The 144,179-nt window shown below is 34.7% G+C and overlaps 1 protein-coding gene across 2 annotated transcripts; it reads left to right on the top strand.

Annotated features, from left to right (window-relative positions):
• Positions 1 to 34,820: 34,820 nt before the first annotated feature.
• On the top strand, positions 34,821 to 126,580 carry SCN7A (sodium voltage-gated channel alpha subunit 7). Of its 2 annotated transcripts, none has more exons than XM_054478927.2 (25): positions 34,821 to 35,071; positions 51,226 to 51,473; positions 54,564 to 54,682; positions 55,017 to 55,106; positions 56,462 to 56,590; positions 58,468 to 58,559; positions 63,447 to 63,653; positions 63,903 to 63,972; positions 66,771 to 66,912; positions 72,212 to 72,418; positions 81,525 to 81,621; positions 84,264 to 84,502; positions 85,586 to 85,759; positions 87,508 to 87,864; positions 97,047 to 97,481; positions 100,512 to 100,617; positions 101,839 to 101,993; positions 106,322 to 106,495; positions 108,463 to 108,570; positions 112,842 to 113,120; positions 116,988 to 117,041; positions 117,427 to 117,564; positions 119,768 to 119,872; positions 120,160 to 120,430; positions 123,442 to 126,580. In XM_054478927.2, the coding sequence occupies exons 2-25, from the start codon at positions 51,240 to 51,242 to the stop codon at positions 124,506 to 124,508; spliced, it is 5,049 nt and encodes a 1,682-aa protein (XP_054334902.1). In that variant the 5' UTR covers positions 34,821 to 35,071; positions 51,226 to 51,239; the 3' UTR covers positions 124,509 to 126,580. The 2 variants fall into 2 exon arrangements, with proteins under 2 accessions (XP_054334902.1, XP_054334903.1); XM_054478928.2 differs by lacking the exon at positions 34,821 to 35,071 and adding an exon at positions 42,095 to 42,140.
• The last annotated feature ends 17,599 nt before the right edge of the window (positions 126,581 to 144,179 follow it).

Below are 144,179 nucleotides of genomic sequence, written 5' to 3'. Positions count from 1 at the left end.
AAGAGAAACTTTTCTGTAAATTTGCAAACTAAACAATATTTTCATCCTGCTTGGAAACCCAATTTCTGAAGCAGTAGGAGCTTTTCTTGGCTAGAATGAGAAGGTCAATATTAAACATGCCTGGATGACTCTAAAACCATCTTGCTGCTTTGCTGTTTAAGGCCAGGTCTCTGGAGATGTAGCTGATGGTATGGAATTGAATATAGTTAGGGCTTTTTTGTAATAGAGACTGAAGAAATTTGTAGTTAATTCTGTGCAAAGAGAAGGAGAAACAGAATTTGGGTGAAGAGAACAATGAGCTCTTGTAATAGAAGAGAGATGGAAAGTATTTAAAAAGCACAAAAATCCTGCTATTTGTGTAAAGGCCGGCAGGATCAGACACTGGTAAACAGTTTTTCAGCAGAGGATGCCCTGAATACACTAGAGGTAGTACAGTAACTTGGATTCATATGCAAAACTTATGACTCCTTAAACAATAAGAGTAAACATAGTCTACCTTACGAGTTCAGAGAGAAGAAACTTCTCCTCTGCGTCACAGCTCAAGAAGCCAGTATTTTGGAAGATCAATACCAGCTAAATTAAAACATGGAAGAATATATCTTCATGAAGAAATCTGTCTTGATCACACATTGCTGAAATACTGTTTACCAATGTCTAACACACACTTTAATCACTTGGTAAAATTAGTGAGGAATGAAGAAAGAAAATGGAGGGGAATTTTGGCAGGATTCTGGACTAAGGAAAAAGAAGCAGATCTGAGGGACTAGATACCAAGCAGGTAAGTGTCATCTTCTTGGGGAAAGGTCCCCCAGGTTCCTGGCAGGCTGTTTTGTCAAGCCCTGTCATCTCAAGGATCACCACAGCAAGCCCAGGGCAGAGCTGAAGAGAGCATTACCCATAGATGTTTTCCCAATATCAACATGGATTACAAAATGGTTACTATGATTCCTTAGGGATTCTTGCCCTTGCATTTCACAGAACTCTCCTTGAAGAATAAACAAGTTAATTATGAATCCGTTGAGTAAATTGACACATTTTCAATTTACCTTTATGAGTACTCAAAAAGACACAAAAGCAATACATTGTGAACGCAGAAGGATTGATTCACCCTGCCTGGAAAGCTATAGAAGTTATCCTAGATAAGGTGTTACTAAAACTGGGTTTTTATTTAATATTTATTAAAGACTAATATATATTAATATAACATATATTAATATATTTATAGAAGCATATATATGTAAGTGTACATTTCAGTGAATTTTCACAGTAAGAATATGGTAAAATCGTACAACCAACATGCAGATCAAAATATAGAAACCAGCCAGCACTTAAGCAATCTCCCCTGTGCCGCATCTTTAGCACCATCCCCAGTAGTCTGAATTATATCACCAAAGATTAGTTTTGGCTATTGCTATGCATTATAGAGATAAGATCCTAAAGTATGTATTCTTCTGTACTTACCTTCTTTAGCTCTATATGTTGATTTTAGATTCATCCAAATGTTGTGTGTAGCAGTAATTTGAATATACCATAATTTATGTATCAATTTCTTGGTGAACATTTAAATAATTTCTATTTTTGGCTACTAGAAATATTATTTCCATAACTTTCTTGCATGTATCTTCTGGAGTATTTCAGATATGTAAATACTGTTAGGTATATATCAAGGAGTTGAATTGCTTAGTCATAGGCATGTGAATTTTAACCTTTAATGGACACTGCCAAACAATTTTTCAAAGTAGGTTTACAAATTTCATCCCCAATAACACAATATGAAGTGTGGTACTGTCATAACTTGGTATCGTCAGACTTGTATATTTTTCCCATTCTGGTAGGTTTGTTCTGGTATTTTATTGTGGTTTTGATTTGAATATCCCTAATGACAAATGAGACTGAGTAACATTTCATATGCTTACTGATAATTTAGATAGCCTCTTTTTTGATATTCTTGTTCTAATTATTTGTCCTTTAAAAAAGGTTGGTTGTCTACCCTTCTGCTAGTGATTTACACGATCTTTTATATATTCCAGATGTTAGTTCTTTCTTGGGTATATGTGTTGCAAATACCTGATCTCTGTGTGTGGCTTGCAGTTTTACTCTCTTAGTGGTGTCTTTTGATTAAGAGTGTTTTAAATTTTAATAGAGTTCAATTTGAAGATCTGCCTGTTTAGGATTAGTACTCTTCTATCCTCTTTAAGAAATCCATTTCTACACCAAGATCATGAAAAATAGCTTCTTACAATATCCTGTAGACATTTTATGATGTAAGTTTTATATTTCGGTCTGCCATACTCATAGAAGGGATTTTTATGGATGGTATAGAGTCAAGATTAATATATTTTTAGAAAATCTATATAAGGATAATCTATAAATTTCTATACAGTTATTCAATTAACCCAGCACTAGTTATGTAATAGATCATTTTTTGTCAAAAGCATTTTTGTATCAACTTCATTATAAATTATTATGAATCAACACGTGTCTATATGTGTTGGGGCTTTCCATTCTAATATACTGTTTGATTTGTCTATCTTTATGCCAATACCACACTGCCTTAATTATTGTAGTTTATAATAAGTCTTCACTTCTGATAGCATAAATCCTCTAACCATATTCTTTCTTGTCAAGAGTATTATGTCCACTAATTTTGGCTATTTATAGTGCCACATCGACTTCAAAATTGGCTTTTCAATTTAAACAGACTTGTAGAGACTTCAATTGGAATTGCATTGCCTTTATAGATCAGTTTGGAGAAAAACGATGTATTTAAAATGCAGAGGCTTTACACTTACTATAAAAAATTAGATCACAAATCAACAACATGATTTTATAACTTAAGAAACTATAAAAGAAAAATAGACTAACCAAAGCTAGCAGAAGGAAGGAAATGATAAAGATTAGAGCACAGGTGAATAAAATAAGAATAGAGAAACAATAGAGAAAATCAATGAAATCAAAAGTTGGTTCTTTGAAAAAAAAGATTAAAAAAATTGTCAAACCTTTAGCAAGATAGACTAAGAAAAACAGAGGGAAGACTCAAATTACTAAAATCAGAAATAAAAGTTGGGGCATTACTAATAATTCTACAGAAATAAAAAGGATTGTAAGAGAGTTCTGTGAAAAATTATATACCAACAAATTGGATAACCTAGATGAAATGGATAAATTCCTAGAAATGCAAAACCTACCAAGACTAAATCACACAGAAAGAGAAAATATGAATAGAGCTGTAACTAGTAAAGATATTGAATCAGTTACTAGTAAAGATATTGAATCAGTTACTAGTAAAGATATTGAATCAGATTTAAAATCTTATTCAATCAGATTTAAAATCTCCAGACAAAAAAAATCGCTGGGCTTGATGGCTTCTCTAGTGAATTCCACTGACCAACCATTTAAAGAACTAATACCTGTCCTTCTCAAACTTTTCGAAGAATTTGAAGAGGAGAGAATACTCACCAAATCATTCTGTGAGGCCAGTATTATCCTGATACCAAACCCAGGCAAAGACGCTACAAGAAAAGAAAACTACAGACCAATATTCCTTATGAATATTGATGCAAAATCCTCAACAATACTAGCAAATCAAATTCAGTAGCATGTTAAAAGGATTATACACCATGACCAGGTGGGATTTATTCCTGGAATGTAAGAATCATTCAACATACAAAAATTGCTCACTGACATACACCACATTAACAAAATGAAGGAAAATAACTTATCTGATTGTCTCAACGTGGAAAAAGGATTTCATAAAATTAAACACTTGGAGGATTTAAACACTCAAAAAAATGCAAATAGAAGGAAACCACCTCAATATAATAAAATCCATATATGGAAAACCCACAGTGATAATCATACTAATAGTGAAAGATTAATATCTTTTCCTCTAGGATTAGGAACAATGCAAGCATGCCTGCTTTTATCACTTCTATTTAAAATAGTACTGGAGTTCTAGTCAGAGCACTGGGGCAAGAAAAAGAAATGAAAAGCATACAAATAGAATATAAGAAGTAAAATTATCTCTGTTCACAGATAATGTGATCTCATATGTAGAAAACCCTAAAGATTCCACACAAAAAAACTGTTGGAATAAATGAATTCAGCAAAGTAGCAGGATAAAAAGTCAACACATGAGAATCAGTTGCATTTCCATACACTAACAATGAACCATCTGAAAAGGAAATTCATAAAACAATCCCAATTATAATACTATCAAAAAGAATGAAATATTTAAGATTCTATTAATGAAATTAATCAAGAAGGTGAAGAGCCTGTACAATGAAAACTATAAAATATTGCTGAAGGAAATAAAAGAAGCCCTAAATACATGGGAACACATCCCGTGTTTAGGAATTAGAAGAAAATATTGTTAAGATGTCAATTCAGATTTAATGTAATCCCTGTGAAAATTACAATAATGCTTTTACAGAATTAGAAAGATCTATCCTGAAATTTGTATGGTTTCTCAAGGGCCAAAATAGCCAAACCAATCTTAAAAAAGAACAAACAAAGCTGAAAGATTCACACTTCCAATTTTCCAAGCTTGCTACAAAGCTACAGCTATCAGAATAGTGTGGTACTTGTATAAAGACAGACATATGTACCAATGGAATGGAATAGAGAGCCCAGAAACAAACCCTCGCACATACGGTTAAGTGATTTCTGACAATAGTGCCAAGACCACTCAATGAGGAAAAAAATCATTTTAAAAATCTTGTTAGAAATTTTACAGGAATAAAATTGCATTTATAAATTTATTTTTGGAAGTCTGGACATATTCGTGTTTTTATGATATTGAGTCTTTATATGAAATGATTAATAAAATCTATTAATATATTATTGATATAATCATATTATTTTATTTAACCTTCCACATTTTTATTGGGGTGTTTCTTAGATTTTTTGTTGGTATTACAATGGGTTGTTCCTTTCATTGTATTTTTCTAATTGATTGTTTCTTAAGTATGGAAAAGGTACTAATTTTTGTAAATTAATACTCAACCCAATCACTTCACCATATCATCTTATTCTTTGTAACAATGATTTAATTTACTCTGTTAAGTATTTCTGATATAAAATCACATAAAAGAAAATAATATTAATTTTACCTGCTCCTTTTCAAATTTTCCCTGTCTTGTTTAGTTGCAATTGGTTAGTAAATTTTAAAATACTATTGAATGATAGTGGTAAGATGATGTATCTTTGAATTGTATTAAGTTTAAAATATATTCCCAGCATAGGACCATTAAAATGTTCACCTACTAAATAAAATGAAGTCAGCATCTTGTAACATTTAAAGTTTTAAACAGAAATGAATTATGAATTATATAAATGACATGTAACAATCATATTTTTTCCTAGAATTATTATAGAGGGTTTTATTCATATTTTTCTTAATGTTATGTCACGCTGCATTCCTGGTATGAACATTATGTAGACATTTTACATTGTTCTTTTAACATGATTCACTATAGAATGAGTTGAGAATATATCCCCCTTTATCATTCTTTTGTTATTTATTATTTTTATTTTTAAATTTTCAACTTTTATTTTATAATCAGGGTATACATCTGCAGGTTGTTTACAAAGGTGTGTTGCATGATGCCATGGCTTGGTATAATTAAACCTGTCACTCAGGTAGTGAGTATAGTCCCAGATATGTAGTTTTTCCGCCCTTCCCTCCTCCCACTCTCCTCTTCTAGTAGTTCTGTTTACTATTGCCATCTTTATGTCCATGTGTAGCCCATGTTTAGCTCCCACTTGTAAGTAAGAAAATAGAATATTTGGTTTTCTGTTTCTGCATTAGTTTCCTTAGGATAATGGTCTCCAGTTTCATCCATGTTGCTGCAAAGGACATGATTTTATTATTTTTAATTTTTTATGGCTGGATAGTATTCCATGGTGTATATGTACCATATTTTCTTTATCTAATCTACCGCTGATGGGCACTCGGGTTGATTCTAGGTTTTTGCTGTTGTAAATAGCCCTCTGATGAACATGTGGGTGCATGTGTCCTTTTGTAGAATGATTTATTTTCTTTGTGTATATACTCAGTAATGAGATGTTTGGGCCAAATGATGGTAGCTAGTCTTTTGTTGAGGATCTTTGTATCTATGTTCATTGGGGATATTGGTCTGAAGTTTTCTTTTTTCTTTTTGTCTTTGCCAGTTTGGTGTCAGGGTGATGCTGGCTTCATAGAATGGGTTAAGTGGAATCTTTCCTCCTCAATTTTTTGGAATAGCTTCAGTAGGATTGGTACCAGCTCTTCTCTTTATGTCTGGTAGAATTCAGCTGTGAATTCTTCTGGTACAGGACTTTTTTTGGTTGGTAAATTCTTTTTTATTACTGATTCAGTTTTGGAACTTGTTATTGGTTTGTTCAAGTTTTCAGTTTCTGCCTGGTTAAATCTTGGAAGATTTTGTGTTTCTAGAAATTTATCCATTTCCTCTAGATTTTTTAATTTGTGCACCTAGGGGTATTCATAATAGTCTCCAAGGAGCTTTTGTATTTTTGTAGGATAAGTTGTAATGTCACTTTTGTCAGTTCTGATTGTGCTTATTTGAATCTTCTCTTTTTTTCTTTGTTAATCTATCCAGTGGTCTATCAATCTGGTTTATTCTTTTGAAGAACCAACTTTTGATTTCTGATCTTTTGTTTGAATTCTTTCTATTTCATTCATTTCTTCTCCAATTTTAGTTATTTCTTTTCTTCTGCCAGCTTTAAGGTTCGCTCTTTTTTCTAGTTCTCCTAGGTGAAACGTTAGATTTGTCTACTCTTTTTTTTTAATGCATAACATAAGAATTACTTGTTCTCTAAAAATATATTTGGAATCTCCAATAAAATTTCCTGGGCCGGTATCATTATTAGTGGTAAATCTTTATATCTTTTCAAATTATTCTCTAATTATTGCTCTCTTTGGATTTTTTCTCTTTCATTAGTTTAATTCATTTGCAGTTTCAAATGCAATGTTGTACTTCTAATGACACTAGTTACTTCATACTTTTTAGCATTCTCTGCAACTGCAAATATAAGTCATCTTTATTCTAGTTTTATTGTACCTTTTTTTCCTTTTATAGGCTTGCAGATCGTTTATTTATTTTATTTGGATTTTCATTTAATTTTATTCATCAAGTCTATAGTGCCTTTTAATTTTTCTTTTAGATTTTATTACTAGTTTGTACTTTTACTAGTATTAATCCCTTCATACTACATGATTGAGGTTGTTATGATCTTCTGTTACTTTCTTGAGTTTAATTTTCTTCTAATCAACAAATACTATTGAAGTTATAATTTTCTTCTGGTTCTCATGTATTTACTGAATTGCTATAATTTTTTGAAGGTATAGTTATATTGGTTAACCTAAATACATTATATAAATATGTTAGCAAATGTAAATAAACATTGGTTATTTAAAACAATAATAACAATATGTACATTTAAAATACATGATGAAGATAACTCAAGTTGAGAATACAGTAAACTGAGTTAAGGTGTTAAGAGAAATTTGTACGCCTTAGAAGAAGTAAAATGCTAATTTAAAATAGATTTAATAAATCATGGGTTCATTTTTTAATCTTTAGAAAACTCATTCTCCTCTCCCCAGAAATAACACAATCTATAGTGAACAAGTTAATATAAAAGAAACATAGAAATATATTTAAATGAGCTTTTAATTTACAACAAGTCAAGAAAAACAGCAAAGAAAAACAGGGACAAAAAGGAAAGATGTAAGCAAAGAGTAAGCAAATAGAGCTAGATCCAAATATGCCAATGATAACATTAAGAGATGAGGATTTTCTAGTCTGAATGAAAACCAAGCCTATTTGTTGATAACAATCTTGATTGCTGATTAAGAGGATGTTAGCCATTCCTTAAATATAAGAAAGGATGAAAATAAAAGGATATAAAATGATATGCCATGCAATATTAACCACAGAAAAAATAAACACCCTTATTAAAATCATACAAAAAGATTTAGAGCAAGAAGCATCACTGGAAACAAAGATGGCATTTCAAAATGATAAAAGATTAAACAGTGATAAAATGACACAATATTACATGTTTGTGTACCCCAAATGTAGCTTCAAACAGAAGAGCCAATATTGAGTAAATAAAATGAAAGATACACAAATCCAAAAATCATACTAACCTATGTTACCATACCTCTTTCAGTAACTCATAAAAAAGTGGCAAAAAATCAGGAAGCATATAAAATATTTGAGCAGCACCACTAACAAAAATGAGCTCACTGACATAAGATCATTCTACCCAATAATAGAATACACCTTTTTGCCCAAGAGCTGTGAAATAGTTAACAAAATAGACTATGTCTTGGACCTTAACCCAAGATTTGAAAAGCACACTGAATACATCTCTGACTACAATGGTATTAAGCTAGTAGTAAATAACAACAACGAATAAAATATCTTCAACTGTTTAGCAATTATATAAAGCACTTCTGACTAGCTGATTGGAAAAACAAGTTGTCAAGGAACTTAGATAATATTTTGAGCTAAATGAACATGAAAATAAAACAGAGACTTGAGAAATGCAGCTAAAGCCAAGCTAAGTAAATATAAAAATATACCTAAGTATATTAGGTATATATAAAAATATACCTAAGACATAAAGGTATGTTGTGGAAAAGAAGAAAGTCTGAAGAATCCGTCTCAAGAAGATAGAAAATATCAGCAAATCCATTCCAAATGAAAGAGAATAAAATAAATAATAAAGATAAGTGCACAATGAAATAGAAAATAATAATAGATTCAATAAAACCAAATTTAGTTCTTAAAGAAAATTGAAAGGAAAAGAAAACTAATCAAGAAAAAAAAGAGAGAATTTAAACATGGGTCATTACTACATATTCTATAGGTTTAAGATAATAAGATGCGGGTATAATGGACAACTTTATACCAAAATAGACTAAATTCTTTAAAATGTAATTTTGAAAATAAAGCATGAGAACAAATGGAAAATATAGTTCTATTTCTATTTGAAAAATTAAATAAAACTTTAAATCATTACCCTCCAAACAATACCAGGTCCAGATGATTTTGCAAGTGAATTTTTCTAAACATAAACTCTTTCAGGAAATAGTAAAACAACTCAAATTCTTTTATGTGATCAGCGTAATTAGAAATTCAATAGCTGACGAGCGTATTATAAAAAGACAAATTACATGCCAATGTCTCTTATCATCATAGATCCCAAAACTCTGGGCAAAATGTTAGTAAATCACATTCAATATATTAAAAAGGATAATAAACCATAATCAAATTCGTATTATTTGCAGGAATGCAAAGATATTATGACAGTCTATAGCAGAGTTTCATCTCCAGGCCAGAGTCCTTTTTTCAACTGAATTTTGAACCATTTGCCTCTTTTGCTTCTTGATTTTCTCAACTTTATGTATTTATTTATTTATTTATTTTTGAGATGGAGTCACTCTGTCACCTAGGCCGGAATGCAGTAGCGTGATCTCAGCTCATTGCAACCTCTGCCTCCTAGGTTCCAGCGATTCTCCTGCCTCAACCTCCTGAGTAGCTGGGACTACAGGTATGCACCACCACGTTAGGCTAATTTTTGTATTTTTTAGCAGGGTTGGGGTTTCACCAAATTGGCCAGGCTGGTCTCAAACTCCTGACCTTGTGACCCGCCCTCCTCGGCCTTCCAAAGTGCTAGAATTACAGGCGTGAGCCACTGTGCCCGGCCTCCACTTTATTTTTAATATAATTTTCTTTGTATTATTATTTTGAGACAAAGTCTCACTCTGTTGCCCAAGCTGGGGTACAGTGGCAAAATCATGGCTCATTGCAGCCTCAGTGCCTGAGCTCAAACAGTCCTCTAACCTCACCTTCCCAAAGTGCTGGGATTGAGGGTGTGCAGCCTCAATGTCATTTTTCATATTATTCTATTTTCCTTTCTATTGCCTTTTGAAAGTTTCTAGTCTCGAATTGGGGTATCTGTCAAGCACAATTCCAAATCTCACTCTAACAATACTCAGTCTTTAAACAGTGTCGGGCATACAACTCTCCCTATTGGATCAGATTCTGAGTTCTCTGACTCTTTTCTCTGGTGAAGCATATTTCAGTATAGCTTTCTATGCTCCCTTCAGTGGAAGCTGAACAAACTGCTGGACCCTTTGAAACTTGCATTACGACTGAAATTATGTAAACATTACCCAGCCAGCCACATTGTAGTAGGTGGAATTACACAGAAAACAGAATATGAGGTAGAAGGTTATGTGCCTATTGACTGCAATTCCATGGGAACAGGTCTGAGGAACGACAGTCACCAGAAAACACAAGCAAATAAGCCTATGCTTCCTTCAGCTTCTGATTTCTTTTTCATATTTTTAAAGGGAGTGAGGGAGAACAGAATTACAGGAGTTCATTAATAAGTGGCCACAGCTTTGTAGCAAGGATGAGTTTTTGCTTTTCAAATAGTACAAACCAGGAGGATATATATTGAGAGAGAATTTATTCGGGTTACCTCTGGTCTCATACTTCTCATTGATCAAAACTTTCCCCATGAAAGATCAACTTTCTTTTACTTCCAGGTATCTCACTTGACCATTTTATCTTTTGTAAGTGAAGCCAAATCCTTCCAACTGCTATGTGGAACTTTCTCTGGATAGGTAGTGATGGGAAGACAAAGGGTTACAAAATTTGGCATTAGGTAATGTTGCAACAGTTAGGACAAAGTTTACATAAAGTTGGTAGAGTGACAGTAGCTAGGACTGTAGAATTGGTCTCTCTCATGGCCATAAGTGGTGACAGATGTCCTCCTGTAGCCCAAGTTTGCCTGTCATACTCTAGAAAGATATTCTGTATTTCTACAGTGTTGTCTTGCCTTTTTTTTTTTTTTTTTTTTTGGAGGCAGAGTCTCACTTTGCCACCCAGGCTGGAGTGCAGTGGTGTGATCTTGGCTCACTGCCACCTCCGTCTCCTGGGTTCAAATGATTCTCCTGCCTCAGCCTCCCGAATAGCTGAGATTACAGGTGTGCAATACCATGCCTAGCTAATTTTTGTATTTAGTGTTGCCTTTTTAATGAACAAAATTATTTGCTGGTTTTGAATTTGATACTCAAGAATACTGTTAGTTAGATTGACTTTCTGACTTGTTTTTTAATTCCATACCATTTTATTTTTCATATCTGGGGCACACCTTTGCCCATCCTAGCAGCACATACCATGTTAGTATCCTCAAATAATGGATCTTTCACATAATAAATCATAAGCTGAAATTCTGAATATATTAATAAGACCAGTGCTAATGCCAAGCTTTATGAAAACCAACAACTTTACCCAAACACATATTTTTCATATTTTATAGCACTTACAGTACAGTCATTATTTCTGTTAACATTTCTTAAGTGCACTAATGCACTTCTCAGACATTACAAAACTTGGTGTGAGACTAAACCTGGATTCCTTTTAGATGGTTATAAATAATATTCACTGCAAAATAAATTTAGAAGTACATTTAGATGTCAGTGAAAGTGGAAAGAGAGTGGTTAGAAATAAGGAAAAAAAATGACCGATATGCTAATTCATTTTACAAGTTATTTAACACTTCTTTTATATTCAAGTTACAATAATACCGGAAATTGTGTTATTGCCATAAACAATGACTACTTCCTTTCAGCATCTCCATTTAATTGCGTTTAGAAAATGGATTCAACTTTAACTTGCCACTCATGGCTCTTCGTGAAACTTGGAAGGAGTTTTCAACTCTCCGCTCAGCAGGTCCCAGCGGGCGTGAGAGGAGTATTACGTTCTTCTGACTCTTGGCATAGTGTTCTAAGAATATATCAATGCTTAAAAGCAGTTACATTAGGAAAAGTGAATATTTGGATGAAGCGAGGGCACTTTTCTAGAGAAAATAGAGCAGCCCCTAGGAAGGTGCTTGGCTGGTGCTCAACAGTAATGCAGGGAGGCAGCTCATGCAGGAGGGGGAGGGGTGTAAAGAGGCAGCTCCTTCCACTCCTCACAAACAAATACCTTAAGCTAACGGTACAAAATTACTCCATTATTATATTCATGATCCTTGCCAAACCAGTAAAGGACAGACTCTGGTGTGTCTAAACTTGTGATCTGATCTAAACTTAAAATGGAGATCCCCAAACCCCACTCTCCCACTCAGTATTTACTAGGTTTTCAATTAGTTTTTCAAGCCGTTTTAATGAAAACTGAAGTTTGAGTACTATGATTGGCTCACCATCTAAAGGTTAAGCGGTTGTCCTCTAGAGGTTAAGAGCATGGACTCAGTACTTATCTTGGGATGACAATTTTATTTCCCTTGTGTGCCTTTAACACAGCATAGGATGTGTGCTTGATGAAGGCTTGCTGTAATGACAATCGTCAGACCAAAGCTCCATAGTTCCAATGCCTTTGCTTCTTGTGTGCTGACTTTTAATAAACTCATTTCCCCTTTAAGAATGCTCCAAATGATCATTTTCACTGGATTTAAAACCTACAGAATTAGGTGTATATTTTTAATTGAAAAAATAAGCATCCTGCATTTTTTTTTTCAGAGGTCAGGGGCTTCTTTCTTATGATCTAGTTATGTCACCACACATGAGAAAGCCTAGAATTCTTTAAGTAGAAGCATCTTTGTCCAGTTGTGTTCAAAGTCAGAGAAGCACAGGCTGAGTTGCCCCCAAGTCACTGACACATGAGTAAGCAATTCAGAATTATTTACAGTCTCAGAACAAGTGAAGACTAGATCTCAGATGGACAAGGAATGAGGGAACTAGCTGAGGAGAGAGGAGCCCCGCTGAAAAGTGAATCTATGCTATTTTCATAGAAACAAATTATTTGAGCACAATATACTGCATTATTTACACACTTCATTCTGACTCTCACTTCAAGAATACCTAACTCTCCATGAAATGAATGCCATATAATATCTAATGTCATTAATACAAATTTAAAAAATACTATTTTTAAACAACTGATTTTAGGTAAAATGAAGTGATTGTGCTCCACATACAATTGTGAGTTTTCAGCTAGACAATTATAGTTTTCTTGGTCTCAAGTCCTCAATATTTGGAGAAACTGCTGGAGCAGTAATCTATTTCTTACATTATCCTCAGCATCTAAATGCATTTTCAGTTTTTCTTCCTCACTCTTGGACTATTGAAAATCATTACCATTGCAGCAAGACTAATTTTTGTACCATTACAAATACTGACATTTATTCTTAATGACTCTGTGTGTGGAAGCCAAAAAGCTATTGCCATCGATTATATGCAGAAAGTTCTTTTAGTCACAATTATAGCATTTGTAGAAATTTTAAAATCTGAAATTGTAGATGTCTTGGATGATAAATTCTCAATTATCAGTAAAATACGAAAGATGATTTTCTAAAGCAAATTAAAAATAACCTGGAACTTAACGTCTAATTTTGACCCTCAGTGTGATTTTTTTTTTCTTCTTGATTCCAGTATAAAATGGTCTTTTTATAAGATCACACTCACCTCCCGCAAAGTGTAGCAAAGATTTCCTGGGATTCTGAGTTCGCTAAAGAAATTTTCTTAAATAAAGTTTGAGCATTGATTTTATATAAATTCCCTTTAGTCTGCTAGAATTTCACATGTGATCCTTTCCCTAAAACACTTTAGTGTATTATTTTTTACTGAAATGATTTTAAAACCTTCTATTGTCCTTCCTGCCAACTTATTTCTTTCTCCGCTTTCCTTATTTTCCCCTAAGCCTAATTTAGGGGAGACTCAACTGTTTAGTGAGGAAGACAATGATTTCCAGGTTTTATTTTTTGTTTTTTTTTTGTTTTTTTTACAAACTCATCCCTATTTCCAAACAAATATCGTCTCTGGAAATATAAGCCCCTTACTCTTATACCTCTTGGTCAAATTTCTTGCAGATACAACCAAGCCAACTGTTAATGGATTTGTGATTGAAATTGCTACATTAGTCAAAGCTTAGCCATAACTTCTTATGAGAAGTTTCTTTTTAATTTCTGTCATCTATATTGATAAAAATTCTTCTTGATCCTCCATAACACTTTATATTTATTTTTAATGCACTTATCACATTACACTATAAGTCCTATTTATTTGTCTGTATCCTTTATTAGACAATAGAAACTGTCGGCCTTGTGCCTAGCATAATACATGTCTGAGTGCCGATCTCAGGACCTCTCAATCTCCATAATTGCATTAAATATATGTGTATTGTAATTACATGTTTTATATATATGCTATGTATTATAAGAGTATATATTATTATGAGAGAAAATATTAACAAAATATCAATAAATATAGGAGAACAGAGACTAATACACCAAGTAATTAATGAGAGGGAGAGAAAAGGAAAGGAGCAAGGGAGGGAAAGAAGGTGAGAAAAAGAACCAATACAAACTCTGAATTTTGTATTACAGGCTGGAATTATTTCACATATACCAATTGCATTAACTTAAAAATGTCAAACACATTTACTAATATCACCAAAGTTATAGCTAGAATAAAAATAGATCTGCTTGCTGAGCCAAAATTATTCACAACACCCTATCTGCAATAGGAAAAAGCTTAATGAAATGGTGGGAGTAAGGGAAGGAGATAATGACCGTGTAGCATACAAGGCTAAATTTGAACACCAGAGGGCGGTAGGGCATTTTCCCATTTGAAATAGTCTCTAAATTCTTGCTGTAAAAATCATTTGAAATCAGCCACTTTTACTGAATGACCACTGTATGCAGACCCTTGAATAATATGTTGAAGAAATTTCTTAAGAAATAATATATACAGCTCACAAGATTTAAAATGCAATAACTTTTAAATCCGCCATAGAACCTATGTTTTCTTATTTAAGTCAATGTTTCCTAAATCAGTTAAAACCAAAGTTGCTAATGCTCATGCCTCTTTTAGCATCAGGCTATAATTTACTGAGTGGCATTCTACTTTCTTTGTCCAAATTCTTTCTGAATAAACGACAGTGACTAAATTAGTGCTAATTCTCTTCTCCAGTATTCAACCTGCTTCACATCATAGTTTTCAGAAAATCACTTTTGTTCTTCATGTGAAGAAATACAAGCAAAATTTTAGAGCTAGAAAGTAGAAAAGATCATGGAAAGCAACTTTTTGTACCTCTTTATTTTGCAGATGAAGCAGCTGAGAAGAGAAATATCTTCCTAATATCACACTATATTCAAGTGCTACATTGATCAATATAGTAGCGATTAGACACATGTTGCTATTTAAGCTTAAATTACAAAAAATAAAATTTTTAAATGCAGTTCCTCAATTTCACTGTAAATGCTCAATATAGCTACATATGACTAGTGACTACTGTATTATTCAGACAGATACCAAACATGTTCCTCTTTGCATAAAGTTGTTTTCCTTTTTTAAAAAATATACATTTATCTTAACCATATTGTAATTTATGTTTAATTACATTTCCTAATTCCAATGTAAAAAAATTGTGTCTTATCCGTAGACTTCTTTGGAGTATTTTCCAAGTCTACTTCCCTATCTTCATTTCTATAGCCACTACTGCAATAGGCTTTTATCATTTCATTTTCTTTGGTGTGATCACCATAAGAGCAGTCAACGCTGGAGAAATTTTTCTCCTCTAATTCAATAATAATAATAACTAACGTACATTAAGAACTACCAACTACCAGGCCCTTTGTATATACCTTGTACGAAAAATTGCATATAATTTTTTTAACTTTTATTTTAGGTTCAACAGTACGTGTGCAGGTTTGTTATACAGGTAAACACTTGTCACTGGTGTTTGTCATGCAGATTATTTTATAAAGTTCTTTAAAACAGTGCTAAACCAGAGAAAGAGCTGGAATAAAACCAGATCTCTTGAGAAGATGTGCCAGAGAAATTGAGCCAGAAAAATGAGGTTTCAGCAAACACAAAGAAAAAGAAAGTTTCAAGAAGGAAATAATACAACAGGGGTGTTAGGCAGGTGGAAAATGAAAAGCATTCATTGATTCTGGTGTTTCAGGAATCTTCTTAAGTAACTATATACAGTGCTTCTCAAATCCCAGGATCCTAACATAATATCCTGATTTTCCAGAAAGATAATATAATTGTAACAAAATGAGGTGTACTAAATTGTAAGACAAAATTGTACATAATATCAATTAATTAGCATTGACACATATCCAATTTTAATTTTTTGTCATGTAAACTTTACAAAATGCTTGCGAAATTAAAAACTGAAGGAAAGCTAAACTAATATAGTGCCTTATAAGGACATTGGCCACTACCTCAGTGGTACACAAGCACTGTGTACCCTCTGCAAGGTATTTCATTCACATTAAATTCCTATGTTGGTGACCCAGGCAAAAGCATTAATGTGGGAAGAAAGAGCCTAAGGTCAAATACCAGAACAGAATGAAAGAACAAAAAGGATGAATGTAGAAACATGAACTATTAAAGACCAGGAGTTTGTTTCACTGCACTGACTACTTTAAGATTAATAGATGAACTTCAGACAAGTTCACAGATCTTATGAAACTATGTACAAAACTTTCTAGGTTTGGGCATTTGTTTCTTCTTCTGTAGATACAGTGCATAGTGTATCATTTGAAAACAAAGAAAAAAAGGTGAAAACTAATTGAGCAAGGTCCATGAGGAAGCACATAAGAAAAGGAATCAGGAAGAGAGGGAGAAGTACATCTTCCTTCTCAGAGTTACAAAAGCCTCAGTTTTGGTCATCAAAGTGAAGAAAGGTGGATAGGCAGAGAAATGGTCTTGAATAATCAGATCGTGGAGGCCTGAAAAATTGTTTACAGACCTTCACATTTCTTCTTGATTTCTCTCAAGCTTTCTCCAAATATTTTTTGCTATATATGATTGCTACATAGAAAACTGTATCTCTAAAACTGTATAATACATTGTATAGAATATATCTATAAACATTGATTATAAACTAATTTATCAACAAATACTAAGAAAGCACTTAAGCTGATTGTGATCAGTGCTATGTTTTAATATTCTGGTCTTGTACCAAGACCAGAACCCTCCAAAAAGAGATCTAGATGCGGTATAACTTTAATGTTTTGAAAACATTTAGTACGTTTGAGAATCTTCCTTTCCTTTGTTGCTCATGTTACCTCTCTCCAGCCTGTCCAAAGTCCTCATTGTATTTTACAATAAGCAGTCACAGTTCCTAGGCAGCCTAATAACAATGCAGTGCTATTTTCCTCTAGCCTGTCCAGATTAATTTTACTCTAAAGTATATATTTGGAAACCATCGTTATTCTGTTATTGTTTTGATTGTCCTGAAGGTCTCTATTATCAACAATCCAAAAATAAATAAAATGTAACATTTTTAAAGTAATTACCATCTTGAAGAGCCCTATTGCATCATTTAGTCTTTCTAATTACTTTAGACATATGTACTGTACATTATTATCTTTTTTTACAGATGACTTAATATATGCAACAATTCTTGCGTCTCCAAAGCTCATAATTTTAGCTGTTCACTCCTACAGCCTATCAGTCAAAAACAAACAAACATATATCTGAGTGTCTAAAACACTGAGACCTAGTGGTAAGAAAGAGATACATTCTCAAAAAAAAAAAGAGATACATTCTCTGTCTCCTTGAGTGTCACACTCTGGGAAGAAGGTACAATTAAACAAATAGTGACAAAACTAATAATTATAAATGTAATATGAAAGCCCATAACTTGGCCAGCTAACTCAGTCTGATAAGATGCGGCAAAGGATTCCTGAAGGGCTTAAAAAATGGACAAACAATTGAAAAGAAAAAACATCTAGAGGCAAAATAGCTTGAGATACTTTTGGAGAAGTCCCTGACTTATGATTAAGTAATAATCAATTCTTCATGCTTTTGTATAAACAGAAGAAACACATTAGTATGTTGATGAGAAATCCTAATTTCTTTGTTTGTAAACATTCTGAAATAATGGATTTAGATGATCAGTTTTTTTATCCCAGCTGGTATTTGTTGTGCCGACAGATGCTGTTGCTCCTCCTGGAGCATTTCATTCCAAGTTTACTGATGATTCCTTCAAGATTTGTTCCTCCCTAAGCTATGATATTGAGGGAGAAGTCCTGAAGGACAATTCTATTCTGTTTCCTTGAAGAATGCAATTAGTTTTGGGAGAGAGTTGCCAGTGCAGGGGAGGTGATAAGGTAAGGTCTGTAACTCATCCGGAGGGCTCAGCTGAATGGAGGGGTGGGGTTTGGAAGGATGATGGTAGGAAATTACTATAAATGCAATATTGATTTAACAAGAGAAAAGCCTATTCACATCTGGTTATTTTTCTGGAAATTCCTCTCATACCTGATGAGGTGAAAAGATGGGGATACCATCTATTTGGAGAGCCACCTCTTGAATTGCTGTTTTGTGAAATATATTACTCCAGGTTTATTTTTTTTTCAGGTGGATTAAAGAGATAAAGCATCAATCATGACAAAAGTTGGGACATTGTTTATTATCTTCATATTGGTGAGATTGTGGCCTAAAAAATTATATGTTTATTTTCAATGTATTTTTATGTTTTATTAAGGTAAAACATGAACATAGTTTAAAAAGTTAAATAGTCCTAAAAGGCATGAAACTCTCTCATCTTCCTGAATTCTCTTCCTGATAACCAATCATTTAAATCATTTTAGTGGTTTCACCTGTAGTGTTCTACCACATTTACAAAAAATAGATAAAAACTGCTGTCTTCTAATTCATCCATATTAGATATTATCTATAACATTTCTATTATATAAAATGAACATTTTCCCTCTCATTCATTCACTTTCCATGCAATCATTCTGCCAATATGGCTATATGACACTGATTAAGCCCACACTGGTTATTTTCATAATTATGATTCTGTTGAGTCAGACAGTACTGTAATCATATTGCTTCAAATGTATAGGTGTGTGTATATATATATATATATATTTGTTTTTCTAGAGTTAATATTTGGATAACTTTTTAAATGTATTTTTTTAAACCATTGGCCAAGTATTCTGACACCTTTCATTTCTGTAATGCACCATGTTCCTCTACCTCCAGTCTGCAGCAAGTGCCCTTGGGGCCTCCTGTGCATCTCCCTTTCGGCACATCCATTCACATCACGAGGAAATGCCTCTTTGCATTTCTCATATATTGAAACCCTGTTTATTTGATACCAGGAACCGTTTCGTTTTGCTCCCTCTTTGGATATATTACACTTTTCAATAACTTCTTTAGCAAGAATACATAAAGGTGAAAAAGTGCATATAAAATACATTTTGGGGAACTTCCATGTTTAAAAATTATTTGTATTCTCTCATATTGATTTATGGCCTGAATGTGTATAGAATTCTAGGTTAGAGATAAATTTTTTATAGAAATTTGAATATGCCACTCTATTGTCTTCTGGATTCCAATGCTGCTGTTCATACATTTGATACCATTTACAGCCCAATCCCTTGTTCTTGTTTTTAATCTACAGACTTTATTAGAATCTCGCTAGTGCCCATCAATGTCATTTTTCTGGTTCAAGATCCACTTCAGGCAATCTGGCGAGATGGCCGAATAGGAACAGCTCCAGTCTGCAGCTCCCAGCAAGACCAACACAGAAGGCGGGTGATTTCTGCATTTCCAACTGAGATACCCAGTTCATTTCACTGGGACTGCTTAGGCAGTGGGTGCAGCCCATGGAGGGTGAACAGAAGCAGGGTGGGGCATTGCCTCACCCAGGAGCCAGGGGACCTCCCTCCCCTAACCAAGGGAAGCTGTGAGGGACTGTGCTACCCTGCCCAGATACTGTACTTTTCCCATGGATTTTGCAATCTGCAGATTAAGAGAGTCCCTCGTGTGCCTCCCTGGGTATCGAGCACAAAACTGGGCTGCTGTTTGGGCAGACACTGAGCCAGCTGTAGGAGTTTTGTGTGTGTGTGTTCCCCAGTGGCACCTGGAACCCCAGCAAGACAGAATCATTCACTCCCCTGGAAGGGGGACTGAAGCCAGGGAGACAAGTGGTCACACTCAGCAGGTCCCACTCCCATGGAGCCCACAAAGCTAAGAACCACAGGCTTGAAATTCTTACTGCCAGCACAGCCGTCTGTAGTTGACCTGGGATGATGGAGCTTGGTAGGGGGAGGGGCATCCACCATTACTGAGGCTTTAGTAGGCGGTTTCCCCTGAGAGTGCTAAGGAGGCTGGGAGGCCTGGACTGGATGGTATTCACCACAGCGTGGCAAATCGGCTGTCACCAGACTCCTTCTTTAGATTCCTGCTCACTGGGCAGGGCATTTCTGAAGAAAAGGCAGCAGCACCAGTCAGGGGTTTACAGATAAAAGTCCTATCTACCTGGGACAGAGCACCTGGGAGAAGGGATGGCTGTGGGCGCAGCTTTAGCAGACTTAACCTTTCCTGCCAGCCAGCTCTGAAGAGAGCAGCTGATCCTGACAAGGAGGATTCTCCCAGCACAGCATTCAAGCTCTGCTAAGGGACAGACTGCCTCCCTCAAGTGGGTCCCTGACCCCATGCCTCCTGACTGGAGAGACCTCCCAATAGGGGTCAACAGACACCTCATACAGGAGAGCTCCAGCGGTATTAGGCGGGTGCCCCTCTGGGAAGAAGCTTCCAGAGGAAAGAGCAGGCAGCAATCTTTGATGTTCTGCAGCCTCCATTGGTGATACCCAGGTAAACGGTCTGGAGTGGACCTCCAGCAATTTTCAGCCAACGTGCAGAAGAGGAGCCTGACTCTTGGAAGAAAAACTAACAGGCAGCAACAACATCAACATCAACAAAAAGGACCCCCACAAAAAAACCCCGTCGAAAGGGCATCAGCCTCAAAGATCAAAGGTAGATAAATCCACAAAGATGAGGAAAAACCAGGACAAAAATGCTGAAAATTCCAAAAAGCATAATGCCTCTTCTCCTCCATATGATCGCAACTTCTCTCCAGTAAGGGCACAAAACTGGATGGAGAATGGGACTGATGAATTGACAGAAGTAGGCCTCCGAAGGTGGTTAATAACAAACTCCTCTGGGATAACGGAGCATGTTCTAACTCAATGCAAGGAAGCTAAGAACCTTGATGAAAGGTTACAGGAACTGCTAACTAGAATAACCAGTTTAGAGAGGAGCATAAATGACTTGAGGAAGATGAAAAACACAGCACAATAACTTCGTGAAGCATACACAAGTATCATTAGTGGAATCAATCAAGCAGAAGAAAGGATATCAGAGATTGAAGGTCAACTTACTGAAATAAGGTGTGAAGACAAGAGTAGAGAAAAAAAGAATGAAAAGGAATTAAAAAGCCTCCAAGAAATGTGGGACTATGTGAAAAGACCAAACCTACGATTGATTGGTGTACCGGAAAGTGACAGGGAGAATGGAACCAAGATGGAAAACACACTTCACAATATTATCCAGGAGAACATCCCCAACATAGCAAGACAGGCCAAGATTCAAAATTGGGAAAATACAGAGAACACCACTAAGATACTCCTCGAGAAGAACAACCCCAAGACACATAATCATCAGATTCTCTAAGGTTGAAATGAAGGAAAAAATGTTAAGGACAGCCAGAGAGAAAGGTCAGGTTACCTACAAAGGGAAGCCCATCAGACTAACAGCGGATCAGGCTGCAGAAACCCTACAAGCCAGAAGAGAGTGGAGGCCAATATTCAACATTCTTAAAGAAAAGAATTTTCAACCCAGAATTTCATATCTAGCCCAACTAAGCTTCATAAGTGAAGGAAAAATAAAATCCTTTACACACAAGCAAATGTTGAGAGATTTTATCACCACCAGGCCTGCATTACAATAGCTCCTCAAAGAAGCACTAAATATGGAAAGGAAAAACCGGTTCCAGCCACTGCAAGAACATACCAAAATATAAATACCAGTGACATGGCACTATGAAGAAACTGCATCAACTAATGTGCAACATAACCAGCTAGCATCATGATGACAGGATCAAATTCACTCATAACAATATTAAACTTAAATGTAAATGGGCTAATTCCCCAATTTAAAGACACAGACTGGCAAATTGGATAGAGTCAAGAACCATCAGTGTGCTGTATTCAGGAGACCCAACTAATGTGCAAAGACACACACAGGCTCAAAATAAAGGATGGAGGAATATTTACCAAGCAAATGAACAAAAAGCAGGAGTTGCAATCCTAGTCTCTGACAAAACAGACTTTAAACCAACAAAGATCAAAAAAGACAAAGAAGGGTATTACACAATGGTAAAGGGATCAATGCCACAAGAAGAGCTAACTATCCGAAATATATATGCATCCAACACAGAAGCACCCAGATTCATAAAACAAGTTCTTAGAGACCTACAAAGAGACTTAGACTCCCACCCAATAATAGTGGGAGACTTTAACACCCCACCGTCAATATTAGACACATCAAAGAGACAGAAAATTCACAAGAGTATTCAGTACGTGAACTCAGCTCTGGACCAAGCAGACCTAATAGACATCTACAGAACTTTCCACCCCAAATCAACAGAATATACATTCTTCTCAGCACCATATGGCACTTAATTCTAAAATCGACCACATAATTGGAAGTAAAACACTCCACAGCAAATGCAAAATAATGGAAATTATAACAAATAATCTCTCAGACCACACTGCAATCAAATTAAAACTCAGGACTGAGAAACTCACTCAAAACTGCACAACTGCATGGAAATAGAACAACATGCTTCTGAATGACGACTGGTGAATAACGAAATTAAGGCAGAAATAAAGGAATTATTTGAAACCAATGAGAACAAAGATACAATGTACCAGAATCTCTGGGACGCAGCAAAAGCAGTGTTAAGAGGGAAATAGCACTAAATGCCCACTTCAGAAAGCTGGAAAGATCTGAAATTGACATCAGAACATCACAATTAAAAGAACTAGAAAAGCAAGAGCAAACAAATTCAAAAGCCAGCAGATGACAAGAAATAACTAAGATTATAGCAGAACTGAAGGAGATAGAGACATAAAATCCCTTCAAAAATCAATGAATCCAGGAGCTGGGTTTTGGGAAAGATTAACAAAATAGACCACTAGCTAGACTAATAAAGAAGAAAAGAGAGAAGAATCAAATAGACACAACAAAAAATGATAAAGGAGATATCACCACTGATCCCACAGAAATTCAAACTACTGTCAGAGAATACTACAAACAACTCTATGCAAATAAACTAGAAAATCTGGAAGAAATGGATAAATTCCTGGACACATACATCCTCGCAAGACTAAACCAGGAAGAAGTCGAATCCTAGACCAATAACAAGTTCTGAAATTGAGACAGTAATTAATAGCTTACCAACCAAAAAACGTCCAGGACCAGACGGATTCAGAGCCAAATTCTACCAGAGGTGCAAAGAGGAGCTGGTACCATTTCTTCTGAAACTATTCCAAACAATAGAAGAAGACGCCTTCCTAACTCATTTTATGAGGCCAGCATCATCCTGATACCAAAGTCTGGCAGAGACACAACAAAAAAAGAAAATTTCAGGCCAATATCCCCGATGAACATCGATGCAAAAATCCTTAATAAAATACTGGAAAACCGAATCCAGCAGCACATCAAAAAGCTTATCCACCACTATCAAGTCAGCTTCATCCCTGGGATGCAAGCCTGGTTCAACATATGCAAATCAATAAATGTAATCCATCACATAAACAGAACCAAGGGCAAAAACCACATGATAATCTCAATAGACACAGAAAAAGCCTTTGATAAAATTCAACTTCTGTTCATGCTAAAAACTTAATAAACTAGGTGTTGATGGAACATTTCTCTAAAGTATAACAATAATAAATAAAATTTTTTTAAAAAGAGCTATTTGTGACAAACCCATAGCCAATATCATATTGAATGGACAAAAGCTGGAAGCATTTCTTTTGAAAACTGGCACAAGACAAGGATGCCCTCACTCACCACTCCTATTCAATATGGTATTGGAAGTTTGGTCAGGGCAGAACTTCAGGCAAGAGAAAGAAATAAAGGGTATTCAAATAGAAAGAGAGGGAGTCAAATTGTCTCTGTTTTCAGATGACGTGATATATATTTAGAAAACCCCATTGTCTCAGCCCAAAAACTCCTTAAGCTGATAAGCAATTTTAGCAAAATCTCAGGAAACAAAATCAATGTGCAAAAATCACAAGCATTTCTATACACCAATAATAGACAAGCAAAGAGCCAAATCATGAGTAAACTCCCATTCACAATCGCTACAAAGAGGATAAAATACTTAGGAATACAACTTACAAGCACCTTCCCTGAGTGAAGGACCTCTTCAAACAGAACTACAAACCACTGCACAAGGAAATAAAAGAGGACACAAACAAATGAAAAAAATTCCATGCTCATAGATAGGAAGAATCAATATCATGAAAATGGCCATACTGCCCAAAGTAATTTATAGATTCAATGCCATTCCCATCAAGGTACCATTGGCTATTTTTGCAGAATTAGAAAAAAACTACTTTAAATTTCATGTGGAACCAAAAAAGAGCCTGTATAACAAACACAATCCTAAGGAAAAGCAACAAAGGTGGAGGCATCACGCTACCTGACTTCAAAGTATGCTACAGAGCTACAGTAACCAAAACAGCATGTTACTAGTACCAAAACAGATATATAAACCAATGGAACAGAACAGAGACCTCAGAAATAACACCACACATCTATAACCATCTGATCTTCAACAAACCTGACAAAAACAAGCAATGGGAAAAGGATTCCCTATTTAATAAATGATGTTGGGAAAACTGGGTAGCCATATGCAGAAAACAGAAACTTGACCCCTTTCCTTACACCATATACAAAAATTAACTCAAGATGGATTAAAGACTTAAATGTGAAACCTAAAACCATAAAAACCCTAGAAGAAAACCTAGGCAATACCATTCAGGACATAGGCATGGGCAAAGACTTCATGACTGAAACACCAAAAGCAATTGCAACAAAAGCCAACACTGGCAAATGACATCTAATTAAACTAAAGAGCTTCTGCACAGCAAAAGAAACTACCATCAGAGTGAACAGGCAGCCTACAGAGTGGGAGAAAAGTTTTACAATCTATCCATCTGACAAAGATCTAATGTCCAGAATCTACAAGGAACTTAAACAAATTTACAAGAAAAAAACAACCCCATCAAAAAGTGAACAATGGATATGAACAGACACTTCTCAAAGACGACATTTATGTGGCCAACAAACATGTAAAAAAAGATCATCATCACTGGTCATTAGAGAAATGCAAATCAAAATCACAGTGAGATACCATCTCATGCCAGTTAGAAGGGTGATCATTAAAAAGTCAGGGAACAACAGATTCTGGCAGCACTGTGGAGAATTAGGAACTCTTTTACATTGTTGGTGGAATGCAAATTAGTTCAACCATCATGCAAGACAGTGTGGTGGTTCCTCAAGGATCTAGAGCCAGAAATACCATTTAACCCAGCAATCTAATCAATCAGTGTGTATATACCCAAGGCATTATAAATCATTCTACTGTAAAGACACATGCACACGTATGTTTATTGCAGTACTATTTACAATAACAAAGATTGGAACCAACCCCAATGCCCATCAGTGATAGACTGGATAAAGAAAATGGGGCACATATGCACTATGGAATACTATGCAGCCATAAAAAAGAATGAGCTCATGTCCTTTGTAGGGTAATGAAGGAAGCTGGAAGCCATCATTCTCATCAAACTAACACAGGAACAGAAAACGAAGCATCACATCTTCTCACTCATAAGTGGGAGCTGAACAATGAGAATACATGGACACGGTGGGGCGGGGGGAACGTCACAATCTGGGCCTGTCAGAGGGTGGGGAGCAAGGGGAGGGAGAGCATTAGGACAAATACCTAATGCATGTGGGGCTTAAAACCTAGATGACAGGTTGATAGGTGCACACAACCACCATGGCACATGTATATCTATGTAACAAACCTGCACATACTGCACATGTATCCCAGAACTTAAAATAAAATGCAAAATAAAATAAAATAAATGTTTGATAGAAAAGAGGAATGAAAAAAAAGATCCATTTCAGAGTTCCATGCTATATTTAATTGTTATATTGCCTTAGTCTCCTATAATCCGTGACTGTTCCTTGGTCTTTCTTTGCCTTTCAAAACCTTGACACTTTGAAGAGGATGGACCAATTATTTTGTGGACTATTCCTTAATTTGAGCTGCTCTGATGTATTCTCCTGTTTATATTGAATTTATGCATATTTGGGAAAATCCCACAGAAATGATATTGATGCCTTTACAGTGAATTATATCAGGAGAAACATGGTACCTGAAGTCTTATTATTGGTGATATTAACTTTGGTCATTTGATTATGTTGGCCTTTGTTAGGATAATCCACTATAAAGTTACTATTTTCCCCTTTGTAATGAATAGCTATCCTATAACTAGATTCTTTGGGACTGTGCAAATACTTTCTTTCACTAATCTTAGAATCCATCAATGAGTCTTGCTTACACTAACAGGACTTTTAAAAAAAATTAAATAATAGACTTTACTTTTTAGACAAGTTTTAAATTTAGCAAAAAATCGAGACAATATTACAAAGAGTACCCATATACCCCCCAAGATATACCCACAATTTACTCCATTATTAACATTTTACATTAATAGAGTACATTTGTTGTAATCAATAAAACAATGTCGAGACATAATTATTAACTAAAGTACATGGTTAATTCAGATCTCTTTGGTTTTTGCCTGATGTCCTTTCTCTGTTCTAGGATCCTACTCAGCTTGCCATATTACATTTAGTTGTCATATCTTTAGGCTCCTTTTGGACATGAATATTTCCTAAACTTTCCTTGTTTTGATTTCTGTAACAGTTTTGAAGAGTACTGGGTATATTGTAGGTTGTTCTTCTATTGGAATTTGTCTGATGTTTCCCTCATTATTAGTCTGGTGATACGGGATTTCGGAGGTATATCACAGAGGTAAAGTGCGATTTTCATGATATCATATATCAAAGGTACATACAATCAATATGATTTATGACTGTTGATGCTGACCTTGATCACCTGGCAGAAGTAAGGTTTGTCACATTTCTTCACTTTAAAGTTAAATGTCTGTCTCTTTGTCCTTTTTTCCCATACATTCTTGATAATTTCCATAATTTTATTACCAAACCATTTAATAATAATAATAATAATAAGCTCTCATAGATTAAATTTCCAAGAGCTCTTTCATATACTGTTCCTTTATGTTTTAGCTTTATTGAGGTTTAATTGAGAAATAAAAGTTACATATATTCAAGGTGTACAATGAGATCATTTAACATATGTATATATTCTATAATTACCATGGTCAAATTAATCAACACATTCATCATTACACAAAATTACTATTTGTGTGGGTATGTGTTTGTGGTGAGGACACTTAAGATATACCCTCTTAGCAAATTCTGACAAAAAAAATAAAGTATTACTGATTGTAGTCATCATGCTGCACACAAGATCCCTAAAATTTATTCGTCTTATAACTGAAAGTTTGCGCCTTTTACCAACATCTCCTCTCCTTATTTCTCCTATGTCCCAGCCATTGGAAACCACATTTTTATACTCTGCTTCAATGAGGTGGTGTTTTTTAGATTCCACATATAAGTGAGATCATACAGTATTTTTCTATTCTGTTCCTTTAAAATATACCTCTCTTGCTTCATAAATATACCTCTCTTATTTCTCATATTGATCATATTATGTTTGAATTTTCTTCTGTGCCTTATTATCTCTACCTCCACTGAATCACTTCCTTCAATAAGTTTGTTTCAACTTTTCTCTGCCATGCCGAAGGCATTCCTCAAATATCCAATGATTCTTGTTTAGTGATCACTAAGAAACCAACAGGATACTCTATGCATTTATGCATATGTTTGGGAGTTGAGGAAGTAAATCTTGAGGACTAGAAGGCTTTATTCTAGGATGAGCCTGTAATCAGTTAACTTTTTTGTTGTGGACACTAAAATGCCAATATCAGTGGGTCTACCCTATGGGTCAGGTCAGATTTTTCAGAGGAAGACTTTAGAACAGCCCTTCTGAAATATAAAATATGGGGACTGGATTTCTGGGTTCTGAGTAAGGGAAAGCACCTGGAGTGAGGGGAAGAATGTAATCATTTAGAATACAAACTTTTTAATGTTCCTGTTTCCAGGGCAGCACTTCTCTTCATCTTCTGTGTTTAATACCTCAGATTTCAAGACTCTATAATGCAAATTTTCTAGAGAACATACTTCTCACCTTAAGTAGAGGATGAGAGCAGTAGTCAGGGTGAGTTGGAGCTGGCCTTCTGGTGGTCTAAAGATTTTCAAACAACTTTGTGTTTTCAGCATCCAACCTTGTCCAGTTGCAAAATCACCAGGTCTCTTCAAGGACTGAGATGTCATAGTTGCCTGTAGATAGAATTAGCTTGATTCTTACCAGTTTCACTTTTCACAGACAATTAAGTTAGACTTTCTTTGTTTTACTTTACTAAATAATTTTTAATTTTTCCATCTACATTCTATTTAATATTGTATGTTTTGATGTTACAGATGTTTTATAGTTTCACTGAAAATGTAGTTAGGAATTTCTGGGTTTTGTTTGACTTGTCTTAAATAATTGGGGAAGGGGAAAATATGTGAGAAAAATTTTGAGCTGGCGTTTTATTATTAAACCAAACACAAAGTGGTAGAGATGAATGAAATAATATAACTGTGAAACCTAGTGAATTTGAGGAAATAGACTAGAATCTATTATTATACTATTCAATTGCTTGTTCTTCAATATGAATTCCTTGCTTGATAATTCTAATTTAGGTTGGAGGAAAGTTTTATTGGTAAATTTGATCATACTTTTGCAAGTTCTAAAATCTTTGAAAGTCACAACATTTTTCCTAATTCAGCAGGGGTATCCAGTCCAAACAGATGTCAACTGTAGACACAGACATGGCATGACAGAAGTGTTAGTCATCCCCCCAAACTTGTTGTTACCTTTATCTACCTTATTAGAAACCTCAATTTTTAGCTCTTGAAATAGGCACCAAAATGAATATGACATTACTCATTTTTCCTTGCAACCAGTTTTGTCTTTGGGGTTAAGTTCTGGCCAAAAAGATATGAACTCAAGAATGTATTAATTAATGCTTCAGGTTTCCTCTATTCTATTTTTCCACTGCCTGTAATGTAAAAGTGTTGTTAATCCGTCTCCATTCATGCAAGTGGGGGTTGTCCACTAGAGGTAGAAAAATCAACAAGATTGAAAATATCCTAATTCCTTTGTATTTTGTAGCCCTGGACTGCTTATACCCGGAATGATAGGTTTGAGAGAAATAAGCTTCTGTTTCATTTAAGCCACTGTTATTTTAGTTTTTTTTTTTTATTATTATTACAGCAGTCAATTCTGACTTTTGCGCATGGCATGCACATATTCAACTATTTCATGTATATGCACACAAGTAACAATGAGACTTCCAGATAAGTGACAGATTACAACTTTGTAATTATCTGTGTAATTGTATTTAATTTTTTCACTTGAAAATATACTATCCTGGGCTTCTGCCAAGCCGGGCTGGGAATTACTTGAGAGAGAATTTTTGGACATGAAATTGGTAATGGAATGTTTCATGGTCAGGAACATTTTGAACACAAACTCCAGATGTTCCTACGATTTTTGGAATCTGTTTTAGGGAACAAAAAGTATTAAATAATATAGGCATAAAATGTCCAACTTATATTATGAATGTGTTTTCTCAATGAGATGTTTGACATATTTTCTCTGCTGATTTCTAATGTTAAATTGACTTTTTTTTTCTAAGATTTGTATTGACTATGCCTGACTTTGGAACATATTTGAAAAGTAGAACTGGGACAATGTGTTTATGTATATATCTTAGGAAAATTGAAACCTGTTTAGAAATTTGTCAATGAATTATCAATAGTCTAGAAGGGATTTTGTCTACTTTTTTGTAGAGAGGTCCAAGTGACTCTTATCATCTATGACCTGTTCTTTCATTTCTGAGAATCCCTAAGAAACAAGTTGTTTATTTTTCTCCTCTGTTATTTGCAAACAGCTCTTTACAGTTTTTTTTTTTTTTTTCACTGATCAGGTACAGATTCTTATAGTTCTGGAACTTAGGACAGGGTTGAAGATTGTGGTAAGGTTTTCTAGAGTAATTCCAAGGAACTCAAACACGTAAGTATTAATAGAATCATAAGTTGAATGTTGTACACATAAAAACAATGACAAGAAACTGATTCTGGGCAGTACTGTGTTTGTGCAGGCATGTAAGGATGATAAAAAACTGAAAGGAACAAATAATATGTATTTCTACATGCTCTCGTGAGTGGGAGCTAAACAATGGGTACATATAGACACAGAGTGGAATAAGAGACATTGGAGCCTACAAAAAGTGGGAATGTGGGAAGGAGCGAGGGTTGAAAATTTTCTCAAGTGAGGGGTACACTAAAAGCCCAGACTTCAACACAATCCATATAAGACATCTGCACTTGTAGCCCCTAAATGTATCATTTTAAAAAAATAAATAAAAGATAATAGGTATTTGCCAGCGATATTGCCCATTGCACTTGAAAAGATAACCTAAATTTCCAAAAGAATATATGAAGTATTAAGAATCATAAAAGGCCAGGCATGTGGCTCACGCCTGTAATCCCAGCAGTTTGGGAGGCCGAGGAGGGTGGATCACTTGAGGTGAGGAGTTCAAGACCAGCCTGGTCAACATGGTGAAACCCCGTCTCTACTAAAAATACAAAAATTAGCCAGGCATGGTGGCACGCGCCTGTAATCCCAGCTACTTGGGAGGCTGAGGCAGGAGAATTGCTTGAACCTGGGAGGTGGAGGTTGCAGTGAGCTGAGATCGCACTACTGCAGTCCAGCCTCAGCGACAGAGCCAGATTCTGTCTCAAAAAATAAAATAAAATAAAATAAAATAAAAAATCATAAAATTCAAATGATTCAGAAAGACATGATTCTACAATATGATTCACATTATATTCATCTTTCAATAAATCTGACTTTCATTGTGACAGTGAACCAAAATCAGTCTCTATTTTATATTATCCTATAATAAGGCTATGGGAAGTATCCATTCACACTCTCGACACTGATGTGTTTGAGGTGAGAATAAACAACCCTTATTTAAATGGGCTAAAAAGAAAGTAAAGTCTCCCAGGGCCTATCTGGTTCAAGTGCAGTGTGATAGAGGAGGTTTCTCTCTTGACAAGGCGGAACATCTGGTCTAGATCTTCTACCTTCTGAATGCATTCTAAGAAGCACAGCTCCCATTTTTGCATTTTATTTTATTTTACTTTATGTTAAATTAATAAATAATTGTGTATATTTATGGGGTACACTGTAATGCTTTGATTTGTATATACATTGTAAAAAATTGAATCAAGCTAATTAACATATCCATTGTCTCACCAGCTTATCCTTTTTTTGTAGTGAAAATGTTAAAAAATCTATTCTTTAAGCAATTTTCAAATATACAATATGTTATTTTTAGCTGTAGTCACCATGCAATGCAACAGATCACTAAAACGTATTCATCCATTCTAACTGAGACTTTGTGCCCTTTGACCAAAATTTCCTATTTCCTTCTCCCTCCCCTTCCCAACCTCTAGAGACCACCTTTCTACTCTCTGTTTATATGAGATTGACTTTTTTAGTTCCACATATAAGTGAGATCATGTGGCATTTATCATTCGGTGCCTGGATTATTTAATTTAACATAATGTACACTAGTACCACCTTGTCTTGAATGACAGAATTTCCATCTTTGTCAAGGCTGTATGGTACTTAATTTTGTATATATACCACATTTCTTTACCCAGTTATCCAGCAATAAACATTTAGGTTGCTTCCATATCTTGGCTACTGTGAATAATGCTGAATTAAAATGGGACTGCAACTATCCTTTTGACATAGAAATTTAAATTCCTTTGGATATATACCCAGGAGTGGGATTGCTAGATCATATGGTAATTCTATTTTTAGGTTTTTGAGTTTACTGTTTTCCAAAATGGCTGTACTAATTTACATTCCCACCAACACTGTACAGGGTTCTCTTTTCTCCACATCCCCACCCACACTTGTTATCATTCATCTTTTTGATAATGTCAGAATGAGATATCACCTCACACATGTTAGAATGGCTATTATCAAAAATAGCTTAGGTTTGAGGCTGAGTGCTTTATTTCTCTGCGTCCCTTGGTATTCCCCATAGACATGACTGGACTTTCTTATTTTTACCATTTCTTTTCAGGCAGGCTCATGCTTTATATCAAGATTCTGAAACCAGAAGAAATTCTTACACCTGTATATTATAGAAGCTTTAAAGCATCCAAGCACCAGGTTTTAAGAATGAAACAGATCAACAAACAATTCTCATGTTCTTTAGATTACATGTGATCTATGGTCTATTCCTATAGTGAATCTCCACATTTTCCCACAAAGCATAGAGTGGATTAGGTCATGAATAATGCTCAATACTTTAGCAAATATACTGGGTACCTACTCTACTACATCCTCTCTTACAAGTGCTATTGTAGAGCAGGAAATAAATAAGTCTCAGCTGTCATGCAGAATGCATTCTAGTGGAACAAGACAGAAAATAAACATAGAAGCAATAGCTATTTCGCAGGCCAGATAAGCACTAAGAAGAAATACAAGGCAGTTGCTAACTATGATAGGATTCAAATAGTGAAAGTGAGAATTGATAGCAGAGATGATGTGGAGAAGAAGATAATCCATTAAGGATGAAATCAGAAGTTAGGCTGTTGGATGTTTCATCCAAATAGTTGTTGGTATTCAAATGGATGAGAAAGTTTTTAAGAAGAAAAGCAAGAGTTTGAATGGAGGGAAAGACTGTCAACCACAGAATAAATTCTTAATAAATAAGAGTGTCCATAAAGGCGGAACATAATGGCTACCATGTAGCCAGGTAGAAAAAGATGATGCAACTGGAGAACATATCTCCAAAGAAAGAGTTTTGGGTTCATTTGAGTGTGTTTTGGGAGAGTTGTTTGCTTGTCTTTTTATACAGGGTTTTGTCAACTCTGGACGCAGAGACTTTTTTGAAAATTAAAACATCGGGTCCATCCACACTTCTGACACTGACATCTCTGAGGTCACAATAAACTGCTGCCATTTAAACAGACTGAAAGGAAGCTAATGCCCACAGTGGCGTATCTGGTTCAAGTGTAGTGTGATACAGCCCTCTTCTCTCCTGACACGGGAGAGTATGTGGGGTCTAGAGATCCCACCTGCTGAATACATACTTAGAAAGTAGAGTTTAGAAATATGCTTATAAAGTTCTTAAGGCAGAAGTGTTGAAAACAGACCCTCCACTACATAGTTCCTCCTGCTGAGAAACTCAATGGGGGAGGAAGGATCCTCAGCTCATTATGACGGGCACAATAATTGCCAAAACTTTTCAGATCCAACCTGGTAATATTACATAACCATTATATAACCGTGATGCCAAATATTTGTCCCAAAACAAATATTTGTTCCAAAACAAGAAAATGGCTAGCCAACTCAGAATATAAAACCAACACCATTAGTTTCCCATCTGTTTTCCTCTCATTTATATGATTGGTTTGTACAGTATCTTGGGATCAACTGCCTGTTCATTACACATTATAAAAAGCAGTACTTCTTTTTATTTATTTTAAATATCACATGGAAACTTTGAAATATTTGATATTAAGTTCATTAAATTTATATTGTGTTCGAATGTACAGAAAGGTGTGTAGAATTTTACTGGGTGAAAAGGGATAAAGACTGCTCTAAGGGAAAGTTTTATGCTCTAGAAAATTCATTTGCATCATCACCAGAGTGTGGAGAAGAGAAGCCTGCAGTCAGTCAATTGTCCATTAAAAAGAAATCAAGTGAATGTTTGATGCTACAAAATAATTATTGCTAATTATAGATGTGACCAGGGTATTGAGTTAAAATCTTAAGAAGTTCTTACCATTCAGAGACATATGCTGATATATTTTTGAAGTAAGTGATGTGATGTGTGCATAAAATAGGGTTACAAAATGAAGGTTCTATGGTGTGGCCTTTGGGAAGAAGGTCCAACGCCTCTGGCCTTCACTCCCAAACTACACTGTATTGCCGCAGTTTTCTAAAATAAACATAATTTTTCCTCTGTCCCTCGTGTTTCAAATCACTAGAGTGGGAAAGTGATCCAGAGTAAAAGGCAGCTCCAGCTGACTCTTGACTCTCTCCTAAAAACAGCTACACACATAAACAACAACAGGATTACAAACTCTTAACTACAGCAATGTCCAGATTTGAATGCGGCAGGCTGACAATTGCCCCTCTAAGTTCTGCTGGGGCACCTAGGCAAGGGGAGAGAGAATACAACTGGAGGTTAAAGAACCAGAGTTTTCTGTCTTCCTCTCCTCTCCCTCATTTTCACTCTCCCTTCCCCCTCAACTTAGCTGCACCGCGCTGCTCCTTTTCCTCTCCTCCTTGGATGTTCCCTAGCCCCTTCATTCCTTCACGCTCTGCAGGCCCTCTCCCCTCTACCCCTCCTCATCAACCCCCCGCTCCTCTTCCTCCCTCTCTTCCCGGCAGCTGCTGGAGGAGACGCCACAGCTGCTGCTGTTACTGCATCTGCAGCAGGTCTCTGTCAATATCACCCGCCCACGCCCGATCTGGATGCTGAAGTCGCGCACTGGCCTGGAGATGAGGGCGGGGGAGAGAGTGGAGTGGCTGGGAGAGGGGAGGGAGGAGTGGAAAGGAGACAAAAACAGCTTCCAAGCAGCGGGCGCGGCTCCACTGGACATCTGGGTAGGAGGGGTCTCTGGGTCAGTGGCTGGAGAGTCTTCCCAGTGAGTCGGTGTCTAACTGGCCATTTAGTGGGGCCCATTTACTGCAGAGCCACAGCTGGTGAGGACAGACGCCAGCCTAACAGCAGCTTCTGTACAACTAGAGCTCAGAAAACCCGAGAGATCCGTGGAGAAAGAGAAGCCCAGGAGGAGGAAAGGGCTCCAAGGAGCCCTGCTCCTGAAGGGTCCCTCAGGCACTGGTGGAGACCTGTCGCTTCGTAGCAAGTAAGTGCCTTTTTCTTGCTGCTGTGTCCAGTCCCAGAATGGTGATAGCCGCTATCCGCTGCCAGCCTTTCCCACCCACTCCCACCTGCTCCATCCCATACACACCCTTAGGGTCCCCAGCAGGACAGAGATTTGAAATTTTGGATGTGCATTAGGAGAGTTACTTCAAGAGTATACTTCAAGAGCAGCCGTGGTCTTTGGGTGTTTGCATGGCATGTGTTGTCAGTTTTCTAATTCCATCAGGTAAGCTTCTGAAACCAACATTGTCTGTTAGTGTAAAATTCTAGAAACCCTATATGACAATGACTTACATTACATGGTACAATGATAGTATAAAATGGAGGAAAGGTTATGCAGATTGTTGTACACTTATTCTAAGAATCCTCTCTTATTCTAAATAACAGAGATTTCAAGATTGATTTTCCCAAAGGAATAGTCAATATACAAGTAGAGGCATTGATGTGATTGGCAGTGATGTGCTCAGTTTAGTCAGTTGGGCATTTTGGTATTGACTAGATCAACAGAGATTGTTGTTGTTTTTGCATTGTTTTGCTCTATAAAATGCATATCTTTTGGAGGTTTTCTTTCAGAAGTGATAGTGTGACTGGTTGTATTAGCTTCAAAACTTAGGACATTGGTCAAAACAAGACAAATGATGAGCGCATGTGGAATGACACATCGATGGGCCCCTTTCATTAACAAAAATGATGGGTCCCAGTTTGGATATTGGACTGAAAAATATCTTGAAATGGGAAAGAGTTTGGGTGGTGCTTCTTGTGGATACTTTCCCCCACTGCTGTTCATTCAGGAGAGCAGTTTATGGCAAAGTAGAAGGAAAGTGGGCCCTGTAATAAACAGAATCCTGGGCACCATACCTGCTATGACTAGCCTTAATTAAAGATTCTATAATCCAGCTGCTGTTTTTACAAGTAAGACCTATAAGGAGTAATTTGCTGAGGCTACCTGGCAAATCAGTAATTGAGCGGGAAGTCCAATGAAGAAGTCTTTGATTTCAATTTTTGTACAAATTAAGCCAATTATTTAACTTGAGTAAGCTTTATTTTCTTTATTTATAAATGACATTCCAAAAAGTCCTGATAAAACTAATTGACAGAGATGATATAAAGGGCTCATGAAAGTAATATGTGTAACTGTTGATTACATAAGGGATTATTCTGTGTTTTTATCTACTTCACTATTCTGGTTTTCCTTCTAAGTCTGATTCAATATAAGCATAGAGAGGGCTTTGACATGCATCTCTAGAATGCACTAGAGGAAGTGAAATTCAAATCCTTTTCTTGCCACCTGTACAGTTTAAAGCATATTCTAATCTGAAAGCCTTTATCCTCAAAAAAGTGAAAAGTGTGTGCTTTGGCTAGCTTTGCATATTTAAACACCTTGTAATATTCTCCAAATATGCTTTACCTTCTTTCTGTTTTTAGTTTTAAAATTGATTTTAGATGTGTAGTCCTGTTTCCTGGGGATGAAGCCATCACGTATATTGGATATTGCTGAATGTATTTGGTCCATTACTTAACATAGGATAAATCAAAATTTAAGTATAAATACTCTAATCCTGACTGCAAAGTTTCATTAAAATCTTGCACCTGGGGGATAGGTACTGTGAGTCCCTTCTTTCCCATGAATATGTTTAAAGTAATAGAAGAAAGACCTCAATTTGAACATGGGCTCAGGAAAAGGGGTCATCAGATCCCAGATGGCACATGACCCTTGGACCTGCTGCTGCATATCAGTCTCTAATGGAGTACTGGAGGCAGAGCCAAGCACTTCAAAACTGGGCATTCTGTCTCCGTAGCCTCGTGTGGTAGACGGTTTGGTAGGGGATATACACTCTCACTGATTTTCCCAAAGTAGGATAAATACCTGTCCAAAGCATACTAGAAATAAAAATAACAGTATTTTCCCCAATCCCTTACTCAGGGATTGGGAAATCTACACTCCAGCCCTAGATCTCATTGGGTTGATATTCATGTCACAACAGGGGTATTCAGAGATTGACTCACCATCTACCTACCACCTTAGACTCCCTCCTGAAAGCTTATGGTGGAGGCATTGGAGTAAAAGGGACATTCTTGATTTCTGGGAATCTGATCCCATTATTTCCACCAACCATTTTCAGTATTTGTCAGTGTGAGAAGAACATCTATAACCTCTGCCCACCCCCACCCCCACCCCCACTCCAGATATCAGGAATGCTCAGTCACCCATTATCACGTGAGAAAATCTTGTACAAACAGATGTCACTTTTCTTTTCCTGCGTTGGTTCCTTCTCTTCTGTTAGTGAGGACTAACCAACCAAACAAGTGAGGTCTCATTGCAGCAACATTGAAAGAGGGAGCCTTTGAGGTTAAAGATAAGATTTCATCTGAGGGCTTCAGAGGTTATTTTTGAGTTGGTGCATATCTCTTGACCCAGCTAAGATTATTATTTACATTCATTTGTTCAATTATTGTTTATTACAAATGAGGCTCCATCTTCTTATATTCCATCCTGGAATTCCTGGCAAACAGATATCCCTGTTGTCTCTGCAGTATTTATAATTGGACTGACTCAGCCTGGTGCTGGATAAGGATAACCAGCTCAATGGACGGCTCTGATGATGGTGTGAGTCAGGTGCCACACTGACTGCCTAGACATCAAAGAGCTTGATAGAAATGCAGAAGCTGGGGCCCCACTCATAGAAATTCTGATTAGAAAGGTCTGATATTATGATAGGGCATTTGGTTTTAAACTAGAACAGGAGGTGATGCTGATTTGGGGGCCATAGACCCTAGGTGAATATATTGTGTTGAGTAGAATAGTCCATCTTTCCTATTTTAAATGCTAAGGTGAGGCTTCCAGTCCACCAGCTGCTCACTCTCTGAATTCTCCCAGAGGCAACATGGTCTAAGCACTTGATTACAGGCTCTTGCCCATATCTACTCTCTTTCTCTGGCCCTGGGGCTCCATGTTGGACATTTTTTGCCCAACTCGGAGTGAGACAAAAACTAAATCATGCTCACCCTAAGATGTTTCAAGGCACCTTTCTAGTTTCTCTCCAATTTGAAAAGGGGATGGACATCTATATGTTTGGTTTCACAGTTGAAAAGCTAAAGGAGCTTTTGGGAGAGTTGCAGGGAGGGCGGGTTGGAATCCTGGAAAAACAGACAGACATTTTCAGAATTGTCGGAAGCAGAGGTAAATAGCCAGTTCTAAGGAGCCTCCAGGGTTTCAGTGAATGTGCCAGTTCTAGATTTTTTTAAGTCAGAAAATACCTGGATCAAAAATTTCTAAGAATTATAATCCAAATAAAATAGCAGTGCAAATGACAGAGTCTCCTTTTTTAAAAGCCCGAATAGCGTTCCATTGTGTATATATACCACATTTTCTTTATCTATTCATATGTTGATGGATACTTAGGTTTCTTCCATATCTTGGCTATTGTAAATAATACTACAGCAAACATGGGAGAGCAGATATCTCTTTGACAAACTAATTTCAATTCTTTTGAATACACATCATTTGTGACAACATGAGTGAACCTGGAAGACATTATGCCAAGTGAAATATTCCAGGCATTGAAAGACAAATACTGCATGATCTCATAGAAATGTGAAATCTAAGAAAGACAAATTTTTGGAGATAGAGAGTAGAATGGTGCTTTCCGGAGGCTGGGGGTGAGCGGGTGAATGGGGAAAGGAAAGATGATGGTCAAAGTGTGCAAAGTTTCAGTTAGAGAGGAGGCATAAGTATAAGTGTTCTATTGCACATCATGGTGGTGATAGTTAAATAATAATGTGTCGTATATTTCAAAATGCTAAAAGAATAGATTTTAAATGTTTCCACTACAAAGAAATAAGTCTGTGAGATAACGGATATATTAATTAGCTTGATATAATCATTCCACAATGTTTGTGTATACGTACATATATATATATATATTATATATATATAAAATAACATCAACTTGTATCCCCTAAATATATATAATTACTATTTATCAATTAGAGATAAAATATTTTTTAAAATGGCAGTGCATATTTATGCTTTTGAGAAAGTTGCTTACTTACCACTTTCTTTTGCAAGATAACATATTCTAGGAATTTGTTGGCTGAAATTTTCAGAGTGAGAAAGTTGAGTCCAGAATTAAGTGGACGTATTGAAGAATAGGACCTGAAGCCAAACTGGACTGACCTGGAAGCAGAATATAGCTGCAGTCAGAAACCAAGGAGAAAGTAGCAAAAGTCAATTAAGCAGCCTTGATAAACTGTTTACCACAGACAGGTAAAAAAGTAGGCATCAGATCTTCAACGCCAAGTTGAAAGTAACCAACCCAAGTGAAAAAATAATCCAAAAGCAAAATCCAAGTGGGTTGAAGTCAAGAGGTATTTAAAGAACGTTTATTCACACAGATGGTTGCAAAATTTCAAGTGGATTGATGTCATTTTAGTCAAGCTGTCCTTTATTCCTCAAACTTCAGTGTGCAAATTTTCCATTTCTGGGCTTTGGTAATACATATACCTGGTGAGTTATGTTCAAGTCATATAGAAATATTAACTGGAAAACAACAGAATCCTCTGATACCTTTTTGGACTCTTTCCATAGATGTAACACTTCACTTATGTCCAGAGGGGAAAACATTATGCACATGCTAACGTATACAACTTTATGTATATAATCATTATACAACATTTTATTCAAAAATGAATGATGCAAGTTGTTCTCAACTTTACATTTTCATTTAGTAATTGATTTGGTGAAACTTTCCGTATGAGCACAGACATATCCATCTCATTCCTTTTTGTAACTAACTAGGTATTCCATGATAGCAATATACTAGAATTTTTGTTATTAGTCCCTTAGGGTAGACATTTTATTTCTACTCCTTGGAATTAAAAGTATTATGTTATGATAAACATCCTTGCAAATATGACTTCTCAAACTTCAGCAATAATTTCTAAATGGCAGCTTAATTGCTGGGCCAAAGAGTACATGAAACTTTATTTAAGAAACTGTTGGTCGGGCACGGTGGCTTGCTCACACCTGTAGTCTCAGCACTTTGGGAGGCCGAGGTGGGCAGATCACCTGAGGTCAGGAGTTTGAAACCAGCCTGGCCAACAGGGTGAAACCCCAGCTCTACTAAAAATACAAAAATTAGCTAGGTGTAGTAGCACGCACCTGTAATCCTAGCTACTCGGGAGGCTGAGGCAGGAGAATCCCTTGACTCAGGGAGGCGTAGGTTGCAGTGAGCCAAGGTTACACTGCTGCTCTCCAGCCTGGGTGACAGAGTGAGACTCCCTCTCAAAAAAAAAAAAAAAGAAACTGTTGACAAATAGCCTTTTTAAAAAACTACACCAAGTTACATTCTCACCTGCACTGTGTGTGGGTAGCCTTTGCCTTCGTATCCCAGCCTGTAAATTGTCATATTCATTGAGATGAATCTCAATTATATCTCTACAGAGTTAGACTATTAAATTTATGGATTTAGGCAATTTTATGTCTATCCTTTAGAATTTTGTTAGCTTCAGTCATCTTCCTTATAGGTTTCTGCTTCCTAGAAGTCAATGATAAAATTTTCATAGCCTTCCATAAAAATTAAAAAAAGCAATGCATTTAATATCATTTGGGTTGTAAACCCTGGGGGGAAAAGCATTCTAGTCAGAAAGCTCTAAGGGAAAAGGCGCTGCATTAGAGAATTTAGCTGTAAGTCATTATGGAATGTGAGAAAGATGAAATATAAGCCATGATATATCTATTAAGTGCAGTCAATTAAATTGATAAATTGATCAGCAGGTATGAGTCCTACATTCTCAACAATACAGATTATGTACAATGGTCGCATTAACTCTGTATCTTTGCTTATGCAGATGGTACCTTCTGATCCCAAGTTAACTTAGTCTTATTATCATCACTGCTTTGTTTTTACACCTATCTAAATGTCATTGGTGCAATAGACATGATACATTTTCCATGTCTGATGTACAACATAATTGTTTCAAAATAGCTTGAAAACAACTAAGTGAGAAGTCATTTTATCCTTATTTCCTGCTGCACACAGAATGAAGTTGGCATTTGCAATATTATCCTCAGTCTATTGATCCACTGTCCTTACTTTTTTGTTTCATTTTTCTTAATTTATATTATCGTGCTCTATGGTCTACATTCTTGAAAGTGAACCTCAATCTTTTTGGAATGCATTAGGAATATATATTTAATATAGAATAGAACATTTGACAATTCTGTTTGGCAAAGCTATTCTAACATTTGTTTTATCTCCCCTAGGATCAACTCCAGTTTCTCAGAAAGCACAGAGATTGATTCTTTAGGTGCTGTATTTTCAATTCCCTAAGATGGGAATAAATGGAAATGAAGAGGCTGTGACTGGCCTGGGCAGTCATCTCCTACAGGTGGAGAATCTCTCTCCACAGCTTGAGTGCATTCCTGGCAGGCTGTGCTCTAGAAATAAAACATTGTTTTTTTTCTGAGGGACAGGGGAAACAATTGGGAATTGTGAGTAGGGAAGAAGAAAAACACTGACTTCTGGCATTCCTTTTCGTCCCTGTCCTTCATTATCTAAGAAGATGCAGCTGCAGTTACTGTTTTGAAATGCTGTTGATGCAGCCTCTTGCATGGGAACTGGGCTCTCTAGAGAGAGCATTCGCTCACTGATTGAGTGGCCATGTAATTTATCATCCAACTCAGGATGTTTCTGAAAAGGAAAAAGGATGTAATTAATAGTTATTCCTCAACAACAGGCATAAACCCAAACTGCCCCCAAGTAACCTAGAACTTTAGGAAACGTTACTTAAACATGAGATTGGATGGGTTGGAAAGGAGAGGACAGAGTGGAAGAAAAAAGAGGGTTGTTGTCCTGGAGGTGGGTGGTAGCCACGTGCAAAGGTGAATGTCCCAGTTGTGTTTGTTTGATTTCAAACTTTAGAGCTGTTTTGCAACAGGTCCTCCACCATGTGAATGCCAACATGGCAAGGTCATTAGAGCTGAGGGAAAACCAGTGCCCAAAGATGTGAAAAGAGTGTGGATCTTCTGGAGAAGGGCTGTTGTTGAACAGGTATTTGCCTCAGCAACTCCTGTATATGCTTTATCTCTCATACTCAGGCTATCAGATGAGAAAAAACAAGAAAATGTAATGATGTGTCTGCTTGCTTTATAAAGTTGGTTGGGTGAAGCTTAGCTATCAGCCAAGGCATCTTTCTGCCTAGCAGTCTGCATCAGATTCATCTCAAAGGCTGCAGCACAAGCTATTCTGAAATAGTCTGTCTGGATTGGGCCACTGGCTCCTAGATTTTCAATATTAGCCCCAGGAAATTTCTGATATGCAGTCCAGAGCTTGTATGATTGAAATCACCTGTACCGAGATTTTCTTTATCTATAGCTCTCAGTACCAGCGTGTTAACCAGAGGTCACCATCCTCTCATCTTCCCTGTCCTCTTAGAAGCTCCAGGACTTGTGAACTGCAGATTTGACACTGTCACATCTAGTCAACTTTCCAGGGTCTGGTACATTGTTGAAGGTTTTGTGTCTATCTGAATCTAACACGGAGCCAGACTTGGTGCTAGAGGTTTATGAGTGACCTTATATGACACTTGTTCAGAACTCTTTTGTCTGTTCACTGATTTAGGGTATCATTTGTGGATCTATGAGCTTAGTTCCACTGCTGAGGAGAAGCTGGCAACAATGAAGGGTCAAGGAAATCTACAGATTAAGTCTAACCACAGATTAAGAGGATACTCAAGGAGATCAGCTAGTTCTGAGAGGTCCCAAAGAGTCCCAGGGATGTCCTAATTCTGGAACTTTTTAAATAGAAGTTGAGAGAGCAGGTCTTGCATCTCAGGGGAACAATTAGATCAAAGACCTCAGGATGAAGGGCAAGTTATAATCTGGTTGCATCATACAGCCTCCTTTGTATTCTGCTGAGAAGCAGCACAGGCTACTTTTCTTCACTTGTTGAATCCTAATGTGGCCACTAGCCAGGAATATTTGGTCAAGGATTTAACAGACTGGATCCACTAGAAACAGAATTCCAGGACAATCCTGGCTCCTTTACAACTTGCTCTTTTTGATGAGATAACAAAGGATAATTTAGAATTCTAGAGGCTTATTTTGCAAAGCAGTGGAAGTTTCGAGAACATCTGGAGAAATTGGGAACATTGAGTTCTTTAGAATGTGGGGCTCGACCACTTTCCCAGGGTTACTGGTAGGGAATCAAAGATCTTTGTTGTATTGGAAGCTCCAAGCAGGAACATTTCAGGCAGAACCAGCTTTACTTTTTATTCCTAGAAACCTCCCTTTCTATTGCCTTTATCACTGTCATAGTCACATTTCTCAGTGAGGCAGGAGACCCTCAAAAAGATTTTATTCCCAGTGATTCGTGTCCTTTTCTAGTGTTTCAACTGCCATTAAGCCTTCTGAATGCTCATTGATCTTAGTATATTTGCAATCAGATGTGACAGGGTGATTTGCTTTGGTTATCTGGCACTGTTTGTGGACTTCTAATCCTATTGTGTCTGTTGACTCTGTTGACTCTCATTCTGAAGCTTAGTGTCTTAGACTGTTCCTTCCCTCAACAAGAGAGATATTAATTGTCCCATATTATTGGAAAATTTAACACATAATCTGTAGAACCAGATCCACCAGTGTTTGAGATGATTTTAATTCCAATCTCTGTTCCTCTAGAAACTAATCATTTTGAGAGATTAACAAGGTAAGACTAGCTTGCTCTCTTGTAGCACTTCATATAAATTGGATCATATAGTTTGTAGTCTTTGATGTCAGACTTCTTTCACTCAGCGCAATGTTTTTGTCACTCAGTCATTGTTATATATATTAGTAGTTCATTGATTATTTTGCTAATTGTATTCTATTGGATAAATAGACTTCTATTTTTATTTTTATAAATCTATTCTCGTCTTGATGGATTCTTCCCAGTTTTGGGTACTTATGCCTTAAAAAATATATTCCCATATATTTATTATTTTTCATTCTCTTCATTCCTTCTTAAACATAGAAATGTCCATCTGAAATATGTGAAAATATATTTATTTTGTCTTCATTCTTGAAGAGTATTTTTGCTGTATGTAGAATTCTATTTTTAAATTTCTTTTTGCTTTGACAGCTTAAAGATATTGTTATACTGTCTTCTGGTTTCCTTTTTATTTTCTGCTAAGAAGGCAGTGATCATGCTTAATCATTATTTCCCAATTTATAATGTGTCATTTTTTCCCAATTTCTTTCAAGATTTGACTGTGATATACCTTACTAATATTTGAGCCATGTGACTTAAAACATGTATTAGTGATGATATATAAAATCTTTAGCCTTCTAGATTAGATTTTTAAATCATAAATCATAATAGGTAGGTGCTTTTCAATATGCTCCCCTTGTAATCATTCCATGAAGAATTTCACACATTTTGCAAATACACATAATCCTTTTATTTCTCTGGGTTTCAGCTATTTATATATTTACATAACCATATAACCATATACTATATATACATTTATGTACACACTCATAGGTACATAAATATATCTATTTATATTTACATATAAAACATGTACACATACATACAGTTTAATTATGTATATTAACCTCCAGATTTATATTCCCAATCTCTGAATTGTTCTTTTAGTTGTTTCAGATGTGCCTCAAACCCACCAAAAAATAAGACATCTTTCCCTAATTTCTAAGCTGATTCTTTCCCCATAGTCCATATTCTTTACATGAATGACAGTCAGTCATACAAGCCAGATTTTATAGGCTTCACTATGAGAAACCATTATCTATGTACAAAGTTAGAAGCAAGCTATCAGTGTTAAAAAAATTATTAAGATATCAAGAGACACATTATTTCCCAGTTAACACTTGTTTCTATTTTTAAATCAGTCTATATGTATTTAACCTTAAAATTCAATATAGTTGCATAATAACAAAAAATAATAGTAGTTCCTTTTAAGGATGTACTATAATCTTTTTTAGTGGCTGCACCTGAGATACATGTTGACTGCTTCTTTTATGTATAAAAATTACACCACTGTGAACAGATTTGAGTACATAAATTGGTTTGACATTTGTACCCAAGGGTCAAGTGTCTGTTGCTTGAATTGCTAGGATAAAGTGTAAATGTTTTTATCTATAAACAGTACCAGATTTCCTCTTAGAATAATTATACTGTTTTATATGATCAAAAAAGTTTGAGTGTTTTTTCATACCCTAACCAGCACTTTCCTTCATTAAACTAAGATTTCCATTTTAAATTATTAAAATAAATTTATTTATGATTGATTTTATAAGTTTTGTTGTTTTAAATTTAAATTTTATTTTGTATTTAAATAGTTGAGCCATCTAGAATTTATTTTAATGCAAGTAGTGCATGGAGCCAGGGATAATGAGAACTGCCCACTTCCAAACCTTCTTATAGGTGTTCCACAAACAATGCAGTATGACAAGAAAAACAAATACAACATAATATGTATACAAAACTACGCAAATAAATATAACAAACATACACAAACCCCACACTATCCGAGTAACTAGAAGGCAGGAAGATGTGTGAGAGAATAAAATAATTTAATTAGAAGCGTCTAGTCCAGTGCTTCAAAAATGATACTTGGTAAGCATGGCCATAATCATAATTGCCATAAAGATTAAAATAAATTTTGGCTCCTACTCAAATTTGAAATTCGTTTCAAGGAGAAATTTTTTTTCTATAAAAATTCACCCCATTTCCATGTACTTCTGCTGCTCCTGCAAATTTCAACTGACATTCAACAGAAATGGATTCCACTTCAGTCAACAATATAAAATATTGGTATAACGAATTTGTTAGTGTCCAAATCTGGACTTGATACAATTGACTTTGATACAATTATTGCCAAAAGCTTACTTTAGCTATTCAATTTTTCAGAAAGAAGTCTAATGGATGGATTAACTATTAATCTTTTGATATTTTTTCAGACATTAGTGCTGTATTAAGATGGCTCACCAGAAAGCATAGTGCCTGGACCATATTACATAAATTCCCCACAGAAATGATTTTACTGAATTATGATTTAAGATTAATAATTTAACAGTCTGCACTCAACCATCTAGAAGTCAGATGCATGCTACTTCTATTTGATAAGTGCTTGCATTTTTTTTTTTGCAGTATCACAGAAGGCAATGCCTGCTGTCTATTCATTCATTCATTCATCTAGTCAACAACCCAGGGTAGTTTCATTCAACATCAAAATTATCACTAAAACAATCTTCTGGGATAAGCAACTGGGTTGGATGACAGGATCAGTACTGATGAAACCAGTGCTGTGGTCCAGGATTTCTTTGTGGTTTGATTTAATCTTTAAAACCTTGTGAGATATATGAGGGATTCCAAATTTTATATATGAGGAAAGGTCAGGTGATGTTACTGAGGTCTCATAACTGGGGGGTGGCAAAATGAAGAGTCCAAGATTATTTTCTTATGGAGTAGTAAAAGAAAAAGCAAAGGGATATTATACTGGGACTATGCAATAGGAAGACAGGCTAGCAAATTTGGTCTTGCGGTTTCGGTAGAAGGTGTTTAAACCAATTTCATTGATGGCAGCATCCATGCAAGAAGTTTATAACCTCTTTTTGTGTCTTCTTTTAAGGTTAGTATTCTTAACTTACGTTAGGTTAGTAATACTTGTTGGTAATCAGAATGGATCCCTAAAAATATCAAAAATATACTGATTTTGTTAATTCAATGCTGCATAGTTTTAGTTAGCTAATATTTCAGTCAGACTTTTATATCATGAGAAACTGTACAACAAATTCAAGCCAATGATCTTAACCTTAGAAACGTTCCAAAATTATAAGATGTTGAAATTAACAACCAATATTCGGATCTATTTAAATCATCCCACTGCCTGTCAAGAAGTATGTGCATCCACGTTGGTAGTTAAGGGGAAGGTCTGATGTCCAAATCAACCCATTTCATTTTTGACAACTATTAGAAAGATCTTTATTTTCTCGAGCCAAATCTCTTCTGACTTCACCTCATTGATTCTAGTTCATCCTTTCTGAACAACATGAAAGTCTAATTTCTCTTCCACATTAGAATCATTCAGATACTTGGAAATAGTAAGATTGTACTTGAGTTTTTTCCACCTCAAGTATACATTCTCCATTCTTTTAGCTTGTCTGTAAATTGTTTTATTTTACTTAATCAACCTTCTGGTTCCATTTGAAGACCCTTCAGTTTATGGACATGCCTTTTAGATGTGGTGTTCTTGGATTACAGCACAGTAGAGATGAACTGCCTCCTGCATCTTCTAACAACACAGATAGAGGTTATATTAGTGTTCTTGGCAGGCACAAATTAGTATTGATTTGTATTGCAGTTACTATTAAGTAAAATCCCTTGACAATTTTCTCTGTTACAAAAGCACATCTCTTCTCTACTGTACTTGTGCTGATGGGTATTTTAGTCCAAATTTTGAAGTTTTACAAGTATTTCTATTATATTTTTTTCTAGTAAATTTGACTCACCATTCTAATATAGCAAATTTTATCACAGTTAAAAATTTATATTTATTTTCCATGTATTACGTGCCAATCACTGTACCAGGTATTTTTACTCATATTATTTTGATTTATCCTTATTTAACCAGAAGAGGAATCCCAATTTTATGACTGAGAAAATATGTTCAGAGATATTAAATAATTTGACTGAGGTTTCTTTGAACATTAGTCACAGAGTTCAGGATTTGACTGTAGGTCAAAGTTCAAAGATCATGATTTTATTTGTTTCTACTAGGTTGTTTGTCTATCACAACCTAAATTGTTGATATGTTGAATAAGTCATATAGGATATAGATAACTTGGATATGTCGTATACATTGGCCACCAGCCTTTAGACAAAAACCTGGAGTCCTTATAGGCCTATCTTATTTTAATGCTATCTAGCACATATTTTTTCATCTTGTGAGACATTTTACAAATTGACTTGCTAACGTTCAAATACATATATTTTACTTCATTTTTCTTTATTAAATAATCAAGGCTTATGGTGAGAAAGTAGAGCATAAATAGGGTTGGTTCATGTAAAAAGAAAAAAGTCCCTGAGCAGCCAGTAACTGTCACAAAGCCCATGAATTTTTTCTTTGAAGAGGTTCAACAATCTTTAGTTCTTCACCCAGAAAATTTAGATATTCTCTTTCCACATAGAAGGAGATTAGAAATACCAAGACAATGTCAAGTCACAGTTGATTGCTAAGGCAGGAAACAGAAGTCTAAAAGTATAACAGGATCATTCAGCAGTTGCCTTTCGGAGCATCACTGTATTTTATCATAATATAGTAAGGAATGCTTATAAAGATAACCAATAAGTTATTTATAAATTATTTAATATATATTCAAGGATCTCTGTGTAAAAATATTTTGAAAGGCTATTTTTTTTTTTTTTGAGACAGAATCTCACTCTGTCACCCAGGCTGGAGTGCAATGGTGCGATCTCGACTCACTGCAAGCTCTGCTTCCCGGATTCACGCCATTCTCCTGCCTCAGCCTCCCAAGTAGCTGGGACTACAGGCACCGGCCACCACGCCCGGCTAAATTTTTTTGTACTTTTAGTAGAGACGGGATTTCACCGTGTTAGCCAGGATGGTCTAGATCTCCTGACCTCGTGATCTGCCCGCCTCGGCCTCCCAAAGTGCTGGGATTACAGGCATGAGCCACCGTGCGCAGCCTGAAAGGCTATTTTAAAGGGAAAAAAATTTCATATGTATCTGTAGCTTATACTCATAAATTGTACTTATTCAGAGCATCTTGGCTCCTCTTAATAAAGTTTAATATGTGAAATGTGACCATATGCATGTTTGTAATGTGTGCATATGGTGTCTATAAATAATCTTAGCAAATTTTTAATGTCTCAGATATTTGGAAATAAGTAAATTTTAAGGTGAGTTTTTATACCATTAGTCTGGGGAGACAGTTCTAAGTAGATATATTTTGATCATCCTAGTACATATTCTTCCCTTTAAAACTTCCTTGTACCCTTTCTCTGAAACATCTCTTGAGGGACTTGGGCATAAGAAACCACTGCTATTGCAAAAATATCCCTGTCTTTGATTACAAATGACTGAACCAGTCATTTGTGACTGGTTCTTGTAAATGAATCCAGAGAGTGGGCTCAGTCAAAGTATATTTCTGTTTACATTTTTTTTTGAGACATATGTTATGGGTATGTGGTCAGAACTTAAACTGAAAAACCAAATAAAGTTAAGACTGTCAATATTTTTAGTCTATGTGCATTCCTAGAAGTAAGTAAAGCAAGCCATTCTTTAAGTAGAATGCAGCAGACATGAAAAGCCAAGCAAAACCCAGAAAACTTGATTCCACAAAAGGCATAAGTAGTAATCCCAGTATTTTATTTTCATCTTTACTTCTCATTTTTATTTCCCACAGAGCATTTATAACACAGAAATGTACCAGGTATCCTTCCATTGAATGTCTATAAGACTGCGTTTTGTATATTTAAAATATATCCTGCCCATCATTTACTTATGCTAGCAGTTGAAGTCTGATTCTTGCAATGAATGGTGTCCCAATAATATTAAATACTTATGCTTACTTTTAATTAATAGACAAGTAATGTGTTAAAGTATTGAACAACTCACTTTTGCACAACAGTGAAAAATTCTGAAGTAGAACATATGTGTGAGTATATATATGTGTGGGTGATTTCTGTCTTGTAGAAGTAATTCAGCTAGTGCCAGCACTGTGAAAGAAAATACACAGATGCAAAATGCCACAATATCAAAACCAAAATTGATTATCTTTAATTGCAATAATAAAATTACAAAGAGAGTTTAGATGAACCAATAAAGAAAAATCAATTGTTTGACATTGAATAGAATCATTGGAAGAGTAAATTTTGACAGAAATTGGACTGGAACAAATTAGTAAAATAAAATATTTGTATGTGTGAAAAAAGAACCAGGTTCATGAATGGGGAATTGATGCATGAAATTATATTTAATGAACACTACTTTGAGTTGCCTATAGGATAACTTGAAATAGGTAAAGACTAGAGTTGAAATGTGTGAGGACTACTAGAGTACCCCAAAGATAGAATTACAAAGATGATTATGTTCAGGGACATATATAAATACATAGTATTCAAGAATCATAGTAGAAAATTATTGAAAGAAAATTATTTTGCGTATAAGGATTGATGACAGAGAGAAAAATGCCATGAGTAATTTTCAAGATAATTAGTTTGAGTTTTTATTTTTACAGTAGCTCACAGGTTAAAGAGTAATTCTAGTCACGCAGAAAGATAAATAATTTTGTTTTTACCTGTTAAGTTGCTGCCATTGGTGAAGTTACTATATAGACAGCAGGGGGAAGAAAGCGTTTGGGAAATATTCACATGTACTTGATAAATATTTGAATGCAAAGAGTAATTAAAACTCCGTTTGCCTATGCAGTCATCAGAATGATAGATGTAGCAGAGGAAGAAGGCAAACCCTTAAGAGATATCAGAGTTAAAATTTGGGTTAATTTTTTTTTCTTTTTTTATATACGTTTTTTTTAATTATACTTTAAGTTCTAGGGTACATGTGCACAACATGCAGGTTTGTTACATATGTATACATGTGCCATGTTGGTGTGAGATATACCTGATGTAAATTTGGGTTAATATTTGACTGATACTATAATTTATTTTAAAAAAGTAATCAGAGATACAAAAAGAAACATGGAAGAGTAGGGTGCAGAACCAATGAAGAGTAAGTTTAAGGAAGAAAAGTGTAGTCAATTGTTAAATATGTCTCACAGAGAAATAATTGGATTTGGCCAGAAAAAAGTATCTCTAGCAAAAAAGATCTTTCTAAAAAATATCTCTTTTATTATAATGGAGAAGTTGAAAGGTAGATTTCAGTAAAAGAGTGTTAAAACGATGAATAAGTGAAGCAGATTGAGTTACTCATGAAATTACAAATTAAGTCCGATATTAAGTACAATAAAACTCAGGACAACTTAGATTTCTACAGAACTGAGGAATATGTTCTTTAAATGCATACATTCAGTTTACTGGTCTCTATTTTTCATGTCCTAATCTTTTGTACTTTTATGTTTTATTAGTATACCCAATTTTAATATAGAATTTTTTGCAGGTTCAAAATTGGAAATGTTGGCTTCACCGGAGCCGAAGGGCCTTGTTCCCTTCACTAAAGAGTCTTTTGAACTTATAAAACAGCATATTGCTAAAACACATAATGAGGAACATGAAGAAGAAGATTTAAAGCCAAATCCTGATTTGGAAGTTGGCAAAGAGCTTCCATTTATTTATGGAAACATTTCTCACGGAATGGTATCAGAGCCCTTGGAAGATGTGGACCCATACTACTACAAGAAAACAAATGTGAGAATTAATTGAGATTATTTTGATGACATTTTTATTATTTTATTTCCAGACATACAGAAAATATAATTGAGATAGGATACAAAAAGATAATGAAAAACAGGGCAAGATCTGATTTTAAATTATACAGAACTACATAAGATATCTCATTTTGGGAGCACACATATTGGAGATTTTTTTCAAAACTGATATCTTACCTGGTTGGGTAGTATATTTTGGATTACTTTACTTCATAATATATGTATTAGTATGCCTTAATGTAAGTGAAATATTTTAAGGGAACATGATGGTTGTCCATTTGTGGTTATCAATTTTAAAATGCCTATAAAATGCCTAGAATATGCTCAACAATTTAAAATGTTCAATATGATTAACTTACTCAGAAGTTAGAAAAGTAAATAAAACCCGTATGTTATTTATCATTTTTATTCATTCATACATACATACACTTACTCCTTATCTCCAGAATGACTTTAGGCACCTACTACTATATGTCCAATCCCAGAACAAGCACAAAATGCTAAATATGAAAATAATTGCATTTAGAAATCAGAGATAGGTGTGAACCAATGAAGCTGAAAGAATCATTAAGGATGCAGAATTTGAGTTATAGCTTAAAGAACACTTCAAAGTTTTAATAAGGGAAAGAGAAGACCTATGTGTAGGCAAGAGCAGAGAATGATTCTGGAAGGAGGAAAAGAGAAAGTGGTGCTATAACTGGAAATTTAGCTGTTGCAAGTTATGAGATATGAGGTGAGATAATGGAGATGTCAACATGGATTTAATATGGTGATCAAAGGACTGATGAAATGAATATAATGTTTAAGTAGCATTAACCCAGCAGATTTCTAAATGATGATTGCATGGAAGAGACAGGACTAGAAAGATGAAATAACACAAAGAGTAATCTGGGACTGAAGTCGCAAGGAGACAGAGAAAACAAAGCTGAGAAGAAACAGCATGACCTGACTGACTAAAAATGCCAAGGTTTTCAGCTTAGAGGAATGGTGATGCCACTGACAAAATGAAATAACTAGAAAGAATATCAAATTCGGGGGAGGTGATGATTAGCTTCATAGCAAACGTAATTTGATATTCTTGTAGAGCATTCAATGATATTATCAAATGGGTGACAAGGAATTGCACCACATTCTCTGGATGGAAGACAAAGTGATTTTTTTTTAATAAATTACAGTTCTTTGGAATACTTGTCATGGTGGAAGATTATTGACATTTTACAGTAGAAATGTATATATTAACTTAAAAGACTGCAATATCTCGGGTAGCCTCCATGGGCATTATGCAGCATTGTTATAATATACATGCTTAATCTTGAGAGCATTTTAATGAAAGTATAATTTAGGCCCTCATCTCAATTACCTCTACATTCAGTTTTTGCTATGTTTATGTCATAATAATTGATATGGCACAGTAACTGTAGGGATAGATGTAATATTGCAGAGTTCTGAGTACCCTGCAGCATGTACAGACATGGTTGGCAAAGTGCTACTTGTGTTATTGAAGACAAAACCAAAGATTTTGAAAAATAAACCAAGGCCCAGAGTTACTCTTGGTCTAGTTCCCATGAAACATCTGGAGCAAGAACTACATGGATAGCTTGGTATAAAAGTGCTGTTACAAATGACAATTTATTTGAGTTGTATTTGGTTTATTCTGTTAAAAGTGGCATAAAATAAATACTTTTATAATTAACAAAACAATTTCAGCTCTTAAATTGGGAGATTATTATACCTAAAATTAGTCATTTCATCACAATGGCATATATCACATCTTGTGTGAAGTTTGAGATTGTTCTGGAAAATAGCATGAAAAGCTATTATTAGCATGAAAAGCTATTACTTTGGCTCTTTTTAATTTTTATTTTGTTTGCACTTAAAATAGAGGGAAAATAGCTATAGTATAGGTCAAAGTGTTCACAGATTGTGTGTTAGAAAAATATTTTATTAAGAAGAATTATATCACAATTTGGTTTCCATTTAGAACACTTATTCATGAAATATTGTTGAATATATATTTGTACTAAGTAGTCTATTTTTCTGTATATATACAAATATAAATAGAAATAATCACCTCTGTATAACATAATACTGTAGTATCTAATAGATTATACTTAATATATAATTTTAGTATACTATAATTTATTGTGTCTCAGTATGTTATATGTTATAAATTATAAAATATACTCTTTTAGACTGTAAGCTATAAAATATTCACATTTGTATTTATTTATGCCCCACAATAAGATTTTTCCAAATGGATATATAGTGGATATATATACACACTTTCACTGAATGCGTATATATATATATATATATATATATATATATATATATATACACACAAATATAAAAATATGCAAACTTGCTCATTTACAGGTATATATATATACACATATTCATGTACATACACAAGCATGTACACATATATAGATATATGACTCAATTTTAATTTCAGAATATTTCTGATATTTCATTATTTTTTGTTAGAATTTTAATGCTTTAATATCTCAGTGTATTAGGTTTACATGTTATAAATTTCTGGTTTAGATATATGTATGTTAATGATATCATGCAAGTTTGGTTTTATTTCATAGACAGTTGTTAAGAATTAATGTACTATTTCAATTCGTTGGATCTTCTTTGCTATCATAATCCCACATTTGATTTGCTCTGAAATAAAATCTAACTTTTAACATTCATTACGTTCTCAGATACACCGGCTCTGGCATTTTTAAATGGATCTTCGTGAGCCATTGGGATATTGTGTTCTTCCTATTCTGCTAGTTCTCTAAGGAGACCAGGAGTGGGCTTGAGACAAACAACTTTCTTGAGTGTAACAGTAGCAAAAAACTCAAAAAAGCAAAAATGGTAGATTAACAGGCAAGCCTAAATATGAATAAAAACATCTAAAATCTTTCCATTTGACTTAGTCTATAAAAATATATAAAAAAAGAAAAGTATGGCTTTTAGAGTCCAAGACTATAATGATGATTGATTGGCAATTTGTTGCATAATTGATGAGATTATGGTTCTGACTTCTAATTTCACTTGATCGCTTTTTTTCTTACAGACTTTCATAGTATTAAATAAAAATAGAACAATCTTCAGATTCAATGCGGCTTCCATCTTGTGTACATTGTCTCCTTTCAATTGTATTAGAAGAACAACTATCAAGGTTTTGGTACATCCATATCCTTTTCTGTTGACTTGTTGACTTTAAACTGTGCTGACATTAACTGCAACTATACTATTATTCAACTATTTCTGCAGTATTTTTCTCTTTTCAATTTATATCTCATGTTGGGTCATATTGAAATCTAGATTATACTTCATTAAGTGTTCCACATTTGAAAATACATATAAAGTATATTTTCTAATATGCTCAACAATAGTAAATATTAACAAATATTAATGCCCATTGTTCAATAAGATTAATATTTTTCCACATTTAAGAAATATATATAATAGAAATATATCTTTTCCGTTATTATTTATTAACTATTATTCCTTGACTATAAGCTACCTTTTTCCGACTGTTTATTCTAATTAGTGTCCTGATTGATTGCATATTCATGTCCCTGACTAATTTGCCAAAATGGAGACCAGTATTAGAGTATGTTATATAATTATTTTATACATAATATCATATATAATTGTATATTTTAAATATTTTACATTTTATTTTAATAACATTGAATTATGATATATATTTTATATTATAAAAAATTTAATATTTGTTAATGATTAAGATAATATTTCAGTGCTTCACATCTATTTTCTTTGCTATTGCAATCTCATTCCTGATTTGCTTCTAACTCAGGTAACTTTCATTCCTTTCCATTCATTAAGAAAATCACTTTCTCCCTTTCTGTTCTATTCCTCTTTCCTAGGACATACCGGTAGTCTGACTTGCATTAGACTGTAAAGATGGAAAGGCCCATTAAATTTTCTGGGGGAAAAGGCTTTCTTGAAGTTATCTTTTGAGTTTTAATATTATTATTAAAACTAGTTGATTTTGGAAGATGACTATAACAATATCACCATAAAAAGTCCTTGAATATATATATAATAAAATTAGATCTTACACATGCCCTTAATGATGATTATTAATTATTGTGTAATCCCTATAGGGAGCAAATTTGATATTTGCTGTTTTTGTCATTTACCTGCATAATATATAAAGACTATCACCTCTCAGCTAGGATTTATTGAACTTTTTTTTTACTTTTTGTTTAACTTTTATTTTAAGTTCAGAGGCACAAGTGCAGGTTTGTTACATAGGTAAATTTGCGTCATGGGGTTTTGTTGTGCAGATTATTTGTCACCCAGGTATTAAGCCTAGTTCTCATTAGTTATTTTCTTCATTATCCTCTCTCTCCTCCCACCCTCTAACCTCCAAAAGGCCCCAGTGTCTGTTGCTCCCCTCTATGTGTCCATGTGTTCTCATCATTTAGCTCTCACTTCAAAGTAAGAACATGCAGTATTTAGCTTTCCGTTTCTGTGTTTGCTGAGGATAATGGTCTCCAGTTGCATCCATGTTCCTGTAAAAGAAAATTCATATGGAACCAAAAAGGAGCCCAAGTAACTAAGGCAATCCTAAGCAAAAAGAACAAAGCTGGAGGCATCTTGTTACCTGACTTCAAATTATACTACATGGCTACAGTAATAAAAATATTTAAAAGTCAAATGTCATGACAAATGCTATAAGACACAGCCTACCCTATTTAAAGCATTAGCTAGGGCTTTAAATTCTATTTAAAGCATTGAGCTAGGGCTCAAGGAGCACTTGCTTTCTTGAATGTTGTCTAATTTATTGGTGGTTGGTTTGTTTTGGCCTACCAAGTAGGCCTGGTCTCACCTTCCTGATGACTTATTCTTAAATGCCAGCTAGTTATCATAAATATTGTATTTCAGAGTTGACAATGTATTATTCTCACCAATAATATTTATATGAAAAAATTTCTGCAGGAATACTTTGCTTGGAATTTACACATTTGAAATACTTGTAAAACTCTTTGCAAGAGGTGTCTGGGCAGGATCTTTTTCCTTCCTTGGTGATCCATGGAACTGGCTCGATTTCAGCATAACTGTGTTTGAGTGAGTATTTCTTTAAATTGAGTCTATTTTAATGTTTTGCTCAGAAAATGTTTTTCATAAAAAATAATTGACGTCTACAAAGATTTCTGCCTGCAGATAGTCTGCAAGTGAAGAATACTTCAAAGTTATAGTCATAGTGAGCTCTCTCAGCTGCCTCTGACCTAGTCCTCAGAAGATGCAATAAGAATGAAAGGAGTGGGGGAGGGGGGAGGGATAGCATTAGGAGATATACCTAATGTTAAATGACGAGTTGATGGGTGCAGCACACCAATATGGCACATGTATACATATGTAACTAACCTGCACGTTGTGCACATGTATCCTAAAACTTAAAGTATAATAATAAAAAAAAAGAATGAAAGGAGTGTGTTATTTTCTGCTTTCTATTTGGAGCAAGAATGATAAAGATTGAATTTGTGCATTTTAAGTGTGCCTTTTAGTGATCAGTGAGCGAATCCCCTGAATACTTAGGAGAAGGTCCTAGCAGATTTGATTCTCAATTCCCAATCTACACTTCATGTAGCTACATTGCTTAAGACCAGTAAATATGCTAGAGATCAGAATAACGTATCTTAAACACCACCCCCCCCACATTTTCTGGAATGCTTCAGACAATTCTAACAATTTCATGTCTCTTTTTAAAATACTTCTATTTAGTGTATTCTGTTTTCTAGCTATGGAAATCATTACTGGCATCAAACTCTTGTTAAAGATAATTTAAAGTAATTTTCTATTTGTAGATTTTGGGTCAGTTTTTAAAATAACATTTATAAAGAGCATAAAGAGTGTCTGCTATGTTATAAGCAATCTAACATAGTGTCTCATATCACTGCAATTATTACAGTGATTTTGGGTCAGTTTTTAAAATAACATTTATAAAGAGCAGAAAGAGTGTCTGCTATGTTATAAGCAATCTAACATAGTGTCTCATATCACTGTAATTATTACAGTGATTTTGGGTCAGTTTTTAAAATAACATTTATAAAGAGCATAAAGAGTGTCTGCTATGTTATAAGCAACCTAACATAGTGTCTCATATCACTGTAATTATTACCATCACTACTTTTACTATTATTACCATTATCTTTGCTGTTTTGCTGTTTCTGTTAGCTAACACTTACAGAGCCCTTCCTATGTGCCAGGTGCTCTTCTATGTACTTCACATAAATTAACTCCTTAAATCTCTCAAAAAACCCTCTGAATCAGGAAGTATTATTAACCCCACTTTACAGTTGAGGAAACTGAGGCAAGAAATATTTAAATAATTTGCTCATGTTGCAGTTAGTTCATGGTAGAGCCTGGATTTCTACACAAGCAGTCTGGCTTCAGAGTCTGTGCCCTTAATCAACACACAGTCTGCCTTATACCTTCATCACCATCACCATCACCATTGTCATCATTATCACCATCACCATCAATGTCGTCACCATCATCCTCATCCTCATCCTCTCTTCATCTTTATTCTCATATCACCACTATAATTACCATCATCATCATCTTAAGTTTAAATACTTAAAATGAATCCTATTCCTTAAAAAGCTTGATATTCATTTTTCATTGTAACTATCTTTTCAGTAATTAGAAAACAAAAGATTTATGAACATAGTATAGAATATTTGATGAGAAATTAAGAGTATTCACAGTGTCAAACTTTTGTAAACTCTTATAATATAGATTAATATTTACCTGGCCACTTTCCACTGTAGCAATCTTTGTCTTCTAATCAATAATAAAACTGTTTGCAATGTGGACTCATGTGATCAAGGGAAATGTTTGCATATATGGTTTTAAAAATAAGTTTCAATAACCATAAAAAGCCAAGAATAAGTAGCATAGATGTAATATGACTTTTAAGTAACTCTAATTTAATTCCACAGGGTTATTATAAGATACTCACCTCTAGACTTCATTCCAATGCTTCAAACTGCAAGAACTTTGAGAATTTTAAAAATTATTCCTTTAAATCAAGGTAAGAAATTGCATGGAGTATCTTTTCTTCATTTGGTTTTATATACTGCCATGTATTCACTTGAACTTCCCTGTTGTTGTTCAGAGGAAGTATTGAATAGTGTTTCCACTTTGAAACCAGTGAGTTATCTAAAATTTACATTTATGTCACTCCAGGAAAGAGAAGAAAAAAAGTACATTGACTGTTATTTATTTGGTGTAGGCTCAATTTTTGCAAAACCAAAATATAGACATCAATAAAATATATTTTAATTTGTAATTGTTACAAATTAAATATGAACTTATAAAATTCTTCTTAGACTTCTGAGAGAAATAGTGGTCTAGACACACATCTAATCTGCCTCTTTCTTTTCCTCATTTTATCAAGAAACCAGTTGACATGAACAAAGTAATATAAAATAAGATGAATTCCCCTTTGCTTTCGGTGCTTGGATAGGGTGCAATTCACATGCCACAAAATTCATCTTCCATCAATGTGGTTGCAGCTTTACCACGTTGATGGAAGATGCTGAAGACTAAGTTACAGCTCCCATTTCTAAAGACATTCTAACAGAAACACACCAACACCTTCTAGTTTGTTATTGTGAATGAATAAGAACAATTAGATAAGAACAACTCCACCCAGAATGTTTTAGCTGCAATTCAGAAGTGTTATGAAATAGCTGTATAAGAAAACAAAGGAGGAATGTAAGAAAAGCAAAAACAAAGCCTACAGGCAACTTTCATAGACCAGAAAGAAGGCTAAATATATATAGGCTATGTATTTGTAGTTCAGGCAGAACAAATGAGAAAAACAGATTGGAAAGTATGGTGATAATTCATAACCTGTGAATATACTAAAACATTGATTCGTACACATTAAGCTGTTGAATTGTGGGGCTTGTGAAATGTATCTCAGTAAAGCTGTTTAATAAAAACTGTCTGTGGCATGGCAGCTTTACCAAATCTAGTGAAGGAATCAATTAGTGAGAGTTAATCTCGTGGGAATTTTCACAGCTCTAGCTCCCTTATTACTCCCCACATATTTCACATGCATCTTTATCTTAAGACTAGAGGTAAGAATTATTAAGTAAATCAGATGAATTCAAGTTGTAATAATACAAGAAGAATTCATTCACTAGAGTTGGAAGCCTACAGGCTAGTAGGGACCTCTAACTCTTTTTTTCAAGGGAGAATATACTAGGCGCATACCAGCAATATGGAGTGTATGAAAATATTTTGCAATATAGAAAGAGAAACATATTTAATAGAAAGAAAGTATCCTCTTTTAAAATAAATGTGCTTAAAAATAGAAGCATACATAATAAATTATCTTTTTGCATTCTCTCTACAGAGGATGAAATGACAGAGTAATACAGGCAAATATAACTAACTTTAAGACAAAAAAGTGATAAAAATTACACTACCCTAGATGAATATTCGGTGGTAATGGAACATAAAATAGTATTATCAGTGCATCAAACAAGCACACTTGTATAAAGAAAGACTGGAGGAATTCTGTATTAATACAATAGAACTGAAAAATGGAACGGATTAATGAAGGAGAAAAAATTAAATTCCATCTTATGCATAAATGGTGATCATGAAAACAGACCAGAATGAATATAAAAGACAAATTATTGAAATACATACAATAGAAAAAACTTTTAAAAATTTTTAACTGGAAAGAGACCCTACAAATGGGAGAGATCAGCTTATACTAGATAAATAATAACTATAATACACACTTAGACATATTGTAAAATGTTATAAATGTAAAGTATTAAAGAATAAAAGTATTATAAATTTTTTAAAGCAAAAGAGTGAGAAACACATCATGGACAGGTCACCCTTAGACCGCATGTTAATAGTAAACTTAAGTAGGCAGTGGAGTCTCAGAGCTTGGGGCAAAGTGTAGGCAGGGAAGTTGAGACGCTAGAATTCTATACTTGGCTGTCATTTGTATGTATAGTCAACAAATGTACGTTCTCAGCTATGCAAGGGTTCTCAAACTGTACATGTGTATATTTTCAGAATATCTGCTGAAAAATTAAGTATGAAAATGAAATATTTGGCAATGAGAGTATTTAGTTCTAAAAGTAATTGCAATGAGCTCTGAAACCATTTCGACGCAGAATGGATTGCAAACTACTGCTGTTAGTTGCAAAACAGAATGCAAATATTATAAATCCGAAGTTACCACACGGATTTCTGTGGTTCATTCTTGAACTAGATACATATTTTATTTGTGTTTTAGAAAACTTTTTTTTTTCTTTTATTATTATTATTATTATTATTATTATTATTATTATTATTATTATACTTTAGGCTCTATGGTACATGTGCGCAACGTGCAGGTAAGTTACATATGTATACATGTGCCATGCTGGTGCGCTGCACCCACCAACTCATCATCTAGCAAACTTTGAAATAGATGTCAATATTATAAAAATTTAATGATTTTATTTTGAAATCCAATTTAACTTGGATGAATTGTCAGGATAGGTCCACCAACGTTTATGAACAGCAACAACCTGCTGTAGATGAAGAACAGCTGCCACTTTAAGTCAGGCAGATTCATCTGAGTCCTCTCAACTCTCTGTGTGAATTTATGCTTCCTGGCAAGCCCTTGTAAGGATTTGAATTTTATCCTTTCTATAAATCATGATAGATAATATGTGATACAAAATGCATAATGCAACAATGATAACTAGGTCAAAGGTCATTACTTATATTAACAAAAACTGAGAAGTCAGAATAGAGAAATATAAGAAAATAAATACTGTTATTTTCTCGCCTTATGTGGTGGGACTGAGTAGACGTTGTGTTATTGATGTAGAGATATGCATTTTATTTCAACATAGGAACTTAAATTGGATATAAGTTCTCAAAACATGTATTTTATCTAAAATACTAAAGGAAAAAATAGATACAGTGAATTTATTGACAAAGGAAAAGAAACACAGTGAATAATAAGGAGAATATAGAAATCAAGAAAAGTAAAGGTATATTCCAGTGTAAACCTAATTTATGAAAATAAATGCAATTGGTTTAAATTTTTTTTATTGAGGCAGAGACTTTAATATGAAGTCAGAAATACAATTAAACTCTATAATAGACCTACTTAAGCTAAGCAAAACGAAGGTTAAAATTTAAAAGAAGGAGGAAGTTATACCAGAAAATTAAGATCGAAATTGGCATATGGCCCAGAACTTTCTAACAGAATCTAATTAGTATATACTAATGAAAACTATTAACAAACTTAATTTTATAAAAATGTGATGGTGTCATTTTTTTCCATCAAACAAAATGTCAGTACTAAAATTAAGGCTCCACCAAAAACTGGGTATACAATGGAAATTATCTATCTATCTATCTATCTATCTATCTATCTATCTATCTATGTATATGTGTGTTTATATATATATATATAAACACAGACATATGTTTTTCTTTAAGAATTGCTCTTAAAAAACATTTCCTACAAAACAATATGAAAGAAATTCAGTATAAAAATATACTAAGGACTCATGACAGTTGCCAAATAAGCACACAGTGCAAATACACCTATTTTAAAAGTTTGGAATAGTAACTACAGAAATCACATTGAAGTCATTTTATTTGTTTCTAATAAACTGCCAACAATATTTCAAAATGTTTCAGTTTTAGTGAAGGCTTATAGTCTGGTTTATACATTGGTTCAACATCTCTGGAAAACAATGTGAACGTGTGTATCAATGCTAAACCACTGTTGTATATTTGACACAGAAGTTCTATTATATATCTAGTATAATACTTTGAAAAGATTTGCTTATAGTAAAAAGAATGATATAATTCTAAGTGGCAAAAGGAGGCTATAAACAAATTTTTTTATTATGATGTCAAATTAAAATTGTATATTTAATCTAGATTATCACATTTCTGTACTCACAAAAATGACTTTATTTCAACCCTGTCATATTTTACTCAAGAAATCTAATCATCTGACATCATTCAAATGAACAGTTTTCAATTCTCACAATAACATAGAAAGTAGGTATTATTTCCATTTTAAAAGATTATAAAACTAAGGTATACAGATGTTGACTACTTGCATAGTTAACATCGCAGAGTTAGTATATTCTCATTCATTATTGTGCTGAGCAGTTATTAGGACACTAATGCACACAGACTAGCAAATAAAAGATCAAGTGAAAAAGAAAAGGGAGGAGGGAAGGACGGATGGAAGAAAGAAAGAAAGTTTATACACAAAAAAGTTAATAGTAATTTATTCTACGAGATATGATTTTGTTATTTTTGTTTTTTCTTGTTTTCTACTTTCAGAAGTCAGCATGTGTTATTTATAATTAGAAAACTGAATATCCTTAAATAAAGCCAGCTTTAAGTTTGAATTCTCTATTAGTAGTCTGATATAAATACAGTTTACATAGATCACAGTTGTGTTATTCTCATTCCTGCTTATCGAAATTCTTCAAATTGAATTATTATAAAGTCAATTAAAGAATAATATAGAATACTGCTGTTTCAAACTGTTTCTTTTTTCAAGAACATTTTAATTTTGATTTATAACCTTACACCTTTCTTTATGCTTACAAACACTGGAGGTTGATATGACAAGTAGTAACCAAGAGAGGGAGATTGTTTTTCTTTGTAAAGAGAAAGAAACAAATAATTAATTTTAAATAGTGTGTCTGAATTATTTTGTTAGGTGTTAAAAATTAACAGTAATACATAAACCTCAACTTTTGATTTAGTATTCACTTTATTTATGAGACCCAAATAATTAGAATTACATTATAAGATAAAACTGTTGATTTCAATGGAGTATGCAGTTGCTATGGGAGAGGTTTGCCAATGGTGCTTTTCTAAGATATTACATTATTTCAAAAACAAATGTTTCTCCTTCCAGGTCTGAAATCCCTTGTAGGGGTCCTGATACACTGCTTGAAGAAACTTATTGGTGTCATTATCCTAACTCTGTTTTTTCTGAGCATATTTTCTCTAATTGGAATGGGGTTCTTCATGGGCAACCTGAAACATAAATGTTTTCGATGGCCCCAAGAGAATGAAAATGAAACCCTGCACAACAGAACTGGAAACCCATATTATATTCGAGGTAAGAATCACCTTGCCATGTATATCAAAAATTGAAACTTTTGTTAAAGACAAAGCAGTCTTCCCAGAAATGTTGAACACTCAACATTTTGCAAGATTCCCAAAGGCGTTGGTTGAAAGGCAAGGATATTTGCTCTTTTCTTCACAATTGCAGAAAAGGATTTTAGCTTCTACAGAGATCCAAATGGACTTCCAGTGTGGTGCTAACTCATAATTACATATAGAATATTATTTCTTGCCTATTTTTCAGAAACAGAAAACTTTTATTATTTGGAAGGAGAAAGATATGCTCTCCTTTGTGGCAACAGGACAGATGCTGGGTAGGTGGTATTAGTTTTATTCTATTAAATCATTATCACCTGTCAATAGTACTTAATGAAGGACTTCTGCTTTTATTGTTGCTTCCCATTTGATTGTATTATCTCATTTCATCATCAAAACCATACTGAGAAGTTATCTTAGTCTACTCGGGCTGCATTAACAAAATACCATAGACTGATTGGTTTAAAAACAACAGAAATGTATTACTCACAGTCGGGGAACCTGAGAAGTCCAGATCAAGGTGCTGGGCCAATTTGGTGTCTGGTGAAGGCCTGTCCTCTGGTCAATAGATGGTGCCTTTTTGCTGTGTCCTCACATAGCAGAAGAGGCCAGAGGTTTCTCTCAGGCCTTTTCTCTGGGGATATCGATCACATTCAAGAGGACTTCACCCTCGTGACCTAATCACCTATCAAAGACCCCATCTCCTAATCACATTGGGAGTTAGAATTTCAATATGAATGTTGAGGGGACAAACATTCAGACCATAGCAGAAGTATGCAATGTGGAATGCTATTCATCCAATTTTATTAAAAAAGCAATAGGCAGACTAATTCAATGATTTCTTCAAGGTCGAGAAACTAGTAAATGGCAGAGCTGGAACTTACACAAGAATCTTATCTTCTGTTTTCAAGAGTGCTCCAGAGCTAGTGAGAATGACCAAGAAAGACAATATAAATCTATCCTTTGGAAAGAAGTTTTGGGAGAAAAGAAATATTAAAGATATGCTGATGGGAGCCGCGATAGCTCGGGCCAGTTGTCCTGGCGTGCAAAGTGGCGAGGCTGCATGTTCGAGGCCAACCTGGGCAACATTGAAAGCCTCACATCCATTTAAAAAAAATTAAAAAGATATGCTGATATTTCACTTATTTAATCTCATGTTTTTATGACTATAATTTACATTAATAAAAACCTCGTTCTTAAAATCAGCATTTCAAAATCATTCTTAAGTGAGATGACGAAACTGTCATGTCTCATTGTCCTATAATTTCAGATGAAAATTACAATTCATAAAGGGGAAACAGGGCACTTCTCAGCAGCGTGACTCACGTAATTCCCTCCTGTTGCTTTTCTCAGCTGGGATGACTTGGCAGCCATCTGTAAACTCAGCTCTTTCTTACACTCTGGTGCCCAGATTAACAAAAGACTCATGGGGGAGGAGAGCATGAGTTATATGGTTTAGTTAAATTCAGGGGATTTTGACATTTTCTCACTTGCTCAGCACACACATATGTGTGTGTGTGTGTGTGTGTGTGTGTGTGTGTGTGTGTAGTTTGTTTGAGACCAAGTCTTGTTCTGTTGTCCAGGCTGCAGTGCTGTGGCGCAATCTGTGCTCATTGTAACCTCTGCCTCGTGGGTTCAAGAAATTCTAGTGCCTCTGCCTCTCAAGTAGCTGGGATTACAGGCATGTGCCACCACTACTGGCTAATTTTTGTGTTTGTAGTAGAGATGGGTTTTCGCCATGTTGCCCAGGCTAGTCTTGACCTCCTGGGCTTAAGCGATCCACCCGCCTCGGCCTTCCAAAGTGCTGAGATTATAGGTATGAGCCAATGCACCCTGCACCCGGCCTCAGCACATATTTTTTTGCCCAGCTCCTGCTGGGCTCCCATTCTATTCTCATATCCAAATGGTGAACCCATCTCTTTGTATCTGTCCCATCCCATTTCAGCTAATTCCTTTTATGTACATTCCAAGCTCAAATATGGCCCGAAATACGTTTTGGATACACGTGGTCATGGATATTCAGGATACAATGGTATATTTCAAGGCAAGAAGAGAAAGTCATGTAGTGTTTCACCTGCAGCAGTCATATTTGGCTGCATGGTAAACTATCCCAAAACAACAAGACAACAACAAAACTGCATTTGCTCAGATACTGTGGGTCAGCAATTTAGCAAGTCCCAATGCACAAGTGATTTTTAAACCTCTCCTTGTTCCGTTAAAACTACAACAAGTAACATGACTAAACCCAAAATAATGTGAGAGAAAACTACACAAGGGCGTGGAGAGAGGAAGCATGATTTACTGGACTACCATTGTAATAATGGAACACAACACCGAAACTCCTAAGTGGATAGAAATATGAGGACTCCCTAAAAGGAAATAAAATGAATATTTAATTTGATCTGCCTCCCCGTCTGCAAATACTGCTTATAAATTATTGATGCGATAAATGTTTTCTCACCCTTAAATAATGGGTTCTAAGGGCTTTACATGAAGTCATTTGAAAATTATACCCTCAACCATTGCAATTGTATTTGTATCAGTACTATTTTCCATCAGTTATACCTTCACTCTGATGTTCAGGTATTTCCCCTTTAATATTGGAGTAGTAAAGATATAGTTAATACAAGGTATTTTATTCTTGAAAAATGATAAGATGATAGATTTTAAGTATTCTCACCACAAAAAAATAAGTACGTGAGGTATGCATATGCTAATTAGCTCCAGTTGGCCGTTCCACAATATATACACATTTCAAAACAGCATGTTGTACTTCACAAATATGTACAGTTTCTCTTTGTCAATGAAAAAATAAAGAAATACAAAAAAAATGACTTGGCAACAACCACTTTTGAGGCCCCTTTTTATTTTCGCTTAATTAACACCGTTCACTGTATCAACTTATAATCTAACTCATGTGTGACTTTTTAGCAGGCAATTGTTTGGGAGCAGACATTACTCTCCCTGTGGAAGCGTGAGTTCTCTATTACGCAGGACTGATGTTCTATATTTATGATTTGGCCATAATCTGATGGTCACCTAACAGTAAGCAGGTTTTTTTCTTTGTCTTCTTTAGTCAGTGTCCTGAAGGATATGTGTGTGTAAAAGCTGGCATAAATCCTGATCAAGGCTTCACAAATTTTGACAGTTTTGGCTGGGCCTTATTTGCCCTATTTCGGTTAATGGCTCAGGATTACCCTGAAGTACTTTATCACCAGGTAAGAACAGAGAGAATCTGTACTGTACTTAGGAATGGCACCATGCCCTCGCTTCTAAGATAATGGTCAAATGTAATATAGTTTTTTAAATTTTTATGTGCAGAAGAATTGGAAGACAAAAGAAAAGAGAACTAGAATTACTGAATGTCAAATTATATGCTGGCCACATTGCCATGTATATTATATCTTATTTAATCTTTGAAACAATTCTACAAGGTCAGAGAGAGAGAGAGAGTATGTATTTGTGTGTGTGTGTGGTTTTTTTTTTTTTTTTTTTTTTTTTTTTTTGAGGCGGAGTCTCGCTCTGTCGCCCAGGCTGGAGTGCAGTAGCACAATCTCAGCTCACTGCAAGCTCCGCCTCCCGGGTTCACGCCATTCTCCTGCCTCAGCCTCCCGAGTAGCTGGGACTACAGGCGCCTGCCACCTCGCCCGGCTAATTTTTTGTATTTTCAGTAGAGACGGGGTTTCACCGTATTAGCCAGGATGGTCTTGATCTTCTGATCTCGTGATCCACCCGCCTCGGCCTCCCAAAGAGCTGGGATTAAAGGTGTGAGCCACCTCGCCCGGCTGTGTGTGTGCTTTTTATATGAAGACACTAAGATTTGGAGAGGTCGAGTAGCCTCCCAAAATTTATAGCTGTTGAACCTCCCAGATCTCAGATCACTGTCTTGTTTCCAAGCCTATGATATTACACATTTGGTAATCACTAAATAAAGAACATTTCTAAGTATTCTTTAGTTAAAACATTTTGAATTTATGACATTACCATATCTTAAGCAATTATTTATTCAATATATACAGTGTCCTGTTTCTTTTTGTTCTTCTATTTCTTCTTATCCAGTTCAATATTCAGTCATGTTCCAGTTACAATAACAGAAGGCTTACTGTAATGAGAATTGAAATTCAAATTCTGAGAGTCTGTGTTTGTAACTAATTATGTATGTGTCATAGTTTCTCAGAAAATGGGGATTCAGTCTTTCTTTGAAGAGAAGTTTTATCATATAGAAAATAGTGTTTTTTCAAAGCAGCATTACTCTAACTTCTGAAGTTATTTATAGTTGAAGGAGAACATTCTTTATTTTTAAACAAACATACATACACATCCAGTCCATGCTTATTTTGGTTGACTTGATAAATTGTGGGCAATATACGTGTATATACGGGTCATTAATGATGATAGGCTAATGTAATATATTTGGGACACAGACAAAGTTTCATAATATATTGTTAAATGGAAATCAAGTAGACCAAACATACATGCAGCATAATTGTATTTTTGGTAAAAAAAAAAAAAAGAAAATATTACAAGTGGCATTTTTACACAAACTATATTTTTCTAAGTTTGTTAGATTAGTACTTCTGTTGGTATTTCCAGTCTCTTTGATACGATTCAGTGTTTTCTCCAAAACACTATGAGGTTCTTATTTCTAAAATAATCTTATCATGTTATCCTTCTTCTAAAAATCCTTCAGTGTTTTTCAAATTCCTGTAGGCCAAAGTTCCAACTCTATATGCATGATATATAGTGCCCTTCAAGATCTCATCTGCCTATATCTCCTGATTTATTTTTTAATATACTCTAATATATACTCTCTGTTTAATTATTTAAAAAGTTAGCTGCTTCCCAAATGAGCTTTCCTCATAATATCATATTTCCATGTATGTTATACCCTCTCCCTAAATTTAAGTTTCCGCCTAGCTGCCTTCAGTTTCATGCTTCAAATTTATGCTGTGAAACCATGATTTCTTCCCTGAGCTTTTCCCCAAGCCCAGTGTAGGAGTAAGGCACATCCTACACTGGAAGGCCATAGGCCACTATACTTTGCTTAGATTGTGGTGTTTTAGTTGCTTGTCCAGCTATTTTCCCACTTAGAGATGAACTGCCTGAGAAACTACCTGCTAACTTTTTATCTGAGAAAAAAAATAAGTATTTTTGTCTTATTTTAATTTTTGTTGATTTCTTAGCATCTACACATAGAATGCTTAATGGAACTTTAATAAAAATATAAGTGAATATATATGGGCTATGTCACTGTATATGCTATAATAATACAGGTTTTGCTCTTCACTTATTGCTCCCAAAATGTATGAATTAATTTTCTCATTAGCATTTGTTTCAAGACAGTTCTTTCCCTCCACCAAAGAAATAGGGAACCAGTCTGGAAGTGTCCTGCTATTAGGGCCCTCAGGATCTTCATTATTGTACTCCAATTTTTTGTTTGTTTGTTTTTTGTACTTTAAGTTCTGGGATACATGTGCAGAATGTGCAGATTTGTTACATAGGTATATATGTGTCATGGTGGTTTGCTGTACCCCATCAACTTGTCATCTACATTAGGTATTTCTCCTAATGCTATCCCTCCCCTTTCCCCCACCCCCCAACAGGCCCCCTGGTCTGTGATGTTCCCCTCCTTGTGCCCATATGTTTTCATTGTTCAACTCTCACTTATGAGTGAGAATATATGGTGTTTGGTTTTCTGTTCCTGTGTTAGTTTGCTGAGAATGATGGTTTCCAGCTTCATCCATGTCCCTGCAAAGGACATGAACTCATTCTTTTTTATGGCTGCATAGTATTCCATGGTGTATATGTGCCACATTTTCTTTATCTAGTTTAACATCGATGGGCATTGGGTTGGTTCCAAGTCTTTGCTATTGTGAATAGTGTACTCCAAGTTTTTACTGACTAATGTAGATAGAGTTTGTTTTGATTTTGTCTAGATTTGTATCCTGAACATTGCCTTAAACTGAACTAATTATGGATGGGGAAATTTAGCAATTCTTCCCAAAGAGTATAGCATATGTTTTGGAGATTGTTTTCCATTAATTCAAAATATGTTTATTTTATCCAAGTATTCTGATATGCTGTGGGTACAGAAATGAACAAAACAGTGTCAACCCTCAGGGAACAAAATTATGTTTACAGTATAGCTAATATTTTTTGGGAACCTGAGATGTGCTAAGATCTTTGTGTATAATGTTTCATTTTATATTCATAAAAAACATTGAAATAGGGGCCATAGTTAGCCCCTATTTCAAACTAAAATGTAATAAAACTAGAAATTATATACTGTTTTATGCTAACAAGAGTATATGCTTTTATATACTCTTATGTCTCCACTAGCATTATATAGTAGAGACAACAAAAGTTCTGAATTCAGGCATTCCCTCATAGGCTGTGAGATCTTGGGAGCTTTTTTTCCTATCTGATTTTCATTTGTCTTCTGTATATTGAAATAATATTGAATAAGATAATAAACATAAAGTATAGTTATCCTTCAGTATCTATGGGGGATCAGTTCCAGGACCTCTGGTGGATACTAAAATCCATGAATTCTCAAGTCCCTTATGTAAAATGGCATCGAATTTGCATATAACCTACATACTTCCTGTATAAATTATCTCCAGTATAAGTTAAATTATCTCTAGATTACTCATAATACGTAATACAATGTAAATGCTATGTAAATACAGTCATGTGTTGCTTAATGACAGGGATACATTCTGAAAAATGTGTCATTAGGTGATTTCATCATTGTGTGAACATCATAGAGTGTACTTACACAAACCTGGATGATGTAGCCTACTATACACCTAGGCTATGTAGTATAGCCTATTGATCCTAGGTGGCAAACCTGTACACCATGTAACTATACTGAATACTGTAGGCAATTGGAACACTGTGCTAAGTATTTGTATAGGTAGGCATATAAAAGATACAGTAAAAACATAGTATAAAAAACAAAAAAATTGATATGCCTATATAGAACAGCTCCTTTGGAATCTTTTGAGATCACTGTTGTATATGCTGCTGGTCATTGACCTAAATATTATTATGTGGTATGAGACTGTATAGTTGTTACACTGTATTGTTCATAATGACAAGATAAAAAGTCTATATGTTCAATATAGATAAAATTTTAATATGTATAGTTTTGATGCATGGTTGGTTGAATCCACAGATATGGAATCCATGAATACTTGGAACCAACTCCATTTACTGATGTGCATGGCCTGAAGGGTACTTTTTTTTTTTTTTTTTTTGAGACATGGTCACTCTGTCACCCAGGCTGGAGTTCAGTGGTGTGGTCATGGCTCACAGCAGCCTCAACCACCCTGGGCTCAGGCGATCCTCCCACCTCAGCCTCCTGAGTAGCTGGGACTACAGGCAAATGCCACCACATCCAGCTAATTTTTTTGTTATTTTTGGTAGAGATGGGATTTGCAATAAACTTTATAATACCTATTCCTGACTGATGAATGCACTACAATAAATAACAGGTGCTTCAGTGGTAAAATATTTAACCACTCCTAAATAGGTTACTCACTGTGATAACAGGGCTTATTAAAAATACTTTTAAAGACAAATAGACTCTAGGTCAATAAATTATTTCTCATTGAATGTTTGAACTTTCTATTAATCTGTAAACATTCTTGATTGTTACATCCACACGATATTTTCTGTAGATAATACTTTTCTGTTAATTTAATTTCTCATTCGTTTTCTTAAATTTTGTTCATGTACTTTTGATCAATGAGGTTAAATCAATGGATAATATTTTATATTTGTAATGTTCTACTTATAATTTTTTAAATCTTTTAATTTTCTGATCTGTCTTAGGCAATTATTATGAAATAAAAAGCTAGTCAGTGCTGTGTCTGGCAGTCTAAAATGTTGTATTTTAGACTATCTATAAATGTCATCCACTGCAATGCCTTCATGTAAATGGATAATTTGACTTCCCCATGTAGCTTGTCTAAAGGTTCTTCACCAAAGCAGATACTTTGACAGGCAAAGAAATAGTCCTGCTCTCCATTCCTTGTAAAGACTAATTTTTTACTTTGCTGTGATTTTTCCATAAAGTAATAATCAGAAAAAAAAATCTCCAAACGTTCTCTGACTTCATTAAACTTCGTCTATTTAAAGATTCTTCTGCAAAGAAAATAACTTTCCATGTTGAGGCTGTCCAGTTTCTATATCGAGCGATGACAATTATTTCAAATGTATTTTCTCTATCAGTGAAGACATACTATCTATCGAATACTTACCCTAAGTTAATTAAACTACTAGTTTTCCCTTGGTTTTACAGCATGTATTTTATGCCTTACATGCATGTCTCAAGTTCAAAAGGTTTTCATTTATTTCTTCAGGTGGAGCCAGTGCTTAAACAGTCTTATGATTACATTCCATTTATGACTATATTATTTTCCTAACAAAATTTTGCCTCTTATTTTAAAATAGGAGAATCCCGGAAGATAAATAACATTTTACTCTTTTGCCTTACTTTCTACCTTTCCTTAGATACTTTATGCTTCTGGGAAGGTCTACATGATATTTTTTGTTGTGGTAAGTTTTTTGTTTTCCTTTTATATGGCAAGTTTGTTCTTAGGCGTACTTGCCATGGCCTATGAAGAAGAAAAGCAGAGAGTTGGTGAAATATCTAAGAAGATTGAACCAAAATTTCAACAGACTGGAAAAGAACTTCAAGAAGGAAATGAAGCAGATGAGGTATATATATATATATATATTTTTTTTTTTAATCTTGAAACAACAACCATTTATTTGCTCGTGATTCTATGGCTTAGGCCCTGTTGAGACAGTTCATCACTGGTCCCATGGTGGTCACAGATTCCAAAAAACAGCCAGGGAGCAAGCACCAATGCCAAGTGCTTTAAGGCTCTGCTTGTGTCACATTTGTTATTGTCCAGTGGGTAAAGCAAGTAACATGGCCAAGGTTAGAGTTAAGGTGGAAAGGGATTTCCTAAGGGTATAAATAAAAAGAAGGAAATTTGTGGCCATTTTTGCAAATACTCCACCACACTTATGATATTTTTTTGTTTGGGTTTTAGTTCTTTTTCTCAGTGATAGTGGTGTTCTTTATTTTTTCTATGCAGTTTTAAATTTTTAAATTTTTTATAATTTCAACACTTTTTGGAATTTTAAATAGTTGCTTTATTAAAGCATCCTTTTATTATTATTATACTGGATATATGTCCAGTTCTGGATATATGTCTAGAACGTGCAGGTTTGTTACATAGGTATACATGTGCCATGGTGGTTTGCTGCACCCATCAACCTATCATCTACATTAGATATTTCTCCTAATGCTATCGCTCCCCTTGCCCCCACTCCCGACAGGTCCTGATGTGTGACGTTCCCCTCCCTGTGCCCATGTGCTCTCATTGTTCAACTTCCACTTATGAGTGAGAACATGCGCTGTTTGGTCTTCTTTTCCTGTGTTAGTTTTCTAAGAATGATGGTTTCCAGCTTCATCCATATCCCTGCAAAGGACATGAACTCATTCTTTTTCATGGCTGCATAGTATTTCATGGTGTATATGTGCCACATTTTCTTTATGTAGTCTAACAATACTGGCAAACCAAATCCAGCAGCACATTAAAAAGCTTATCCACCACGATCAAGTCGGCTTCATATCTGGGACACAAGGCTGGTTCAAAATGAGTAAAACAATAAATGTAATCCATCATATAAACAGAATCAGTGACAAAAACCACATGATTATCTCAATAGATGCAGAAAAGGCCTTCGATAAAATTTAACACTCCTTCATGCTAAAAACACTCAATAAACTAGATATTGATGGAACATATCTCAAAATTTCAACTTTTAGATTCAGGGGCTACATGTGCAGGTTTGTTATGTGGGTATATTGTGTGACAGTGAGGCTTGGGATACAAATGATCCCATCACCCAGGTAGCATTTGGTACCCAACAAGCAGTTTTCAGCCCTTGCCCTTCCCCTTCTCTTCCCCCTCTAGCAGTCCCCAAGGTCTATTGTTCCCATTATTAGGTCCATGTGTGCCCAGTGGTGAGCCCCCCCCAACTTAGTAGGTGAGAACATGCAGTATTTAGTTTTCTGTTCCTGTGTTAATTCACTTAGGATAATGGCCTCCAGCTGCATCCATGTTGCTGCAAATGACATGGTTTCATTTTTTTTTTCTAATGCTTCTTAAAATCACAGTGCTAGAGGTGTCTTTTTAAGGTCTTGGAGTACATTGCCTTCTAATAGATGTTTATATCTGTGTGTGGTACATAATCAGAAGATCAAGAAATATTTCAATAAGAGAGCTTGTTTTTGCTACAACTTTGAAAAATGTCTGGTGTTAATGCAAAAGTGACAGAACCTTCCATAATTTAGAAATTAGAAAGTACTAAAAGGATGGATAAAATTACAGTACTGAAGTTGTAGACAGAAATAAAATTACTTTATTGGCTTTCTAGTTCTTTCCAGAGGAAATGCACTATGTATCATAGTACAGGGAATTATTTTATTCCTGAAATAATTAAATCCGGATTAATAAAGCCTAACAATGTTTTACTGTAATTGTCAATTACCTTAGTGTTGTGCTTTAATATTTTTTTCAGATTCTTTAGCCTCATAGCAAAAACTTTGGTCTATTAATTTGAAAGTATTGACGGAAGTAGCATTAAGGAAGTTTTGGAAAATTGTCTTTAAAAATCTAAACTGTGCCATAAGTGTGCTGAAAGAAAGGACCAGATGGTAGAAAGCAAACAGAAGTAGCTTTCTAATATTCTGCAGGACCTGGCAATCTCACATCTCTTCTTTGAACTACCTGTCTGATAAATGGGAAAAAGGTCTATATTGAGCCAGAGAACAAAAAATAGAGAAGAGCCATACCCGGAACCCTCTCTATAAAGAGATAAAAAGACAAGGGGAAAAGTAAAGGGCTGAGATACACTCTGCCACGAAGTGGAATATATAGTAAGGTACATTAATACCAAAGTTCCCTACTAAGTCAAAGAGGGAAATGTTAACTCCCCTGTATATAACCCTTTTATTAAGTCATGACCAGTCAAGAAGCTTTAGAAAGCTATTGTACCAAAAAGTAGAATCTGAACAACATGATGTAAAATCATACTGAATTACTTGATAGCTATTTGTGTTCATAACATGCATACCATTGAACAAAAAGCAGTTGTGGACTGTGTGAAGAAAACATGTATAAAAAGGCTATTGAGTATGCCCATTATACATGAGTAAGCCACAGAAAAACAAATTTCAAAGGCTTTCTGTTTCTAAGAAATGAGTCCGGGGTCCTTCAGATTGAGTGATTAGGGTTTGAATGATATGTTGAATGTGTAATTTGTTCTGAAGTGGCATTTCACAATCTTAAGGGCTTATGGCTGCACTCAATTATATCCAAGAATGTAACAATACTTCTCTGATCCCAGATGAAATGTTTTATTAACTCCGCTTATGAAGAACTTGGATATTTCCTGATTTTACAATATTTCCACTCATTTTTCTGCTCTGGATCCCATTTTCTGATTTTTATTAAAATTTTTAATTGTAACCCATTTCTTTTCCTGGAAGATTCCTAGAACATTTTATCATGAAGAATTTTCTAGGAAGTAATAGTATACACTATTTGTACAAGAATTTTCCTCTTTTATTTATAAATACAAAAAAATAGAAAAAATAATGTAAAATGGAACAAATTGAGGGCTCTACAGGTCACTGATCTGCTTGCAAACCAGTCAGATGTCAGTTCTGATGCTGGCATTGCCGGGATATTGCTTAGGTGCTTCATATCCTCACATTATAGGAAAGCTGTTGTTCATATTGGCTAAAAGCACAGCTCTGCAGTCAGATAAATATGGATTTTAGCCTAATTTAGCTACTTAATAGATGAATGATGTTTGCCAAGTTTGTTAGCTTTTTTAACTTCAGCTTTTTTATCTGTAAAATGTATATAAAGAATCTGTCTTATGGGTTGTAGTGAGGTCCAAATGAAATAAATGCATGTAAAGCACTAAGCAGTGCTTACACTATACTAAGCAACTGAAAAAATGTTATGAAGACTATTAATACAATTATTATGACATGTCAATATTATGCATCATATTGAAGATAGCTTTTACACAAACTATTGCGCTCAGCAATCTATATTAAGAACACTTGATTTTTATGGAAAAAGTCAGATTGAATAAACACATTTTAGAAGTGAATTATCTCATAACAATATAATAACATTAATATCATGCAACATTTATTGCTTATTTACTATGTTTCAGACTCCATGCTAAATTTTTACATACACTGTTGCCTGTCTACTGTGACAACCTTTTGGGGTACTGGAATTATATCAATATTTCACATAAGAAAATTGAGGTACAGTCTCCAAAGTGGGAAATGTAGAACTAGCCATAATATTAAACAAGATATTAAAATGTTTATGTTATTACACTATAAAATTTAATTCATATTAATAAAGTTCATAATCAGTCACTAATTATAGATAACACAACAAGGCAAACACAAGAAGGCATGGCTGTTCCAACAGAGAAACACCTAGCAACGTAAAATTCTTGTCTTTGACTATATTTAGGGATAATTAAAATAACAATAAAAATGACAATAGCAGTCACATAAAATGTTTATTGAGTGTCAAATATGCACCAGACATATGATAAGTACCATCATGAATTCTCAAGTTTAATCCTCATTGAGGAGTTCCAGCTGCAGAGATTGATCTATATACTCACTGATATTTGATTTCACAACACTGAGGAATAGAATCCATCATTTACTGCTTCACTTCCTGGTTCTGGAGGCTCAGTGCTGAAACAGTATCATTCCTTGCAGGTGAAACTTTGTTATGAATTGTCAACTACTGGCAAAATCTCAGGAAGATAATCCTGTGTATAAAATTGTAGAAATACAAATATTTTTTAAAAATATTTGCCACATTTAAAATGATAGTCATAATTCATCTAACTAATTAAAACATGATTGACAATTGTACAAAGCACTGGATATAAAGAGTTTTAATAAATACAAATAGAGTGTCTATCTTCATGAAGCTAATTGTCTAATGGATAGATAGACTATCAAATTATCATAAACACTGAATTGTATCTGAAGGACAATAAATTATGTGTTTCTAGCTGTTATGGAATAGAAAACACAAAATACCAGATACAATATATTCTTCCTAAAATTTGAGTTAAGTCTAATAAGCATCTTGATCCAATTGCTTTTTTTTCTCAGAGACTGTAAGAGAGGAATACATTAAATTACACTGAAATGATACAATCTGCCAAATAAAGAATGTGAAAAAGTCTAAAGTATAAGCAACCCAGAATCTTTAAAAAATAAATCATGTTGGAAAAAATAAATTAAAATTACAAGATAATTGATAAAACTGCCAAGTTAATAAAATGTTTGGACCTTGTTTGTATTTTGATTAGAACAAATCAACTGTAATGATGTCTTTGAGTAATGAATTGAGTATAATTTGAGTATTGGTTAATATTAAGGAATTACGAATTTTGCTAATTGTGATAATGGTGTTGTGATTTATATTTTTAATGTTTTATCTGAAAAGTGTATTATCTCTGAAATTTCTTTAAAATACATATTTCAGAAAATAAGTAGAGTGAAGAATAAATGAAAAAGGAAGAATAGAACATTAATAATTGTTGAGGCTGGATATTGGTTACTTGGTGGTTCACATTATTCTCTGCTTTAATAAATTAAAGGAAACTGGGGCAAGTGGAATGAAGCAGAGAGGCATGGTCCTTTGAGGGCCTTTTATAAAGGATTCTCTGAGTCGGAAAAGGTTTCTATAAGAAACTTACACTTGAGCTGAGATGTGAAGAATGTGTCCAGGCTAAATAGATGGAGTGGGCAGGGTGAGTCAGAGAATTAAAAAGGCCAGCATGGCTGCAGGAAAGAGTAACCCTGAGTCCATGAAAAACTTGTCAGATATTCAGGGAAATGCGAGACATGTGACTAAGTTCTTCCTTGTTACTACCTCCCCTCCAAAAAATACTTAAACTAGTTTTGAGAAAAAGAATCCTAGCCCCCTTTTTCAGTTTAATTTTAATATTGGATTGTCAAAAGTTCAGGCATATGCCCTTATTAGCTCTTAAATATCCATAGAGGAAGGGTGTTGAGTAACAATCCTCTCAATTTTCACTGTAAAATAGCTATATCCTTAGTATTTGACCAATGTGTGGGCATTTATTCAGTATTTATAAGAAGCTCAATCAAGGTAAATATATTACTAGACAGACCTGTGGTTTATTCATTTCATATTCTAAAATCTTCCATAGTTGAAGCCAGATTAGTAGAGAATTGAGCACTGACTATATCAATGACAATATTATTACCATGTACTTTATTCCCCATTCCCCACCTTGGACAGTTATCTTTACTGAATTGCTTCTTAATGTGATTCCAACAAACATTGTCCCTATCTGAAACAGCTCTATGAAGAGTAATTAATTCATCTCCATTAAGGATATATTCAAGGATATTATTCACTATGTCACACAGTATCATCTTTATGAGAGATACATATAAGAAATCCCCATTGGATCTTAATAACAAAAAATTACTTCTGTTGGTTTTTAATCTCATGAAAATTTGGAATTGCATAAATTATAACTTACATTTTATGTAATCTTATAGTTCAGCTAAAAATAGTTTCTAGAATAAGCATAGTTTAAACAAACAAAAAAAAATCTAACCCTTACATCCTGAACTTTTTTGAGACAGAGTCTCACTCTGTCACCAGGCTGGAGTGCAGTGGTGTGATCTGGTCTCACAGCAACCTCCGCTTCCCAGGTTCAAGTGACTCTCCTGCCTCAGCCTCCCGAGTAGCTGGGACTATAGGCGCGCCCTAACACATCCAGCTAATTTTTGTATTTTTAGTAGAGATGGGGTTTCACCATGTTGGCCAGGATGGCCTTGATCTCCTGACCTCATGATCAGCTCGCCTCGGCCTCCCAAAGTGCTGGGATTATAGGCATGAGCCACCACACCCGTCCACATCCTGAACTTTTAGATTACTTTTTTTTTTAATTTCTTTTTTTTTCTCAACTTTTATTTTAGATTCAAGAGTACATGTGCACATGTTACATGGGTAAATTGCATGTCACTGAGGTTTGGTGTAGGAATGATCCCATCACCCAGGTAGTGAGCGCTAGGTAGTCCTTCAACCCTTGCCCACCCACAAGCCTTCCCCTTCTAGTAGTCCCCAGTGCCCGATGTCTATTGTTCCCATCTTAATGTCCATGTGTACACAAAGTTTAGCTGTCACTTAAAAGTGAGAACATACAGTATTTGGTTTTCTGTTCCCGCATTAACTGGCTTAGGATAATGGACTCCAGCCGCATCCATGTTCATCAAGCTGCAAAGGACATGATTTTGATCTTGTTTAGAGTGGTATAGTATTCCAGGGTACTACATTTTCTTTATTTAGTCTACTGTTGATGGGCATCTGGATTGATCCCTTGTCCTTGCTGTTGTGAATAGTGCTGTGATTAACATACAAGTGAATGTGTCTTTTTGGTAGAATGATTTATATTCCTTTGGGTATATACTCAGTATTGGGGCTGCTGGCTCTAATGGTAACTCTGTTTTAAGTTATTTGAGAAATCTCCAAACTGCTTTCCACAGTGGCTGAACTTACATTCCCACTAGCAGTGTACAAGCATTCCAATTTCTCCACAACCTCACCAACATCTGATTTTTTTTTCTCGTCTTTTTAGTAATAGTCCTTCTTACTAGTGGGAGATGATTTCTTATTGTGGTTTTGACTTTCATCTCTCTAATGATTACTGAGGTTGAGCATTTTATCTTGTATGTGTTGACCACAGTATACCTTCTTTGGGGAAGTGTCTGTTCATGTACTTTACCCACTGGAAAAAAAAAGAGGGACTGGAGCTCTGTAGACCTGCAGAGTCTGTTGTTGGTCTGAGGAAACACAGTATGCAGTATAATTGGCTTTATCCTCCTCTAGCTCTAGTATTTGTGAAATTACAGGGGGCTTGACTGATAGTGAAATAATATAACGATTTCCATGGTATCTATTATGCCATTTAAGATATACCACAGCAGAACTTGCCAACCAGAATGTTGGGTTGGGTATTGGCAAGCCTCAACCATTAACTACCTCAGTGCTGGGACAGTGGCAGCCCCTATGTCAGTTAACTCTATTCAAGAGCAGTCTTTACTTCAAGTTAACAAATATACAGACAGTATCATCCTTTGCTTGTGTCAAATGTAAAAACAGGGATCACTGTAGTGTAATATCATCCATCCATTGTCTGGTTCTTAAAATTGAAATTCAAATACTGTTTTACATCTGATCACTGGAAACATCTATGGCCTCACTCCTCAGAGTTATCAATGCATAGAACTTGTAATATCTACAACAAAGCCTGGGAGTTTTAACTGTCTTACCAATGTAAGATCAGTAAAGCAGAAGATCTCTTAAAACCATTATTCAAGAGACATGATAAACAGAAATAAGTAATTCTCTTACAGAATTATGCCTGTCCTACTCATTTAATATCATACATGGTCTATCTAAGACAACCCTTATAAATCCATTCCATTACTTGTTATTCTTCAAGACTTATTATCGCAATGCCAAATAATTTTTTATTTTATCAAGAGCATTTACAAAGTTATAAAGTTAACATTATCCTAACAAAATTTAAGCTGTTAGAAAAATACTCTGTTATTACTTAGTAGTATGTTTCCTAATTGGATATTTTGCAATAATCCTAAACTATATATTGAATTACTTGTCAAATATGGATCATACCACAAGCATTTCCTGGTCTTTTCTCCTTTTGTATTTGACCTCAGACCTCAAAGTATAAAATTTTATTTAATTTTAAGAACTCCTAAATCAGTTTAATAACTACCTAAAGACCGGCAAGTGATAGAACCCAAAAATTCGTCTGGAACACTATTAGTGGGATTGTAAGTTAGTACAGCCACTATGGAAACAGTATGGGGGTTCCTCAAAAAACTAAAAATAGAGCTACTATATCATCCAGTGATCCCACTGCTGGGTATGTACTCAAAAGAAAGAAAGTCAGCATATTGAAGAAATATCTGTACTCCCATGTTTATTGCAGTATTATTCACAATAGCCAAGACATGAATAAACTTAAGTGTCTATCAATGGACACATGAATAAAGAAAATGTAGTATATACACAATGGAATATTATTCAGCCATTAAAAAGAATAAAGTCTTGTCATTTGCAGCAACATGGATGGAACTTGAGGTTATGTTAAGTGAAATAAGCCAGGCACAGAAAGACCAGCTTCACATGTTTTCAGTCATATGTGGGAGCTAAAAATGTGGATCTCATAAAAGTAGATAGTTTATTGGTGGTTACCAGAGGCTGCAAAGGGTATGTATGAGGAGGTATGAAGAGAGGTTAGCTAATGGCTACAAAAAATGTGGTTAAATGGAAGGAATAAGATCTAGTGTTGAATAGTATAGTACAGTGACTCTAGTTAATAATTTATTATATAGTTCAAAATAGCTATAGGAGAGGAATTGAAATGTTATCAATACATAGAAAAGATAAATGTTTCAGATGATATGTATTCCAGTTAACCTGACTTGATCATTACACATTGTATGCATGTATGAAAATACCACATATACCCCTCAAATATGTACAATGATTACGTATCGATTTAATAAAAAGAAAAGGCTCCGGGAGAATAAGTGGCGTTTTTAGCAAGGCTATGCACCTTCTTATAGTCTTGGACCTGCAAAGAGAGGAAGCCAGTATTAAACCATCAAATTCCTTTTCAGGCCAAGACCATACAAATAGAAATGAAGAAAAGGTCACCAATTTCCACAGACACATCATTGGATGTGTTGGAAGATGCTACTCTCAGACATAAGGAAGGTAATGTACTAAATAATTAGACACTCACTATTGAAGGTACTACTCATAAAATTCACTTTTAAAGAAATTCAGCAATTTCTTCAGAATCGTAGATGGTAATAACAAAAATTTAAGAAATATTTGAGAATATTAGGATAAACCATGTATAACAATTTTAGAATCATGGTGTTTTAAATATTAGAAAGAGTGACCAAAGAGTACCAAATAATTTTCTTTAACATTAAAAACATATTGACATATTAACTTGTGACTCAATATAGAGATTGTGGTATATAACATTAATATCTCAAGGTCCCTTCTAGACTTATCTCTATATTTTTATGTGTAACCAATAATTATTTATCATGGACAATATCAAAAGGCATTAATTTGTAAAGCATGTAAATCTAGACATTGTAAGTCACAGTGTTCTCAACTATGTTCCATATTTGTTTTCTTGAGAGATGTCCCTACATTTTTCTTCTAATACACAGTTAGCTTCATTTTCTTTTGTCTAACTAAGCCAAGCATGAACAAAATAGAGGAAATTCAATTCGTTCAGCTTTTTTATTTTCACAGACAGATTTTTTTAAATTAAACTTTAAGTTCTGGGATACATGTGCAGGACGTGCAGGTTTGCTACATAGGTATACATGTGCCATGGTGATCTGCTGCATCCATCAACCCATCATCCAGGTCTTAAGCTCTGCATGCATTAAGCACTTTTCCCAATGTTCTCCCTCCCTTTGCCCGCTACCCACCGACAGTCCCCTGCGTGTGATGCCCGCCTACCTGTGTCCATGTGTTCTCATTGTTCAACTAACTCCCACCTATGAGTGAGGACATGCAGTGTTTGGTTCCTGTTCCTGTGTTAGTTTGCTGAGAATGATGGTTTCCAGCTTCATCCATGTCCCTGCAAAGGACATAAACTCATTCTTTTTTATGGCTGCATAGTGTTCCATAGTGTATATGTGCCACATTTTCTTTATCTAGTCTATCATTGATGGGTATTTGGGTTGGTTCCAAGTCTTTGCTATTGTGAATAGTGCTGCAATGAACATACGTGTGCATGTGTCTTTATGGTAGAACGATTCATAATCCCTTGGATATATACCCAGTAATGAGACTGCTGGGACAAATGGTATTTCTGGTTCTAGATCCTTGAGGAATCGCCACACTGTCTTCCACAATAGTTGAGCTAATTTACGTTCCCACCAACAGTGTAAAAGCGTTATTTCTCCACATCCTTGCCAGCATCTGTTATTTCCTGACTTTTTAATGAGTGCAATTCTAACTGGCATGAAATGGTGTCTCGTGGTTTTGATTTGCATTTCTGTAATGACTAGTGATGATGAGCTTTTTTCCATGTGTTTGTTGGCCACATAAATGTCTTCTTTTGAGAAGTATCTGTTCATATCCTTCGCCCACTTTTTCATGGGGTTTTTTCTTGTACATTTATTTAAGTTCCTTGAAGATTCTGGATATTAGACCTTTGCCAGATGGATAGACTGCAAAAATTTTCTCCCATTCTGTAGGTTGTCTGTTCACTCTGATGATAGTTTCTTTTGCTGTGCAGAAGCTCTTTAGTTTAATTGGATCCCATTTGTCAATTTTGGCTTTTGTTGCCGTTGCTTTCGGTGTTTTAGTCATGAAGGCTTTGCCCATGCCTATGTTCTGAATCGTATTGCCTAGGTTTTCTTCTAGGGTTTTTATGGTTTTAGGTTTCACATTTAAGTCTTTAATCCATCTTGAGTTAGTTTTTGTATATGGTAGAAGGATGGGGTCCAGTTTCTGTTTTCTGCATATGGCTAGCCAGTTTTCCCAGCACCATTTATTAAATAGGGAACCCTTTTCCCATCGCTTGTTTTTTGTTGAATCCAGCAGCACGTCAAAAAGCTTATCCACCATGATCAAGTCGGCTTCATCCTGGGGATGCAAGGCTGTGGTTAGTTGTCTTACACCGAGATGATTAGCAACATGGACACACATGTGAAGTGAGTTAAGGAGCAGAAAGTTTAACAGACAAAAAAGAAAGAAGAGAGAGAGAGAAAGCTTCCTCGTACTGAGAAAGTGGGTCGCCCAAGAGAGGGTTTCCCTTCATTCAGTTTTTTATTAGGATAGAGTATTTCTGTTTTTGAATTCCATATCAGAATTCTATCATCAAATCTCCCTTTGCATGCAAAAGTCAAAATTGTCTATTAGTTCGTTAGAACTTAAAACAATTTGCAAATGTTTAACCTTCCTCCCTCCCTCCCTCCCTCCCTCCCTCCCTCCCTCCCTTCCTTCCTTCTTTCTTTCCTTCCTTCCTTCCTTCCTTCCTTCCTTCCTTCCTTTTTTCCTTCTTTCCTTTGGCAGCGTCTCACTCTGTTGCCCAGGCTGGAGTGCAGTGGCACAATCTCAGCTCACTGCAACCTCTGCCTCCCAGGTTCAAGCAATTCTCCTCCCTCGGCCTCCCGAATATCTGGGGTTACAGGCACCCACCACCACACCCAGCTATTTTTTGTATTTTTTGTAGAGACAAGGTTTCATTATATTGGCCAGGCTGGTCTCGAACTCCTGACCTTAAGTGATTCACCCACCTCGGCTTCCCAAAGTGTTGGGATTATAGGCATGAGCCACTGCACCCGGCCAGAATGTTTAACTTTTGTATTCTTTCATTTCAGAACTTGAAAAATCCAAGAAGATATGCCCATTATACTGGTATAAGTTTGCTAAAACTTTCTTGATCTGGAATTGTTCTCCCTGTTGGTTAAAATTGAAAGAGTTTGTCCATAGGATTATAACAGCACCATTTACTGATCTTTTCTTTATCATATGCATAATTTTAAACGTATGTTTTCTGGCCTTGGAGCATTATCCAATGAGTAAACAAACTGACAATCTTCTCAACATTGGAAACCTGGTAAGACTCTCATTGTACATTATTTTCATTTATAGTTTCTTAGTTATCATTGAACTTTTTCTTTGTTCATCATTATTCCCATTATTTTATTCTGTAACTCCAATATGTTGCAATATGCATAATTATTGAATGAAGCATTGTGTTTATGCTTTATCCTTCCAACCTCTGCTTTATAAATGTTCTTATCATTGAATAGTTTTACAGCTGGAATTTAAAATTCCCCAGTTTAAATTTGGGATTCCTAGCCAGATGCTTGGAAGTTACATTACATGGAAATTATTTATTGCCCCTCCCTTCCCAAATATACAGTCTCTTGGTACCATTAGCTCATAGATCAGAGTAGGGCAGAGGTGAAATAACAGGCACCTGACTCCTGAATTCTTAATTCTGATTAAAACAGCAGTTGCCCCTGTCTGTTCTAACCATGTATCTTTGCCCAGGATTGGAACTTACCATTTTAGCCTGGTATTTTTGAGATTCACCAGTCCTTTTTCACATACAATGCAAAAGACAAAACATATTCCTGTGAGTTTAAAAATAAGTCACATTCAAGCAAATGTATATTGTTTGAATGTATTTTCTTTCACCGTTGTTGTTTAGTTGCTTGGTACTAACAAAAACAGCCAAACTGCTAGAAGTTTCAAATTATACATTTATTTGGTATCAAAACAGCAATTTAGTGATTTCTGCCAGTACAGTTTTTAAAGGACAGCTTCCATAGGTTCATGCTATGTTTTTTCAGAGGTTGAAAAATTAAATATCATATCATGTACTCTGTACCTCAAAAATAACTATTCAAAATTAAAAGGTCTTCACCCTGAAATATTCTTTTGTTTTCTTCGAGGATGACTTTTATTAAAATAATAAAAGATTCTGTATATAGTGTTTGACATTAGATTGTTAAATAAAATGTGTGAGTCTGTCCTTAAAATGCAGACTCTACAACTAACCAGATTTTGACAGAGAAGCTGTGAAGAATGTGACAGTGACAAGTAAACAGTGTGTGTTATAGACTGTGTGTGTGAAGATTCTGATACAGCTATTGGAATCATATTCTCACCCATGAATTTGGTTTTGATTTAGGTTTTCATTGGAATTTTCAAAGCAGAAATGATTTTTAAAATAATTGCAATGCATCCATATGGGTATTTCCAAGTAGGTTGGAACATTTTTGATAGCATGATAGTGTTCCATGGTTTAATAGAACTTTGTCTAGCAGATGTTGCAGGAATGGATCTTCTTCGATTATTCAGGATGGTAAGTAGAATCCAATACCTAACTTTTATTTGATCAAAGTTTATCTCAGTGTCTGCAGACATAAAATGGGGTTACAGTAATACTTATCCCACTGGACATTGGGAGTATTAAATGAATTGATTAGTATATAAAGAGTTTATTGCCAAGGAAAGAGTAAGCAGTCTCCAATGCTGTTATTTGACCACAGTGTTAAAAGAAATAATGCCATATATGCAGCAAATTTGAGATACAGTTTTAGGAAGCAGGGTCAGGGTAACTGAGTACATTTTGGAAAGCAAGAAAATATGGAGTCTCCAAAGAGTGCTAATATGTCACCAAGAAGCCGAAATAAGGTGAGTATTTCTAAATGTCAGGTATAAAGGAAGACCAGTCAGGTCAGGAGAACGTTATTATGATAATTATTAGGTAAAAATTAGTGTGTGTCTATGGGGTAGGGTAATGGTGAGACTCAGAAAATTAAACAAGGGAATAATGTTATGAGAATAATGTTTATTGAAATGATATGCTTTAGATAAGTTATACATGGTCACATTCTGGTGACAGGTTGAAGGAATGTGGCAGGAATTAAGAACAATTAAGTCCATTTAATCTTATTCTAATGGTTACTTCCTAGAGGGCAGCTCATTCAGAATCCTATCTTAGATCCTCATCCATAACCTTTTCTAATGAATAAGAGAAATATATACAGGATGTTGTCACCAAATTTACAGATGAAACAACACTGGCAATTGCAGAAAATGTGCTAAAAGATAGTATCAAAATATTTTAAAGGCTAGTAATAGACTGAATTTAAGATGATTCATTTTTTTCATAGATAAATGTAAGATCTCACTGTTGAGTCCAGAAAGACAGCTGAACACTAGAAAAAGTCCAGAAGTGAGGCCAGGAATTTGGAACCAGCCTGGGCAGCATAGTGAGACTCTACTTCTAAAAAAAAAATAAAAAATTAGTCACAGTGGTGGTTCCTGTCTGTAGTGTCAGCTACTCAGGAGGCTAAGGTGGGAGGATCACTTGGGCCCAGGAGTTGGAGGCTGCAGTGAGCCATGATTGTGCTTCTGCACTCAGTCTGGGTGACAGAGAGAGACTCTGTCAAACAAACAAAATTGAAAAGAAAGTGTCAGGAAGGCATAGCCTATATAAAAATGATATATGAGATCTAGTCGACAGTAAGTTTCCTGTGATATAGTGACCAAAAATATTAAGGGAATCTTGTTCTGTATAAATAGAAATTTGAAAAAATCTAGTGAAAGGAAGGGGACTATTCAAAATAAACCTAGAATGTTGTGTTTGGTCTTTGACATGTTATTTTAAAAGGGAAATATATGATAGTACCTTCATCAGAATCCATTGGATCCTGAAAGACTTTCAATATCATTTTCATGTCAACGTATAGGAAAAATGTGGAAAAATATTCAATATATTGTGAAAAGCAAAAACAAAGAATGGATACTTGCCCTAACAGTTAATAAAATATAAAGCTAGAGGAATTGTAACACTATAATGCTTAATGGGAACTGACAAATACATCAGTAGAAGAGGATATGTATAGACTGAGTATACAAAATTACAGAATATTTAAGATGTATTAAGAATTTGTCACAAAATGAATGTTCAGTAGTTAATATTAATAATGCTTAAAACTCTAAGGGCTATATATGTATATGTGTATAACGCTGTACCTTGTAATATACACTGATCAAGTTTTTTGTCATTTGTTTCTTGTTCTTGATTTTACATTGCTCTATTAGTTGAGAATTTTCAAGTTGGGAAAGTATTGGCCAACATTCCAGATTTTGATACGGTCTCTTAGTAACTCATGGGTGGCCCTGAAAGACTTGGTCCTGTTGTTGTTCACATTCATCTTCTTTGCTGCTGCATTTGGCATGAAGCTGTTTGGTCAGAATTATGAAGAATTTGTCTGCCACATAGACAAAGACTGTCAACTCCCACGCTGGCACATGCATGACTTTCTCCACTCCTTCCTGAATGTGTTCCGAATTCTCTGTGGAGAGTGGGTAGAGACCTTATGGGACTGTATGGAGGTTGCAGGCCAATCCTGGTGTATTCCTTTTTACCTGATGGTCATTTTAATTGGAAATTTACTGGTAAGTAGTCAATTCTTTTACATTTTCCATGTAAACCAGTGTAAGGTAGTTTGGTATTTTCATGATGTGCATTGATGGGATCTAATGGTCTGTAACTGTGATAGTCCAATAGAGTAACCCACTACCCAGATGTGACTATTATCAACAGATATATGATTAGTCCCATTTGAAATGTGCTGTAAATGTAGAATATGCACCAGATTTGAAGCCTTACACAAAAAATGATGTGAACTATTTCATTAATAATGTTTATATTGAATGCATTTTTTAATGATAATACAGTAGGTCCTCCTTATGCTCAGTTGCACTGTGTGTGGTTTCAGTTGCCTGTGGTCAGCCATGATCTGAAAACATCCAGTGGAAAGTTCCAGAAATATAAAACTCATAAGTTTTAAATTGCATGTCATTCTGGGTAGTGTAATGGAATCTCCTGCCATACCACTCTGTCCTGCTCTGGGCATGAAACATCCCTTTGTCTAGCATATTCATGCTGTATACGCTACCTATTGGTCCTTTAGCAGCTGTCTGGGCTGTCAGATCATGTAGTACGCATGGGGTTTGGTACCATCCTCTGCTTCTGGCATCCACTGGGTGTCTTGGGATTTATCTGCCCTGGATAAAGGGGGACTACTGTATTTGTATTTAACTAAATACAAATACTGTTAGTTAAATACAAATACAATAGTCTCCCTTTATTTATTTGTATTTAAATATATATTTAGTTAAATACAAATATGTTTGTATTTCTTGTATACAAATTGTATATTGTATTTAACTAAATATATTTGCTAAATAAAATGTATTAGTAAAATTAATTTTGCCTGTTTTTCTGTGCTTTCTATGTGGGCACTGGAAATGTAAAATTGCATGTGATTGCATCATATTTCCATTGGATAGCACTAGCTTCTAACCTTGTTACTCAATGTAATATTGGCATCACGTGGGAGGTGGTTAGAAATGCAGACTCCCAGACCCCAATCCCAGACCTATGCAAGCGTAATCTACATTGTAACACTGTTTCCAGGTGATTTGTGTGCCCATTAAATTTTAAGAAGCACTTAAATGTAACACTGCCGTCAGTCTTTTCCTGGTGTTGGAATTACCTGGGGAATTAATAAAAATATGCTGATGCCTAGAATCTATTCTTAGAGATTCTTATTTTATTGGTATGTGGACATGACCTGGTCATCAGGATTTTTTGAAAATCTTCAGTTGATTAAATTGTGTAGTCAAGATTGAAAACCACTGGTCTATAAAAATGTTATGCATTAACTAAGAGAGAAAGCTTTCACTTATAAGTTTCCTAATAACTGAAGTGGTTTTAATGAATTAATTAAGTAGTTTTCACTGCATCTATGGAAAAGATATGGCTTATTAAAAAATGATTTAAAAATGATTCTTACAGGAATACAAGACTTGGTATTTTCTTTTTACTCATGTCATAAAGACCAAGTATATTTCTCAAAAGACTGAAAAAAAATCGCAGGTTAGACTCAATTTTACCTGTCCACATTGCTTGTGTTTCACCTTGAGAAGACCCTTGTCATACAATTATCACATTGGCATTGTATTTAATTGTTAGTGTACTTCTCTATCTTCTTTATTAAACTGTAAGCACCATGAGGGAAAGGACCATAGCTCTCCTCTTTATTATAAAACCTAGAACGGTGCCCAACATGTAAAAAATACTTCAATATCTTCTGCCCTTTGTAGATATAATAGTACACTTTTCATTCCCAGTGATATAAAACACCACTCTAACTGGCTGAAACAAAAAATGATCATATATATCAGCATACATAACTCATAACTCAAAATATCAGAGATAGGTCTTGCTTCAGTTTGGGTGTGACACAAATGATTAAATGGGATCATTACAGAGAGGTCTTTGTAGATCTCAATTCTGTTTTTCTCTGTGCTCCTTACTAGCTAGTATCCTCTGTTTTATCAAGATGGCTGCTGCAGTCTAAAGCCTCATATCTTTGTATTATATCAAGTCTAATAAAGGAAAGAATTTCTTTTCTAGAAGCCACAGCCGATTTTTCCTATTATCTCATTAGCTGAATCACATGCCCATTCTTTTTTTTTTTTTTAACTATACTTTAAGTTTTAGGGTACATGTGCACAATGTGCAGGTTAGTTACATATGTATACATGTGCCATGCTGGTGCGCTGCACCCACTAACTCGTCATCTAGCATTAGGTATATCTCCCAATGCTATCCCTCCCCCCCCGCACCACCACACAACAGTCCCCAGAGTGTGATGTTCCCCTTCCTGTGTCCATGTGTTCTCATTGTTCAATTCCCACCTATGAGTGAGAATATGCGGTGTTTGGTTTTTTGTTCTTGCGATAGTTTACTGAGAATGATGATTTCCAGTTTCATCCATGTCCCTACAAAGGACATGAACTCATCATTTTTTATGGCTGCATAGTATTCCATGGTGTATATGTGCCATATTTTCTTAATCCAGTCTATCACTGTTGGACATTTGGGTTAGTTCCAAGTCTTTGCTATTGTGAATAGTGCTGCAATAAACATATGTGTGCATGTGTCTTTATAGCAGCATGATTTATAGTCCTTTGGGTATGTACCCAGTAATGGGATACATGCCCATTCTCAACTAATCTTCATTGCCCAGGGTGTGGAATGCATTTATTATGTTAAACTGTTCATAGCTCTGTCTTACAGCTGAAGATGGGATAAGATCAAACCCAAATCCTATGACTAATAAGAGGATAAGTGTAATTTCCTAAATAAATTTTATGTTTCTATTTCCAAAAGGAAGAGTTATGGCTGTTGAGGAAAGCAACAACAACACACACATTCACATAATTCAAAGAGAAAGAAGCAGAAATACTGAGGCTAGATATATATATGTGTGTGTGTGTGTGTGTATGTATATATACATATATGTATGATATAACATATAAATATATTATATATATATATTTGCCTAAACATTCCTGCTTCTTTGATTTTGAACTCCAATCTCTTTCTATTTTTTGTTGTTTCTACTAACCAGAAACTTCATCAATGTGCAGAGGGATTCTAGGATAAATGGAGTTACATGAACCTCCATTTCCAGTTCATTGGCCATCATATTTCTTGGCTCACTAAATCCTTCCAGCTTAATTTTCCTCAGCAGTCATGCAACTGTGAAACATCACGATAATGGCAGTAGAATAAGTAGAAGGGGGAAAAATGTAAGAAGATAATCTTTGAAGCTGTTGATCTTTTTAACCTCCACACTTCTAATGTGGGTTGGTGTAAAAGGAAGATATTTCACATTTTAAAAAATTAATTTTGTCTTACTCTTCTAAGAAAACTCAGCAGTGATTTTAAGCCTTAAGCAGAAACCTTACAAAAAATTATTATATGCCAAAGGAAATGAATTCGTTTTTAAATAGTTCTGTCTTGTCGAGTCGTAGAAAAAGCAGAGTTCAGAATCAAAGAAACATACGTTCAAATTTCAGTTCTATCACTGTATTAGTCCATTCTCATGCTGCTAATAAAGACATAACTGATGCTGGATAATTTATAAAGTAAAGAGGTTTAATTGACTCACATTTACATAGGGTGAAGGAGACCTCAGGAAACTTACAATCATGGCAGAAGGGGAAGCAGGCATGCTCTTCTTCACATGGTGGCAGCAAGGAGAAGTGCATAGTGAAGCAGGGGAAAGCCCCTTATAAAACCATCAGATCTTCTGAGAACTCACTCACTACCATGAGAATAGCATGGAGGTAACCACCATCATGATTCAATTACTTCCCACCAAGTCCTTCCCCTAACACATGAGGATTATGGAAACTACAATTCAAGATGAGATTTGGGTGGAGACACAGCCAAGCAATATCATTCCACCTCTGGCCCTTCCCAAATCTCATACCCTCACATTTCAAAACACTATCGTGCCTTCCCAAAAATCCCCCAAAGTCTTAATTCATCCCAGCATTAACTTAAAAGTCCAAGTCCAAACTCTCATCTGAGATAAGATAAGTCCCTTCCACCTATGAGCCTGTAAAATCAAAAGCAAGTTAGTTACTTACTAGATACAATGTGGGTAAGGCATTGGATAAACACACCCATTCCAAATGGGAGACACTGGCCAAAACAAGGGGGGTACAGCCGCCATGCAAGTCTGAAATCCAATAGGGCAGTCATTAAACCTTAAAGTTCCAAAATGATCTCCTTTTACTCTATGTCTCACATCCAGGGCAGGCTGATGGAAGAGGTGGGTTCCCATGGCCTTGGATAGCTTCACCCCTGTGTCTTTGTAGGGTACAGCGTGATCCCAGCTGCCTTCACAGGCTGGTGTTAAGTGCCTATGGCTTTTCCAGGTGCAGTGCAAGCTGTCAGTGTATCTACCATTATGGGGTCTGGAGGACAGTGACCCTCTTCTCACAGCTCCACTAGGCAGTGCCCCAGTGGGGACTCTGTGTGGAGGCTCCAACCCTACGTTTCTTTTCCACACTGCCATAGCAGAGGTTCTCCATGAGAGCTCTGTCCCTGTAGCAAACTTCTGCCTGGACATCCAGGCATTTCCGTACATCCTCTGTAATCTTGGTGGAGATTCCCAAATCTCAATTCTTGACTTCTTTGCACCAGCAGGCTCAACACCACATGGAAGTTGCTCAGGCTTGGGGCTTGCACACTCTGAAGTGATGGCCTAAGCTATACCTTGGCCCCTTTTGGCCACAGCTGGAACAGCTGAGACACTGGGCACCAGGTCCCTAGGCTGCACACAGCAGGGGGACCCTGGGCCCAAACTCCAAAACCATTTTTTCCTCCTAGGCCTATGCCCTGTTATGGGCGGGGCTGCTGCCAAGATCTCTGACATGCCCTGGAGACATTATCCCCATTGCCTTGTTGATTAATATTTGGCTCCTCATTACTTGTGCAAATTTATGCAGCCAGCTTGAATTTCTCTCCAGAAAGTTGGTTTTTCTTTTCTACTGCATCATCAGGCTGCAAATTTTACAAATTTTTATGTTCTGCTTCTTGAATGCTTTGCCACTTAGAAATTTCTTCTGCCAGATACCCGAAATCATCTTTGTCAAGTTCAAAGTTCCACAGATCTCTAGGGAAAGGGCAAAAAGCCGCCAGTCTCTTTGCTAAAGCACAGCTAAAGGAGTCACTTTTGCTCCAGTTCTCAACAAGTTCCTCATATCCATCTGAGACCACCTCAGCCTGAACTTTATTGTCCATATCACTATCAGCATTTTGTTAAGACCATTCAACAAGTCTCTAGGAAGTTCCAAACTTCCCACATCTTGCTGTCTTCTTCTGAGCCCTCCAAACTGTTCCAGCATCTGCCTGTTACCCAGTTCCAAAGTCGCTTCCACATTTTTGGGTATCTTTACAGCAGTGCCCCATTCTTTGCAGTATCAATATACTGTATTAGTCCATTCTCATGATGCTAACAAGGGCATAACCAAGGCTGGATAATTTACAAAAGAAAGAGGTTTAACTGACTCACGGTTCCACAGGGCTTGGGAGGCCTCAGGAAACTTACAATCATGGTGGAAGAGGAAGCAGGCATGTCCTTCTTCACATTGCAGCAGCAAGGAGAAGTGCAGAGTGAAGGTGGGGTAAGCCCCTTATAAAACCATCAGATCTTGTGAGAATTCACTCACTACCATGAGAACAGCATGGAGGTAACTGCCCCCATGATTCAGTTACCTCCCACCGATTCCCTCCCACAACATGTGGGGATTATGAGAATTACAATTCAAGATGAGATTTGGATGGGAGCAAAGACAAACCATTTCAATCACTTAATAAATAAGTGTCTTTGTGCATATTACCCAGCCTCTCTGAACGTGACCATACTTAATGGAGGAATGAACATAACAATACTTGCCTTATTGGGTTATTATAACTTAAATGTAATCATTTAGCACCCTATAAGTAATTCATAAATTACATAAATCATTTCTTTACACTGTAGAAAAATTTAACCCATATATCTTTACCAGATTTTTGTTAGTTATTTAACATTATTAACAAGTTTTATGCAAATTTTAATTTCATTCCTGGTGTTTTACTTGTGATTTAGGTAATTGTCACCAAATGAAATATAGTAACTGACTGGTTACATAAACCAAACACTGAGGGATAGAAACATGAAAATAAAAGAAAGAGAAAACTTAATACAAAATTCAGTTGCCTTTTAAAAATAAAAAATATGATCATATATACATGTTATTCCATATATATTAGTATAATCCCAAATTAAATATATGTTAAGATGTAACTCAAGAAATTTAAAATAAAATAGCCTCAATACATGTTAAATTCCTTCATACCTGTTTATTTGTTGATTACAAATCAGAAAGTAATTACTTAAATCTTGAACTTTCTTCCTCTTTCATGCTGCTTGATTTTGCTATGAGTTGCTCAATTCTCACTCAATATATGGATATCTTTGAGGGACAAGAAAACAAATTCAGGGGAATTTTTAAAAAAGTTTTGTTTTATACACACTATTTCACCTTTTCTCTCTTAACACAAAAATAATAAATATATGTTTTTAATCTGGTTACAGATTCTGAGACTAGAATAAAGTTACTCTGAGTTTATGTAATACAAATCTCTGCATTTTTTGCTCTCTGTTTTGTTAATTCTCAAATTAGAAGTAGTAATCAGTTCTCTGTAACTTGCGCCACTTACACAGCCTCTTTTCCTTTAAATCCTTAAAGAGAGAAGGCTATTTTTAATTCAGACCACATCTGAACAAAGCAGTAGCATTTCTTAGTGTTATAAAATTCTTATACTACAGTTTCAGAGCACTTAGCACTTTTAAGATTACGTTCATTTTTAGGCTTTGAACATTTTCACTATATATATATAGATAGATAGATGAATGTATGTGTGTATATTTGTGTGCATGTGTGTCTAAGATATAAGAAATCTTTGATGTAATTTCTTTAAAATATGATTAATATAGCATAAACTTTTTCTTGTTCAAATCCTAGCATAAAATCTATTTGTTATTCATTCTATAATCAATTATTTTTTAAAATAAATATTTGTTTATTACCTATTTTGTGCCTAGCAGTGTGCTGGTTGTCTAATTAAGAGAAAACATGGTTTTTGTTCATATGAGGCTTATAGTCATGAAACATACTAACAGCCTTCCCTTATTTCACACTGTGCCTAATACTTAGCCAAACAATAGAAGAAAAAGAAACAACTGACTATCTTAAATTATATCTGGTCTCACCATCTTATATCACGAAACTGTTGTCCTTTGAGAATGATAGAGTTGCTAATAGTGTGGCTCCTATGGGGGCCATGGAGGTTCTGCCTAGATTATCTATAAGTAACCCTCATTGCCAAAGGAGACGCTAGTGGGAGAACAGAAAGGATCAACGGTTACATAGATTAGACCTAAGTCTGCTTTATTTCTTTATTTCTGAAGCTATTAGCATTTGATCATTGTCCTTTCTGTTTTAATTTTTCTCTTCTGAGAATCTTTCATTGTGGATTATAAAAGATATCTGCCAGTTTTTCAGATGCTCTCACCCACAAAACATTTCCCATATTGATATATCTTATAACCAAAATTTTATTGCTATGCTAAAACTATGGATAAGATTATCTATTTGATGACTTTATTCACTGCAAAATACTTTGATTTTTCTATACAAGTTTTATTTGAACCTTCTCTATTCCTAAGAGATAGGAAGATCTAGATAGAAGTAAATGTAACCCATTAGGATTAAACACTATTAGGTGGGAAGTTCTAATTATCTCAGATGTGCATGTCCATGAGAAAAAGAGTAATTATTGAAGTGTTTGAGAAACTCAACTGTTCACATAGATCTAAAATTTTGAAAGAAGTTTCAAAATATGAGTCTTTGGAGATGCTCGCATACTTATTTTATGTACACATAAATGGCCTAATTATCCAAAACTATAATATATGCCTTACAATTATAAACAAGTTTAAAATCTGATTCTCTGGAAAGTGATCAGTACTTGATCATATTTCTAAGTGATAGTAAAAGTCAAAATATACACTATCTTTGAGTTAAAAATAGGTTACAAGTATTAGGAATGTGTCTTCCATCACTCATCTGTTTCTTGTTTGACCAAATTTACTACAACAGATAATCAACTAACCTTTCTAGCATCTGTGTTTTCATCCCACAAAAGCCATTAGATATGGTATTCAGGATCCTGGATAGCTCTTTCCCCATATAATTCTTCCTGGGTTTGCAGAATTCTTACATGTTTTCCTGGAACAGGGCTGAAGTGAAGTGAGCTGCCTGGAAAAACAACGTATTTGCTCACCTTGGGTGAGACAGCTTGACTCAGTGAGAAAATAAGCTTTGGAATAAAGCAGACTTGGGTCTAATCTGTCTAACCTTTGATCATTTGATATTTGACATCTGTAAACCTTGCCTTTTTCATCTGTAAAAGAGAAACAAATCATATTGCATAGGATGTCATGAGCTTAAAATAAATTCTTGCTATACAAATCCCTAGCACAGCACCTGACACACTGTGGTAGATGGATAAGAACTGAATAGTATTGTAGCTCATATGCTTCATTTTCAAATCTCAGGTCAGCCTTTTTTGGTCAAATTTATTTTTTAAGTTAACATATAAAATTTTATGTATTTATGGTGTACAAGGTAATGTTTTGCAGTAGACATACATTGTGGAATGGCTAAATATAGCTAATTAACAAATGCATTACTTCACATGGTTATCATTTTTATGGTGAGAACACTTAACCCATTTATGCCAGAAGTTGCAATTTTTGTGTGAAAAATCGACCTTGGCTATGACCTTGAGCAGTAGGATATAAATAACTCCCACAAGCTTAGCCTTCCAATAATGGAACACTAGGCATAAATGGGTTAAGTGTTCTTTCACACTGGAAGTAGAGAGCAGAATGGTGGTTACCAGAAGTTGGGGTGGTTAGGGGAAAGTGGAGATTGAGGAGCTGTTGGTCAAAGGACACATAATTACAGTTAAATAGGAAGAAGAAGTTCAAAAGATGCGTTGTACAGCATGGTGACTACAGTTATTAATTACAATATATTCTTGAAAAATGCTAACAGAGTAGATATTAAATGTTCTCAAGTCAGTTTTGTAAACAAACTTTTCATTACTTAAAATGAAACAAAATGAGATACATTTAGCCTCATTTTACTTCCTTATTTAGGTACTTTACCTGTTTCTGGCATTGGTGAGCTCACTTAGTTCATGCAAGGATGTAACAGCTGAAGAGAATAATGAAGCAAAAAATCTCCAGCTTGCAGTGGCAAGGATTAAAAAAGGAATAAACTATGTGCTTCTTAAAATACTATGCAAAACACAAAATGTCCCAAAGGACACAATGGACCATGTAAATGAGGTATATGTTAAAGAAGATATTTCTGACCATACCCTTTCTGAATTGAGCAACACCCAAGATTTTCTCAAAGATAAGGAAAACAGCAGTGGCACAGAGAAAAACACTACTGAAAATGAGAGCCAATCACTTATCCCCAGTCCTAGTGTCTCAGAAACTGTACCGATTGCTTCAGGAGAATCTGATATAGAAAATCTGGATAATAAGGAGATTCAGAGTAAGTCTGGTGATGGAGGCAGCAAAGAGGTAAGATGTTTAAATATCCTGATTGCTTAGTGGTGATTTATAGTATTGTTGATAAGGAAGTAAATCAGCGCCGGAGTTCCACAGCCAGATTATCCACTCAATTCTAACTCCATCACTTCTAGCTCCATCACTCTTAGCCTCTGACTTCATGCTTTTGATCAAATTACTTAAACTTTCCAAGCTTCAGTTTTCTCATATTTAAATGAGGCTAAAATGGTATTTACTTCATGGGGGGTTAATAATGCATAGAACAATACCTAGTAAAGAGTAAGCACTTAGGAAGCATTAGATGATATAATTGTGACATTCCATAAATTAATAACCAGGCAGTTTGAGGGTGCTGAAAAGTATACTGAGGAAACCAAAGTTTTCAAAATCAAGGTGTATGATTTAAGAAATCACTAAATTTCCATGGACTTTATAATCTTAAAATGGGAGACTGAATTGGAAGAGTGCTACAATTCCTTATTGCTTGCTAAAATTCTAAGATTTGAGTCATTCATTTCTGCCCATATTTGGATATTATAATTAAGTTGGACTAAAGGAATTTTTAAAACCTCCCAGTTTGAATTGTGAACAGTCGGTAGCTTTATAATGCACTGGCTTTAAAAAAATCAGGGTCGCATTTAAAGAACGGTAGATACTGTTGTTCACTTAGCTTCTAGAATATACACCTTACTGGAAACAGTCTTATTGTCTCCATTTGCAAGCAGCATTGTGTTTTAGAAGGAGGTGTAACTTCATAGAAAGCTACACCTACAGAGATCAAATCTGCATAAGGGCTTTTTACCTTGGACCCCAATGGGGAATCATTTCAGATCACTCAGGGGCACTGGAGGGTCAGGGAATGTCTCTTTACAGGTCCCCATCATCTCTGGCACCATCTTGTTTCCCAGATCTCTTCTGTTTTGGCAGATGCTCTCTACAATAACTTCACAAATTGTCTTCTAAGAGGAATTCAGTTTCAATTATCCAAGGTCCTTCCATCACCTACTAAAGCCATCTTTATTTTAGTTAGAGAAACATTTTTAATCCACATGCCCAATAGTCTAAGATTCACTTACCTTTTACATTAATACCATTACTATAAAACAGGCATAAATTCTTACTCAGCACACTTCTCAATCTTCATTAAAGATTTGGATTACTATCCATTTCTGGGTGAAATTGCTATTTACCACAGCACAGCATGTTGGAGTGTCCCTGAAAACTTCATGCTAATCTCCTTAGCAATTCTGGAGTATGAAAATACATAGGAAAGCTGTAACTTAAAATAACTGTAAATATTGAAATTGCAGTTGTTATTTATGCTGCATAGTTATTTGGTCTTGTTGGTTGATTAACTACTCACAAAAGTTGTATTCATTTATTTATATATTTAGTTACATATTTAGTTAGGTGCTTTCTAGATTATGTAGCCCATGACTACCTAGGATGTTGATATACCCACAGCCAAAAATAAAACAGAAAAATATTATACATGATCTGATAATTCAGAGATACACTTGTTTCTTTGGTATTTGTACTTCCAGCCTATTTTTATTAAAAATATGCATATATATTTACATATTATAAAAATAACATAAAAATTCACATCGTATTTTGTAACTTGTATTTTTTGTAATGCAGAAGTATATCATGGTCACTTTCTTATGCCATTAAGTAATCTTCTATGAAAATAAATGATTTATAATTTGAGTCTTAATTGATTTATTTGTAAAATTAGAAAAATACCTACTCACAGGTATTTTGGAAAAATCACGTCAAATAGGATATGTACAAGGCTTTTTACAACTCTTTAAAAATATAAATGTATGATGTATAATTTAAATTACTCAGTGTCAAATATTATATTTAAATTACTTAATGCCTAGTCTCAAATAAATATATTGCTACAGATTTTATTTCATTAGAAATAAATAAAGAATATGTAAAAGTAATGGAAATAAAAAAGAATAATATTCTGCTGGATACTTTGCTTTTTTTAATTGAGCACTATAATGATTTACTGACAATTGACCACCTAAAGACTAAAGCAAAAAAAAGCTTTCTAATTATATTTCCTTGACACTTACTGTGTATAAGTCCAAGAGGTAGGACAAAATATTGATAATTTCTTTTTTTTTTTTGGCACTCTACCTAGATTTTTTTCTTAATTTTTACGAAATAAGATTGGTTTCATTCCAAATGTTAAAATACACTTGCCTTCATTTTTGTTTTAATTTTAAAATATTACTTATATGCTATTAACCTTAGAATCTTGGTGATTTTAAAGAATGATTTACAGTATACTTATTTTAAAATAAGGTAAAAATAAAGTATTGTGAGAAAATAATTTTAAATGAAGGCAAAGAGTATCATTTGCACTATTACCTGTGTAAAGCAATGACCACCTTATTTTACCCAGCCTTGAACTTCAGTCAAAAGCAGAGTGAGAAAGAAGGTCAATTCTGCATCTGGGTGCTTTTCATAAGGCTGTGCCCCTTTCCCAGGCCTGTCCTTATCCCTATTTCTTGTGCCTTTCCCTCATTTTACTTCATGATAAATCCCATCCTATGATGACATACATAAGACCATCTGGACTGAATTTTACAATGAAACCTAGGTGCACTATTATCTACCCATCTTTAGCATCAAGGGATGATTTGTTTTGATTCTACTCATCTAATTGAGATAGCATATATGGGAAACTTGTGACTTACTTCAAGAAAACTGGAACCCAAATCCTTTTGTGTATTGGAGACAGCATATACATCTTTAAGAAACAAAGTGTTATAAACTAAACATTAATTTTAATCTACATGTTATTTTAGCTTAAAGTAAGTATCATACAATGTTTTTTTGAACTTCAACTCTTACCAATATGTATGCATTTTAATCTCAGTCATGAAATTGGCCTAAAGTCTTTCAAACCTAATAATATTATTTCTGTACAAAATTTTTCTTACTTCTGAAAATGAAATAAACTTTGACCACCGTGGGTAAATGAAACTTTAATCACAACTTTTTTGGTGGGACTTCACCTTTTAGAAAATAAAGCAATCTAGCTCATCTGAATGCAGTACTGTTGATATTGCTATCTCTGAAGAAGAAGAAATGTTCCATGGAGGTGAAAGATCAAAGCATCCTAAAAATGGTAAGAAAATTTTGTTAATCTTGTTAGGAAACTAATTTGAATTATAAGTTGTCAAAATGTATATGTTCCATATCCAGTATGTCAGTCAATTGACTGAATCTTTATACATTTCTTAATATTCATGTTAAATATATGTGTCACCATTACAGTTTGTTTTCCTCTGATAGTTATAGGCCATTTTTATATGAGTAACTTAAATATTGGCCCTATTTCATGAGATCTAAGAACACTTCATTTGACTTCAACATATATAGGTATATGTTTGCATGTATATGTGTATACACAAACATCTCAGTGCTGCTTTAACTATACTGATTTTCTGTTTTACTCCTAAATTGTGCTCTGTTCTAAAGCACACAGTGGTATAGCTACCAGTATAAAATCAAATATGAATATTATGTACTTTTACCCAATATTACTTACAGCATGAAAAATGTGTTTTGGAATCACCATTATCAATAATATTTCACTGCCACAATACTACTCATAGTATAATTTAACACAAGACAAAATTCTAAAATAAAATGTTTTGGCTTTAAACTCTACCTACCTCCATATCTTCATTTTGTTACCTGTATATCAACCTCTTCTCCAGCCTCAGGTTTCCATTTTGCTAACCCTTTTGGCCAGAGTGCAGAGTACAGCCCCGTACACATGCACTCTACCCACAAAGTACTCCACCGTCCATGTTACTTCCATAATAGTCTCAATAAAAGTTCCCATTTCCGTGCCACCTTAGAACTGGAATCAAAGCAATTAATTTGATTTAACTAATTTTATGCCTCTTAACATCTCATAAGTATTTATATTTTTAAACAGGAATGCATGTTATGCCATGTGAATCTTCAAAGAGTAAATTTTCAGGCATTATATCAAAATGTAACATTCAGGAGATATTTGTGTGTATTTTCTTTTGTAGTATTAGTGAATGCCTATTCTCAGACTGTTTTGCAGAGTGACAACATGTTCTAGGTCATTTCTGCCTTTCACAATGCCTTTCCTCTCATTACTACCAAACTCCTAAGTCCAGTTTTCCTTTTTCTGCTCAGTGATCACAGTGGTCACTACACCATGGGTAAAAATTAAATGTTTATAAATCAGAGACAACCTGGATTAGAATTTGTAAATAAATAATTGCTGTGGCACATAGTAGAAAGTTTCAGGTGTTTACTTTTTCATGAGTTTTCTAGATTGTTGTTCTTACCAGTTCAATCTTGACAGGTTGTGGACACGGATCTTCACTTGGTCAAATCAGTGGAGCATCCAAGAAAGGAAAAATCTGGCAGAATATCAGGAAAACCTGCTGCAAGATTGTAGAGAACAATTGGTTTAAGTGTTTCATTGGCCTTGTTACTCTGCTCAGCACCAGCACGCTGGTAAGTGAGCAGCCAGGGTGTTTGATACTTTGCTGGGGACAAATGTCATGATTCTGTTAATTCAGAAAGTCAAAACCAGGATTACATTTTCAAGGATATTTAGTATAGCACCAAATAGCACCAAATTTCATATTCTGTGATTTAAAATCTAAATATTATACTTTCTTAGAAAGTTTATATATGCATCATTCAATATTAAATTTAATAATGATTTTTAATATATTATTTTGCAGTATTGAATTTCAAAATATATGCGTGACAGTGGGAAATGGAATGTGAATAGATACCGGATTCTTCTGATTTTAATGAAGTTTAATGTATGAAACATTTTAATGATTTGCACATCCAAAACTGCTATAATATGCTTGTCCTTTGGTACCTATCAAAGGAAAGGGAACTATTGCATATGCTTTAAAGGATCAGTGAACTACAAATGTATTTGATCCTACAATCTTAATTCTGCACCCAGAATCTTAATTCTAAAAATATTCTATAAATATCTGCACATTAAATGGTTCTACAAGGCAATTCACTGAAGAATGTTTTGTAATAATGGCAAAGGGTTAGAAAAGAAGGTCTGTAATAGCTGACTTTATGCTATGAAAAATCATCCAATGGAACTCTGTGCAGCTATTTTAAAAATTCAGAAGCTATGTGCATATTTACACTACAATTCATAAGATATAGTAATAAGTGGAAAAAGAACGGTGTAGAATAAAGTATATGGCACTCTGCCTTTTATTTAGGAAAGGAATAAAAATAGAATGTATACTGGTATTTGTTTGTATTTGATTAAAGAAGATCAGAGATCTTTTAAGGAGAATTCTCACATACAAAATCTAGTTAACTGTGAGGTACACAGAACACAGAAGATGGAGTCATGGTTGTGAACTGGACTTTGCATTGCCTATATTTTTAAAATAAATTTTATATTATTTACCACACATATTGAAAACTCTCCATGGGTGTGCAGCAGGAATGATTTTCACAATGTGAATGCCCGTTTGTGACTTAGATTGAGAAACAGAACATTACCAGGATGCCAGAACAACACTCTTACCCCTCAGTTACTTCCCTACTCCACAAGGGTAGCCAGCATGTGGACTTGAACTGCCATAGATTAGTTTTATCCATTTCAGACTTAATAAAAATAGATTCAAACTGTGTGTTACTTTTGTATTTCTTCTTCTCATTTTCTTACAGCATCCCACTTCCTCATAATGATCAGGGTCAATTATCCTTGCTGGTATGGTAACTTCTTTCTTTCTTACTAGTTGACTGGTACAAGAAATCAAAAATTGAGCAAATGACATCTAAGCTTGAATTATAATAGGAGACATACTATGTCTCCTAATGCCCTATTCTGGGAGAAAGACCCCAGAGTCCACCTATCCTAAGGTTGAGAGAATGGGAAACACAAATACCCCCTAGTGGGCTTGCCAGATACTCCATACTATGCCTTTCTGCATCACAGATTCTGCTAGCATCATGCATCTTCATATGGCTCAAATGGAAAGGCTGCTTAGAATATAGTCAACCTATTTTAGTATCTTTTGTTGAATCAGATTCTACTGAAAAATAGCAATCTTCTGCATCACCTGACAATGCATCTTTGGATCAATATTCCCAAGTGTGAAATTTTGCTTTCAAATCCTAAAGAGGCCTACCAGGCATTGTATCTCTTTCTTAGAGTAGGAGGCACACATGTCTCTAAAGCATCTAGAGAACTTACCATTTCTTGTTCATCAGGTCTGATTAACATGATATCATCGATACAATGAACCAATATGATGTTAACTCCTGTGGTGCTAGAGTTAACTGTGACCCCCATATCAACACATTATTCCTTTTATCCAGCTTCATATTCTATCCCCTTTGATCCAGCCTGTAGGCTGATAAATGGTCCTCAAATATGTCCATGACATAATCCCCAGAACCTTTGAATGTTATATGGCAAAGGGTCTTCACAGATCTGATCAAGTTAAAGATCTTGAGACAGGGAGATTATCCTGAATTATCTAGCTGAGCCTAATATGGTTCCTGCAAAAGAGATGCTGGAGGAGTTGGAGTCAGAAAAGAAGGTGATGCGAGGATAGAAGCAGAGATTGGGGTGTCATCCTTTGAATACAGAAGAATGCACAACAGGCCAAAGTGTATAAGCAGTCACTAGAAGCTGAAAAAGGAAGGAACTGAGACCCCTCAGAGCCACCAAAAGGAACTAGCCTTCTCATCACCTCGATTTTAGCCCAGTGATTTCTGACATCAAGAATGAGAGTATATAGAGTTGTGTTGTTTTTAAGCTACTAAATTTGTGGTAATCTGTTACAGTCACAGTAGGAAACTAATAAGCAGCCCTCTCTAGATCCACTCCCAGGAAAGCTCCATTTCCTGCTAGTACATGTTTCTAGGTCTTGCATAGGTACCAGGTTTTCTGGTATATACTCCTTCTCCTTCCTTAGCAATCTTAGTACTTCCCAGGCCACTGTATGAAGAGAGTTGTCTCTATTTATACATCAGGTGGCCAGGAGAGGAGGTAGAGGTAGACCTTAAAGAGAGTTTTTAAAGTACACCTACTCTATCGTAGGCCTCTTCATAATCCTCAAGAAAGACTCAATTCAGCTTGATCTTGTGGGGAGGCTCTGGAGCCCAGACTACACCACGCAATTTCACCTTGAGTAACTCAAGGGAGCTGGCATTTATATCTCTGTTCCACTCAGCCGTTGATTGTGCTAGGTCCCTCTAGGAGTGGAAACATTGCCTCTCAGGTGGGGTGGCTCTTGTTTAGCAGAGGCAGTTCTCCAGAGAGGGCTTCAATTGTGTGTTATCAAGCAACACTCGGTTGCTGTGGAATAGATATGCCAGTAAAGGAGTTCTTGGTGGGCAACTCCAGCATCTACTACAGTGTTCAACATGTACTTGAAAAGCATGTGTCATATGATGTAGCTGGGTGCAATTATAGTTTGTTATTTCCATTGTTCCCATCTACAATGGGAGCCTTAGTGATACAGCAAAGATGTTTTTCTTTGATTGGCTATAGATATAATGTGTTAAATCATCCCACTATGATTGCTTTTTTTTTCTAAATCTTCTTTTAGTGTCATCAGTTTTGCTTTATATATTTTGATGACCCATTATTTTGGACATACAGATATGCACTTGTAGTATTGATCCCTCTATTATTATGAACTATCCTAAGTTACGTATCTTGCCTAATTTGATACTAACTTTATTTTTATTAGAATTTACATGTTAAATCTTTTTGTTCTGAACATATTCTTGACCTTCTTCTACAATTAGGGCCCATCTGCTCTTTATTGATACAGCAGCTCTGTGATGCCTTTAAAAACAAATGCTTTTTAAACTTTGAACTGTTTCTCTGGTTCTTTGCAGTAGGATCAATTGGTCTGGTGAAATCTACTCTACCCATGTTAGTTGAAGTGGAGGCTTTTGTACATCTTTTTATTATATTTTGCATTATGTACCTGAATAATTGAAAAATAAATACATGTAACAAAATACAATTTTTAAGAACTTTATAATCTTTATGGACTCATTTACACCATAATTGGTTCAATTAAAAGTCATAAAATCTATTGTTATTTTGTATTTACTTCCATTTAACAGTAGTAGGTTTTAAGAATCACATCATTCTTTATATGAGATTATTTTAATACTTGCTTGCTTTTTGTCCTTTTGTGTATATTGATATTGAAAGTCTGCCTGCCCGTTTTCAGTGCTAAAATATTTATGAAATTGCTTTCAATGACATGATCAGACTTTACATAGTCCATAGTCAAATTAAGGTTGACATTAAAACTGAGACGCTTTGGAGAAACAATTATAGTTTTAATTAATCTTCAGTGTTTCAGCTGGTTTACCTGGTAGCCTTAGGGATTTCTAAAGACATTTTAAAACATATCTGTTTCTCTATGAGTAAGTGGCATATATCTGTGAGTTGGCTACCTGGAATTACATATAAGATCCATGTCAGATGTGACTAAAGGTTTTGTCTCTTATGTTAAGTTTGATTAACTAATTTTGGAGGGGATTTTTGGATTGCTATTTAAAACAATTATGAAGCCAGGTTCAGCCTATATAAGAACTAGTTCTGGGATCAATTAATGATGTCTGGCATAGGCATGCGGTCAAATAATAATACTTATAGATTATGTCAATAAATATAAGCATAGTGAACCAGCTCTGGAGCCTACAGTCTCTGACAGTGCTCACCATATGCCTATTAAAGACAAAATTTTGTTCCCTTCTATGTCAAAAGAGTTTTTAGAAATTACCTGCACACCTAATCCTTATTTTTTTTTTACTCATAGGCTTTTGAAGATATATATATTGATCAGAGAAAGACAATTAAAATTTTATTAGAATATGCTGACATGATCTTTACTTACATCTTCATTCTGGAAATGCTTCTAAAATGGATGGCATATGGTTTTAAGGCCTATTTCTCTAATGGCTGGTACAGGCTGGACTTCGTGGTTGTTATTGTACGTATTGTAAAGAAAATGTAAAAGGCTATTTGATTTACTTTTCCTTCCTCACTCTTACTCTTTCACTTCCTGTCAATTTATTATATCTTTCCTTTCCCTCTCTCTCTACATTGTTGGTACATGACACCTTTCTTAGTTTGTAATATTTAACATCTATCATTTTCTTCTCATTCCAAAATTTTAGAAGTTCAACACTTTATTCCTGGGTTATTATAATAATTACCTTGAATTTACTGTTAACCATGTAAGTTTGTTGCACAGTATCTTGATGATATCAGCACCCTAAAATCTTTAAGTTCTTCTGTTGGCTTAACTCTTAATCATATATCACAATTAGACTACTTATGATGTTCACAAGTGCGGGGCTGATCCAAACTCCCCAAATTTCTCACTTAGATCTCTACAATATATTCCAAAGTGGTGTCCCTGCTTCTGCCCTGCATACCTTCATTCTGTTTTCCACATAGCAACCATAGTAACTGTTGTGAAATGGAAGTCAGCTCATGTCACTTCTCTTGAAACCTTATGATAAACACCCATCTCATTCAGGGTAAAATCAACAATCTTTGCAATCAATGCTCTACAAGTATCTGTGTAATCCAAACATATTCCCTGCTACGCTGCCTTTCCCCTGTCCAGGTCTATTTACTGATCCACCAGCACTAGCCCTCATGGAGCACTTCAAATATGCCAAGATTATTTTCATCTTAGTGCCTGTGCACTTATTTTTCCTTGCAGCTGGAACCTTGGCTGGCATTGATGCCTTAACCAAAATGAAACCTTTGAAGGTCTTTTCTTACAACACTATTTAAACTGCAACCACTCCAATACTCCCTTTCTCTTTGTCTGCTTTCTTCATCTCCATACCCCTTATTAATATTGTACCATTTGTTCATTTATTTTGTTTATTGTCTGTTTTCTCCCACTAAGGTATAAGTTCCATTAGGGTAGAATTTTTTCTTGGTTTTCTTCCCTCCTTTAAGTCCTGTGCCTAGAACAATTTCTGTCATATTAGAAGGTTCTCAATATTTTTGTTGAATGAATGAATGGCTCTCTATTCTATAAACAATGATAGAAGCTCCCCAATCTACAGTTAATGATTTAAAATAGCTGACCTCTCTTTTCTAAGTTCGCTCTTTCAAATTAGCCTTCTGCTCTAGCCAAATCATACTATGCCTGCAACTCTCCTTCCTGTTTCCTAGTCATTGTTCTGTGTCCAGATTCCTTCATGCTTATGAAAATAATACCCAAACTTCAAAGCCTACCTCAAGGCTGTCTCTTTAGTAAAGGGTAAAAAGAAGAAATTTTTCATAATGTTGACTTGAAAATGTAGAAAAACCTGAAGAGATAATAAAAGTTAATCTTAGCTTTACCACCTTAGTATTTGTGCACATTTATTAACCTTTAATGTATTCACTTTTAAAGATTACCTTAGTATCTGGTTATACTTTTTTGTAATGTGTGTACTTTTGACTTAACAATATTCATATCTTCCTTGATACCTATCCTCTGAAAGCCTATCATGTATATTGTCTTAACCATATTTGTATATGAATGCACTTGTAAATATATTTCTTATTTTGTTTTAACGAATATACTGCATATGATTACTGTATTACAAGTAATTATGAAACTGATTCTTAATCTAATTTCAAACAAAAAAGATATGTCATTGATCATAAAGAGTATAAAATATACAACTTTTATTTATCTCACTAAAATATGTTCCTTATTACCAGAAAATAGTTTAGTTTTATCTTTTTAAAGTGATTTTAACACTAAACAATTTTCTTATAACTTTCTGTAAGTGATTATTAATGTATTTTGAGATATATGTAACAATCACAAATTTACTGGTAAGCTTTTATTGTATATATCTGTTGTAATAAATGCAAAGTTTATTTTACATGTTATTTTGATTAATATGGAACCCTATTCACTCTTTTTTTAAAAAAAATATATAGGTGTTTTGTCTTAGCTTGATAGGCAAAACTCGGGAAGAACTAAAACCACTTATTTCCATGAAATTCCTTCGACCCCTCAGAGTTCTATCTCAATTTGAAAGAATGAAGGTAAGAGATAAGTTTCTAAGCTAATGTACAGATTCTTATTGGAATTACTAAATTTGCACAAATTGGGAAGCTTTGTTTTCTTCTCATTTGTACCTTTAACAGTATTAATACAACAAAAACTTTATGTTTCATTGCTTAGAAATAGAGAGGAATAGGTACGTTTATTAAGATTCTAGGTTCTTATTCCTCATAAAGTATAAAAACCAATATAGACAAGTAAAAGAAACTAGTATTTGAGAGAGAAAATATAGTTTTAAAAATATATTTCTACCCCATATACATATGCATATTACTGAAATTGTCTCCATTTTAAAAATACAATTGTCAGAAAATGAAACTTGGATCAGTTAACAAACTTTAAAATTATACAAACATTGTATACCCTAAGTGGTTACTCACTGAATGAAAGAAAAGTTTGAATTTTAAGATAAATTTACTTTTTTAATGTCACAATCACAAGCCATGATTTCTTACCTGTCCTGTCTTCATCACTCACATGTTAAAACCTCTTCTGAACAATGTAAAGAAAATTAATAGATTGAATATTATATAATGGCCAGTGTCTGAACAATGTGAAGAAAATAGATTGAATATTATAAAATGGCCGGTGTTCAATCTTTTGTACCTGAAATGGAAATCCCATAATAGAAAAAAATGGAGTCTATGACCACTACAAGTAATATAAGTATGTAGCTATACAGGGACACATTGTATACAGAAATGGGAGAACACGTTCAAATGTACCTTTCATTTTATAATACATTTATGTGTTTTTGCATTTTTATTTGCATAGATTTTTTTCATATCAGTCTGCCACTTTAATTACTACCTAATATCACATATTCATTGCTATGGTAGACTCTAGTGAGAAAATTATTAATGTTTAACCTTCATCTTTATCCCTATAGTTTATGTATTATGTGTTACATTTAAACTGTTATTAATTAAGAAACCTTAACACTTAAACTCTTTCCACTTGGTGAAAAGTGGATGTTTATTTTTCTCTCAAAATTTGCGTGGTTATTATAAATGCAAACAGAAATATAAATAATTTAAAATATGTATTTTATTTAAAAAATAATTTCAGAAATTTTAATAAGTTCACTTTTATATGATTGTGTAAAGTACTTAAGTACATTAATTATATTTGTATATATATACTTGGTCCATGATTCATGATAATATTCTTGTAATTCATACAAATGTGTCATTGACTCATTATAATAGTACTTAGGCATTATCTATCTGTTTCTTAAATACATTTGATTTATTTCTGTTGGGAAATTAATATTTTGATTATTTAGTGAATACATAAAAATTCCAAATGTGGCAAAATTCCAATTATACACCTCAGAAACAAAAAATCTAAAATAGTAATTGTAACATATAATAAGAAACAGACTTCATTAACCATATCATGAAGATCCACAAGGTGGTGATATTGCCCAGTGCTTTTAAACCAAAATAAGGTGGAAAATAAGCTGAAAATAAGGTGGTTGAATGGTTCTATAAGATTGAAGTTAAAATGACAGAACAGCCTAGGCACGGTGGCTTACACCTGTAATCCTAGCAATTTGGGAGACCGAGGCGAGCAGATTGCTTGAGCTCAGGAGTTTGAGACCAGCCCGGGTAACACAGTGAGACCCTGTCTCTACAAAAAATACAAAAATTAGCCAGGTGTGGTGTGTGCACCTGTAGTCCCAGCTGCTTGAGATGCTGAGGTAAGATGAGGTAAGAGGATCACCTGAGCCTGGGAGGTCGAGCCTGCAGTGAGCCGAGATTGCTCCACTGCACTCCAGACTGGGTGACAGAGTGAGACTGTCTCAAATAAAAAAAAATAAATAAATAAAAATAAAAATAAAAATAAAAAAAGACAACCACATTTCCAGTATAAATACAGTTTAGTGATAGGAAAACATTATAGAATATTCTAACACATAAACTACAGAGGACCTATTTACTCAAAATACACATGCGTGCACGCACACACACACACACACACACACACACACCCCTAAGTAAGTATGTAACTAAAATAAACTCCTTTTTATTTTCAAAAAATGGGATAATACCAGTTCTTTTTCCTAATAAGTTTAGACATATAGGGAGGAAAAAAAAGTAACAAAATCAGCAAGTTGTCTGCCCCAATTTAGAGAAAAGCAGGAAGAGATTTGCCAGGGAAACTGACTGTCAGAAATTAGGTCCTGTACCATTTAATGCTGTACATTCATTAGAATGGCAATGAGACAATAGCTGTGGACAATTCAAGGTCAGGAAAACAGTAGCCATGCTTAGGTCAAAGTCAGGTCCAGACCTGAAGCCTCATCTCAACCTCTGGAAGTTCTGTAAATTATCACTGAAGATATATCATTGAGTATATTAGGAAGCTACATGCTTACAAAATTAATGATTTATGTATTTAATAAGTTTAAGGTCTTAGGTGCTGTCTACTTTTCAAATATATGTGTCAACTACATCCACTCTCTTTATTCTTTATATGTGGATTTTCTAAAAGACATGGCATTTTTCTTCTACAGAACCATTAATGGACCTTTCAAATTTAAAAGTATTAACAAAAGATCTGTGATCTAGTTTTAGAAATAAAAGTGTTGCTGAAATAATAGTTAAAAGCCTAAATATTAATTCAAAGATAGACAACTATGGAACATAAGCAAGAATATGCAGGCAAAAGGATTAGTGTCTAGTAATGGCTGAAGGAAGGAAAGGTTAGAATGGTAGAAAACACAATCAATGGTGCCTTAGGAAGAAAGTGAAAGATGGTAAGGAGAGGGAAATCAAAAGTATAAAATTAAAAGAGGCCAGGCACAGTGGTTCACACCTGTAATCCCATCACTTTGGGAGGCCGAGGTGGGTGGATTGCCTGAGGTCAGGAGTTCAAGACCAACCTGACCAACATGGTGAAACCCCGCCTCTACTAAAAAAAAAAAAAAAAAAAAAAAATTAACCTGGAAGGGTGGCGTGTGCCCTGTAATGTCAGCTACTCTGGAGGCTGAGGCAGGAGAATCGCTTGAACCCGAGAGGCAGAGATTGCAGTGAGCCAAGATCGGGCCATTGCACACAAGAGCAAAACTTGGTCTCAAAAAAAAATAATAAAATAAATAAAATAAATTAAAAAGCTAAGAGAAAAATAAGTAGTGGAAATAGTAAAACTGCTTTATTATTATATTAGATATAGCAACTGATTTGCATTTGCCATAGCAGCTTCAGTGGAGTAATAAGAATACAATTCCGGTTTGAATTTTAAAGAGTGAAGTCAGTTGAGGAAATAATGACAGTGATTATAGATTATTGCTGGTATTCAAGTTTAGGTGGTGGATTCATCTCCCAAGCTTCCTATTCTGGAGTGTCTCACCAGTGACACCAAATGGTTCAGTGAGGACTGCATCTTTGTGAAGTACAGCAACCCATTTAATTTCCTGAAGCAATCTCCCCTAGGCTTCATTGGCAGTACAATCTATTGGTCTTCTGATTCCCCTGACTACTCTTTCACATATTATATTTCACTTAAAATATATTTTTTATATATATATATATTAAGATAATCTCATACATACACATGGGTTCAATTATCTTGAATGATCATTTCTGGCACGATACAGGAAATCAATAAGCATATATACATATATATATATATATATATAAAGCCAGCAAAATAATTATTTATTCTAGTATTTGTACTAATTAGCTTTGTTGCCATTTAATGATTTTTTAGTACAAACATTTTAAGAATATCTAGATTTGAATGTATTTTCTTTTTTTGGGGGGGTGATGGAGTCTGGCTCTGTAGCCCAGGCTGGAATTCAGTGGCACTATCTCTGCTCACTGCAAGCTCTGCCACCTGGCTTCAAGCGATTCTCCTGCCTCAGCCTCCCGAGTAGCTGGGACTACAGGTGCCCGCCACCACACCTGGCTAATTTTTTGTATTTTTAGTAGAGAAGGGGTTTCACCATGTTAGCCAGGATGGTCTCGATCTCCTGACCTGGTAATCCACCCGCCTCAGCCTCCCAAAGTGCTGGGATTACAGGCGTGAGCCTCCACGCCCAGCCCGATTTGAATGTATTTTCTAAAGAAAAACTGAATTGCTATTTAGGTTACTCCAGTACCAGCATGTGGGCTGTTAAATCTTTAGATATGGCCTTTTAAGTTTTTTTAAAAAATATGTCATTATGTCAATTAGTATTTCTCAAACTGATCAAAAACTAAAAGTTTCAGATTTCCTATCTAAAGTTTACATTTTTTATATATACCAGGTGGTTGTGAGAGCTTTGATCAAAACAACCTTACCCACTTTGAATGTGTTTCTTGTCTGCCTGATGATCTGGCTGATTTTTAGTATCATGGGAGTAGACTTCTTTGCTGGCAGATTCTATGAATGCATTGACCCAACAAGTGGAGAAAGGTTTCCTTCATCTGAAGTCATGAATAGGAGTCAGTGTGAAAGCCTTCTGTTCAATGAATCCATGCCATGGGAAAATGCAAAAATGAACTTTGATAATGTTGGAAATGGTTTCCTTTCTCTGCTTCAAGTAGTAAGTACACTTTTGACTTTTCCTTATTAATTATATATGCATCCATATTGTAGGTTGAATGTAAAGGACAAAATGTGGGTGATTAATACATTTGGTTATAACATATTTTAGCAATTAGTAGATAAATGTAATGGGACATACAACTATCGGGGGAACCCACCCCAAATATTTCAATGTAGGTTCTTTCTATTTTCTGTAAGTGTCGGCTGGCTGAGAAATAAAGAGAAAGAGTACAAAGAGAGAAATTTTACAGCTGGGCCGCTGGGGGTGACATCACATACTGGTAGGACCGTGATGCCCACCTGAGCCTTAAAACCAGCAAGTTTTTATTAAGGATTTCAAAAGGGGAGGGGATGTACGAACAGGGAGTAGGTCACATGCTTCAACGGGCAAAAAGCAGAACAAAGATCACATGCTTCTGAGGAAACAAGACAAGGGCAAAATCACAACTCCTAATAAGGGTCTATGTTCAGCGGTGCACATGTTGTCTTGATAAATATCTTAACAGAAAACAGGGTTCAAGAGCAGAGAACCTGTCTGACCAAAAATTTACCAGGATGGAGTTTCCCAATCTAGTAAGCCTGAGGGTACTGCAGGAGACCAGGGCGTACCTCAGTCCTTATCTGAACTGCATAGGACAGACATTCCCAGAGCGGCTGTTTATAGACCTCCCCTCCAGGAATGAATTCCTTTCCCAGAGTATTAATATCAATATTGCTTGCTAGGAAAAGAATTTAGCAATATTTTCACTACTTGCACATCCGTTTATAGGCTCTCTGCAAGAAGAAAAATATGGCTCTTTTTTCCCAACCCCGCAGGCAGTCAGAACTTATGGTTGTCTTCCCTTGTTCCCTAAAAATCGCTGTTATTCTTTTTTTTTTCAAGGTGCACTGATTTCATATTGTTCAAACACACGTTTTACAATCAATTTGTACAATTAACACAATTACCACAGTGGTCCTGAGGTGATGTACATCCTCAGCTTATGAAGATAACAGGATTAAGAGATCAAAGTAAGACAGGCATAAGAAATTATAAAAGTATTAATTTGGGAACTGATAAATGTCCATATTAAAATGAAATCTTCACAATTTATGTTCCTCTGCTGTGGCACCAGCTGGTCCCTCCATTTGGGGTCCCTGACTTCCCGCAACATACAACACTAGGCTCATTTAAAGAGACAGGTGCAGTGGTTGACACCTGTAATCCCAGCACTTTGGGAGGCCGAGGTGGGCAGATCATGAGGTCAAGAGATCAAGACCATCCTAGCCAACAGGGTGAAACCCCATCTCTACTAAAAATACAAAAATTAGCTGAGCGTGGTGGCACATACCTGTAGTCCCAGCTACTTGGGAGGCTGAGGCAGGAGAATTCCTTGAACCTGGGAGGTGGAGGTTGCAGGTAGCCGAGATCATGCCACTGCACTCCAGCCTGGTGACAAAGTGTGACACTCTCACAAAAAAAAAAAGAGACAAAAGTTAAATACTGTCTCTGCCCCATTGGATGAAGGAAGTGGAGATGCAAGTAAATTTAACAGAGGAAATACAGATACTGGCCCAAACTATTTTTACCACCACTGATCAGGTTATAGGGTAATGTATTAGTCAGGGTTCCCTAGAGGGACAGAACTAATAGGTTATATATATCCTATTATATATTATATATTATCCTATATAATAATATATATTATATACATTATATATCTTATATATTATATATATCCTATTATATATTATCCTATATAATAATATATATTATGTATCTTATATATCCTATATATTATATATATCCTATTATATATAATATATCCTACTATATATTATCCTATATAATAATATATATTCTATGTAATATATATTCTATATATATTTTGTGTGTGTGTGTGTATATATATATATATAGTGGCAGAGTTGAAGTAAGCTCGTGTATTATGTCTATTCCCACTGTGAACATATGGTGAGCTCACACAATGAATCCCAGGAAGCCAATTGATATTATAGCCCAGACCATGCCCATGTACCCAAATGGTTCTTTTTTTCCTGAATAATATGTTACGATGTGGGAGATTATTCTGAAGCCCGGTAAGATGAGGATATAGACTTCGGGGTGACCGAAAAATCAGAATAGGTGCTAATATAGGATATATATATATATCCTATTAGTTATATATAGATATATATATCCTATTAGTTATATATAGATATATATATCCTATTAGTTATATATAGATATATATATCCTATTAGTTATATATAGATATATATATCCTATTAGTTATATATAGATATATATATCCTATTAGTTATATATAGATATATATATCCTATTAGTTATATATAGATATATATATCCTATTAGTTATATATAGATATATATATCCTATTAGTTATATATATATATCCTATTAGTTATATATATATATATATATATCCTATTAGTTATATATATATATATATCCTATTAGTTTTATATATATATATATATATATATATATATATATATCTCCTATCAGTTCAGTCCCTCTAGGGAACCCTGACTAATACATTACCGCATAACTTGATCAATGGTGGTAAAAATAGTTTGGGCCAGTATCTATATTTCTGTTAAATTTACTTGCATCTCTACTTCCTATATAGGATATATATATATTTACGTATATATAGGATATATATATTTATGTATATATAGGATATATATAATTTACGTATATATAGGATATATACAATTTATGTATCTATAGGATATATACATATTTACGTATATATAGGATATATACATATTTACGTATATATAGGATATATACATATTTACGTATATATAGGATATATATATATTTACGTATATAAGGTATATATATATTTACGTATATAAGGTATATATATATTTACGTATATAAGGTATATTATATTTACGTATATATGGTATATATATATTTACGTATATATAAGGTATATATATATTTATGTATATATAAGGTATATATATTTACATATATACACACGCACACACACACACATATATATATAAAGGGGAGTTTATTAAGTATTAACTTACATGATCAGTGATCACAGGGTCCCACAATAGGCTGTCTGCAAGCTTGAGGAGCAAGGAGAGCCAGTCTGAGTCTCAAAACTGAAGAATTTGGAGTCCAATGTTTGAGGGCAGGAAGCATCTAGCACTGGAGAAAAATATAGGCTGGGAGGCTAGGCCAGTCTCGCCTTTTCATGTTTTCCTGCCTGCTTTATATTTGCTGGCAGCTGATTAGATTGTGTCCACCAGATTAAGGGTGGGTCTGTCTTCCCCAGCCCACTGACTCAAATGTTAATCTCCTTTGGCAACACCCTCACAGACACACCCAGGATCAATACTTTGCATCCTTCAATCCAATCAAATTGGCACTCAGTATTAACCATCACAGGTAATAATTCTTTGGTCCAACCCAAGTCACTACTTTTTTATCTCTTTAGCATTTTGAGACACTGCTACTCAGTGACTCAATATTTAGCAGATGTGAAGAGTTGAACAATTCCTCTCATGTCTCTCACAGAAAAGCACATGTATAGCAGCTACAAGTCACCATGACACATGGCTGCATGTATTTCTTTGCCATTTATATATCTGTTTCTCTATTTATCTTTTTCTAGTCATACTATCTTAAAATATTTTGTTATTAACTACAAATAAACTAAGTACTTGAAATAGTTGTTAACAGACAATATAATAATGAAAATGTTAAGGATCCCAATTACAGAGTATATGGAAGTGTGGCAAGCCTATGTCAAATGTTTCAGTGCACTAATAAGAGATTGAGATTTTACTTTTTATTTGCCAGGAAGCAAAAATTTTAAATGCATGTCATTTTTACAGGCAACATTTAATGGATGGATCACTATTATGAATTCAGCAATTGATTCTGTTGCTGTAAGTATAATGTCATTTTAAAGCCATTGTTAAGATAGAAGGAAAGTCATTTTTGCAGTTCGAGCACAGGGCACCAGTATTAATGAATAGAAGTCAAATGCAGTTCAGATTAGATATTTCATTGGCAATGAAATTCTTCCAGGGTTATTATACACAATGATTGAGGCCGCATAGGTCCATTTGAAAGATTACCAGACTTTGCAACAATGGTTAAATGAATGAAATGAACTTTAACATTCGTACAAAGCAATGATATCCTTTTGCCAAAGAGCAAAAAAGAAAACAGTTTCTTAGGTAGCATTGTTGGGTTTTCTTGTCATAAATTGTTTTATAAAACTTGTTTTAAAAAGCCAATATCAATAATTTCCTTATTTTAAACTTCTAGGTAAATATACAGCCTCATTTTGAAGTCAACATCTACATGTATTGTTACTTTATCAGCTTTATTATATTTGGAGTATTTCTCCCTCTGAGTATGCTGATTACTGTTATTATTGATAATTTCAACAAGCATAAAATAAAGATAAGTATAAATATTATTTGTTTATCCAATGTCTGAGAAAATCAGGCATATACATAAATATATAAATGTCCTGCTTCAAATAATTGGCTTTGGATTCAGCTTAATGTCATTTTTATTTGACATGTATCTTAAAAAGTCATGATTAATGTTTCTGCACATTGATGAACATTGCCTTCTAAATCCAAAATATGTACTACACAGTCAAGTTCAAAAGTTAAACATTACAAGTGTCTGTGTAAAAATTACAAGTGTTTTGAAAATAATGATATGCTGAAAAATAAATACTGTAAGTAAAATTTTCTATCTTCACAAATATGTGAAGAGTTCCAGAAAAAAACACTCTTTTACTCTCTGTTATATTTAAAGCCTTCACAGTCAGCCAGCATGGACATCTTTCAAAGTTAGAGTAGTTCTTTCTGCTAGAAGTAGAGAGAGTCATAAATCCTAACTGGGTGGCCTAAGTAGGAGTGCTTGAACCTGGTAAGACAGAGTTCAGAGACAGAATTGAATAACTACAGTTTCATGCCATTTCTAAAAAGTGACTTCCTTCAGGACCTCCACAAATGCAAAGGACTAAAAAGACATCTAAGTCAAGTTATTTTACACAGGCACCTAATCTCTTTTGGGAAGCCTTCCAAAAAAGTCAAAGTAAAGAATAGTTTAATTTTGAAATTTTATCTTCAGCCATGTAATCAAACTTTAGCCATGTGTAAAATCTGGTACAGTAGACCCTCCTTATCCAAGGGGATTGTGTTCCAAGACCTCCAGTGGATGCCTGAAACCGCAGGGTAGTACCTAACCTGATTGCTGTAAATCAGAACATGTTTCTGTTCACGTGAAGATGCCTTTTCCATGACTAGGACTTATCATGCACTGTGGCCATTTGCAGTTGGAAGTACAACAGCAAATCAAGCATACATTTATTTTTCATTCTTCACAATTTCATGGATGGAAGATTCATTCATACCATAGATTTAGCAACCTCAGCATATTTTTTTTCTTCCCTTAAGTCAAGCACTTTCACCTTTTCTCTTAAAGGAAGCACTTTGCAGCTTCTTTTTGGCATATTCAAATGCCAGCATCACGTCTCTTGCATTTTGGGGGTTATTATTAATTAAAATAAGGATTACTTGAACACAATCGCTTGATAACAGAGATAGCTGCAAAGTGACTAATGTGTGGGTGGCATAGACTGAGTGAATGTGCTGGACAAAGGGATGATTCACATCCCAGTCTCCACAGAGCAGGATGACACAAGATTTCATCACACAACTCAGACCCACATGAAATTTAAAAGGTATTAACTATTTATTTTTAGGATTTTTCATGTAATAATTTCCAACTGTGGTTGACCATGGCTAACTGATACTGTGGAAAGTGAGACTTCAGATAAGGGGGGACTACTGTATATCACTCTTGAGTCTCCACCAATGAAATAGGAGTGGAGAGCCTAGTGATCAAATGCGATTTTGATTGGATGCTTCAGCTTTCTATGAATATCAACCCTGTAGGATAACATACTAGGATTTGCTTCTAGGCTTCGAACTGGTGTCTGCAGTCAATTTAAGTGACCAGGTCCTGATTTAGAGCAGTAACAATTCCTAATTCCTAGGACATGACATTATTCACTTCACATATATTACATAAGATACTGAAATTAGCACTAGAAACACAAAAATCAATAAGCCCTCGAACATGCTATGAAGAAGCAAGCGCAAGGTACTTTCGGAATAGTAGTAAAAAAAAATCTTCTGATAATATTCGAAAAATAAAGCAATATATAGTCATATAAAAATGATCACATATGATCATTTCTGTTTATTTCTGCTTATTAAAAGATACAAATTAACTTTTCCTTTAGCTATTGAGCTCAACCTTTCTTAGTAAATATTTCCAGATATCCCCTGCTGTTTCTCCTTTGTCCTCTTTTACAACCCTATGTGAAAAAAGACTTGACACTCCCCTAAGAGGGCACACTTAGAGATTACTGAATTTCTGTCACTATCGGCATGTATTCTGTATGTGCTTTTTATGGATTTTCGGGCAGAAAGTCAGACATGTTCAAACATGATTTCATTCACTGCAGTTAAGCCTTTTTTTAGAAGATTAAATCAATAATTGCCAAGTCTTTAAAATGCCTATTAACATAAGGGAAAATTTGGATTAAGTGTGATTTTAATATATTTTTCTTTCCTTTCTTTACCTGGGAGGCTCAAATATCTTTATAACGGTTAAACAGAGAAAACAGTACCGCAGGCTGAAGAAGCTAATGTATGAGGATTCTCAAAGACCAGTACCTCGCCCATTAGTAAGAAAATGTCTAGATTTTTTGAAACTTCAATGGAGGTGTTCTTTATATATTCTCTTTTAAAGCCTTAACAAATGCTTTTGACAAAATTTTTGTGTCCTCTTGACAAAGCTTTTCATGGTCATTTTGTTTGTTTTGACTATATGTTATAGTTACAGTTTGGCAAAAATTTAGGTTCACACTTATTCTCATTTATTTTGGGAAGAAAGTTGTAGCGTATAAAAGACCATATATATGTATACGTATCCTATTAATAAGACTATTACACCTGTTGATTTTACCCACAGAACAAGCTCCAAGGATTCATTTTTGACGTGGTAACAAGCCAAGTTTTTAATGTCATTGTTATGGTTCTTATATGTTTCCAAGCAATAGCCATGATGATAGACACTGATGTTCAGAGTCTACAAATGTCCATTGTTCTCTACTGGATTAACTCAATTTTTGTTATGCTATATACTATGGAATGTATACTGAAGCTCATCGCTTTCCGTTGTTTTTATTTCACCATTGCGTGGAACATTTTTGATTTTATGGTGGTTATTTTCTCCATCACAGGTAAGATTTTGTTTAGTCAAATTTTTACTGATAATAATATTAATTCAAGTAAGCTCTTACAGTAAATATCTCATTAAATATAGTCTCCTAATAAGCAAAACAGGTAGAGATCTTTTTTTATTTTCAACAGGAATGCTTCACATTTGTATTCATATGTGTGCCATCCATGCCTAATAGAGATAAGATGTTCAAAAATATTTCTAATAACATAAACTTTGCATACAAGCCACCAGGTGAATGTTTAGTCACCCCTTCATTCTATAATATACATTAATTTTCTAGATGACACTAGAAAGATCTTTATGTCTTAGAATGATGTATTCTTTTAAGTTCACTATTATTTCCTTCCCTATTATTTCCTTCCCTCTAATCTCTAAAACTATTTACAACTTATACAACATTAGAGTTTCAGGCTTTAACAAATTTGTTGCTTGTTTTCTCTTACTTTGGAGATCTCTCTCTTATTTAATAAATACACTTGATAATTCTCTTTGTGAATAAAGAGTGTGTTATATGCAAAAAATTCAGTAGTAAACAAGATAAGTATAATTTCTGTGTACACATAGCTTAGAGTCTATTAAAGGATATAGATAATTAAACAGTACATTTTAATATGTGCTATTAAGGTTATGATAGGGAAGTCACAGGGTGCTGCAGCAGCACAGCAGAAGGAGGTCACCTAATCAGTAAGTAGAGGTCAGAGAAAACTTTATGGAAGACGTGAAATCTAATTAGAGACTTTTCAGTTAAGGAGATAGCCAAGCAAAGAATTTAGTGTCAAAGAGTTTCAGACAGAGAGAAGTTTGTCTGTTTCCCCATAACACACATGTTAGGATGTAAGTTCCATGAGAGTAGGAACAATATTTAAGTTTACTGCATCAAACACTATTCTATATATTGAGTAGTAGAAAATATAGACAAACTGTTTGCCCAGATGTGCTTCCAAATATTCACTCATTCAGTTGATAGTGGAAACAATGCAACTAACTACTGACAAAAACTGTAAGAAGCTTCAGAAAAGAAGAAGCTATCAGAAAAACTGATAGAAAAGTACATGAAGACAAGAAGGAGCTGATAGGAAGAAGTCAGAGGAATGATGGAATTAGAGTCCTATGAGACTGAAGGGGACTTCATCAGAGAACTGGAAGGAAAAGCAATTGCAGTCAGAGAGAAAGCAGTTTGAATTTGAAGTTTCAGAAGGCAAGATATCTTGGGTCCAGAATGTGATTATAAATGTGGATTTGTAAAATGATGGAAAAGAGTGTAATAACTTGAGAAGACCAAAGACAGAAACTGGCTTTTAAATGGGTTGTTGATGGTAGATGCTAAGGTGAAATGAGAGACAGTGAGTCAATTACTGAAGTCTTCAATGAATATGAATGAAGAATGAGTAGGCTATAGAGCCAAGGAATGGTCGGAAATGATATAGCTGAATGGCATGATCCACAAAATGTCAAAAATCTCTTTTATTTTTTCTTTATAAAAATAATAGGAAGGAAAAGTGACCAGAAATCACATCGGAAAGAAAGAAAGATACATATTTTTTCTTTCTAACCTGAGGAAAGTGGAGTGGGGACGAATGAGCTCTCTGTATTTGAGAGGGTTGCAAGGGAAATAGAGTCTTCAAGATAGAGCCATATTTAGCCATCATCCTCTGCAAACTAAAACAGGAACAGAAATCCAAACACCACGTATTTTCACTTATAAGTGGGAGTTGAACGCATGGACACAGAGAGGGGAACAACACACACCAGGGCTTGTTGGAGGGTGGGGCGTGAGGGGAAGGAACTTAGAGGACTGGTGGATGGGTGCAGCAAACCACCATGGCACATGTATACCTATGTAACAAACCTGCATGTTCTGCACATGTATCCTGGTGGGTTTTTTTAGAAGAAATAAAGAAAAACAAAAATTAAAGAAAGAACTTCCCCCCCCAAAAAAGAGATTGGGTTAAAAAAAATAGTGATGAGAATGTAGAGGAATTTATTCACAATTTAGTGATACTTCCTGCATAATGAAAAAGTTTGGAAGGTTGAAGGGAAATGAGAATTTGGGTCAGAGTAGAAGATTCACTAAAGCACTATAGAGATAGGGTATTGATAGGATAGAACATCAGAGAGAAATATCATCTTAGGCAGAGACCAAGTTTAACAAAAATGTGAGACATGATTCCTCCAGATTCAACAAACCTACCATATCACTTAGAAGCCTCGTGGGATTCCTTCTTCCACTACCTTCTCAATTCAAAATAAACTACATTCTCTCTAATACTTCCAGAGAACATCTCCTAAACCTTTAATGAATTATAATTTTACCTTGTTTTATAGTCCTTGTGTTAATCACTGCCATACTTCCTTCATCTAACTACCACAGCTACAAAAAAGTTCTAAACAAAGACTTATTTATTCAATTTAAATTTAAAGTTCCTGGAGCCCCAGTACTATTTATGAAATAAATTAAATTATAATCTATGAATCACTGAATGCCAGACATTTCTGTAATTATATTTATCAATTAAGTCTTTCTGCCTTATCATTATTTTAAATGTCTATCACTAGTTTCTGAATTATAAGGTTCCTGAAGACAGGAATCATGTCATTCATCTTTGCATATTGGTGTGATATATTTATTGGGTATTCAATAAAGGTTGCATGGAACTAAATTTCATGATCCAATAGCAATAAAAAATTATGACTATTGTCCTACATTATAGAATCAGGTCATCTGTAATTCCAGAACTACTTGATCTGTAATACTCTTAGATGATGTTACAGAAAAATAATCTTCCAAATTTAGCTAGATACCCTGAGCATTGATACAATTGGTGTTTGGCTGACCCAAACTTTCAACATGCTAACTGTTAAATGAGAATGATTAGTAAAATGGAAGGGATCAATAAAGGATTAATAAAACATAGGGAAAAACAATTAAGTGTAAAATAATTTATAGTCCTCAAAATACAATTGTGTTTGAATAATTGTATAGCCTGCTTTATCTTTTCCCACCCCCAGGACTATGTCTGCCTATGACAGTAGGAGCCTACCTTGTGCCTCCTTCATTTGTGCAACTGATACTTCTCTCACGGATCATTCACATGCTGCGTCTTGGAAAAGGACCAAAGGTGTTTCATAATCTGATGCTTCCTTTGATGCTGTCCCTCCCAGCATTATTGAACATCATTCTTCTCATCTTCCTGGTCATGTTCATCTATGCCATATTTGGAATGTACAATTTTGCCTATGTTAAAAAAGAAGCTGGAATTAATGATGTGTCTAATTTTGAAACCTTTGGCAGCAGCATGCTCTGTCTTTTTCAAGTTGCAATATTTGCTGGTTGGGATGGGATGCTTGATGCCATTTTCAACAGTAAATGGTCTGACTGTGATCCTGATAAAATTAACCCTGGGACTCAAGTTAGAGGAGATTGTGGGAACCCCTCTGTTGGGATTTTTTATTTTGTCAGTTATATCCTTATATCATGGCTGATCATTGTAAATATGTATATTGTTGTTGTCATGGAGTTTTTAAATATTGCTTCTAAGAAGAAAAACAAGACCTTGAGTGAAGATGATTTTAGGAAATTCTTTCAGGTATGGAAAAGGTTTGATCCTGATAGGACCCAGTACATAGACTCTAGCAAGCTTTCAGATTTTGCAGCTGCTCTTGAACCTCCTCTTTTCATGGCAAAACCAAACAAGGGCCAGCTCATTGCTTTGGACCTCCCCATGGCTGTTGGGGACAGAATTCATTGCCTCGATATCTTACTTGCTTTTACAAAAAGAGTTATGGGTCAAGATGTGAGGATGGAGAAAGTTCTTTCAGAAATAGAATCAGGGTTTTTGTTAGCCAACCCTTTTAAGATCACATGTGAGCCAATTACGACTACTTTGAAACGAAAACAAGAGGCAGTTTCAGCAACCATCATTCAACGTGCTTATAAAAATTACCGCTTGAGGCGAAATGACAAAAACACATCAGATACTCATATGATAGATGGTGATAGAGATGTTCACGCTGCTAAAGAAGGTGCCTATTTTGACAAAGCTAAGGAAAAGTCACCTATTCAAAGCCAGATCTAATCCCACTTACCACCTCTTAGCATATTTCTTCACATATCTGAAAAACGTTGAAAGCCTGAGCCAGGAATAAAAGAAAAGTAGAGATAATAATCAATTCTTTACAACCGATGGTAATTAAGCTTGTATTCGCAAGACTTCATGCCAAATTCACTTTTTAGCATTATATCTAACAAATCAAGAGAATCCTTAATATTGCTGCAGTGAGTTTAAAGCGGGTTAAAGTGGCCATTTGACAATCTCATGTTTGTTTTCTCTACATAGCTTACATGATGTGTGCCTTCTAGGGAATGAAGGGAAGGGGTCATAGAGATCAGCAGCAGCAGGCGCTTTCTTTTATATTTTATGTATAATTTAATGGGCTTCAAGTCACCACTATTAACGCTTACAAATAAGCAAATACATTCCTGATGTGGGATGGTGAAATGCTACCGGCCATTAAATCATAAACTTGCCTAGACAAATGCCAATTGGAAGAAGGGAGAGAGCAGTTCTTTAGAAAGTGCCTTTGAGATCAACCTCAGAGATTCTTTTTTTTTTTTTTTCTTTTATTATTATTATTATTATTAAACTTTAGGTTTTATCTTGGGCTGATTAAAACTGCATTTGAAAAAGATTGGTTGAAGCTCTGTGCTTATTTGTGCATGTTCTTGTTTTCTTTTCATTTGGAACTGGGAATGAATAGGATATCATTGTGCTCAAGATCCTGGTTTCTCATCTCTGGCTAGTTCCACCTAAGCTCTGGCTCTTGAGCAGGACAGATTCATAAAACAAGAAGCCTAAAGGAGAGTTACAGCTTAATTTTTTTGCATTTTCTTCTCATTTACACCTATTTTTTAAAAAAGTATACATTTACTAAAATGATGTAATAGATAATATGTTAATAGACTCAAGCTTTACCTTATTATGAAATTGATGTATTTTTACCAGTTATTTCTAATGTAACATTGAATATATAAGATCTGACAAATGTATGTTTAAATATGAATTAGAAGAGTTGAGAGCTACCATTATGTACGGGGATTCTCATAGTGTCTTGACCGACCCTTAATTGGAAAGTTGTGGCAATTTTAAAGTACTTTTTACTGTACGTTATAATTCTTTATAACTTAGAGAAAGACAATGGCCACTCAAACTATGAGAACTATGAATTAGGAGATAAAAGTTTAAATTTGTTGTTGTTTTATAACAGTATGTACAAGTGAGTTTTCCCTTATATGTTTACGTTTTCAAGTTTTTTAATCTCATCATATAAATCAATACTCTATAAAATGTTTTATATTCAAAGAACTGTAAAATTCTAAACATTAGTTTTCACTATTGAAATTATTTTTTAAAGATAGGCATAAATAGTTGTCCTTTGACTTATTCATACAAATATAGTAATTTACTTCCATGTAGTTTGAGATTCTGAGAGTTATTCCAACTGTATGAAGATTGATTTCAATGTGCCTGCTAAGTCCTAAAAGATTCACAAAGAAAATTTATATATTATTGATTTAAATGTTATCTTTTAAATATGTTGTATAACAGTCAATATAATTTATGTATCAGTAATTGTATTTTATTCTGTATGCATGATCTCAAGCCTTAACTATTATAATCTTTTTCTGCCCCTCAGAAATTGAATAACCTAACCAAGATGCCTTTAGGGGATGCCCTAAGTAAATGTAATTTCAGGGTTTTCTTTCTTTCTTTTTTTTTTTTCTAAGTGTTCCTTCCCTTTCTCCTCCTGCTCTCCATCATGTTATGGGGACCAGTGAGGAACCAGTGTTAACTTGGTGACAGTGTGACAGCTGGTGCTTTATCTAAGCTTCTCCATTTTCTATTTCTTGGGAATGCTTTATTGTGGAAACTGCTTCAGATACTTAAACTTGCTTGAATCATAACTTGCTTCTTTAAATTGCATAAAGACAACAAACTGATTTTAGTTTGAAAAGTATATCTTTTACTTGTAAACCTTGTTTGCCAGGTACCTTCCAAAACCTGTGTAAAGAGTTATTTTTCACAAAGTCTTAACAATATATGTTACTTTTTAGATACTATAGAAAATAATAAATATAACTTGTAAACCACATTAAGGTATGTTTGTTTTTAATGTGATAAATCATCTTGGCAACTTTGTGTAGTATACTTTTTTAAAAAAAGCTTTACATTAAAGTTTGTTAATCCAGGCTTAAAACTGGAAACAGTTGTGCTTTCTTTAGATCACATAATTTTGTAAACTACATTTTAGTAAGCTTACCAGAGGCCCCTACACATTAAGAAGATGTAAAAAGATCACTCTTCTTATCAAAATTATAACAATAATTTTACTAGATATATTTTTGTATTATTAGAATTTGCTTTCTGGAAGATAATACTGAAATTAAATTTATTGGTACTCTACTATTTATCAATTTCTGCATCTTCAAAAATTTTATTGTGCTTCATTAATAAATATAATACACTTGAAATTGTTTTAAAGATAATGGTAACAGCTACCATTTATTGAGCACACTCCTATGCCCAGCCTTATCCTATGTATTTATCATGCATGAAGAAGTGATCACTCTCAGTTCATGAGTGAAAAAAGTTAGGTTTAGAAAGGTTATGAAGTTTTTATATTGCAGAGATCTTATAAGTAAAAAGGCCAGAACTCTAAACCAGATCCAGTTACAGAGCCTTAATGTGTTTTCTCTCACACTCACTCTCTCGCTCTCCATCTCCCTCTGTCCCACTTTCCCCAGTTGGTGGAGTAAATTTTAAAAGTAGAGACATTCCCTGGAAAAAGGGAAGTCATAAGGGATAAAATTATAGAAGTTGAAAAATTCAACATTTTGTGAATGCTGAATACTAAAGGTAAACTCAGATCCTTCAGATAAAGATATATCTGAGACCGAAGAGCTTACTGACTACTGGGGGGAAACGTAACTATGCAGCTGGTTATAATATGTGATAATTTTTATACTATGAGTGTACATTGTAATACACATATAGGCAGGAATGATGGGTTCTGTGTTGGATATCAGAGGTGAAGTGAGTAAAGTGGGCCCCTGCATAAAAAGGAGGACTTTGTCAATTAAAGAAGGCAATTTTATTAAATACAGAGGCACTTGTAAGAAGAGTACACCACAGAGATGAGACCTAGGCATCCAGCTTATAGTTCTTCAGCCTGGAGGATAAAGAGATATGAACCAAGGAGACGATGAAATCCCTATTGCAGAGATTAGCTAGAAAATCTGAGCAGAATTACTCTGGACACCTCAAATCCCTTCTCAGACATGTTTTATTTTTCCCTTTGGTTTTTGAACTTTCTCTTCTGTTGTCTGTTCCTTTCCATAAATTCTGGGTCTGCATTCTTAGCTCTAATGGTCAATAAAGAACTCCAATGAATGAGTCTTCACAAGTGGAAATTTTCGTCTTTATGTTCGGTAAACTAAAACTTTCAGGCTTACACACTTAATCATCTCCTCCTCTGTATGGAAACCTCTGTCTTCAATTACTTTTAATCACACACTGACTCAAATAATTCTATCTCAACTCCAGCCCTAGGTTCTACTCACTATCCAGGTGGCATAACCCTATACTCCTGGATTCTAGTCTAGGCTCTTTGAAAGTCTACACCTTCAAATGCTCCATAAGTTCTCAGTCCACATTTATACACAATTTTATCAGCATTTTTCCTTATTTTCTCTCTCCATTTTGTCCTTTTATAAAAATCTGTTGAGCACTTCCTAGGTATTAGGCACAACAATTTAGAGATAAATAGGATTGCTCTTATCCTTAAAAAGTCATTTCTTAGTGTGACAAGTAAAACACCATGTTGGAACTATTTGTTAACTCCCTTCCAATAATGGAGATCCTCAACAAGGGCTACTGGAAAGTCTTACTGAACTTAGCAGAAAAGCTGGATCTTGAGCTAAGTGTTCAAGTAAATGGGATTTTGTTGGAGGTAATGATGAAAATGAGGAATGACATCCTAAGCTGAAGTAACAGCAAATATAGAAGTGTGAAAAATAGAGTCCATAAACCCCAAGTCTCTCTACTTGTATGTTTATGCAAAAAGCATTCAGAAATGGCATGAGATGGTAGAGTTGGATTCTAGGACGTGTTAATATGAGGGAAAGAAAAATGACAACTCAGGAGTGTTAAGGTTGAGATGACCTCAAAGGAACACTTAGACTGGGTGCATTAGCTCATTTCTGGAATCCCAGCACTTTGGGTGGCCAAGGTGGGAGGACTGCTTGAGCCCAGGAGTTCAAGACCAGCCTGGGCAACATAGTGAGACTCTGTCTCTAAAATTTAAAAAGAGGAGAACACTTAAAGTGGGCTTTCTCAATTACCAAGCAAAACATATCTTATACATTAAATTGCTCATATTGTCTATCAATCATTCTTTTTAAAATATATTTATTGAGACATGATTAACGTATCATGAAATTCTCCTTGTAAAGTATATAATTAGATGGTTTTAGTATATTAACAGAGCTGTACAAGCATCACAGCAATTCAAGTTTATAACAGTTTTATCTCTGTTGAGAGTCACTCCATATTCCACCACCACCTAACCCTAGAAAACCATGAATTTACTTTCTGTCTCTATAGATTTATCTGTTCTGGACAGTTCATATTAATGGAATAATATGTGATTCTTTTTCTTTTTTGTTTAACTTTTATTTTAAGTTCGGGAGTACAAGTGCAGGTTTGTTACATAGGTAAACTTGTGTCATGGGGATTTGTTGTGCAGATTATTTCTTCACCCAGGTATTAAGCCTAGTACCCATTAGTTATTTTTCCTGATTCTCTCCCTCCTACCACCTTCCACCCTCCAACAGACCCCAGGCTGTGTTGTTCTCATCTATGTGTTCATGTGTTCTCATCATTTACTTCCTACTTATAAGTGAGAACGTGCAGTATTTGATTTTCTACTTCTGTGTTAGTTTGCCAAGGATAATGTCCTGCAGCTCCATCCATGTCCCAGCAAACGACATGATCTCATTCTTTTTTCTGGCTGCATAGTATTACATGGTCTGTATGTACCACATTTTCTTCTTATACAGTGTTGGTGGGAGTGTAAATATGTGATTTTTTTGTGACTGGCTTCTTTCATTTAGCACAATATTTCAAATGTTGTAGCAGATATCATTACTTCATTCCTCTTTATTGCTGAATAATATTTCACAATGTAGATATATTATATTTTATTTATCCATTAATCATTTGGATTGTTTCCACATTTTGAGTATTATGAATAATGCTGCTATGAACATTGGTGTACAATTTTTGGGTAGATCCATTATTTCAATTCTCTTCACTTAGAGGTGAAACTGGTACCACTATGTTTAATTTATTGATAAACTGCTCTACTGGTTTTCAAAATTGTTGCATCATTTTTATATGCCCACCAACAATGCATGTAGGTGCAAATTTATCACATCCTTGCTAACATTTGTTGTCTGTATTTTTGTTTGTAGCAATCCTGAGTATGAAGTAAATTCTCACTGTAGTCTTGATTTGCACTTTGCTGATGGCTAATTATGTTGAGAACATTTTCGTGAGTTTACTGGATATCTGTATGTCTTCTTTGGAGGGATGCCTATTCAAATCCATTGCCCATTTTTAATTGGGTTATTTATCTTTTATTGCTGTTCTTCCTATATTTTAGATAGCAGTTCTTTATTAGACATATGATTTGCAAATATTTTTATCACATTATGTGAGTTTTCTTCTTACTTTCTTAATTATGTCCTTTGATACACAGAAGTTTTAATTTTGTTGAAGTCCAATTTATCAAACTTTTGCTTGTACTTTTAGGATATTTGAGAAATTATTGCCTAACCCAAGCTTACAGTGATTTACTCCCATATTTTCTTCTAAGAGTTTTGTGCTTTTAGCTCTTATATTTAAGTTTATGCTTCTGAGTTAATTTTTGTGTGTCTATGGTTTAAGAAAGGGGTCTAAGATCATGCTTTTGCGTATTGCTATCCAGCTATCCCAGCAAAATTTGTTGAATATTGTTCTTTCCCCATACAATTGTCTTGACACTCTTGTTGAAATCAATTGACCATAAATGTAACATTTCTGTTCCTTTGACCTATATAGATATATTCTTTTTCCATCACCAGACTGTTTTGATTTCAGTAGCTGTGTAGTAAGCTTGGAAATAAGAAGATATGACTCCTTCAACTTTGTTCTTCATGTTTTTCAAGATAGTTAGGTTATTCTAGGGCCCTGTCCTGTTCCTACATAAATTTTATGATAAGGTTGTTAACTTCTACAAAAAAGCCAGGCTGGGATTTTGATAGGGTTGCCATCAAAACCCTATCAAATGGTTTTGAGAATCGTTTGGGTATTTTTGCCTTATTTTTCCTTATTCAGTAATATGATATGTATTTTACTTTTATTTACAGGTTTATCAATTTTATTGCCTTTTTTAAAAACAGCCTTTTGTTTCATTGATTTTTCCTGTTGTTTTCCATTTTTCTATTTTATAGGATTCTCCTATTTGTTATTTCATTCTTTCTGCTTGCTTTACATTTATTTTGCTTTTTATAATTTATTGAGTTAGGGAATTAGGGGTTTTTTGAGACATTTATTCATAGCCAATATACCCTTTAAGATAAAAAGTTTTCTCCTTGACACTATTTAGTGGCATTTTACATATTTTGATATGTTATTTTTTTTTTCATTCACTTCTGTGTATTTTAAAAATTTCCTTTAAGGCTTCATCTTAAGCCCTATGTATTTTTTAATTTCCTTTAAGGCTTTCCCTTAGGACCATGGATTTAGAAGTGTGCTGTTTAATTTCTACAGATTTGGAGATATTCCTTCCATTTTATGTTATTAATTTATAATTTTAATCCTTTGTGGTCAGATAATACACTATATATGACTTTAATACTTTTAAATTTATTGAGGCTTGTTTTATGACCCTGGATATGGTCTATCTTAGTAATTACTTCATGGACTCTTGGAGAAAATGTGTATTCTGCAATTGTTGGATGAAGTGTTGCATATACATTTGTTAGATCCTGTTCGCTGATTGTGTTGTTCAGATAATCAGGATGTAGAATTTTGCTTATTTTCTGTCTGGTGTTTTTATCAGCTCCTGAAAAGGAGCAGCTGAAATCCCCAACTACAATTATGAATTTTCTGTTTCTCCTTTCAGCACTCTCAGATTTTCTTACATGTATTTTGTAACTCTGTTTTTTGATGCATATATATATGACTGGCATTTCTTCCTAATAGCTTGCTTTTTTGTCATTATGTAATGTCCCTTTTTGTATTTAATAATTTTCTTTCCTCTGAGGGCAACTTTATCAGATAACAATATAGCCCATTCTCATTTTTTTAAATTAAGGTTTGTATGGCAATTTTTTTTTCATCATTTTACTTTCAACCTATATATGCCATTGAATTTGAAGGGAGTTTCTTGTAGGCAGCCTTTAGCTGAGGTACATTTTTTATCCATTTTTTGTTGATGTATTTAGACCTCTTACACTTGAGACAATTATTGATATACCAGTACTTAAGATTACCATTTATTAATTATTTTCTGTTTGTTTTCTCTGGACTCAGACCTCTGTTTCTCTTTTCTGTTCTTCCTGCATGTTCCTGGAACATATTTTAGGATTTCATCTGGTTTAATTATAGTGATTCTGAGAGTATCATTTTTGGAAGTGGTTGTTCTGAGTATTCTTGTATCTATTTATCTCTCTTTCTATCTATCTATCTCTTTATGAGTCTACTGGTATCACTATTTTAACCTTCGATTTTCTTCCCCATTTTTATAATATCATCAAGAGAATGAGATTATGCTATAATTTTGTTCCAATCATCAAACATCACTTAGAAAGCTCATTGTATGCACCTATATTTCTGCTTTTTGTATTATTATTTCTTTCTTCCTGATGCTCCATGATCTCTTCTTTTATTCATCTTTTCTGTTAGAAGAATTCTATGCAGCCAATCTTTAAGAATTATTCTGCTAGAGAATGTAAAATATCTTGTGTTCTCACTTATAAGTGGGATAATGGACTCTAGGGACTCCAAAGTGAGTCCAAAGGTGGGAGGGAGCTAAGGGTTGAAAAATTACCTGTTGGGTACAGTGTTCAATATTTGGGTGAGGTGACGGGTACACTAGAAGCCTAAACCTCACCACTACTCATGTAATACCCATGTAACAAAGAAGCACATGTACATCTTGAATCTTAAAAAAAAAATCTACTCTCCGTGGGTGGACATTCACAGTTGAAAATTGTAGTTATCTAAGAGGATTCTTTTTAAATAGTACATCTATGTTGTATACAGGATTTGGGGACCTGATGTTTCTCATTCTTGTTTTACAATTTCCATATTACTGTGTTTCTTATTTAGAACCATTTCTTGACATCAGCATATTGTGGTTCGGTTTTACCTATGTGTTATGATTGAATTTCAATGTCAATTTGCAACTCTGTGTGTACACTTTAAGTCAATATGGGGTTTAATGAAAATATAAGTCAGCCATTTCTATCACCATCATCTCTCTCTGGCTGCATCATCTGTCTTCGGCTGCATTCTAGATTTTTCTGCCTTTAATTTTCAACATTTTAATATGATGTGTCTGGAAACTTTTCAGAAATGCATATTCAGTGGCCCTACCACAGAATCAGAAATTACGGGAGTGGGGCTTGTGTTAGCAAGCCCTTCAACTGATTCTAATGCACAGTAAAGTTTAAGAAACAGTTACCTAGATCTGTACCGGTAGCTACTAGTCATATGTGACTATTCAAATTTAAAATAATTAGCAAATAAAATTAAAACTTTAATTTCTAAATCCCACTAGCCACATTTCAAGTATTCAATAAAAGCCTGTATCTAGAGTCCACCACATTTGACAGCACAAATTTATTACATTTTCATCATCTTAGAAAGCACTGCTAAACAACATTGATTGAAGAATAAATGAAATTTGTCAGAGTAGTATATTTGTAACAGTTTATCAGCTGTACTGGATATCTTCCTTTTACCCTGCCAGAACTACTCTTTACCCTTCTTCTCCTTGCCCTCATCTCTTAGAGACTCACTCACAAGAGCTGTTTCAATGGGTTCTCTTGACCTCTGGCTTCTGGTTGGGTTTGACCACTGGAAGAACCAGACCAAGTGTTTGCTCCCTCCCCAGTCACTGGGTGTAGTTTCTGTTCTTTACCTATGGCCACAATTTCTGTAAATGTTTCTTACATCTACATCTAATCTCTAGGGCAAGTTTTGGTAACTATTCCCTTCTTGTCCCTTCAGTCTTAGAAGCAGAATCCCTTGGTTTCTCCTTAAACCTTGACTACAGTATTCACAGGCCCCTTGGCTTACTTTTCTTCAGATGTTCTCCTTGGAGTGTGACTTCTTCTTTCTACAATAATTGCATATCCCTGGTTCATGCGTCAGCTGAACTTTTGGCCTTCAGTAGGTTTAGAAACTGAAATAACTCAAATTTTATCTCCTATAGTAGTGTTCCCCAGAGTAAGCTTAAATCTTATTTCTCTCCATTAAAATCAAGATAAAGGGAGAAAAAAAGAAAAACGAAGGAAAGATGAAGGAAGGAAGGAAGGAAAAGAAAGAAGGAAACTGTTACAGGGTGCATATACTACGATTCTTGTATTTTGTTGAGTATGTTGCACAAGCTTGGAACCACAGTAGAATTGCTCATAAAAATGAGCGCCATGCTCTGTCATTCTGAGGAGCAAAACTGCAAACAATTCAGGACACACACAGCGATTAAAACTCTTCAATATTTTTCTTAATAAATAGGAACTTTAGCCGGGCACGGTGGGTCATGCCTGTAATCTCAGAACTTTGGGAGGCCGAAGTGAGCAGATCACGAGGTCAGGAGTTCGAGACCAGACTGACTAACATGGTAAAACCCCGTCTCTACTAAATATACAAAAATTAGCTGGGTGTGATGGCGGGTGCCTGTAATCTCAGCTACTCAGGAGGCTGAGGCAGGAGAATTGCTTGAATCTGGGAGGCGGAGGTCATGCTACTGCGCTCCAGCCTGGGTGACAGAGCAAGACTCCATCTCAAAAATATATAAATAAATAAATAAATAGGAGCTTTAGATGGAATAAAACTTTATTTTCTAACTAGATGTCATCATTAAGATGATTACATTGTCTAAAACCTAAACCTGAATATAATTTCACAGTGTTAACAGGTAGCATAGCTGTCTAACATAACATCCCATTATAATTGACTCTTAATTAACTGTATAGGTATTATAAGCAGTAGTTGCTAATCCTACATTGACTTTTACTTTTTTGCTTAGTAGAAATCTCTTTAAGATTTCTAAACAAAAACTAACAGGAAGGGATTTATCATGAACCCATGAAACAGTGCAATATAAAGCAGGAATGCCTTTTTGATCTTTGAGTATTTCATCTTGTTTCATATGTGAAAGAGCCCCCTTGGTTTGCTGAATAAATATTTCTTTTTAATTGTTCTAACAATCATGCTTTATAGTTCTGGCCAAGAAAATGATTTGTTTTCTCAACTGAGTGAAACTTCTTTAGACCAAGTTGGAGCACTGACATATTTAGGACAAGCAAGATTCCATGATAGTAACATCAGTTTGATTAAGGGAGATGAGTTGTTTTTTTTTTTTTTTTTAACATCACAGAAGTGACAAATATTCATCTCTAAGATGTCGACTTTTCTCTTGACCTTTAAATTACTAAATATATTGCTGTGTCCTCACATTGCTTTCTGCAGAAATACAACAACAACAACACTGGATCCTTCCAGTGTACACAAAGATTCCGCTGCAGTGCAACCCAAGCACAACCAGCCAAGGTCTGCTGGGGATCTCTGCTGCTGCAGCGTTTTATGCACACAGAAAAGGTATTGTGAATAATGTACAGTTATAAGCAGGTGACCATATCAAGCTTCCTTCACTTCATGCTATTCCCAAGTACACTCTGAGGGAAGTAATTGGATACCTTTATTAGCAATTGATCTATCCAGGAAGAAAGTGTGATGAAAAGCCTTGCAAGGCATTGATTGCATGTGCATTAGCTTACACTGATCTGTAGTACTTTTACAGAAAACTCACATAAATTAAAACAACAACCAGAATTCTATCACTAAACAGAAATATAAAATATATAAAAGCCTCAAGTGTGAAAATCCAGAGAAATTCTTTCACTATAGAGTATTTAAGAAGCAAAAGTAGCTATCGTGAGGCCATCTTATAATTGGACAAGTGCTTGAGATGTAGTATTCAGTGCTGATGTGCCACTGATGGACTAGCTTGTAGGATATGAATCCACTCTGTTCTATTTTCTTAACACTGATGACAAGAAGTGTCAGGAGATGCCAGGCACCTTCCTGGAATAGCTATCATTATTCCCCAGTATGATCACATTACCTTTTTGTTATTTTAGATGAAAAAACAGAGGATATTTTTCCCTCAGTAACAGACTATGCATTAAACGTACAATATAACAGCCTTTGTGCATTTACTTCAATTAGCCAAAATTATTAACACAATTGCCTAAGTGTAATTGTTGCTATTGATGGGGTCAGAGTGGATGACCCCCAAGGTCTCATCATATGCTACAGATATCAGCCTCTTGACTGTTTACACAAATCAACAAGCAAATGGAAATGTGGTATACTATCATAACTATACCATGAATTATTATGTAGTAAACACAGGCATGTCTAAGACATTATATTGTTGTCTGTATGTTTTATATTGATTGTTTTCCCTTGGTGAATATTGTTATTAATAAATCTTGTATAATATTAATTGTATGGGATATTTTTCTTTCTGAGATTATAAGATAGAGTCATTCATGTCAGTGCTCTGGAGATTCTATGTTGTTGATTATAGAAAGTTTTATTTAATCATTACTCTGCCATTATGCTCTCCATGTCTTAGTTATTCCTGCTCATCTTCATTGGTTTAATGCATAAAAATTAAATATTCTAATGCTGAAGAGAAAAAATGAAATTTCAAGCTTTCATTATTGTGGGGATACAATCACTGAGAAAATTAGATTTATTTAAGGTTATTTAAAAGTAAAGTTAGGGTCTTCTGTTTCCATTTAGGATGGATTAACTGTTGTGGAAACTGCTGTGTCATTGTAAAACTAGAAAATGAGATAAAAGATATGAAACACATGTCTTTAGACATTGAAAAATAGGTAACACAGGATTGTGAAACATGACAGAAGGGATCCTGAGACAACAAAAATGTGAGGATCCCTGTCCTATATGAAATGCTGCTCTGGACCTGACTTAAATATACTTTAAGCCTCAAAAAGGTTAAACTACTCTGAACATAGTTTAAGTGCCTGGTATATTTTAGAAATATAATAAAATATAGCACATTATAAAATTCACAATGTCCAGTGTCCACTGAAAATATTTAGGGTAGGGAAGAAGCAGATAATATGACTTTTAACTAGAAGGAAAAAGAAACAAAAATCAGTTACAATATAAACTATGAAATCAGCAGACTAGAATATTAAACTAGCTATTATATATAGCATAACTATGAACAAAAACATAAAGGAACACATAAATATAATAAGAAGAGAAATTGGAAATATTTTTTAAATACCCAAATGGAAGTGTTAGGGATTTAAAAAAATCATCCAAAATGAAAAATAAACTGAATGGGTTTAAATGCAGATTAGACACTGCAGAAGAGATCAATGAACTTGAAGCTGTAGGAATAAAAACTATCTAAATTTAACAAGGAGAGGAAAAAACAAAGTGCTTCTGTGACCCATGAGCCAATACATAGCAATTTAAAATATTTCCAAAAGTAATATTTCCAAAGTGAAGATAAATAGATTTTTTTAAGATAAACACAAAATAATTGAATTTACCACCAGTAGTGCTATACTACAGGAAAGGCCAACGGAATTTCTTCAAGCAGAAAGCAAATGATATCAGATTGAAATGTGGATGTAAACAATAGAATGAAGAGCACTAGAAACATAAACATGTGGATTAATGTAAAAAACATTTTATCATTTTGAATATATTTTAAAAGATTGTGTAATGCAAAGATAACAATGTCTGTTGTTGATAATGTATTTGTAATACATATTACATATATAAAAGAAAAATGTTTAACAATAGTACAAAGGACAAGACTGATGAAATAGATTTACACTGAATTAAGATTTGTATACTACACATGAGGTAGTATAATAGTATTTCAAATTAGGCTGTGATAAGTTGAAACAATATATTGTAAATTGTAGAATAATAATTAAAAATATAAAACAAAAAGAAAGGCTAATAAGCCAATAGAGGGAATATATTAAAATCCTAAAAATAGCAAATTATTTTTTAAAATTTGTAAAACAAAAAGGAACAGATTGGAAGAATAGAAAACAAACTGCAAGATGATTGATCTAAAGACATTATATATTGATAAAAATATTAATAGTTACATCATTAAAATACTTCTAAACATGACCTAAAATTAACAATGATGTCAAATAGAAATTTTAAATTACAAAACCCACATTACATATGAAGATACAAACAGATTAACAACACAAAATTGTGATAAAATATATATGCAAACATTAATTCAAAGAAATTTGGACTGACTGTATGAAAATTGAAAATAAGTAGATTTACAAGAAAGTGATATTATCAGGGATAAAGATGTATATTTTATAGTAATAAAGGAGGCAAATTAACAAGAATAAATAGCAATCTTAAGTGTGTATGAATATAATAGCATAGCTTCAAAATACATAAAGCAAAACTGATGGAGATAAAAGGAAAAATAACCAATTCCCAAACATAATCAGAGTTTTCAACACTCCTCTTTCAGTAATTAGTAGAACAAGTACACAGGTAGTCAGAAATAATGTAGATGTGAACAACCAACTTGACTTTATTGACATTTACAACACTCTTCTAACAGTAGCAGAAGACACATTCTTTTCAAGCACAAGCAAAGTATTAACTGATACATAATAAGCTGGAACATAAAACAAGTGTGAACAAACTTGAAAGCATTGAAATTATTCAAATATGTTCTCTGACTCCATCAAAATTAAACTATAAAGCAACAAATAAGAGCTATATGGAAAATCCCCTATTAAAAAAAAATGGAAAAGTCATGTCTAAATGATCCATAGATCACAGATGTAGTAAATCTGTCTTTATTTGCAGACAAATACATTACCTACACCTAAAATCTCACTAAGTTTTTAGAAGGAAAAAACTATTCCACCTAATAGAATTTAGCTGGTACAAGATCAATAAACATAAAGTGTTTCCCTATAATATGATTTAATTACTGAAAAATTAACTTAATTAAAATGTCAAATTCAATGTACAAGGACATTTTTTAAATGAAGTACTTAGAGATAAATTTGACAAACTGTGTGTAAGACCTATACTCTAAAGACTATAAAACATTTTTTAGAAGACTTAAAGAAGACCTAAATAAATGGAAAAAAATACATTGCTCATGGATTCAAAATCCAATATTGCTAGGATATAAATTTTTTTCCAAATTAATCTGCAGGTTCAATATGATCCCAATCAATATCACAGTAGATATCATCAAACCAATTATAAAATTTATATGGAAATGCAAAGATCCTAGAATAGCCTAGATAAATTTGAATAAGAGTAACAAACTTGGAGAACTTTTATTACCTGGTTTGAAAAACAACTAGAAAGCTGCAATAATCAGGGTAGTGTGGTATGAGGGTAAGGATTATGTGCCAAGCTCAGTGTTAAGGTCTTTATATAAATACAGTTTTATTTAATCCTCACAGACTCATACAAGGCGGTGTTATTATTCCTATGATGAGAGAGCTAGGGCCCAGAGTGTTTAAATAACTCTCATGATAACACAATTAGCAAACTTCACCTGCCTCTGAAGCCTAGCCTTTTAAGACACTATAGTATGTTTTATCCCTTCATAGAGTTGTTTCATATTCTTTCTAAAAGTGGATGTTCTTTAATACTGACTCTAAACATACTTGTTCAGATATAGAAATTCCAAATTTAAATGTAGGACAGAGAAGATGATATCTCATTATTTTACAGCTCATTACCAGTCATATTTCAAAGTAAAATCACTGAAAAATAGGATAGAAAGTCAAGTGATTGCGGGAATAATGTTAAAGAAAATAAATTAGTCAAAGGGAGTCATTATGTTTTCAATTCCCGAGAACTCCAATGTCCTTGCCAACCCAACTTGATGACACAGATCATTTTCCAAATATATATGATTAAGGTGACTTCCAAAAACCTGTAGAGTAGATCATTTAAAGCTACAATGGGCCAGTGGCCATCATTTTGGCTATCACCCTCCTCTTCCTTCTCCGGATCCCATGAGGCTGATGCTTGTGATGACATCCCTTAATGCCAATGGCCTAGAAATTTAGCAAAGGTAATTGTGTCAATTGGGTCTCAGTTTGCACATCTCTGGGGATCTGGTTCAGATATATATTTTTGAGGGTGTCCAAAAGTTACAAGAATATATGAATGGCTGAACCTTCAGACAAATCCCTTTTGTTCCAACAACATTATTGAAGCATGGAATTTGATATGATTTGGCTGTGTCCTCACCCAAATCTCATCTTGAATTGTAGCTCCCACAGTTCCCACATGTCAGGGGAGGGAACCAGTGCAAGGTAATTGAATCATGGGGGTGGGTCTTTTCCATGCTGTTCTTCTGGTAGTGAGTAAGTCTCACGAGATCTGATGGTTTTATAAGGGGGAGTTTCCCTTCACAAATTCGCTCTTGTTGCCACCATGTAAGAAGTGCCTTCTGCCATGATTGTGAGGCCTCCCCAGCCATGTGGAACTGTGTGTCTATTAAACCTCTTTTTCTTTATAAATACCCAGTTTCTGTTATGTCTTTATCAGCGGGATGAAAATGGACTAATACAGAATAGGATGATGAGTATTCTGAAAAGAACAGGGAGTGCAAGTTATCTGTGTTTATTAAGTCCAGAATTTTTGTGCATTGTTTAAGTTGGGGTACTCTCCATGGCTTAATCACACTACAAAATCTGTGATAAAAAATAATATAATAATAGGATCTCCAGACAAGAGGTTGTCAATACTAGCCCATGACTTGTCATTGAGGAATTTTTACCTCTCCTCAACTTCTGACTTTTCCATGGTGGAGATTAATACCTTCAGTCTACAATATAATTATAAACAGCCATAGTTCTGGGGATGGGGGACTTCCGGTTTCTTTCCCACAGCTCTTACAGTTCTAACCATTAGCCAATTCATGCCCTGGCCTCCAACCCTTTCATTCTAATTCTTTCATAGAATGAGAAAAAGTCATAAATAGTGCCAGATGCTGGAAGATGAGATTATTTTCCTCAAAACTCCTGTAGTTTTTCTAGAATGATATTACATGTAGCAACTGACTTTATTTTCCTCAATATTACTATGCAATAAAAACTTATTTCTGATACAGATGAGTCAGCAAAAGATTTCTATGGAAGTTCATTGGGAAGTACTCTCTGTAATTATAGCTGAGAGGAAGCAGGAAACAAGATTGCACAGGAGAAGCAGAACAGCAGTGCAGCTGCAACAGCAGCCTCAGTGAAATCATGGGAAGCTCTAACTTGTACCCAAGCAAACGAACAGGACTTTAATACTAATATTAACCAGTCATTAGATGTGGGCTGCCTCTGAGAAAGGGTCAAATCTTTGAGTGCGGCTGTTTCCTTTAGTTAAGGACAATTCCCAGAGAGAATCACAGCTATGAGGCATCCGCATCCCATACTCTCTCCAACTGAAGAAATGAATCAGTTGTTCACTGTTCCTGAAGGGGGATGGGCAGCATAACACAGTTCTCTGTATATCTTACTACCTCACATACATTGGATCCTGGGATATACTCAATATTTGTTATCTTCTTTGTGTATTGCTATCAAATATGGATCCCTAATGTGACAAGTGTGAGTCCAGAAAATAGTTACATACGATATTTCAAAATGAAATTGTAACTTTTAAATTTTGTAAATAAACATTATTTCTCTACACATTAAGGAATAGAAAGATTGACAAAAGTTTTTTTTTCTGTGAAATACATTACTTTATTCAGAGATTATGTTCTATATGTACTCCTTTGGTGTTAAAAATATATTGTAAAAATATGTAATATAGGTATTAAATAACATATTTGGCCATTTTTCATAAATGACAACATCATGTTAATCTCTACACATTCAAATTCTTCCTAAATACTTCCACTTGGCTGTCTCACAGCATCTCAAAATCAATATGTATAAAACTTCGCTCATCATCTTCCACCATTAAATCTATTTCTCTTATAATACTAACTCTTTTGTGGGATGGGGGGAGTGTTAATGAAATTATCATTGCCATCTATTGTCACTAATGTCCAAAACTTTTCTGTATATTTTATATGCCTCTATCTACTCTCCTACCCAAATTCAATAAGCACTTACTTCCTCTCAATTCTACTTAGAAAAACAAACCAAAAAACCTACCACTTCTGACCATACTGCTCCATTTTCACTTCCCTAGTTTCTTTAGGTCTTTATTTTTTCTCTTGTATGTTATTGTTCAAACCCTCCTTCCCAGAATTATCAGAGTAATATGTATTTTTTCTTTTAAAATAGGAATAATTCTTCTAAAAATCAAATATGATGGTGACAATTTATATTTCCACATTTAAAATGTCTCCTTTCCTCATTAAGTTCAGGCAACTCAGCAGGTCATATTCAAGACCTTTATCACCCATGCCTCCTTTCCTCTGGGCTTACCTTCCCTCATTCTCAAGCCCTCCCTCAACTTCATCAGTACAGAAACTGAAGATTTGCAAAGGGCCTTGTTCTTGCATACCATATTCCCTCTGCCTGCAATTCCCCCTCAAGCCCCATCCATCTAATACTTGAACAACCTTCCAAGGCCAGCTCAAGCATCACTTGTTCTGGGAAGTGTTTGCTGGAGTCCAAATAAAGAATTAGAATAAAATGTGACACATACTTTGAGGGCATAATGGAAGCATGGAGGAGGGGAATCTAACCCATACTTGGCAGGTCAAGCAGGGTTTAGAATGTCTGATGCCCAGGATCTGAAGGACAAAAGAGGTGGCTCAGAAGTAAGTGCTGGAGCAGAGTGGTCCACCAAAGGAAAGTGCAAAAGTAAAGACCTTGATGCTAGAGAACAGAAGGGATGTTAAAGAATTTGACCTTGATCCTGAGAACCACTCATTAAATAAGAGAATGTAGAGAGTTGGTTAGAGTTAGGAATGCCGGCAGTTGACAGAGCAGTATGGAGTCTGTTTCTATAGTCCAGATTAAAGATCATAGCACTCAAGCTAAAATAGTGCAAGTAGTGATAGAAATAAACAAATTTGAGAGACTTCAGTGTAAATTTTTCAAGAAAAAAAGAAAGAAGAAATCTCTGATAAAAATAAGTTTTCTCTACGCTTCTTTCTTCTTTGCTTAAATAAAACAAACCAACTTTTCTTTCCTAGAGACCACTAAATCTCCAACACTTGCCCCCAACCTCTTTGGCTTTTGTTAACATGTGGTAGAATTCCTTTTATTACATTTTTTGTGAAGGAACGAAATACAAAGTTGACCCAAAAGCAAAGATATAAAGTTCTGGCATAGAGCTCTTACCATTAACATCTATATTTCATCAAAATTGACAGAAACCATTGCCAGATACCTCTCCCCACATCTGCCTTTACTTACAATTGCTCTGCTTTTCTTTTTCTCCTTTCTTTCAAGAGAATGAACTAGTGAACGTAGGAAAAAAGTGAGAGGGGATATTAAAGGTATCATTCAAATTTCATATCTGTTTAGAAGACTACGGGTGTCTAGTCAAAGCTGTGCCACACTCAGGAGTAATCTCCATTTAACAGTGTGTCAAGTCTTGGAAGACAACCAAGGTCCTGTAACTAAACAGAGCATAGCTCTTCTGAAGAGTGCGACTCCACCACTGGTGCTACCGCCTACCTTCCCTCAACTCTCCTGAAACAGTGCTTTGACTCTTTGGGCATCGACCCTGTTGTACTGTACTCGTTGGATACCTGTCTAGCCAGGGCTTCTACCTGTTACCTCTAACCAATCCCATCTTGAATTTCCTCCAATCTGTTTTATTGTAATGGAAGGAGTAAAAATATTTTCATAAATTTAAAGTTTGAGATACTATATTTAAAAACTAATACTTCAAAAAAAAATTATATTTAAAATTTTAGAATAAAGCTTTTTAAAAAATTCCAGTATTTACATCCATTTCTACTGTCCCTCTGCCTAGTCTTGTTTTAATTTCATATATATTTCTGAAATACCATATTTTCTTTCTTTTTCTGTTACTTTTTTTTTTTAAATCAAAAGAGAATATAACACAAGGTTATATGATTAAAGGAAGGCCTTTCTGTATCAGGTGTGCCCTTTGCATAAGCTAAATAAATATTTGTGGACAAAAATTACAGGTAAGCAAAAAAAAAGTTCCCAGAAAACAATTATAAATTGTTGAAATTATGTCTCAGCAAAAACAAAAAAAAAAATTTAAAAATCTGAATCAGATCTGTGAAGTTTACTAACCAAAGTTATCTCCTTGCAAATTACTCTTACATATAAAACAGTCAGAAGTGGTTGTTTCAGCTCATCTAAAGACGGACCTTAAGTCTGAACACCAGCAAAATGTACTTTCCGGGCCAGGCACAGC

Source organism: Pongo pygmaeus, chromosome 11, assembly GCF_028885625.2.
Source record: "Pongo pygmaeus isolate AG05252 chromosome 11, NHGRI_mPonPyg2-v2.0_pri, whole genome shotgun sequence".
NCBI lineage: Eukaryota > Metazoa > Chordata > Mammalia > Primates > Hominidae > Pongo > Pongo pygmaeus.
The sequence above is the reverse complement of the archived record's forward strand: the minus strand, read 5'-3'. Positions and strand labels throughout refer to the sequence as shown.

Coding starts and splice junctions, on each gene's coding strand:
- SCN7A (XM_054478927.2), top strand. CDS start 51,240: ATGTTGGCTTCACCGGAGCCGAAGGGCCTTGTTCCCTTCACTAAAGAG. Junction 119,873..120,159: donor GACCAGTACCTCGCCCATTA/GTAAGAAAATGT, acceptor TTTTACCCACAG/AACAAGCTCCAAGGATTCAT. Junction 120,431..123,441: donor GGTTATTTTCTCCATCACAG/GTAAGATTTTGT, acceptor TCCCACCCCCAG/GACTATGTCTGCCTATGACA.